Genomic DNA, 144179 nt, shown 5'->3' on the forward strand with positions numbered 1-144179 from the left:
TCTATAGATCTAGAATATATCTTTACAACTGGAATGCATATATATATGCAAACTAGGGTATAAAAAGTCATATAAAAAGTCATATGTATACATGTGTGACCATCTAACTACTAAAGAACTCAATAATCAAATAAATAGTGAAACATATGTATACATGTATGTCATCAAGGTACTAAAATGTACACATATATTTGTATGCAAACTATCTCCAATATATAAATGCATCAAAAAATATATAAAGATCTACTACTAGAAGGACCCCTCAAGACTCATACAAACAGAATGACGCTCTAATCAAGTCTCCTATACATCCTCTCACTGAGGTGCATCAACTGAGCCCTACACACACACACACACACACACACACACACACACACACACACACACACACACACACACACACACACACACACACACACACACACACACACACACATTAGTCTTTTATCTAAACATATATATACATATGTGTACATGTATATTCAAGTTTAACTTGCATATATATATATATATATATATATATATATATATATATATATATATATATATATATATATATATAGATCTTGAAACATTTAAATAACTTTAAACAAATTATTTAAAACTCAATTACCTAAGCACTATCAGGTGCCTCAATAAAATCATCTCTCTCACGTACATGATGCCCTAAACCAATGCTATGTGTACCATGTGCTCAGCGACCTGTGTTTGCATGATTTATTATAGTTATTTAGATTAAATTAAATATCTAGATACATATCTGAACTAAATTTTTTAATAAATTCATTTTAATTTTTTTTTTCATATATATTTAAAATTAAAAATAAATTATATATGTACCTGGGTCTTAGGAGGTGGAGGATGATCAGAAAACTCCATCGTATCATCTATGGATGCACCTGAGCCTGAAACTCTGACACCTACTAAACCACCCTCAACACCATGTCTAACTGCTAGTATATATGAGTGAAGTGGATTGTGTAACTGGCTAGGTAATGGTGTAGAATTAGTGCTACCAAGTCGTCCGAACAACAGGTCCATGTACAATGAAATACCCAGGGTTGAACTAGTATCAATCTCAAATAGGGCTCACAATAGCTCACCAAAATCATCAAGACCCTCAACTGTGATTTGGACATCTCCAACTCATGCCTCAGTCATCTGTAGAGCACTGTAAGCCTAGTGCTGAATGCTATGAGCTACACATAGGTGTATCGTTTGTCATAGGTGTGGCGGCTTGTGTCTGTGGAACTACGCTGGGGCTCTGATGATGTCTAACAACATCCATCACTGAGTGAACTATAATCCCCTATGTATCAGAAATATAATTAATAATGTGCAACATATCCTCCAAAAAATACAGTGCCAAATCCTATGTCTGATGTCCTGAAAGACCATAAACATCACCTGGTAATGGTAGCCAAATAGCTCTATATGCATCATCAAAGGTGTCTAAAGTGCTACTAGATGCCTTTGAAGATGGTCAACCAAGTGGAAAAGGACATCAACTATGAATATAATGATCAATAGACTCAGATGTGATACTAGAGGCTGCAGATGCAATGTGTCCAATAGTGTTAATTGCTCCCCTTTGGGAAGCATTGATAACTCTATCTATAATAGGCGCATGTACTGGAGTCATGGGAGGCAATATCTATCCAACAAGTTGTTTGACATCTTGAGGTGCCAGATGATGTGCACTACAATACTGGTCATGATCTACGATCTAACCATGCCCCTATTTGCAATAATCAGGAATATCCAAGTAGTTGACGTTGAGCCCCACGTGAAACTCAATGTACAAGTGTTGTGTAAAATAAAGAGGTATATGTTCATTATTAGGATAATGACCATGTGCAACTAATAACTGAGGATAGATCATGCTAGCAATAACAAGATCTATGCATCGTGTCACTCAGTAGCCTCTCACCCTACCCTATGCTTCCTTATATCCTGGAAAGAGCTCTCTTTTGATGATGTCTTTGGAGGCCACCCTCTTGACATCATCAAAAGTTTCATCTCTTGAAATCTTAGCCCTAAGATCCCTAGATATGAAAGCTAATATGTTAGGAGTAAATGAATGATGAGCTCTAAATCTAGCTATCAGATCTTGTAAACTCCTACATATCGTAGCACATATGTCTCTATAAAAACCATCATCAGAGGATGATACAGACTATTGTAGTCAAGAAACCTCCTACTCTAAAAATGCAAATAAAGCATTGATATCAATGCGTGGAGGTGGTGTAGCAGGACCTCTAGCAGGAGCTATAGGTGTAGCCTGACTAGGAATAGGAGCCGCACCAGGAGCTGCACTAGGAGCCGAAACATGAGCCGCACGAAGAGCCCTACCTCGAGGTACACCATGAGCCCCACCATGAGCTATAGCATGAGCTCCACCACGAGCACCATGACTAGCTGCATGAGGAGCTAGAATAGGCATTGCATCAGGTACTGCAACAGGAACTGCATCAACCTGTGCTATTGTAGGTGCCGCAACAGGAGCTGTAGTAGGAACTACATTAGGTGCCACACCAGGAGCCATAGCAAGCTGATCATTTGTAGCCATATCTAGATGTAGAATTGTATCAAGAGCTAAACTATCTACTATACACACAATTTTTTATTTTTAATAAAAAATCATACATGTAATTGAATGTACATCACACATGTGTCTAGATAATCTATAACATGTACATATATGATCTGATAAAATTTAAATATATATGATTGAATGCATATACATGTACACGTACATGAGAACATTAGAGTTAGAATAGATTTTCTATATATTTCATTTAACTATAATTTATTCAAAATAAACTTTCAAACATGAAAATGTGTTAAATTAACTATATATATTTACTTATTATTAATTAAAAATTAGCTAAGTCTATTGTACACTTAAAATACATTATTATATATTATGACATTGCACGTTATTTCTATAAGGAAAATATAGTTCAAATCTAGCTAATTTAACACATTTTAAATTAATTTAATAAGTAAATATAATAAGTAAATAATATAAGTAAACTTAGATTTTCTATATTTCATTTAACAATAATTAAATATCCAAAATAAACTTTCAATCATACAATAAGAAAGTTCGATAATATATTTACTTATTATTAATTATAAATGTGTTAAATTAATTAGCTAGATTTTCTATATTTTCCTTAAATAAAAATAACACAATGTCGTATATATAATAATGTGTACATTATTTTCAAATAAGTGAAAATTTAGTATCATTTTATTAAAGATGTTGTAAATTATTATAATTTAGATTTATGAAATAAAAAATGCATGTGCACTCAATTTTTTATCATACTAAATTTTTAACCATGTATCTCCAAATTTTCATATAGATGTTCAAGTTTAGGTTATCTTGAGGAAAAAAAAGTCAACTTTTGACACCTTTTTTAATCCCTTATTTTCAAGCTTTTATCCAAACTAGTTTTTAAATCATTTACAAGAATCTCAATTGATCTTTTACCGTGCGAGATATGTTGTCTAAGATCTAATATGATGGCTAAATAATTTTTTATTAATGTTTCTACTAAGGTTCAAACAACCTCTGGGCTTTTATGATTTTGGTCCTTATGATTCAAGTTGAGCTTTTGTTAGGATTCAAATTAGGGTATGGTTATCATGAATGTTAGGGTTGGGTTAACTTAGCTTATGGTTATAGTTTAGATTATATTATAGTTAGGCTTAAAATAGGGATATATTAGTTTAATTAATTTTATGATTTAAGGAAAATTAAGGTTAGAGTTAAGGTTATCAACTAGGATAAAGTGCAAATTAGAGGGAAAGTCTTTTCAATTTATAGTTAGGGTTGAAGATAACTTTAAAGTTGAGAGTTTGGCTATGGTTCTAGAGTTAATTTATTGTAAGGATTTTATTATACTTTGGGGGGTATTATTAGAGTTCAATTAGGGTAATAAATTATTTATATTAAATTCTTAAAGGATAATGTTGAGGTTTAGGTTGAACACGTTGGGTTGCATAGATCATTTAAAACAAGGGTCATACTTCATGTACCTGCACATGTGTTTATGTATGGCATGTATCTCTTGAATGTAATATTATAATTTAGGATTCCTAGGTCAACTTGTTTTAATTTTATCTAAGTTCTAGGCCTCAAATAGGTTTTGAAATAGGGTTTTAGTGTAAGGGTTATAATTAGGCTCAATTTTAGGGTAAGATTTAGGACAGATTATGACATTGATAGGGTTTATACAAGTATAATTTAGCATTATTTAGGGGTTAATAAATTAAGGTCTACATATGGTTAAGAATTTAGGATAAGGGTACTTTAGCATACATGAAGTTTATGATTTGGTTCAAGATTATGATTTAGGGTAAATTATCATTTATAATATAAGGGTTTAGGAATTAAATTTTAAGATCTTGAGGTTAGGGTTAGGGTTTGGTTAGGTTAGGGTTTTGATAATGGTCAGGGTAACTAGGGTTTGGATAATTAAATTTTAGTTAAGGTTTAGGGTTAGAGTTAGGATTATGGTTAGGGATATGATTTAGGATTGAGACCACGATTAGGGTTAGGATCATGTGGTCGGAGACCTTAGGAGTACAAATTATAGTCTATCAAATAGGGTTAGTAAATTAGGCTTTAGCATTTAGGATTTAGGGTTATAGTTATGATTCTAGGATTAGGGTACATTGGGTTTACATTTCTATTAGTATTATTTATAGGGTTAGGATATGGGTTGACATTGGTATTAGTATTATTTTTAGGGTTATAGTTTGTACATCAGGGTTTTGTCATGCCCAAATTACGAGGCAAGAACAATTTTTTTTTAAAAAATTAATAATTAAAATGCTCTAGGTTTGATAAGGTTGAGTTTAAAATCAATGGGTATGATTAGATCATCAAAATTAAAACTTTCATAGTTTAGTCGATTAATTAATTTAAACAAATTCAAATTCAATTTATGAAATTTTTAACACTTGATGTTTCATTTACATTAAAGGATAAAAATAATGATTAAAATAGAAATAAGGATTAATACCCTTTAATCAATTGGATAACAATTATAATTCGAGGTCTAATTATTTTGAAACTTTTGCACTAAAATATATCATCTAATTAAAATAACATTTCATCCACCATTAAACTCAGATTAAGATTTCAATATTATTTACATCTATTCTTAAATATCATAACATACTTAAACTTTATTTCTAAATAAAAATATCAATTAACTTTGTAATCTATTAAAATCAAACCATACTAACATTACTAAATAAAGAAATAAAACATACTAATTACAATATTTCGTAAAACTATACTTCATTAGAGATTAAAAAGGACTTCCTAAAGTCAAAGTAATTAACTATTAAAGATCAATGTCTATCAAAATTATAAATTAGTCATAAAGATATAATTACATTTAAATTGACAATCTAACTTAATTTAATCATTTAATAAAACACAACTCATATTAAGAAAAACTAACTAACATACTAAAAAACTAAACTATAATTATCTTAATTTAAATATTTAATAATCACAAATTAAAACAAAACAAAACAAAACAAAACATACTAACTAAACTTCATCTAACTCTATTACTAACTTTTCCTAACACCACTAATTTTAAACATTTAAAATGACACATACAAACATTAAAATAATAAATTAACTAACCTAAAGCTATTTACTAACAACTACTAACAACTAAACAAAACTAACCTAACCTACAACTACTAACCTAACCCCAAAACCCCTAACCCCCTACACACCTACACCCCACCCCACCCTACACTCCCATGCACTTCCCAAGGGATAGATGCACTTCCCAAGCGCTGTCCTTGGGATAGCGCTTTGCCCCAAACCTACATAGGCCTCCAAGGTGGGCGATCCAACATGAAGGCAGATTTAAATCAATCTTGCCAACTTTGCTTAAGTCTATCAAACATAGGTGAGCGCACAATACAAAGGGGGATGGGACATGGGGCAGGGTGACATCACCCCCCCATGATCAGTGTTGACCTACCATAACTTTTTAAATAAAACCCTTTTCAAAAAATGTTTCAAAACTGACATCCACCAAGGGTGAGGGAAGAGCATTGATTTCATAAAGTTTTATAGGTAGCATAAAAGATATTTTAGGGTATTTTTAAAATGTTGTAGTCTATTTTGGAGTTTTACACCTATTTATAAATTTATTAAATTATATTTATATTTCCCAAACAAAATATAAGAGGAATCTTTAAAAGATTCTCTGGTGCCCAAAACTAATTAATTTGCTCCTCTCATACAAAAGACAGAGAGTTTTTACTCTCTTGGAACATTTTTTTTTTGAAAATTTTCTAAGTATAGAATTACAAGGCAATGCAAATTTTTTTTTTTTTTTGGTCTAAATTTTCTAAGTATAAAGTTTTTCAATTGATTAATAATCAAGGGGGAATTAAATTTTTCTTTTCAAAGCAACTCTATAAGGACTTATTACAACTTAATATACCAAGAATATGGATTATCTGTTTTTAACTCAATAATGCAAGAATTGTTTGATTCAAATAATCATGCAACCTGAATCTACATCCATGATCGTAATTTTTCATTTTCAACATAAAAGAAAACTTGGAATTTTACCAAATTGAACATCATCAATTCCATCCTATTTTTAATGTGCAACCATCTAAATTTAATTCACGATTAAATCACATGATAACCAAATATACTCAATCACCACTTTTATTGGCAAACTTGATTCAAAGGCTTAGTAGGGAAAGAACCAGGAAGAAAACTCGGCGTCGTTGCCATTACAAAATAGTTTTGAAAGAACAGTTACATAGGATTTCAATCCCAAATTTACAACAATTTATTCAAATTTTCTTCATGACCCTCATCAAGGGATTCATAACAATTTCTGCAACACATTTCTAGAACCATGGAGGGAACAAAATCTGATCAGGTTACAACAAGCATGACTAAGAAATGAATCAAACATGCATATTCATACTAGGTTTTCACAATAGGATTCAAAATGAATCAAAACTAGGGAAAGGTGGATTCTTCCAACAGGAGAAGTCAAGCACAACACCAAATCAGATGCCCAATCGGGGCTATTAACCAAGAATTTCTGTTCTTCCATTTAAACATGCCATTCTCATACAAGGTTTGTGCTGATAGGTAGGGGCCCATAACACCCTACCCTCTCTCCCTCTTCTCATCCTGAGAAGAGACTCTACACTGATTGGAGTCCAACTAAACAGACCTTTCCCAAAATTGGTCACTTCTGCCCTATCCGAGGGTGAGTAATACCAAAACACCCATGCAAGAAAAATCTCAAAATAGAAAACATAAACATGAAAGAAAATCATCCAAAATAACATGATTTTCAACTCTTCCCAACATACCCACAATCATAAAAACATTCACATAACAACAAGGTAGCATAAGCATGAAACAAACATGAAAATCAGCACAAGGAAGATGAGAATTCCTACCTTCAAAAAGAGGTAATGGAAATGAACAAGTTTGAGTAGAGTTTCCCCTTCCTTCCTTCAATCTTCAAAAACTCCTCTCTAAATGTAGAGATTGGGTAACAAAACTCCACTAGTTCAAGAAGAGCCTCTAAATAAGCCTCAAACTCAACCACCAAAGGGATCAATAACTTCACCCACCCACCTACAAATCTAGAAGCTCCCAACTCTACCCACACTATGGTTAGACACTAAAAGGAGGTGGGGTGAGGCAACTCATGGTAGCCATGGTCAATTCTCGCACAAAGGAAAAAAGAGACTTTTTGAGTGACCTCAAAAGTCAATAAAAGGGGCTTAGGGCTTGGAAAAGACCCCTAACCCATACCCATACCCTTTGGGTATAATTATTTCATGTTTTAAGCCTTTAAAAAAAGGTTTAGAGCCAAACAAAATCTAGGAATAAAATAGGACCATCTAACTACTCTAACATTGCAGATTAAGCACTAATCCAGATTAAGGGATAACTAACCTCAATTAAGAACCTAATTAGCAAACTGACACTAACTTAAACCAACTTGGGTCCAAAGGTTACACAACTAACCCTAATCAGCATATTGAAGAACATAACCAATTTATGAGTGTCAAGCGACACTAATAGAACATAATTACGAACACTAACATTCACTAAACATAGAAAGATACATACATACATCTCACAATACAATACGTGAATTACGAACAATAAGGTTTCCAAAATTAGCACATAGGGATCAGTTTTGTTCCTTCGTAGGGTTTCTCGGCTAAAATATTTGCACACTCATTACACACATCAGTAGTCCCGCAAAATCACATGTACATATATGTATACGTATCAAAAATTCACATAAATTGAAACATATATCAATAAGGATTTCTTCATCCTGCTTAATTCTTAACCATTTAAAATCTCTTAAATCAAAGTCTCAATCCTACATTTACTGATTTATCAACATACATATACATGAAACATTAAATGACAATCATCAAATATATCTGAAAGTAACATCACACAACATGAAATAATATAGTATGTTCTAAGCATCAGATAATGTCTTGACATCTTGAGTCGTGAATATCAAAATAATAGTAATGTATCACTATGCTACGATGGGTTGGGGCGAGGCCTCACAGGTTTGCTAGGGTTGATTCTCTCATCTCTTCCTCCATCATTAGTTAGAAATGCCATCTGTCTTCTATAGTTTTAGACAATTCCTTTGGCAATTGCCCATCTAGTTCAAGAGGTGTATACTTGAACTGTGCCATTAATGCATAGACTAATTCTTCTATGCTATTTTGGTCCTCTTTACTGAATTTATTGAAATCAATCTTTTTCATTTCACTTAAGTCTCCATTCCTAATCTTCTCACATAGTATATCAACTGAAGATTTTGGAGGATGACTTAACCTTTCAGTCTGATCTTCTTCATCAGTATCAGGTTGGGCCACATAACTTTTCCTTTTCTTTGGCTCTTCTTGTGCCTTTTTTACTGTGTTCTTCTTATTTGTGGCTTCCTCTTTGGCCTTTTGGGTGGAGGCCCTTGTTGTAGACCTAGTTGTTGGCTTCTAAGGCATTTGCATGGTAGCTTTCTTTGGTGAAGGCTGAGAAGCAGGAGGTGTCTTTGTCTTCCTTTTGATGACTCTACCTTTGATGAGTGCTTCCTTGGTTTCTGCTGCCTCGACACTCTCATCTTTCTCTTTAGCTTGACTTTGTGACAATTCAAGTGGCTCTTGTTCTAGCTCACCTTCTTCTTCTCCTTCACTAATCTCTTCTACTTCACCTGCTGCACTTGATTTTTCAACACCAAATTTCTTCTTTATTTGCTTTACCAGCTTGTCCTTTTTCTTTACTGTTGTGGCTGTCTTGAGTTCGATAACAACTCTTGATTTGACAGTGTCAAATGTTCCAAATGCCTTGGCAGATTTGTCCATTTCCTCTGCAAGTAATGCTGTGATGGCTGCAGAATCTTGGTCAACATCAAGCTCATATCACAATGGTCTAAGCCATCTTGTTCTTTGAAGAACTACTTGAATGTAAGTATAATCAATATCAACAAGAAAACATATGTCATTTACATGCTTTTCTACTAGTGAAACTGGTATTCTCATTCTTTTCTTCATTGCATTTTTGAAATCATCAAAATAGATAGACCTTTGATCATCAAAGCTATCTCCATTGCATCAACAATGGTTCTATTTTGACTCCAGTTAATTTTTCCAAATGAAGGGAATTCCTTCATTACATAGAAGAACATACAAACCAACATTGAACCAAATTTACACTATGCTCCCTTGGACTTTCTAATAGCTCCAAGATTTTCATTGATTTGTTGCAACAAGAGCTCTGCAAGGTCATAGGTGTGGTCTTTCTTTACAAGCTTATATGCCACATCCACTGCTATGCAGGATACACTATTTAACCTACTAGATTGATAAAACTTATGTGATATAATCCTTACAGGAAAGTCTAGAAGGGGATCAGTTATGGTGTCTATAGTCATGCCTCTATTATTCCACTTTTATCTTGTGTTCTTCTCTATTGTTTCCTTCTTTTCACTTCTTAATGTCTTGGGCCGATCTAGGGTTGGAAAACCTGTAACCCTATGAACCATTTTCTTGGTTATCTTGACTAGTCCTTGTTCTAACTAGAATGCTCCATCGTGGATTCTGTTGAGTATTATGTGCATCCACTCATTTTTGAAAGTGATTGGAAAAACTAGGTCTTTGGTTAAACCCTTCTTTTCTATGACAAAAAACTCATCTCTCAGGATACCATTTTCACAGAGTTTGTCATAGGCATTAAAGATTTCCAAATCTCCTATGGCTCCTATTTTACAATTATAGCACTTTCGCAGATCCTGAACCATAAAAACTTTTTTAGGGATGGTGGATAGGGCACTAGTGGGATAGCTTTTGTATGCAACTTCTGGTATAGGTCTAAACTCAAGTTGCTTAACCTTGTTGCTGACAAGTTGAATCTCATGGCTTACTATCCCTTGGGTCATCTTAGAAGTAGATGCCATTTATAACTGAACTAGGGTTTAACAATTAAAGCAAACTTTAACAACTATAAAACTCGACACCTGAGGGAAATACCTGGATAAATGCTTAGGTTGCTTGGGTAGATGCTGAATTTCTGGTTGAAAGCTTGATAATCGCTCAGTTGTACTCAAGGTAATCGCTCTTTGTTTGAATGTCTCAAGAATGAATCAATTTTTACTTTTAAGCGACAAAATAAAATTTGCATTTAATGCATTTTAGTACTTACACCTGTCACTCAGCTTCCAAATGTTTTTTAACTCGACATCCACTCAGTAGCTATACTTACTCAACATCTACTTATTTTGTTAATAACTCGGCATCCAAGGCAGTTTCACTCGGCATCCAAAGACAACTCAGCATCATCTTTCAAGTTTAGTCTTACCATCTTGTCTTATGCAAATTTATACTTTGCAGTGCTTCTTCATGGTTTAGGGGTGATGTGTGATACTTCCTTATGTATTAGCCCTATAGGCTTATCTTGTGATTTGTTAGATGAGAAATGATCACTTGACCTCATGGGTGAAGTGACCCTTTCATAGGATGTACTTGATCCATTCTTTTTCTGCCATGTCTTCTTCATGTTTGTTCTTATGTGCTCCACATCAATATTTTCTTTGCCATTATTTACTTTAGGCTTGGGTGCCTTGGCCTTTGTTGGAAAATTTCTACTGACATGTCCAGTTTTCAAGCAACTGAAGCAAGTAGTTTGGTTCAACCATCTTTTATAGTTACCTTTGAAATGTGTTCTTTGCAATTCTGGGTTATATGTCCATACTCTTGACAATAGTGACAACTATACCTGGTGTTATAATCCCAATGGTAGTGACCTTCATTCTCTTTTGCTAGTTGATTTGCTGTCCACATAAGCTTTGATCTGCATTCAAATGCCTTATGTCCATATTTTTTGCAATTATGACAGTGTCCATTAAATCTTTGTGTCCTTGGGACTTTGGATCTGCAATCTTGTGTGATATGTCCTTTCATGTTGTATTTGTGATAGTAAATCTTGCTTTTGGATGTGTTTGGCTGATTGATCCTTCTACTCCTACAAACATTAGCAGTATGTCCCTTTTTATTACAGTAATGAAAAATGGGTTTAGAATCCTTACCTTTGTCACTTCTTTACTTAACACTCTTTGATGATTCACCAACTTCAGTGCTGTTATATCCAAGTCCTGATGTATCATGGGTAGATCTTGGGGATTTCAGCAACTATTCAAAGTACTTTATGGCTTCGCTTGACTTGTTGAGATTCTTTGCCATTTATTTTTCTCTGTTCAATTCATTCTGTAGTTGTTCATTCTGCATCCTCAAAGTAGAGATCTCAATATCTTTCATATTAAGTTCATGATGAAGGTTCATTATTTGGGCAAGTGTATCCATCTGCATGTTTGAGATCCTTGTTAATTTAGTACATTTTTCTTTCAGTCTATTTGCAAGATTCCTTTTGTCATCTTCCATCATGACTCTGTCCTGAACTACTCTTTTCTTTTGTTCAGTGATTTCACATAACATTATGGCCTATGATTCATGTTCAATCTTGAGAGATCTTATCTCTTCTGCTTGAACTTTTTTTTTCTCCATCAGTTCTGCTAATGCTACACCAAACTCTTTAGTGTCTCCATTGGCAAATAGTTTTGTGGTATCTATCTCCTTATAGTTTGTATCATTTTCAGCTATGGCTATATCCTTTCTTCTTTTCAAGGATTTTCTTAGTTCCTCCCTTGCTTCCTCTACTTTGTGTAGAGCCAGTTGCACATCAATCACTTGATTGTTAATAATGTTTCCAAGTTTGAAGACTTCCATATTCATACCTTTTTCTCCAAGCTGTTAGACTTCTTCTTGTGAGAACCTTGCTGCTCTGATACCAATTGTTCTAATATCTTATTGGAAAGAATGCTTCTGAGGGGGGGGGGGGGGGTGAATCAGAAGTACTAGCTTTTGACCTATTTTAAATCCTTAATAACATATCTCTAAAATGAACATGCATGCATATAAACATCAAGCAATCATGAGAAAAAAATATGCATCACCACATAACACTTGAGATTTTGGTAACCTAGAAACCCTCTAAGAATAAGAAGGTAAAACTGGGGTGGGGATGATACCCACAAAATCACTGCAGTAATAATGTTTGACCACTTCTGATGATCTGCCCTGTTAAAGGCTTTAGATTGTATCAATAGTGTTCTAGTTAAAGGATCTACAAACACTTTACATGAAGTGTTACCCTAGAAAAATAATTTAATCACCTATTTAAAGGATCTGCAAAATAGCTATTAAGCCAACCTATCATCATAGGATTTCCTTTCTAATATAGTGGCTAAAGAGTATTAGGTATAATAAACTTGATAGCTTACAATCCTTGATTGCTGAATATAGGCACTTGATCTGCTTTCTTTTGACCTTGATCCTTTGAGATCTGATACTCGTTTGTATCCCCTGCTTTGTTCTAATTAACTGGATATTTTACTGCTGATCTCTTCCTATAAGTTTTTTATTCTTCACTCTAAACTCCATTAGAGTTTTTGTTTACTCCTTCATCCATCTGCATGATTCAATGAGATTTTGTCTTCCTTATAAAGACATTCGAAGACTTAGGGTTAGACATGGATCTATAATCCATATTGAATCTTTGATTCTCGCTCATTCCTTGCACTTTTGTCATTGGTTGCATGCCTTCTCCATTTTTCTTATTGGCTGCATGCAGATTGCATAGGAAATATAAATGATTTGATCTTATCACTTAAATCCTTCGAGATTCATCATATGTCGGCCATGAAAATGATTTACATATGAATTTGTGAAGTTACAAACTCATATGCTGATTTTGAGTTACTCGGCACTTACTGCTTCCTAATGCTCGGCACCTTCTGTAACTTGGCTCCTGTATTGTTCCTATCTTGCTCGACATTGTTTATGACTCGACACCTAGATATTGCTTGGCACCTCTAGTCACTCGGCATTTGATCTTCACTTGGCACTTGAATACTACTCGACACTTGTAGATCACTTGACATCTAATGGTTTTCCTAACTCGGCACAAGCTGTGGCTCGGCATACATAGTGTACTCAGCTTTAATGTAGAAAGTGGTTAAGTGTGTTGGCACTCAAGTGTCAAAACCTTTCTTAGTCTAACATAATCTACATTCTTATGTATAATTTAGGATCTCCCCTTAAGACATGTCATTAAATATAGTTAATTACAATTAGTTATAAGATAAATTAAGATCAATAGTTAACATATATGTACATATAAAAATATGAATTTATTGAAAACATGTACATGGACCTACTTTTAACCATGAACAAATATACATACATCTATGTTTAAAATAAAAAATACATTTTAATCTACATTCTTACATGTATAATTTAGGATCTGGACCCTTAAGACATGTCATTTAATTATAGTTCTAAGATTAAGACATTAAGATGAATTTGACATATACATTTATAAACATGAATATTGAAAACATACATACATCTGTACATTTAACATTAACATATATACATATGTCTATGAAATAAAATAAGTATATTTTAATCTACATTCTTATGTATAATTTAGGATCTCCCCTTAAAATGTATGCCATTAAATATAGTTAATTACACAGTTTAAATTAAGGTGCATAAAGATGAATAACATACACATATACATGAATAAGGCATTAAGATGAGTAATATATACAAAAACATGAATAAAACATATGTACGTAAACATAAAAGATTAAGATGTATTAAAAAATCATAACATGTACATTAACATTAATAAATTTATATGAATATTGAAAATATTTTTCTAAATTTTATTTTCTACACTATTATTTTTTTAATATTTTAAAATATTTTTCTAATGTTTTCTAATTTTCAAGACTAATGTTTTTAAAAATATTTTCTAATATTTTTCTAATGTTTAAATCCTAATTTATTTTCTCGTTGTTTTCTGATATAAAATTCTAAATTATTATTTTTAAAATATATTTTCTAATGTTTTTCTAATATTTAAATGTAATATTTTTCTAATGTTTTTCTAAAATTATTTTCTAATACATTATATTATTATAAATTTTCTAAAGTTTTTAAAATGTTTTTCTAATTTTTTTTTTAAAAATTAAATTATATTATTATAAATTTTGTAATGTTTTTGTAATGTTTTTTGTAATGTTTTTCTAAATTTGTTTTCTAAAATTTATATTATTATAAATTTTCTAATTTTTTTCCTAAATTTGATATTATTATAAATTTTCTAATGCTTTTCTAGTGTTTTTTCTAAAATTTATATTATTATAAATTTTCTAATATTTTTCTAATGTTTTCTAATTTATTTTAAAGTAATGTTTTTTATAATATTTTCTAAATTTGTTTTCGAATGTTTTTTATATAATATTTTTCTAATGTTTTTAAAATTAATTATTAAGTTTAATATAAATAAACAATAAAAATATGCTTTAAAAACATTTAAAAATGCATTGAAAACATTAAAAGCATTTAAAGAACATTAAAATATGCTTTAAAAAAATTTTAAAATGCTTTGAAAACATAAAAAATGCTTTAAAAACATTAAAAATATTAAAATAATAATATATAGACATACCTGGAGAGGAGAATCTGAAGGAAAACGACAGGATGATGCTAATGAAGACCACACGTTTGCTCCAACCTATCAACAATGAACACTGTAAAATGACAAAAAAGGGGATAAAACAACATTTTTAAATGCCAAAAATTGACTTCTGGATATTTGCTGCGAACATATTAATTACGCATGTTCGCAGTGAACATACGTTATTACATAATAATATGTTCATAGCAAATGCTTTTTAATTATATGTTCATTGCAAACATATTTAGGATGTTTGTAGCGAACATATGTTAAATCCGATTTTGCCTTCGCAAATGTTTTTTGCATTTCTCTTCATCCCACTAAAGTGGAACCCATTATTGTGGGTTCACCCAATTTTTTTCATTAATACTCTTGTCAAAAGGAAAAAGGAAAATGACCAGGCTCTTGGATTGTCATATTATTGTTTTTCCTACTACCTACCTCGGTCTTCCTCTTGGTACTAAGCCCCCAAGTTCTTTTGGGTCTGTATGGTTGACAAATTCTATAAGAAACTCTCTGGATGGAAATGATCACTTCTAAGTCAAGCTGGTAAATTTCAACTAATCAAGTCTTCTCTTCAAAGCCCCACTATGTATGTATTGATTCTTGTTAAAATTCTAGGTAAATTCCAAGATTCTGTTGAAAGAATCCAAATTTTTTTTTTTCTGGTTAGGGGTGGAAGAAAATAAATGTCTTTCCCTCATGGCTGCCTAGGACAAGATTTGTAGACCTAGAAAGAGTGGTGGTCTTGTTTTCAAATCCTTCAAATCCATGAACTTAGCCCTAATGGATAATCAAATATGGAGGATTTATGGTGAGTAGAAAGACTAGAATAGTATAATGAGTAGTAAATACTTAAAAGACCTCCCCTCTTTGGAGAATTTTCTTTCTAAAGATGATATGATGACAAGTTCTTGTTGGAATTCTTTAGAATAATTGAGAGGTGGGGGGGGGGGGGGGGGGGGTGAATCAGTTATCCCAAGGTCTAGATGTACAATTAAAAAATTTCACAACTTAGTGAACCCATATCCATAAATCATTTCATCATGCATGCATCCATTAGATCATACAATCACTTAAACTTTCAAGTTACTATCAAATCAACTTTGCAGAAATGTAAGCATAAAACATAGACAAATTCAATAACATATTTGACACAATGATTTTAGGTGGAACCCAATTTAGGAAAAACCACTAATAAGTTGCTACTCATTTTTACTCTTCCAAAGTGATGCCCTACGAAAGACCAACCCTGTTGAAGGTTACAATGCACACTATTACATGTGACCCGGCTAAAGGATTTCAATCACCCTATTAGGAGTGAGCCTTGTTAGATGAATTTAGATCATTCACTTGGAATGTCACTTGGTTAAAGGATTTACAAATGATTATTAGGTAAATCTTAATCTAATGGATTTACCCTAGACTTGTACAATGATTAGAAAGTTATAGTAAGGTTTGATCTGATAACAACTTACAACACACTTGTATATTACAAATCTCTATTTTAGTCCTCCATTCTACTTGGCTTTCACACTTTAGCTTTGATATCTTCTTCACCCTTTAAGCATCCATACCCTTAAAACTTCTTGCTTTGCTTGCCAATTTAGTCTCTTCTCTTAGATCACTGGATGAAGCAATACCCTAGACTTCTTGTCTTCCTTAGGTTCTTATACATGATAACCTTTGCTTCTAACCAACCACTTCTATAAATAGAAAATTAAGATCTTTAGCCATTCATCCTCCTTCATCCATTTTAGGGTTGGGTTGGATTAGGTAGGATTTAATGAATCTACCCATAATTCAATTTCATTCCCTTCTTGACTTCTTCAATCCTTTTTGAATTCACCTCAAAATGGTTTATATTCAATTCTGTACCACCAACTCATCAAGCTTATCTTCCACATGGTTCACATAATCCAAGAAATCAAACTTGTTAGTTCAGATTCATTGAATTCACAATCTTTCTCATAATGTTGACACTCAACATTAACTTGCTTTTGATGCTCAACACATACTGTGTTGCTCAACATCCACTATCAAAACACTTGACATGAACCAAAGTTTACTGGTGCTCAACATCAACTAAAATTTACTTAGCTTATACTGTATCACTTGGCTTATATTGAAATTGACTTTTCTCAACTCCAATTGATTTTCTACTTGGCTTACACTAACTTTTCTTGGCACCTATTATGTCTATTGTTAAGCTTGGTAGACATACTTTGTTTAACTTCTTCTTTTAAACTTAATTAGTGCATCCATCCTTTGCAACCTTAAGTAGATTATCAATGTAGTATAATATCACTATCTTAATTGATCCTTGTACTCCTTTTTCATATCATAACTTAACCTTTCCTCTAGGTGCTATTGTTACCTCATTTGGTCAAATCCTCTTCATCAATCAAACAAATGATAATACTCAAATAATCTAAGAAATTGTCTTGCTAGCAAGTAGCAGGTTTGACATTAGTGACAAAATAATGATTGAAACACATATTCATAGTTGTATCAATCTGCTTTCAACATTCTCCCTCTTTGGCATTGATGGCAAACCAAATTGACCAAACTTAATCAATATAACCAACAAAATACCAAAAAGGAAATAGTTCTTTGTATTGAAATCTCTCCCTCTATTAGCAACTTTTCATCTTCTTAATAGGTTACAAAATTTTGTTTTGATCAATAGGAAATAAATCAAATCATCCTTATGACTCCCTTTGGATCACTTCTTATATCTCATTTGACAATAAATCCCTCTTACTAGGAAGTCCATGTTCTTCTATGGTTTCCTTCATCTCCTTCTTTGAAAACATCTCTCTCAGTAGTTAGAATTTCTCCCTCAATATGATTTCTCCCTCTTTGAAAAAAAAGCCAAAGACTTGTCATCTTAATATGCATATATGAACATTTTTAGTTTCTCCCTTGGTCACCTAGTTTGTGACTGATTTGTAACTCCATCTCTTTGATTACTTTATGCAACTCCTAAAGTAAGATCCATTGCATCAATGTGTAACGTATGTCAATCAACTTGTTTGATGCAAGAATCTTCTCATGCTTCTTAGATAGCCTTTGATACATGTATCACCCCTAGTTTAGCTCTCAGATACCCATGAAAAATCTCTGGTAATGCTTTTGTGAAGATATCAACTATTTTCTCTTTTGTGTTAACATATTCCATCTTCTCCTCTTTCTCTTGAACTAACTCTCTCAAGTAATGATACTTGATTTCAATGTGCTTAGTATTTGTATGCATCGTAGGATTATTTGATATTTTTATAGCACTTGTATTATCACAATAAAGTATCATAGGTTTAGTGATTCCTACTTCACACCTTTGAGTAGCTCAATGTTTGTATGATTTACTGCAACAACAACATAGTCAACTTCAATAGTAGATTGCAAGATGTTGTTTTATCTCTTGCTAGTCCATGTAGCTAGCCTTTTGCCTAAGAAAAATTCTCTTCCACTAGTGCTCTTTTTGTCATCAATATTTCTAGCCCAATCAACATTAGTGTAGGCTCTTAATCCAAATTTCTCATTTTTCTTGTAGTATAGACCATAGTCTTATGTTCCTTTGAGATATGTTATTTTTTTTTTAGTATAGAACATAGTCTTCTATTCCTTTGAGATATCTCATTATTCTCTTAACAACCATCAAATGATTCTCCTTGGCATTAGCAAAGAATATTGCAACTACCCAATAGATAATGTAATATCAGGTCTGTTGTGTACTACATATTGTAATTTGCCAATATCTCTACTCCTACACTTTCTCATCCTGATGATGGATCATGTAGTATGATCTAAAACGTTAATGGTAAAAAAGCATACACAATCAAATCTAGAAGACAAGTTATTTACAAATGGATTGTGGAAATCTAAAAATGTTAAATAATCATAGACTTGTATAATATTTGATTCACCTTAGATGAATCATCATTCTTTGACAATTAACGGTTTATCACCATAGGGCTGCTTACTGGATTTGAATTTTCCAATCCATAAGTTTTTAGTATCTTCTTTACATACCTTAACTGTGTAATGTAAATACATATTCTATCTGATGTACTTGCAAACCCACAAAGAACTTGATCTCTCCAAACATAGATATTTCAATTTTTTTCTTGATTTAATTTGTAAAATATTTACATAAATTATCTTGACCTCCAAATATGATATCATCAGCAAAAATTTTAGATAGTAAAATACCTTTTCCTTTCTCTATCTTCAAGTACAGATTGTTGTTATTATCAGTCCTCTCAAACCCAATCTTCATAAGATTATTATGATGCCTTTAATACTATTCTCTTGGTGCTTTCTTCAGACCATATAAAGCTTTGTGTGGTCTACATACCATATTTTTGTTGTTAGCATCAAAAAATCCTTCTGACTATTCTATATAAACCTCTTCCTCCAATATACCATTTAAAAATATAGACTTAACATCCATTTGGTATTTACTTAAAAACCTTTGTATGCAGAGTAAGCAAGTAGAGTTCTTACTCATTCCAATAGGAGTGAATTTTTCTCCATAGTCTATCCCTTCTTCTTGTGCATATCCTTTATAAACTAATCTTGATTTGTTCTTTTGACTTTTCCATTTTCATTTAACTTGTTTCTATACACCCACCTGGTGACAATCACATTTTTATCTTATGGTCTGCTAGAGTCCATGTTTTATTTTTCTAAATTTGTTCAATCTCTTCTTTCATGGCTTTACTCTAGTCCACATCTTCTAAGGAATCTTTCACTATTTTAGGTTCATGCATGCTAAGCAAGTATGTATCATTTCTCAACTTGTTCCTTGTCATTAGTCTAACATCTTTATCTCTAATAATTTGTGTAGTAGGGTGATGTCTCTTGACATACTTAGACAATCTTGGTTCTACTATATCTTTCTCATTTGGTCTCTCAACTTCTAAATCAATATGAACACCCATGATAGGTGGTTCAACACCTCTTTCATGTAAACTAACCTTAGAATTAGAATGTGCTTCAACTTAATTCTATAACTCAACACCTAAATATAGCTTAGTTCTTGAATGCAACTCGACATTCATAGTATGTGACTCAACAATCACTTAAACTTGTTATTGATTTGCAACTTGATTTACAACATCTTCATCAAAAGGCATACCTTCATAAAAGTATAAAAATGATTTGTATTCTTCTAGTTCCTTCATAGGTTTAGCCTCATGTACTTCTATATATTCATCAAATTTCACATTTGCACTTTCCACAACTTTGTTAGTGTTAGTAATTAAACACTTATAAGCTTTACTTTTTGTGGAATAACCAAGGGATATACCTTTTTCACTTTTTTCATCTAATTTACCATTCTTGAAATCTTTGAGAATATAAGACTTTCTTCCAAATACCTTAAAATATTTTACATTTGGTGAGTATCCATACCGTAGTTAAAAAGGTGTTGCATGAGTAGCTTTCTTGACTTGTACATAGTTCAAGGTATAGACAACTATACTTACAACTTCTCTCTAGTATTTTAAAGCAACATTTTTCTCCATCATGAGTGTCCTAACATAGTCCATTATAGATCTATTCCTCCTTTTAGCAATTCCATTTTGTGGAGGGGTCCTAGGAGCATATGTTTTTCCTTTGATTCATCTATCATTACAAAAAATCTCAAATTCATTTGATGTAAATTCTCCTCCTTTTTCAAATCTCAAACATTTCATATTCTTACTTGTTTCCTTCTCAACTCTTGCTAAGTGTCACTTAAACATTTGGAAAGCATCAAATTTCTGTTTCAAAAGATAATTGTCATCATTCTAGAATAATCAACAACAAATATGATACTATACTCATCTCCTTTGTAGTTTTGCACATCAATTGATCCACACAAGTGAGTATGAACAATCTCTAGTATTCCTTTAGAGGTATGAGTCTTACTCTCAAAACTTGACTTTGTCATTTTGCCTAACTGACATTGTTAACAAATTATATTGTCAAGTTTCTTCAATTTAGGCAAACCTTTGACTCTTCTCATGTTACTTATACTAACCAAGTTATCAAAATTAACATGACATAACCTCTTGTGCCATAGCCACACATCATCAAATTCTACAACTAAAAAAGCAACATCCTCTATATCATGGTAGAATTGATTACCTCTAGTTTGATCACCTTTTCCAATTAGTTTTCTATTAGTATCATATATCTTAGCAATCTTATTCTCAAACTCAACCTTACAACATAAATTGTTTGATTGTGACACACTCAACAAATTGTAGTTAATTCCTTCAACATAATAAGCATTACCACATAAAATCTATTTTTGTGAGTTTGATAGAACCTTTTCCTTTTATCAGAAAGGGTGCATCATTACCAAACCTTACACCATTTCCATCATAATAATCTAAGCTAAAAAACTTAATTTTATCTCCAGTCATGTGATGTGAACACCCACCATCAATGACCCATCTGTCATTTTTGTTCACACAAGACACTAGTGTAGCTGTCTCATCCTCATCAAATTCATCCTTCATTGCAATATACACCACTTCATCATCATGATCATTAGATCCATCTTTTTATTTCCTCTTTAGCAATGTAGCAAGACTTCTTGCCTTTGTCTTTGTAATCTTTGTTGTCTTCATCCCTTCTACTTTTGTACTTGTCTCCACCTTTGTAATTCTTCTTCTCTAGACATCTAGCAATAATATAACCAACCTCATTGCAATTGAAACACATGATAGGTAACTTACCTTTACCTCTATGAAATCTCCTTGCTAGTAGTGCTTCAAATTGTTCTATATCCTCCTCATCTGTATCACTATTACTGGACACGTATTTTACCTTTTTCTTCTTCTTCTTATTAGGTTCCTTCTATGATAGCTTGGCTTTGAAAGTAGATTCAACATTTTTAGGTTTAAAATTATCAAAATTAGATAGCTCAAAAGTAGTGAGCCTACCTACTTAACCTTCAATAGTTAGATTAGAACCTGGTATACATCTTAGTTCTTGTATTTCAAAAACTCTAATAACATAAATGGGCAACAGTATTCTCAAAAATTTTCTTAGTATAGTCTCATCATTTATCATACCAGTAGATCTCCTTATCTCATTAACAACATCCTTTATCCTATAGCAATATTGAGCAATATTCTCACCTTCTTGCATTCTCATATCATCAAACTTACCTATAAGACTTTCACATTTGGCTCTTAGAGCATTTCTCCTCCATAGATAGTGTGAAGAGAATCCCACATTTTATTTTCACTATCATAACCCTTGATATCATCAAACTCAGCATAACTTAGGGTAGAGGAAATCTCCAACATTTCCTAGTTGTGTCCTTTCTTCTTTTTCAAATCTTCAGCAATAAGGGCTCCAACAGGATCAACATGCTTTTTGATGATGGTAGATTGTGCATACTCTCCAAGATCTCCTAGGTGTAGCTTCATCAGACTTTGTCATGCAAGAAAGTTATATCTATTAAGCTTGGGTACCTGTCTTTTTGACATATTGATCTTTTTGCTTATAGTACCTTCAAACTAGTCCTCTTAAGCACATGAGTCTGATACCAATTGTTGGAACTCTTTACAATAATTGAAAGGGGAAGGGGGGGAGGGGGTGAATTAGTTATCCAAGGTCTAGATGTACAATTAAAAATTTTCATAACTTAGTGAACCCATATCCATAAATAATTTTCATCATGCATGCATTCATTAGATCATACAATTTTTTATACTTGTAGGTTTTTGTCATATGAACTTTGCATAAATGTAAGCATGAAACATAAAATATTCAATAACACATTTAACATAATGATTTAACGTGGAAACCCAATTTGGAAAAAACCATCAATAGCATGCTACTCATTTTTACTCTTCTGAAGTGTTGCCCCATGAAAGGCCAATCTTATTATAGGTTACAATGTACATTGTTAAATGTGACCTGGTTAAATAACTTTAGTCACCTTGTTAGGAGTGAGACTTGTTAGAGGACTTTAGATCATTCACTTGGAATGTCACTTGGTTAAAAGATTTAAAAATGACTATTAGGTCAACCTTAATCCAAAGGATTTACCCTAGATTGGTACAATGATTAGAAGGTAACTGTAAGGTTTGATCTAATAACAACTTACAACACACTTGTAGATTATAAATCTATGTTTCAGTCCTTTATTCTTCTTGGCATTCACATACTTTAGCTCTGATAGCTTGTTCAACCCTCAAGCATCTATACCCTTAAGCCTTCTTGCTTTTCTTGTTAATGTAGTCTCTTCTCTTAGGTCACTGAATGAAGCAATACCCAAGACTCCTTGTCTTCCTTAGGTTCTCACACATGACAATCTTTGCTTCTGACTAGCCATTTCTATAAATAGAAAATTAAGATCTTTTTACATTCATCCTCCTTTGTCAATTTTAGGGTTAGGTTGGATTAGGTAGGATTTAATGAATGTACCCATCATTTAATTTCATTCTGTTCTAGAAACTTCTCCTTCAATCCTCTTTGAATTCACCTCAAAATGGTTTATCTTCAATTATGCGCCATCAACTCATCAAGCTTATCTTCCACACAGTTCACACAATCCAAGAAATCAAATTTATTAGCTTAGTTTCATCAAATTAATAATCTTTCTCATTATGTTGACACTTGGCATTAACTTGCTTCTGATGCTCAATACATACTACATCACTCAACATCCACTATCAAAACACTCAACATGAACTAAAGTTTACTAGTGCTCAACATCAATTAAACTTTACTCGGCTTACATTATATCACTTGGCTTACACTGAAATTGAATTTTCTTAGTTTCAACTGATTTTCTTCTTGGGTTATGCTAACTTTTCTTGGAAGACATACTTCATTTAAGTTGTTCTTTTGAACTTAATTAGTGTATCTATCCTTTGCAACCTTAAGTAGATTTTCAATGCACTATAATATCATTGTCTTAACTAATTTTTGTACTTGTTTTCCATATCATAACTCAACCTTTCCTCTAGGTTCTATTGTTACCTCATTTGATCAAATCCTCTTCATCAATCAAAAAAATGATAATACTCAAATCATCTAAGAAATTATCTTACCAACAAGTAGCAGGTTTGACATTAGTGACAAAAAAATGATTTAAATACATATTCATACAATCTATTTTCAACTATTATATCTTCTAGAAGGGCATCCAACATGTAAAAGCCACTAATTCCTAAAAGTTAGATGGAAACTAGGAGATGGCCTTACCATTGAATTTTGGAAAGATTACTGGCTAATGGAAGATACTTTGCCTTCACTAATGAATATAATCTTGTAATGGAAAGATGTCTTCATCACTTGGGAGTGAAAGTGGAAAACTATTGAAAAGAAGGTTAGTTGGGTCTAATTTTCAGACATAGATCCTATTCTGAATTCTATCCAAGTCCATCTTAATGCTTCTATCATTTTATCAAGATTCGAGGATACTTTTATTTGGGATAGAGATCCTTCAAGGGTTTTCTATATTTCTTCTGTGATCAGGGCTACAAATGAGATAGATAGTCTGCCTCATGTTTGGGCCTTAGTTTAGAACAACAATCTTATTCCTAAAATAAACATTTTTCACTAGATTTCTCTCCAAGACAAAATCCCGAGTCTAGATAACCTCACCAAGAGAGGTATGTGTTTTTCTAATAGGTGCTTCCTTTGTGTTGGCTAAGAAGAGTCAAAATTGATCACATCTTCATTTATTTCTTTTATGCTTGGAATACTTGCATGTAAATTCTAAAGGATTGGAATCTCTATTGAATAAAATGAAAAAAATTAGCAAATCTCTGGAGGTTGTAGAAATATTTTAAAGGAAGCATAGACAAAAATATTTGTACGCTTATATTTCCTCATGTTTTATGGTCCCTTTAGAAGGAACTGAACAACCAAGTGTTCAAGGATAAAGAACAATATTTCTAAATCATGGAAAATGAGATTAAGAGTAACTTGTTTCTAAAATTTGTCACTTGATGTATAAGGAGAAGGTGGTTTTCAATGCTAGAGGAAACAACCAACAAAGTAGAAACATGAATATGAGACCAAAGAAAAGAGGAACAATGCAAGATGGGACCATCCTCTACTTGGTTAGATCAAAATAAATTTTGATGAAGCTTCTAAGGGAAATCATGGCCCTACCAGATGTAGTATAATAATAAGGGATGAAGAAGGTAATTTGATTAAAGCCATGGCTATTCTGTTAGGAACCCAAACCAACCATGTGGAAGAAGTGATGGGTCTTCTTGATAGGGTTAAGTTGGTTATAAATTTAAAACCTAAAGGAATATGGATCGAAGGTGATTCCCTTAATATTCTTAACTATATATCTAAAGGTGTTTCCCCTTCATATACTATAGAAAATATGATAAAGGAAGTTAAAGCCCTTCCTATTATTTTTGAGAAAGTCTATATATCCCATTTGTATAGAGAAGTGAATAAAGTTGTTAACTCACTTTCTAACATGATGGTAACTAAGGGAACCTCCTCTTTTTGGAGACATGAGGATTTTTTTAATCATAAAAATAAGACACTTATTAACTATGACAAGAAATTTAGAAACAGAGGCAATATTTTATGTAATCTTGTATAAGAAGGATGATTTTTTGGAAATGAAGTGTAATTATTTTGAATAAAGCTTGAGCTAGAACAATGTGGTTATAACTAATATGCACACTTTATGGGTCTTTCCACTACATTATCATCTCATTGAAGCTATTCCTGTTTACTTGTTCTCTACTAGTATTTTTAAGTGTTTGGCTCTACAAAGTGTGATAATGGGTGGCAAAGTGAGGAAGAGGTAACCCAATAACTATGGAAAGTGGAGAAAAGAAAAAGAGGTGTGGGGTAAACTAGTTGAAGGGCTTACTCAAGGCAAGCATTTCTTTTGTGAGTACCTTAAGTATTTAGAATTGGTATTTAGTAAATTTCCTAAGGAAGCTGATTTTTATGATGTCTTCTATTAAGCTATTATGGCATCATGTGATCATAGTAGTAATAGACTATATAAATTAAGATGGGAGGTATGACAGGGCCCATACTTACCATTTTATCTCTCTCAAACATTTTTTGTTATAAGAGAAAGGCTTGTTGCCCTTTTTATTTGCTTTGTTTGTTGTCTATGAGAATAATTATGCTGAAGGTCTAATCCTTATAAACCCATTATGGACAAGGTTTTGATGAGATTAATTCATTCCTATGTGAATTTTTTTATCCGAGATCCAATTCTGAAGAAAATAGGCTAAAAAATGTTAAATATTTGGAGGCAAGGGAGAAAAGGGGGAAGGGAAAAATAATTTTGGGGGATATTGGGATTGATATTTCTAGTATCAATAAAAAGAAGAAATCTAAGGTAAAAGTAGAAATTTTATTGGACCATGAGGAGGGCAATGATAATGAAGGGAAGGAAGAGGAGAATGTGTAGATCTAGAAAGCAAAGATGGAAATAAACATTTCTGAGGAGGAAGAATGAAATTACTAATTGATTAAAAATGCTATTTGGAGGTGGTATGGAGACTTTGTCTTTGCCATTTTCTAGGAAAAATATTTTTCTCCCCTTGGTTGAAAAAGGAAAAGATTATCAAATCAATTATGACAAGATGAGAAGCCCAATTTCCCCTGTAAATAAGAAAAAAGAGATTGATTCTCATAAAAAAATTGAGAATGACGATGAACAGAGGGAAGCATAAGATTGGTTGAGTGTGCTAAATCTATCGACCATGATGCGTTCATTTTCATTACTGATGTTGAGACCAAGTGTTTTGAGTGTTAGTCTGAGAAAAGAGATAAATACTTGTATGAGAAGAAAGTAATGAGGAAGGTGAGAATCTATATGCTCCAGATTGTGGATGATGATGAGATCAATGTGAAACTCATAGAAGATGACATCAAAAAACTACCTTTAGACCCTGCCCATAGAGTCTTGGAGATCACTAAAGTCATTTCTTTGTATTCCCTAAGGTTGGAGAAATGGTCCTTCCACTCTATTAAAGTTTTGAACCTCAAATGCAAGGATTTAGATTGCAAAATTGAAGAATTGGAGATCAAGAGTGGAAAAAAGGAAAATAGGAAATAGGATCAGGGGAATTAGGGGTATTGGGATGCCTTAGAAGATTTGGAAAAAAAATTGTCCACATGGAAAAGAGTACAAAGGAATTGCTTTCTAAATGTTAGGGTTTTCTCAACTCTTCGATAGATTTCTTGAATAGGGTTATGAATGTCATAGATAAGGGTAAGGAAATTAATCTAGTGCTAGATTTGGAGGAACTAAAAAAGGATGATGAAGAGGCTAGACCTAGAAAATGGAAGTGTTCCAACACAAAAAGGAAACAAAAGAAGGAGGTTCAAATTGACCAAAGCGTACTAAAAAAGGCCATAGAGTAGATTGAAGGGATTTAGTAGGAGCCAAAAGATAAGATCAAAGATATGGCTTATGTAGTCTCTCTTTATGTTGGTCATTTTTTGTCTCTGTTGCTATAGCTAGGTAGTTAGCTAGTTTTTTGGTGTTTGGTTTTTGCCAGGTTAGGATTGTTGTGGTTTTGGGTGTGTCTAATGGTTAGAACATTATTTCATTTAAGGACTTAATGCACTTTTTTCTATAAAACTAATAGATATTTCCCATAAGCTTTAAAAATTGCCATGTTGAACAAACAATTATGACATAAGTGCTCTATTGGATAAGATTTTTTTTAAGTTCAACATATGCTCGAGAATATCAATGTATGCTTTGAAGGAAAAAATCAAACTTATATATATATATAACATAAAAAAATTCAAAATTCAAAATAGAAATAACACTTCTAAATGAAATATTAAACAAAAATCTTTCTTGCTTGGAAACAAAAAATTATTATAGAGTATCAACTCTACCAAAAAAATAATAAATACAAAAATTTTAAAAAATAAAATAAAATAAAATGTCATATTCTTCATTCAATTGACTAATTCATATAAATATTCAATAAACCATTTTAGGAATCTTGTATCTTCAACCAATACAATTATTTTTTAGAATCTCTTTATCTGACAATTTTTTAAAGATACTTTCTTCAATACATAAATAAAGCTTTTGAACACGTGGGCATTTAAATAGAATACCTTCCTTGGCTCCAACTTCATAGAAACATAAATGAATAGACCACATTCTCACCATTATTCTCTATTGAGCCCTATATCTCATTGATGATCTCTCTATTCATTATCAGATAACCGTGAATGAATCAATTGGAAACTTGAAGGAAAAAGTTATAACTTGTAAAGGTAAGGTGCTATCTATTGTAATTTGTTGTAGTTAAACTATAATCATACATCCACCAATGGATACTTTCAAAGATGTGTTTCATAAATGGTAGGTATTTTGGAGTTTGATGTGTTTGGTAGCTGGGGAAGCTCTAGTGATGGAAGTAATCCAAGTGTGTCAATCACAAGATTTGGAAGGTTGCATCAGAATCATATGCACCACTGTATGTCACTCTAATCTCAGTTTTTGGAATATAGAATAAGTTGGAGGTCTTTTATCTATTTCCTCTTCCAATAGAAGCTTAAATTCTTTCATGTGGGCCATCTTAAATCACATTCATAGGTAGATCTTATTGAAAAATAAGTGTGTGTGACTTTAATTGAGTTATTTAAACAAATCATGCTTGCAATTTACTTTTTAAGATAAGCCACCTCTGTCACGAAACATTTGTAATTATGACTTGGTAGTTTTTTATGACCACTTGGGAGAACAAAACATGAATTCCTCACATTTATGAACATGAGCTAGTTTGGTATGACACTTTTCTCAATCTATGATTTTAATTACATTAATATTAACAAGTTAGCTTGTGATTTTGTTGTCAAGATTCAACTATATAATTTTTTAATCAACTTATTAAACTTATACATTTCATGACTAATAGTTTACAAAATACCCTCTCATAAGAATGCATATACCACTTAGAACTCATTGTATTTAGGTAATTCTAAAAAAATGAAATATTAGAAATTAATATTGTCAACAACTGATTGAGTTTTAATTGAGAAATTCTCGGATGCTAAAGAGCAAAAAGTTTTGGGGAAAATGTGGAGGGTATTGAGGAGATAGATATGATGATACCCATGTTTAGGGAATATTACACTAAATGTGTGGATTAAAAATGAATCAAAAATAATATGTGTACCAATGGTACAAAAATAAGAATGAAGGACTAATGAAAAGTGACAATGGTACCAAGTTCATCATCAATGGAAAATCTATATACCATATTTTAGGTGTTTCCAACTTCTCTAAATACACTATTGTAGAGATTGATCAAGTCATCATAATAAATTCAACGGTTTCCTCTAATATAATTTATCTTCTTAGATGTGAGGTTACAATAGGTAAAGATATTACAATCTTATGTAGCGAGTATATGGTGTAGGATCTTTTAGTGGCTTTTTGATGCAAGAGTTTTTAGTAGTTTTTTAAAGCTTTTAATAATTTTCTTAGTTTTTTTAGAAAATTGATTTTTATTAATAACCTCAAAATAATATTTCCAATTTGGAATGTTAGTTGGGAGTTCATCTTATTTTAGTTTTAGGAAGCTTCACAAAAAAAGAAGCATTTTTGAGTTGTTTTAAAAATTACTAAAAAAATAGTTTTATGAAAAATAATGCCTGCAATGGTAATTTTGAATTTGAATTTGAATTTTCACTTTCTTTCATAGTAATGGAAGAGAATTTGGAAGAATAATAAATAATAATTATGGATTGCAAAATATTTTAGTATGTGTTCTTCTCTTATGTTTGTGTTAAATGTTTGTAGAATTTTGGCAACTTCATTTGACATTAGAGCATAAAAGGTTTGGGGAAAGGAGATCTTTTTAGTTGTGTGGTTATGAGTTTAAATTTATTCATGTTGAGAAGAGGAACTAGTTCCCAAAAGTCAAGGTAGAGAAGAGAAAATGTTGAGTTGAGGTAAAGTCAAAGTAGAAGCAAGGTTAAGTGATTTGCTTGAAGAGATGGATTTATTGAAGACGTATTTGCAAGCTAAGGATTGATTGAAGAAGAAGGAAGAAAGTATATGAAAAGAGAAAGTGAAAAAGAGGAAAGAGGAACATACATGGATAAATTAGGGACCAAGAGAAAGATTAGAGAAATAAAAGAAGGATTGGAACAATTAAGAAAATTAATAGAATTGGAAATGCAAAAATGATACCTACCAGTCAAGAATAAGATCACATGGCCTATTAAAAAGGTTATTTAGAAGAGGAAAATGTAGAAAAAGGAAAAAAAATAGAGGAAGAGGTAGAAAATGAATTGGTGAGCATACCTATGATTATTTTGCATCACTAAATTAAGAAGATGAGGTAACCACAATTCCATAAGAGTCTTGTCATTTTCAATTACTTGAATATGATGTTTTAACTAAGTAAGGAAATGCATGTTGACAATAAGGTTCTAATGAAGATTTTTTAGATAAATCTATTGATGAGGTATACATGTGCTTGCAAGGGTATTATATGAATTGTGGCAATGGTGAATATGTTGAAGACATTAATGATTAAGGTACAAAGGCTTATATCAAAGAAATAAAATTTTGGATTCTAAAGGCTAAGAAGATGTTGAGTAGAATATGGGAAAAAAAACTAAGAGGAAGAAGGATCCAGTGATAGCTACAAATATGAGTAATAAAATGCCAAATTATTGGATGACTACGAAGAAGGAACAATCTTGCATTCCTTTGAGTCAATAAAATCAATGTTTGATACAATGGAAGGAAAATATCTAGAAAAGAAGCACATATTCAAAAAACAAATTGCAAGAGCTACGTTCTTTCAACCAAAGGAGAATGATGGAAGAAGTTTTCGTGGTTTTTTTTATGCAAGAGCTTTTAATAGTTTCTTTAAAGCTTTTAATGGTTTTCTTAGTTTTTAAAAAAACTTGATGTTTATTAATAACCTCAAAATATTATTTCCAATTTAGAATGTTATTTGGTAGTTCATCTTATTTTAGTTTTAGGAAGCTTCACAACAAAGTTCAAGGTTTTTTGAGTTGTTTCAAAAATTAGCAAAAATGGTAAGAAATGAGTTTTATGAAAAAAATGCCAAAAATGATAATTTCAAATTTGTATTAAAATTTTTACTTTACCTCATAATAATGGAAGAGAATTTGGAAGATTGATAAAGAAGAGTTGTGGATTCCACAATATTTTAGTATTTTTCTTCTCTTATGTTTGTGTTAATGGTTTGTACAATTCTGGCTACACCAATATCTTGTTGAGTTCAATAGGATACGAGTTACAAAGAATAAAATTGTAATTGTCAAATTAGGGCATCAAGAAATTGTGTAGTGGGTCCCTTACATATACAAGATAGATAGATAGATAGATAAAATTTAACGTCCACGAGGCTAAAAATAGCCTATGGGACAACAAGACAACTCAAGCAGACTTAAGTAGCACTATTCGCTTCTTGTGCAGGATGATGATGAGTCCACCCAATTTCTCAATGTACTCTTCATTGAATAAGTTATGCCAAGAATTGTCACATATAGTATCCGCAAATTTATCTCTGCTACTCTTATAGACCTCACATTCTAAAATAAAGTGACTAAAAGTTGCTTTTAAGTAAAGTGTCTATGGAACTAGATTGATTTATACAAATAAAATTTTACTATTATTTTGAAGAACTAATTACTTTGGAGGTTTCTTCATTAAGGATTAGGTGGGTCTTAGAAGCTGGGCAATGTAGAGAAAGGCTCCACTATGGTTGTCTTTGGTTTAGGAACTGTTGCCATGGCTATAATTCACATACTCTTCTTACACATGGTCTTACGCAAAATTAATTTAAATGGAAAAACTTTCTGATCAGTCTGCTAAGGCCGATAGTGGATAATTCACATACTCTTCTTACACAGAGCTATGTCACCACTGAGAATGTTGACATTGTGTTGCTCGTAATGGTTCTGCCATCCAACTATGGCAGTTTGCCATGGCTGGCCAAGAAAATGGGTTGCAGCTGCTAGAAATTGAGCATTTCCTGGTGGCTGGGAAATGGGAGGACATCATCTTCTTGGTGGAATTAGGGGGATGAGAGAGGTAAGGTAAGGAAAAGAGGAAAGAGGGTGGTAAAATTTTATGATTTTGTGCCTCTCTTATTTTTGCATTTGAATGTGATTTTACATCTAAAAAATTGGTCTCATTTGGATGTACAAACAATGGTGGGAAGGGAGAAGATGTAATGTAGGAAGAAAATGAAAAACATATATTTGAATGCCTGTAACATGTACATTATTCATTATGCCTACTAATTTTCAGCATGTGAGACTGCAATTTTGATAGTGGATGGGTAGGAGAGATCCCATTTGAAACTAAAAAATCACTTTTAATATTTGTCTTAAATTTTGACATATAGATAAAAGATATGGGGGCTATGGAAATTGATCAATATAGAAATAGGAGTAGTTGGAATTACAATCTCTAATAATTTTATCCGACAACATATTAGATTGAGGTAGATTTGTAAGTGTGATTGTAGTCTTTTTTGAAAATTTGATAATCTTAGCAACCAACAAACATTTCTTTGAGGCAACGCATGTTGTTGTCTTTGTGTTCCATGTAGGTTAGTGTCATAGTTAGTGTACATTATAGATTAATCAATTTTGACCATAAATTACCATTGTTATATACAAGTGTCATTTGTTACCATGGCAAGCTTGTCCTATTCTCAATTTCCCAGTGAGTAATTAACTATTTAAATTGATATTATTGGTGAAAATTTGGCACTTAAAACTAGGTCCACAACATAATAAACTAGATTCCAATAGCAAAATGGCCTATCATAAATTTATTATTATGATTTAAACAACTTTCTCTTTTGTGCATATTTTAAATCTTCATCTTTGGCTTCATTTGTAACTCCACTCTACTCATCTTTGGCTTAATTGCACTCCCAAAAGACTTTGCATTGATTTTTTGCCCCAAAAATTCATGAAACCCATTACAAATCTTGGTGACAAAGAATTTAGGGTTTTCTTAATTCAATTTTTAAAAGATGTCACAATTTATCCTGTTAAAATGGAAACCCAAGACCCTTACCTCTAACTTGTTTACTTCCCACAACTTTCACCTCTAATTTGTTTACTTCCCACAACATTCCTACAAAGTGTAGACACCTAAATTTGATTACATCGCTTTGGTAACCTTATTTAGTTATCTCTAAAGGCATCATTAATTAAATTTCTATTTAATTAATTTTTTGTCATCCCCTAGCTGATTAATTTAATTAATCATCTATAGTCCTAATTGATAAATCAAATAACCTATAATTTATCAATTAAATCCTATTCTCCTATCTAATTCCAAAATTCCAATTTATTAAATAAATTTATTTGATAAATAAAATTCTCAAATCTAATAACCCCTAACCTATCCCTAACCCTTCATTTAGCCTAATCCACCCCATCCACCCATAATAACTAAGCTTAGTCACTAACTCACCCACCCTCATTAAATGCCATCCACTTATAAATCTCTAACAAGCTTAGTCTAATCCTAAATCACCTCTAATCCCCCCCAACCTTGTCACATTCCCTAAGTAAGCTTAAGACTTTTCTAAGCCAAGCAAAGTCAACAATCTCAACTCCCTCCAAAATATCCCAACCACTAAGCCTTCAATGCTCTTACAAAGCCATAAAGACTCTTACAAGCCCATTCATTGCTCTTACAAGCCATAATGAAGGGTCTTTATGAGGATATTATCCCTTGAGCCTCCTTTGTTGACTCATCTTTGCCCTTTTCTCCATCCACTCACCCTGTGACCTATGTCACTCCCTGGTTGGTGCTAAACAAGCACAATCCATGTGCTCCCTTTTGAGTGCATCCTAGCCCTCCTTAAGCTTTCATCTCTCCTTCCATCTTAGCCCTCCATCCCTCAAGCTCTTAGCCTATAAATTGAATCCCCTCCCAAGCCATTTCAATCACAAATTTTTGAGCTAAAGTTATAATGCTAGTTTGAGAAACAAAGCCCTTAACCATGCCCTTATAATGCCAAATTGAGAGCTCACAAAGCTACCAATTTGCCATTTCTATCTCCATTGAAGCTAGTTTGAGAACCTTGAGCATACATCCCACATCCACATAATAGACTCATCTCTAAATCAAGTGACCATTCTCATTGGGAGAGCCATTCCATGGCTCATATTCTCATTTGAGGGTTTTCACTTTGTCTCTCATATATGTTATGATTTTTATGCTAGTTAATGCTTTGTTCTCTTGATAGATTAGTGTTTCTTGTCTCATATACATTTTGGCATGCCTGGTGGGACCCCACTATGGGTCATTTAATCATCCATTTCTATCTATATGTTGTTTTTTTAATAATCTAATGTTTCTTGTTGTTTAAGTGAGTTGTAGGGTGTTTCACTTGTTTTCGTAGGTTGAAAGGCGCACTTGGGAAGAAGACATACCCTCAAAAATCCAAAAATAACAAAAAAAATAAAAATTTTTGAAAAAATTCATGCATTTCAATTCTTTTCACATAGTGTCGTCTCCGTAGATTGGCGTCTACGCCTGCAAACTATCGTCTCCGCTTCTTACTCTTTTGTCTCCACAACCAAATTGGTGTCTCCACAGTTTGGCATCTCCGCTTGGTCTTCTACTGTCGGCGTCGCCACTATACTATCGTCTTTGCACCCTTATCTGTCATCTCTGCAGTTCAACGTCTCTGCCTAGCTTTTCGTTATCTTCGTCATCATTTTTTCTTATCTATCATCTTCGTCGTTGCCTCTCCTATTTTTTCGTCTCCGCCGCCACCATCCCATACTGTCGTCTCTGCAAATCAGCATCTTCGCAAATCAGCGTCTCTGCTTGTCTCCTATTTTCTTTGCTGCCAAACTGACCTGTCGTCTCCGCTTTTTTTCTCTGTCGTCTTCGTAGACTAGTGTCTCTGCAATTCAACGTCTTCACAGTTTGGCATCTCCACCTGATGAACTGTCATCTCTGCCTATCATTATTGCATTTTTGTTTTAGCATCTCAGTTCTTGCACTTTAAAAAAAAAAAGAAAGTATAAATCAAATTTTAACTTTTGGTGGTTCCATAGAGTAGAGGTTTTTCTAAGCGTTTTTACGCCTAGAAAAAATAACAAAAAAAGTTAAATTTTTTTTTTCCATAGTTAAGCTTTCAATTTGGAAGATTTTGGGTGACTAATCAAATTGCTTTTTTGTTTCATTACAGGTTGGAGCAACAAACTTCATCATATTTTTTAAATTTTTCTTGGAATGAACTTGCATGTTTAAACACGTTTTCCTTTGAATGTATGTTGCTCAAAACACACTCTTGAATGCAATGGATTAAAATCAATCTTTCTTGGAATGCATGCTTAAAACAAACAAACTCAATCTTGAATGCAAAAGATCAATTAACTATTGCAATATCTCACACTTCAATTTTTGATGCATTAAAAAGGACAAAAAAATCTCTCTTTTGCATGCAACTTAGGTAAAGTTAATTTTTGAACACTTAAGAAATTTGTTAAGTTAAAAAAAAATCAACAAAAATCAAATTTAGTAGTTTCTTCATTGGACTCACCCTCTTTAATCACCCATCAATTTAACCATTGGTTGCAATCTTAGCACCATCTATGGGGATGGGTCCACCTAAGAGAGTGTTAAGTGTTACATAATTAGATTCTACTTAATTCACTTTTTGAGGGTTTGCCTTAAATTTATAAGATTTCTTCAATGTCCAAAAATTTAGATTCAATTGATCACACTTCAAGTTTGGATTTTAAAATTGAACAACCAATTGACGTGGAGGGCCTTCGGGCGCGTGCTTGACAATCGAGTTTCACACACCTTTGTTTTGGGCTTAAAACAAACTCACACTCAATCTTGAATGTCTTAAAAAAAATTCAATTGATACTTGACATGGAGGGCCTCCGGGTGCGAGAGTTTACTTTTGTTGACCCTAAATCTTCTTGGTGTATGCATTCTTCGATTGATTTTACTTTTGTTAATGCTTCAAGTTGAAATTGAACATTGTCTCTTAAACATGAGTGCTTGCAAAGTCTAGATCAACACACATAAGAGTTAGTTGGTAAAAGAACAAGCGTGTTTTTTAGCTCAAGGTCATCCAAGTCTTCTCTCCCCTTGTCGTCTTTCGAGGCCATCTTGGGTGCATAAGATTAGGATCCAAAACCTTGTTTCTCTTTTTAGGAGGCCTGCTTGAAGATTTCATCACCCCTTGGGATGACCTCAACTCCAGTGTTCTGGCAGAGTATAAAGATCGGGAGGTGAATCCAAAGACACCTCTCTAAGAATCAAGATTTTGTCACTCAGGCTAAGCCTTAAGGAACTTTATACCCTTGAGAAGTGAAAGAGGAGAAGTGGGTTACTGCTCCTCTCAACTATGTGACATCTTTTTGTTTTCATCTACGAATTTGGGCCTCACGTACCTTGGGTATATCGAGGACTCCTTAGCTAAACCAACTGTCAGCCTTGTAGACAACCATCTAGGATGTTAATGTGTTTGAAGTGACTGATCGAAACATTTGTAAAACATACACACTCCTTGGTGCAAGTATCACATTATGAGAATCAAAAACTTCTATCTGGTTTTTCCTATCTATTGCTTGATTTTTTACTTGTTAAATGAATGTTTTCCAAACTTGGTCAATCCTAGCTTAGGGCATACTTAGCGTAGTCACTGCCTATTCTAGAAGTTGAACAAGTTGAAGCAAAATAACCAAGATCTTTCAAATGGGGTTGCAAGCTTTGGGTTTAAATATGGAGGAAACTTCATAGTTAAGCGCGCTCAGGCTAGAGTAGTACTGGGATGGGTGACCTCCCAGGAAGTCCTGGTGCTTCACCCCTGTGAGCATCACCTAGATCCAATGAGTGCTAAGTGTTCCATTTATTCTCATGAGAGATGGATTCATGTTGAATCACTACTCATGAAATATGGGTCATCGAGTTTGACTCAAAATCACATAGTTAAATCCTGCTATTCATATCACAAGATCTTTCAAAGCCAAGTAGATTCAAGAATTCATGTTAGAACAACCCAAACCCAAACAAAAGTTTCACAAAGTTAAACTCAAGGCATCTCAGGCATACCAAGAACTTTTAGCTGAGAGAAAGGAACTAATACCAAGCCCTCGAATTGCCAAACTCCACAAAGAAGAGGAAAAAGCTGCCAACAAAGCCCTTCAAGACACCTGGTTAGATCACACTATCCAACTTAACCAACATCCAGGAGTTAACAATGCTTATGCCTTACCGACTAGGCATGACTTCTATGATTAGACCCCCTTGTTTCTCCACATCTTCTGGCATAAGCTTCACTTTAGAGTCATCTTTGTAGGAAAGCCAACCATCTTTAGTCCTCCCCTTAAGCATTTTAGCTCATTCATCTCATTTAGAACCAAACCATCTAGCTAGAAATCCAAAAACTTCACATCCAAGCCTTCAAAATTGTTGTCACCTTGCCAAAGGTTTTCCATTCCTACCATCTTACAAATCCACCAATCTCACCAAGGTTATCCCTTTGATAGAGCTTTGTCTAGGGTAATCTAGCTTTGTCACTTGTTATCCCTCATCACCTTGAGCTAAAGGTTTTGATCCACAAGTGGTCAATCTCGTGTTCTTCCTAAAGGATCATCAGTCTATCCTTAAGTTGATACAATCACCACCAAGCTTGCACATAGGAAAGCAGACCTTTCATGCTTTGGCAACATATCTTTGAAGTTATAATTCTCAACCCAATCCTCTTTAGGTTTTGTCATAAAGCTTTGCCTCAACCTAGGAAATCACTTGCATAGAAAAGCCTTCCCCTTTTGCATCCATCAGCATTGTTGCATCTCATCCCTAAGAACATTCTGTATTTTCACGCCACCTGTCACTCGCTTAGCCAAGAAGAAAGAAATAATGGAGCCCTATCATTTGGATCGAACAACATCACCCCCCTTGAGCACTCAGCCATCCTTCAGCCCAGAGAAAGCTACACCATCATCTATTGATGTTGAAGCTTTCATGAACCAACTAGGAAATGCAGTATTGGTGAATGCCATTATAGACAAGAACAAAGAAACAATCATGGCTAACTTTAGAAGGGACAACATAGGAACCTTTGACTTTAGAAGACCTCCTCCCTTATCAGATCCATCTCACCCATTTTTTGGACAACTCCCACCACCCATAGGCTCTTATGATTCAAATTATCCTCAATATGTTCCAAAAGAAGAGCCTCAAGCCAATCCTTTTGATCCAACAGACTCCAAACATACCAACCTCCACTCAAGTTGAAATCTCCCTTCCACAAGCCAATCTAGCCACCATCACTCCACCATTGGTCCATACCACTCCATCCCGAACCCTCTTCACCCAAAAAACCTCATCATTCACTTCCTTCACTATTGCTACTGCTGCTCCCCAACCCAGCCTTCTAAATCCACCCATCTCCCAAATCAGTGCTAGCATCTTTGGCCAACCTCAACAATATACAACAGGGATGCCACCCATGGGGCCAAGTAATCAACCCTTCATCATCTCCAACTTGTTTACCTCAGCTCAAAATACAATTCCATCATTTCCACTAGGTCCTTGGAGCTTAGTGCCATCAACCACAAATCCACAAGTTACTACCCTCACTCCACAAAGCTATCAAACCCCACAAGCTACTACCAATGTTCTGCCAAGCTCTCAAGTGACCCAAGCTCCTCCCACCATGCTACCAAGCTTTCAAATCCAGCCATCAAGCTATCAAACCCCATTAGTTCCATTCCCAAGCTTTCAATTCCCACCACCTCCACCACCAACTAATCCATTACCTCCTATTACCAACTATTTTTCTATGCCACTTCTAGGAGGTAATCCACCACCACCACCAATCACCAATTACTTAGCCTCTTTTGCCATGCAAACACCTTCCTAGATGAGGGCACAACCCACATATATTGGTCAAAATCCTCAAATCCAAAGCCAAGTTCCACAAGCTCCCCAAGCTTGACAACCATATTATACCTTACCTCCACAAAGCAATCCATTTATCCCAAATCCCATACTAGTAGCAAGCCTCGCAACACATGCAACAATATGTGCCACCTCCACCTCAGCAACCCATCATCCACCATTCAGTTGCTCAATCCATGTACAATCATTACCAGCCCATACCTCAAAGCCATCCATATTCCATTGCCCCATCTAGCGCATACCTACCTCAGGGCACTCCTACATTCGGGACACCCTAGCCATCACCCATTAATTCAAAATGGGAAGCCATGAAGATAGCTTTAAAGAACATCCAGGAGGGAAATGATCCAAAAACCTTCAAGTTTGAGAATGTGTGTCCTTACCCATTTGATAGAACCATTACCATGACAATATTTCCCAAACACTTTGAGGTACCCAAGTTTGACAAATTCAGAGGAAAAGGAGACCCTATCACACATATCAAAGAATTTTACATGTACTTCCAAAAAGTGGCATACAATGATGTCTTCCTCTTGCATCTTTTTCCCAAAAGCTTGGCCGGACCAGCTCTTGAATGGTTTTATAGAATACCATTTGGCACAATTAAAAACTTTGTTGAATTGTTTGAGGCATTTGTAGCCCAATATGCCCATCTTGTTGGAATAGAGCTATTAGTAGTTGATCTTGTCCACACTAAGAAAAAAGGTGGAGAAAGCCTTCTCGAATATCTGCAAAGATGGTAAACCCTTACCACCCGCATATCTTGCACTTTTCCAGAGTTCCATTTGGTGAAAATGTTTATTGATAATGCCCATCCTAGCTTGGCTCACCACATGACCATGAACTGTTTGCAGACCTACAAAGATATCAAAGAGAAAGGAATGATCCTTGAGCAAGGACTCATTAAAGATGGTGTGGTCAAGATTTACAAGAAGGCTAACCAAAATCAAACGCATTCAAATGACAAGTTTAGGTATTGGAACAATAAGTACATTGCAATAGATGGCATCACTGACACTAGACATGTGAATATTGTTGGTCCTTCTCAAAACCAGTCGAACCCACCTTATCAACCAAACAATCAACAAGCTATCAACTACCAACAATAGAATAACCAAAGCTATCAAAACCACAATCCAAGACCCAACTTTCAAGGGCCTAGCAATCAAGCTAATACCATCAATGTAGCTGCAGGGAAAAAACCCAGATTCCAACCTACACCTAGAAATTATACAACCCTTGGTGAGCCATTGGATGTTATTTTTGAGAAATTAGTTAAGGAAAACCTCATCAAATTTCCTCCTACCCAGAAAATCGACCCAAGCCAATCCAAAGCTACATGGTACAAAGATAATGAGTACTACAAATTTCATAGCGTAAAAGGTCACACTACCCTCAGATGCATGAAACTGAAAGATTATGTGGAAGACCTCATTGATCGGAAAGAAATCACTATTGGTGCCCAAACCTCTCCCAATGTAGGCTTACAGATCTATCAAAATGCTTTTCCTCCTCACAACAACCAAAATTCTAGAAAAGCACCTATCCAAACCAACAACAACAACATCAACAACCACCAACCAAACTTATTCAAGAGCATCCAAAGGTATAAGGGCAATCCTGTGTCACCCAAAAAAAAAATGTACTTAGACTTTGTTTCTATTTCATGTGTTTTCATTTTTGGATACCCATTTGGGTCAAATAAAGGTTCCAACTCTCACAGTTCCACTATCAGTGTTCTAGGATAGAGTATTTGAACACCTTGGGATATGTGTAAATGCCAAAAAAAGGAGTATGTAATTGGGCCATCATTTTGGTAAACTAGAAGGTGTAATTGGGCCTTTTCTAGATTCTTTCAAAATGTAACATTTACTTCCAAATACTTTAAGGTAACTTACATTAGGTTTATAGCCATACCATAACTCATAGGGGGTTTTGAATGAGTCTTTCTTTAGCTATACTCATTTCAAGGTATAAACTGTAGTACTGATAGCTTCCTTCTAGTATTTGATAGGAATGCTTTTTTCAATCATTAAAGTTCTTGCACAATCCATGATGGATCTATTTTTTCTTTCAACTATTCCATTTTGCTAGGGTGTTCCAAGGGCTGATACCTATCTTTTGATTCCTCTTTCAATGCAAAAGTTATTGAATTCATGTGAAATAAATTCTCCACCTCTGTCTGACCTCAAACATTTTAATTTTTTCCCTATTTCTTTTTCTACTCTGGCCAAATACCATTTGAACTTTTCAAATGCTTCTGATTTGTTTCTTAGATACATGACTATCATCATTCTTGAGTAATCATCAACAAAAAGAATGAAGAACTTGTCTCCAGTATAGCTTTCAATTTCAATGGGTCCACATAAATCAGTATGCACAATTTCTAATATATCTTCAGACTGATAGTTTTTACTTTTAAAACTAGTCTTTCCCATCTTTCCAATCTGACAATTTTGGCATAGACTGACCTCAGGTTTCTTTATGTTGGGAATGCCTCTTACTTTCCTGAATTTGCTTATCTTTACCAAATTATCAAAGTTTACATGACACAACATTTTATGCCATAACCAACTTTCTTCAATTTGAGCAATGAAACATGAACAGTCACCTAGTTCAAGATAGAATAAGTTACCTTTAGTTTGAGTGTCTGATCCAATCAGCTTTCCTTTCCCATCTAGCAGTCTTGCTTTACCATGTATGAATTCTATTTTGATTCCATTATTGAGTAGCTGTGCCACACTTAATAGATTATGCTTTAGTCTTTCTACCCAATAGGCATTATCACATAAGTTCCTTGGTTAGAGAGATTTTTCCTCTTCCTTTAATACAACAAGGTTTATTGTTACCAAACCTTACACTACCACCATCATAGTCTTCAAAGTATTCAAACTTATTCTTGTCGCCAGTCATGTGATGAGAACAACCACTAATTATGATCCATGTATCATTTTTGCTCATATGAGAAATGAGTGCCATCTCCTCATCATTATCAGATTCATCTTTCGCAGCAATGTAGACAATCTCATCTTCTTCATCATTAGAATCATTAGAATCTTTAGCCATAAAACATGTTTTCTTACCTTTATCCTTGAATGATTTGAAATCTTTCTTGCCATTCCATCTGTGATATTTCTTCTCATCTTTATTCTGCTTGTTTGGACACCTAGTAGCAATATGACCAACTTCTTCACATGAAAAATAGATTAGAGGTACTTTACCTTTGTATTTTCCTCTGCCTCTAGAATACTTCCTTGCTAAAAGGGCTTCAATTACTTCAAGATCACTGTCTAAACTTTGGTGTGATTCATCTTCACTTTCTGACTGAGATTTCTTTTTGCCTTTCTCCTTGAGTGAAAGTTTTGCTTCAAATGCTGATTCAATGTTCTTGGAAGTTGGAACATAGTTATCAAAGTTGTCCAGTTCAAATGTAGTCAATCTTCCAACTATAGCCTCTAGATTTATTTTGTGATTTGCTTCACATATTCTTTCTTGAATTGCAAAAACTCTAATTGCATAAATGGGAAATAGAGTTCTAAGAACTTTACTTATAACTGTCTCTTCACTGATATCTCCTCTAGAAGCTTTGATTGCACTGACACATGTTTTAACTCTTTCAACATATTTTGCAATGTTTTCATCCTCTCTCATACTCATTTGATCAAATTGTCCTCTCAAACTTTCTACTTTGGGTCTTCTAACATTATCATCTCCTCCATAGATCTCGTTTAGATTTTCCCACATTTCAAAAGCAGATTTGCAGTCCTTGATATCATCAAATTCTTCATAACTCAGAGAAGATGCTATATTTATCATCATAATGTTGTGAGTCTTATTTTTAGCAATATCATTGACAGATAGTGTACCAGCTGGTTCTGCATATTTTTCATCAAGGTACTTCAGTCTTGTATCACCAATGGATGCTAGGTGAAGTCTCATCAGTCCTTGCCATGCTGAAAAGTTATTTCTATTAAGTCTTGAGATTTCCCTTTTGTAAGACATCCTGATCTTTGGCTTAGATCCTTGAAATCTTATCCTACAAGCACTAAGAGCTCTGATACCAATTGTTAGAAATAGAGATGGAGTAACTAAGAGGGGAGGGGTGAATCAGTTACCACAAAAATATCTCTACAGATCCTTGGATGTCTTAAAATAAAATTGCTGCTAGCACTTGGTGACTATACAAATAAATGGTGAAACTTGATAGATGTTCTGTTAACTTATTAAGCATTTAAGGTGATTAACATGAATGCATAAAGAAGTAACATGAACACAAGAGACACCGGATTTAATGTGGAAACCCAATTTGGAAAAAACCACCAAGTAACTAGTTACCAATTTTCAGTCTTCTGAAGTGAGCCCTGTTAGGAGACAACCTTGTTAAAGGTTACAAAACACACTATTAGGTGTGACCCTATTAGAGGATTTAATCACCTTGTTAGAGGTCTTTAAAACAATTCAATTGAACTATCACCTTATTAGAGGATTTACAAAATGGCTGTCAAACCAACTCTGTTAAGAGATTTTGAATCACTGTTACAATGATTAGAAAGCAACAATGAAGTGATCTGAAATATATGCAGCTTATCTTTACTGAATACAGATCTCTATTTTGTTTCACTAGATCCTCATTGATCAAATACAACTTTTTAGCTTCATAGGGATATCTAATCCTTCCTCATCATTCATTCATTTATTCATTCTCACTCTTATGCATCCGTACACTTGCACTTTGAATTCACAACTTGACCTTTCATATATATGTTATAGTTTGTCAAGTCAGCTCAATTACAAGTTACAACAATGGAAAAACATAAAATCAGTCGGCTGCACAAAATAGTTAAACTTAATTCTTTGGAACAATAAAATCCTTCACTGCCTAACCCAGCTTGGTGACCACTGCTCCAGAATGGTTTCCTCGATGTTAGCCAAGTGAAGCTCAGTAAACACTATAAATTTGCAATTTCCTTCAGAGATCGAGTTAACTCAGTGAATACTGAACTTTCTTAGCTTACCGAGTAACTTTCTTTCGCTTACCGAGTGAGCTCGATAAAAGCTAACTTTCCTTCACTTACTGAGTGAGCTTGGTAAAAGCTAACTTTTCTTCATTTATCGAGTGAGATTGGTGAAAGCTAACTTTTCTTCGCTTACAAAGTGAGCACAGTAAAAGCTAACTTTTCTTTGCTTACCGAGTGAGCTTGTTAAAGGCTAACTTTTCTTGTAATGTTTAGGAATTTTTGGTAGTCACTATAAAATGTTTTGCTAACCATCTGAGCTCGGTAGACTCTGTTTGATGGCTGATATGACATTTGTGTAACTTTAAAGACAATACACAATTAACAATTGTATCCAACAACAATATACTTCCTCCAGGGCCCAGAGTGCTCCCCCATAATAGGCCATTTTCATCTTCTAATGGACAAGAAAAAGCCATTACATAGAATTCTTAATTAACTCTCAAAACATTATGGACTCATTATGCATCTTAGATTTTGTATCCACCCTATTTTGGTCATCAGTTCTTCAGATCTAGCCAAGGAATGTTTCACAGTGAATGATTTAGCTTTTGCTTCAAGGCCTCCTCTTTCTCAAGGAAAACATCTTGGTTACAATTTTATGTTCATGGGTTGGGCTCCATATGGATTTTACTAGAGAATTGTTAGAAAAATTTGTGCCCTTGAGCTTCTTTCTTCTAAGCATATCCAAACATACAAACCCAAGAGAATGAGGGAGATTTGTAAAACTATGAAATATCTCTTTCAAGAGGCTGAGATGAAAAGAATAGTTAATATTAGAAATGTTTTGTCTCAAATGACTATGAATGTTCTGATGAGTATGATAATGGGTGACCATTTTTTGGGTGAGGAAGGAGGGATTTCATATGAAGAAATTGCACATCTAATTGAGGAGTCATTTGTGCTCCAAAGGGCTATCAATATTGGAGATTATATTCCATTGTTGACATGGCTTGATTTGCAAGGGTATGCGAGGGCTATGAAGAAGTGCAAGGGAAAGTAGATCCCTACATGTAGAAAATAGTGGAGAAGCACAAGGAAAACCAACCAAAAGAGAAGAAAGAGATGGATTTCATAGATGTGCTCATCTTGTAGGCTGAGGAGAAGGGTGAAGTAATTCTTGATAAAGATGTCTTCGTCAAAGCCATTGCCATGGTAAGTTTTCTTCTTGGCCCTTTCCTCACATTTCTTAAAGGTTTTTTTTAATTGTTCCCCACCAAATCAAGAGGAATGATGTGTTAGTAGTAATCAAGCCCATGGTAGTGACGAATTTTGGAATTTGTCTATCATGATCTTAATAATGATGGGTTTAGAAAAATGTCATTGTCAATTTTTTTTATAGGTAATTAGTTGAAGTTTAGTTTATTTATTATTATTTTTTGAGATTAATTAATATTGTGTTAAGTTTGAGTAGATTAGAATCTAAACTATATTCAAGATGAAAGGTTCACAAGTTACCATTATATTGTAAACTCTTGCCTATTTTTAATTTTTTTTAGAATTTGATTTTTTTATTAATTTAATTAGTTACACATGCCATATATGGTAAACATTTTATTTATAATAAAATAGTGCAAATGATCTAGTTACAAGTTTAAAACATGTTATTATAGATAACTAGGATATTTTTCCTCTGCAAGTCAATTTGTGATATTGCTATTATAATTTATTTGTGTTGTTAATCAAATTATTGACCCATCTTTCGTGAGTAGTTTATACAAGCCTATCTCTCCCAAGAATGAATGGAGCACTTAGCTAGAATGAATTACTTGTGCTCCGTCGATTTTGACAATATATACAAATATATACAAATATTAAATTTTAGAAATCTATGTAAAATCTCAATTTTACTAAATAAATATTCTATAATTCAAACATTTTATTTTAAAATAATATAAATACATATATTAATAAAATAAAATAATTAAAATTTGATTCTAAATTTATATTTAAATATTTAAAATTTAGAAGCCATTAAAAATTTCTAAATAATTTTATTTTATCATTAATATTAAAAAATAAGATTATTTTTATTATAATTAAGATGCTATATTGTCAATAATATTTTTTTTATGTTTTTTAATAATTTCAAGTGTCATATTTATTGTTTTATAAAAATATAGACCATTAATTTATGTGGTCCAAAAAAAATTCAAGTTGTGATATAGGATTCAAAAGTGAAAAATGACCAATACGACTATCAAATCTTTGGTCTAGTGGAAGGCTTGTAATGCCTCACCCAAAGAATGAATAGTTTTTTTCTTAAGATAAGTTACTTAACAACAACATAAAGTAACCAAGTGCAAGAATGAAATGTCTATACAAGCTATAAAATAGAGAACATAGCTAAACTCACATGTTCACTTACACTAGCTAAAGTCTTACAAACATTTCCAAAGATCTCCAAGTACTAAACCATAACTTACAACTACAAAGCACACAAATCATGAGAGTACACAAGGAGAGATATTCTTTTGAAGCCCCAAAGAACAAGTTCCTAACATGGTTAAACATACAAGTCTATTTCCACTAACCATATCACAATCAAGAATTATAAGAAGAGACCCTCAAATGGTCATGCACAAGACAAGAGCTCAAGGTTACAACCACTCATCTACTAGACACTAGGTTGAATCTTGAAATTGGCTAAGTTTGGAATCTTGAAGCCTTAAAATCTAAGTTTGAATTCATGAAGCCTTGAGATTTTCTAGAATCTTTATCTTTACTCAGAGAGGTATGGAACATATCTCAAATGATTCATTGCATATATTAAAATATATCTTAAGTATAAGTTGGCATATATTTAATTTTTTATATCTAATTCCTTATACTTAAACAATATATTTTATTCACCTTAAAGCTAATATGTTTTAATATGGGAAGATGTCGGACCTAAAATGGTAATCAAAATCATATTTCACATCTCCTCAATGTGTGTGAAAACACTCACTATTTTTCATGCAAAAAACTAGCCGAGATGCTCGTGTGAGTCAGGATTTTTACATGAGTTTTCCCAATGAGCCACACAAGTTTTCCCATCAGATGCACATGAGACTTTGTTTCACCATGTAAAGAAGTAAATACTTATGAGAGAGAATACATGCTTGCATGTGAGAATACATTCTCTTGCACAAGAGAACATATTCCCATGCAAGAGAATAGATTCTCATGGAAGAAACTATCCTTCCCATGCGAGAAACACTAACATTGCATCAACAAGACAAGAAGAAAGTGCATTAAAATATGAAACCTCCACACTGATGAGCATCCGATCCATGTAATTCAAGGAATGATCTCTCGAGATCATGAAAGTAAATCTAAGAACTTGAATAAAGCTAAAATACACATTGTAATCATATAAATCCATCTACTCAACAACATCAATCTACAAAATTATCATAGACAACATTGCAGTTAAAAGGGAGTACACACATGCAATATATCTAAATAAAATCAACCATGCTCATTTCCTCCTTGTCATAACAAGATAGTTGGATTTGTCTCATGCGATCGTTCTTACCAAAATTCATCATTTAATATCATAAAATATAGGTACATCCAACATGCTAATCTACCAATAACATCACTCATCCCAAGTAGTGGTAAGAAATCTCAACTACGAAATATGACACACCATCATGATAAATATATGCATCAAGTAACATACTAATCATCATCTATACATTATATCAAATGCATCCAAAGTAAGACATAAATCGAAAGAGAACATACTCTCAATACACTGAAGTACCAAGTGAATATCTAGCACTGGCCTCAAACTGGAAGTAGATCATCTTTATACACTAGTCACTAGCATTGGTATAGGTAGCTACACCTCCTAACCAAGTGGTGCTCATAGGTCCACACTCGTCATGCTAATGAAGATAATGATCTAACCACAACCACACACCATATAGTCATCCAAGGCTAACACTCATGCCAAATAGTATAGAGGACTGAGACCAAGATCATGAGACAATGTAATACAAGAGGTCCTAGTCATATGTTCTATGGGGTTACTATGTAGGGACTCTAGTGGAGTGTAAGTCACTTGATATATGAAAACCCAAGATAAACATCATGCAGAAACTCTCCCTTTGGAGGCCATCACATTATGTCCTTAGTAAACCCATAAAGACACCTGCCCTCAGAAAATCCATAAATGCACATATCCTCAGATCAACCTATACATATATTCTCTTATCTTAGTTTTATTACCCATTAATTCATTTAGTTATCACTTATTAAAAACTCCTTCACATTTACCTTGTCAAAGATGTTACTCGAGGTAATGAGAGAAGCCAATCCACATGTCTACATTACATACCCATGCTCATTATATGATAAGTGTCCAAGGAAAATGCAAGTTCCCAACCCAACAAAAAAATTAACAATCCCTCGACCAACCTATATCTGGAAATTTGGGTCTCACAAGATCCTACCATATGCATGTGCATGTGCTCATGTGTGAGAACAACCAACTTTATGAATACAATCACATAAAACCAATGCAAGGGTTGGATATGAGAAAAGAAACAATTGATACAAGTATAAAATTTCACTCAATTGGCCTATAGCTGATGTTAGTCTTAGATTAGTTTTGACAATGGAGTGTCTATACACTTAAGTCATTTACTTAGTTCATGTCGAACAAATAACGTATGCTAAACACAAGATATATATTAGAGCATGTTGAGCAAATAGTGAGTACTGAGTCACTAAGTGCGGAGCAAACAGTATGTGCCAAGTGATTCAAGAGTCAAGCAAGAAGTGCATGCCGAGTCATTCAGATGCTGAGTGAAAACATTAAAGTCATAGTATGTGCCAAGCACCAGGGAATTCAGATACCGAGTAACACAATTTTGTCATAGTTGTTTGTATTGGAACAAACTACTATATAAACCATTTTTTGGCTGACTTAAGGATTGAATTGTGATATTTTATTGATAAGGATAAACCTTAATTGGGAATCCCTATGTATTACATGCACCCAACTAGATAAAGGGAAAGTTTAAGTGGCAATATGGATGAATCACAATCGTTGATTCATACCTAACCCTAAGTCACCTAGGTCTTCTTAAGAAGGAAAAACCATAAACTTAAAAGGTGAGAAAATGAGTAGAGAGGGAATGAATGAATGATCAAGGAGAGTTTTGCATGCACAAACTAGGACATTCATGGTGACCAAGGAATTATGATCTAAATTGAATTGCATAATTAGTCAAAGGAGAACAAAGGAAGGAAACAGTGAATAGCAGAGAGACATCTAATCAAGAAGGATCAAGTACACAACATAATAGAGGTGATCTATCATCAAGCATCAGAGTGCTAATTATAGGATTATTGCCGAGACATTCTAATAGGTGAACCAATTAAATCTCTTAATAGAGTAGTCCTAAAAGATTATATTGAAATCCTGTAACAAGGTGCTTGCTTAATTATGAGTTGAAGTCCTTTAATCAGGCACACTTCTAATAGGGTGTTGAAATCCTCTAAAAAGGTGAGACCTAATAGTCTTTGTAAGCCTTTAATAGGGTAGACCTTTCACAAGGTATATCATGTTTCATGATCAAACATTGTAACCTTCATTGGATACACTTTATTGCTATAGTAGTGAAATTTTTTGGGTGTCATCCCCACCCCAGTTTTACCTTCTCATTGGAGGGTTTCTAAGTAATCATATCTTGCATCATATATGTGTGAATGATTACTTGTTTACATACTTTAGATGTATATACTTTACATAGTATTTCAATTTACTTATTGAATATATGAGATGGATGTGAGGTGAATATTTTATAGGTTAAAGTTTAAAGCACTAAGTTGGAAAAGATCATTGAGAACCAGGAGACTAAAATACAACTCATTCTACATCAGTTGAATGAAGCAAGAGAAGATCTAAAGAAATTATTGACAAGAAAGAAAAAAATTTCTATTGAGGATAATGACACACAATGCCAAGAGATGGACACTACTAAGCTATTTGCAAATGAAAACTCCAAAAAATTTGATGCATTAGTTGTAGATCTAATGGAAAAGAATAGAACCCTAGCTAAAGAGATTAGAACCTTAATATAGAACAAGAATCACAAGCCATATTACTATGTGAGGTGACCAAATAGAAAAAGAAAGCTATAGAAGAAAAATTCATGCTTCAAGATGATGAAAGAGTTTTGATTAGCAGACTAGAAGAGAAATCATCAGAAGTAAACAAGATTGCTGACATGAAATTCGAAAAAATGAATCAAGTCATGATTGCTAATCATGAAATAAATAGTAAAGACATTGAGATAACAACACTAAAGTTGCAGAAAGAATAGTTGAGCGATGATTTGAAAAGAGAAAAGGAGTTTTCTGAAAGTTTTAATAAACCAAATAAAGCTATCAAGTACTTTAAACAATTAATGAGATCTCCTAGATCTAACAATGATACATCTAGACTGGGATACACAAGTACTAAAAAAGAACCATCCAAAAGTGCTGAAGAAAGAAGTGAAGGTAAGAACTCAAAACCTACTTGTGATAATTGTGGTAAGAAAGGACATACTACTAATGTGTGTAGGAGAAAAACTACAAATCAAAATGTTAAGTAGAAGAGCATGGATCACTACCATATGTGCAACAAAAAAGGTCATTAGGCACATGAATGTAGAACTAAGACCATGCACAATAAAAGATTTGAAGGATATTGTTATAATTGTCAGGAGTATGGACATAGAGCTTTTGAGTGCAGATCCAAACCCAATTGTTCATCAAACAAGCAAACAAAGGTAAAGAACAATGACGACTCTTATAATTGGGATTATAATACAAGGTATAGTTGTCACTACTATCAAGAGTATGAACATGATCCTGAGAACTATATTAGAAAATAGTTTAGAAGTGATTAAAAAAGATAGTTAAGTCAAACCACATGTTTTAGTTATTTGAACATTGGTCACATTAGTCAATATTGTCCAACAAGGTCAAAGGCACCAAGTTGTGAGTTCAAAAAAGCCAAAGGAAAGGTAGATAAATGTTAGAGATGAGATGAACAAGACATGGAGGAGAAAGGAGGATTACAACACATCAAGTGCATGTGGGACCACTTCACCCAATGGGTCAGGTTATCACTCCTCATCAAACTAAGCAATCAAGAGGTATGTGGGATTGATATTTAAAAGTTATAACATACATCAATATCAAGGATTTTTTTCTAAAAAGGTTACACATGCATGAATATAGATGAGTATGTGCAAGATCATGGTGTACCAAACTATGGCCTTAAGTGGCAGTGAAAAATTAGTAAATCAGGGTTATGTTAACTTGACACATAATTTTAAAGGGGTTATGGACTTTATATCAAAAAGTTGTAAGAAAATAATCTATAGAAAATTGAATTTAGTTTCTAAACTACTAGACTTTATTAGGAGAAAAAAATAATTGATTAGTCAAAAGTTTGGATTTCAATAGAGTACTACAAAAATTTCAAGGTGAAAATAAAAAGTAGGTGTATGTTTGATCACCTTAATCAAAATCAAATGATAATATTTTTTCAATATAATTATAGATATAAAAATTAGACTCATGCTTGGATGTGACGCATATTTTTTGGTATTTTTATTCCAAATAAATAATTAAATATGAATTTTCTACCAAAATATTTTTGAAAAAAAAACTACTGTGTCTGACCACCTTAAGTAATAGAAAATTTAACCAAATTTTATTTTTATTTTATTTTTCTTATACTAGGCGAAGCATAGAATGTGACACAACTTTTAGATTTAAAAAATATTATACCATTTGAAAGTTATAGCTATTTTTAAATTAGTATGTCAATTAGCAGTTTACAATAATCTTCATTGATAATTAACTAATAAATATTTATCGAACTCAGAATTTGACAGCAATAATATTGATGGAATCTCGAGAGCGATATTAAAAAACCTTTTTCATTTCATTCAATTTCGATCAAAATAACATTTTTAGATGGCTCCTCGAAGTCTGAGTGTCACTAAAACCCTCCTCAAACATGTTTTTTGAGTTGACTAGGTAGGCTTGGTAAATACCAGGTCTAATCGGATATCCGATTTGAAATCAGATATCTAATATGGCTCGGTGACTTTCCATCCATTTTTGGAGGGAAATCTCAAAAGGGAAGTTTTTTTAAAATTTAAATATGGAAGGAGACAAATTTAAAGGGAAATAAACATAAAACAATAACTTTAGAACATTTTAGAAGAAATTATATATTTCGTGAATGTGTGAACACTTTTATTTTAATTTTAAAGAGGGGTAAATGCTTTGACCTGGAGCTATGAACCAGTGAAGTCACAAACAGGGGACCTCATCCCCATTAGATTTGAACTTTGATGGCAAGGATAACAACTCAACAACTTAACCATCACAACATGCCACTATTGGCGTGAATGTGTGAACATTAATATTATAATTATTATTACATTATACTAATGTATATGATTATTATTATTAAATATAATATAGTGATATATATGATATATATTATTATTATTAAATATATATAATAGTATTATATGACAAAATTATTCTATATAATAATATATATTGGTATTATTATTAAATCTATAATCTAGTAACATATATGATTATTATTGTTATATAATCTAATAATATATTATTATTATATTAAAATATACAATATAATAGAATTATTAAATTTAATATTGACATGTAATGGGTCGAAGGGGGTCATAGGTCACCCTATGACCCCCTTTGACCCATAAACACAATTCTAATATGTCCCTAGGGGTCCTAGGACCCATAGGAACATATGTCTAGAGACATATGTCATCATGTAATAGCTCAAAGGGGGTAATAAGTCAACCTATGACCCCCTTGGACCCATAAGAATGATTCTAATATTTCCCTAGGTGTCCTAGGACCCCTAGGGACATATGTCATCATTTAATGAGTCAAAGAGGATCATAGGTCAACTTATTACCCCCTTGGACCCATCTGAAGCATTCTAATATGTCCCTAGGGGTCCTAGGACCCCTAGGGACATATCTCATTATTTTATGGGTCAACCTATGAACCCCTTTGATCCATAAGAACGATTTTAATATGTCCCTAGGGGTCCTAAGACCCCAAGGGACATATGTCTTCATTTAATGGGTTGAAGGGGGTCATAGGTTGACCCATAAGAACGATTCTAATATGTCCCTAGGGGTCCTAGGACCCCTAGGAACATATTTCATCATTTAATGGGTCAAAATGGGTCATAGGTCAACCTATGACCCCCTTTGACCCATATGAACAATTCTAATATGTCCCTAGGGGTCCTAGAATGGCTAGGGACATATGTCATTATTTAATGGATCGAAGGGGGTCATAGGTCAACCTATGACCCCCTTTGACCCATATGAACGATTCTAATATGTCCGTAGGGGTCCTAAGATCTCTAGAGACATATGTCATCATTTAATGTGTTGACCTATGACCCCCTTTGACCCGTATGAATGATTCTAATATGTCCATAAGGGTCATAGGACCCATAGAAACATATTTCATCATGTAAAGGGTTGAAGGGGGTCATAGGTCACCCTATGACCCCCTTTGACCCATAAGAATGATTCTAATATGTCCCTAGGGGTCCTAGGACCCCTAGGGAATATGTCATCATGCAATGGGTCGAAGGGGGTCATAGGTCAACCTATCACTCCCTTGGACCCACAAGAATGATTCTAATATGTCCCTAAGGGTCCTAGGACCCCTAGGGACATATGTCATCTAATGGGTCGAAGGGGTGTAATAGGTCAACCTATGACCCCCTTTGACCCATAAGAATGATTCTAAGATGTCCCTATGGGTCCTAGGACAACTAGGGACATATGTCATCATTTAATGGCTCGAAGGGGGTCATAGGTCAACCTATGACCCCCTTCAACCCATATGAAGCATTCTAATATGTCCCTAGGGGCCTTAGGAACCCTAGGGACATATGTTGTCATGTAATGGGTCGAAGTGACCTATGACCCCCTTTGACCCATAAGAATCATTCTAATATGTTCCTAGGGGTCCTAAGACCACTCGAAATATATGTCGTCATGTAATGGGTTGAAGGGGGTCATAGGTCAACCTATGACCCTCTTGGACCCATAAGAATGATTCTAATATGTCCTTAGGGGTCTTAGGACCCCTAGGGACATATGTCATCATTTAATGAGTCGAAGGGGGTTATAGGTCAACCTACGATCCCCTTTGACTCATATGAACAATTCTAATATGTCCCTAGGAGTCCTAGGACCCCTAGGGACATATGTCATCATGTAATGGGTCAAAGGGGGTCATAGGTCACCCTATGACCCTATTTGCCCTATAAGAATGATTCTAATATGTCCTTAGGGGTCCTAGGACCCCTAGGGACATTTGTCATAATGTAATGGGTCGAAGGGGTCATAGGTCAACCTATGACCCACTTTAACCCATAAGAACGATTATAATATGACCTCTAGGGATATATGTCATCATGTAATAGGTCAAAGAAGGTCATACGTTGACCTATGACCCTCTTTGACCCACAAGAGGGATTCTAATATGTCCCTAGGGGTCCTAGGACCCCTACGGACATATGTCATCATGTAATGGGTCGAAAGGAGTCATAGGTCAACCTATGACCCCCTTGGACCCATAATAATAATTCTATAAGGACATATGTCATCATGTAATGGGTCAAAGGGGATGATAGGTCAACCTATGACCCCCTTCAAACCCTATGAAGCATTCTAATATGTCCCTAGGGGGTCCAAGGGCCTCTAGGGACATGTCATTATTTAATGGGTTGAAGGGGGTCATAGGTCAACCTATGACCCCCTTCGACCGATATAAAGCATACTAATATGTCCCTTGGGGCCTTAGGACCCCTAGGGACATATGTTGTTATGTAATACCTATGACCCCCTTTGACCCATAAGAATGATTCTAATATGTCCCTAGGGGTCCTAGGACTACTAGAAACATATGTCATCATGTAATGGGTCGAAGGCCAACCTATGACCCCCTTGGACCTATAAGAACAATTCTTATATGTCCCTAGGGGTCCTAGGACCCCTATGGACATATGCCATCATTTAATGATTCTAAGGGGGTCATAGGTCAACTTATGATCCCCTCTGACCCATATGAACGATTCTAATATGTCCCTAGGGGTCTTAGGGACATGTGTCATCATGTAATGGGTTGAAGGGGGTCATAGGTCAACCTATGACCACCTTTGACCCATAAGAATGATTTTAATATGTCCTTAGGGGTCTTAGGACCCATAGGGACATATGTCATCATGTAATGGATCGAAAGCGGTCATAGGTCAACCTATGACCCCCAACTTATGACCCCCTTGGACCCATAAAAATGATTCTAATATGTCCCTAGGGGTCTTAGGACTCCTAAGGACATATGTCATCATGTAATGGGTCGAAGGGGATAATAGGTCAACCTATGACCCCCTTCCACCCATATGAAGCATTCTAATATATCGCTAGGGACATATGTCATCATTTAATGGGTGAAAGGGGGTTATAGTCAACTTATGAACCCCTTTGACCCATAAGAATGATTCTAATATGTCCCTAGGGGTCTTACGAACCCTAGGAACATATATCATCATTTAATGGGTCAAAAGGGGTCATAGGTCAACCTATCACCCCCTTGGACCCATATGAAGCATTCTAATATGTCCCTAGGGGCCTTAGGAGCTTTAAGGACATATGTTGTCATGTAATGGGTCAAAGGGGGTCATAAGTCACCCTATGACCCCCTTTGACCCATAAGAATGATTCTGATATGTCCTTAGGGGTTCTAGGATTGTTAGGGACATATGTCATCATGTAATGGGTCGAAGAGGGTCATAGGTTAGCCTATGACCCCCTTGCACCCATAAGAATGATTCTAATATGTTGTTATTTAATGGCTCAAACCTTTGACCCATATGAATGATTCTAATATGTCCCTAAGGGTCCTAGGAACCCTAGGGACATATGTTGGCATGTAATGGGTCTAAGGGGGTCATAGGTCACTCTATGACCCCATTTGACCCATAAGAACTATTCTAATAAGTCTCTAGGGGTCCTAGGACCCCTAGGGACATATGTCATCATGTAATAAGTCGAAGGGGATCATAGGTCAACCTATGATGCCCTATGACCCATAAGAATGATTCTAAGGGACATATTTCATCATGTGATGGGTTGAAGGGGGGTCATAGGGCAACCTATGACCTCCTTTGATCCATAAGAACAATTCTAATGTCCCTAGAATTCTTACAACCCCCAGAGACATTTATTGTCATTTAATGAGTCGAAAGGTGTCATAGGTCAACCTATGACCCCCTTGGACCCATATGAAGCATTCTAATATGTCCCTAGGGGCCTTAGGAGCCTTAGGAACATATGTTGTCATGTAATGTGTCAAAGGGGGTCATAGGTCACCCTATGACACCCTTTGACCCATACGAATGATTCTAATATGTCCCTAAGGGTCCTAGGACCCTTAGAGACATATGTCATCATGTAATGGGTCGAAGGGGGTAATAGGTGACCCTATGAACCCCTTTGACCCATAAGAACTATTCTAATATGTCCATAGGGGTCCTAGGACCCCTAGAGACATATGTCATCATGTAATGGGTCGAAGGAGGTCATAGGTCAACTTATGATCCCCTTGGATCCATAAGAACGATTCTAAGGGACATATGTCATTATGTAATGGGTCGAAGGGACCTATGACCCCCTTTGACCCATAAGAATGATTCTAATATGTCCCTAGGGGTCCTAGGACCTCTAGGGACATATGTCATCATGTAATGGGTCAAATGGGGTCATAGATCAACCTATGACCCCTTTCGACTCATATGAAGCATTATAATATGTCCCTAGGGGCCTTAGGACCCCTAGGGACATATGTAATCATGTAATGGGTCGAAGAGGGTCATAGGGTGACCTATGACCCCCTTTGACCCATAAGAATGATTCTAATATGTTCCTAGAGGTCCTAGGACCACTAGGGACATATGTCATCATGTAATGGGTCAACTGGGGTCATAGGTCAATCTATGACCCTGTTCAACCCACATGAAATATTCTAATATGTCCCTAGGGGCCTTAGGACCCTTAGGGACATATGTTGTCATGTAATGGGTCAAAGGGGGTCATAGGTCACCCTATGAGCCTCTTTGACCCATAAGAATGATTCTAATATGTCCCTAGGGGTCCTAGGACTGCTAGGGACATATGTCGTCATGTAATGGGTTTAAGGGTAAGAACGACTCTAATATGTCCCTAGGGGTCCTAGGACCCCTAAGTACATATGTCATCATTTAATGTGTCAACCTATGGCCCCCTTTGACCCATATGAATGATTTTAATATGTTCCTAAGGGTCCTAAGACCCCTAGGGACATATGTCGTCATGAAATGTGTCAAAATGGGTCATTGGTCATCCTATGACCCCCTTTGACCGATATAAACAATTCTAATATGTTGCTAGGGGTCCTAGATATGTCATCATGGAATGTGTTGAAAGGGGTCATAGGTCATTTTGTGACCCCCTTTAACCCATATAAATGATTATAATATGTCCCTAGGGGTCTTAGGACCCCTAGAGACATATGTCATCATGGAATGTGTCAAAAGGGATCATAGGTCATCCTATGACCTATGACCTTGTTCAACCCATATAAACAATTCTAATATGTCCCTAGGGGTCCTAAGACCTCTATGGACATTTGTCATCCTGGAATGTGTTGAAAGGGGTCATAGGTTATCCTATGATCCCCTTTGACCCATATAAACAATTATAATATGTCCCTAGGGGTCGTAAGACCCCTAGAGACATATGTCATCATGAAATGTGTCGAAAGGTGTCATAGATCATCTTGTGACCCCCTTCGACCGATATAACTTATTCTAATATGTCCCTAGGGGTCCTAGGACCCCTATGGACATATGTTGTCATGGAATGTGTAGAATGACCCATGACCCCATTTGACCCATATAAACAATTCTAATAGAAATAATATAGTAAAAATAATAATATAGTATAATAATCATATATATATTAATATATATATTATATTTAGAGATTATAATAATAATAACATAATATATTATTATATATTAATAACATAGGTCATAATAATAATAATATATTATATATTATAATTTATAGATGATAATAATAATAATAATAATAATATATATATCAATAACATATATATATATATTACGTTATTATATTTAATAGAAATATATTAAAAATAATAATAATATAATAATATATATTATATTTATAGATTATAATAATAATAATAACATAATATATTATTATTTATTAATAGTTACGTTATTATATTAAATAATAATAATAATATAATATAATATAATTTCATATATATATATATTAATATATATTATATATTTATAGATTATATATTATATCTTTACATATTTCATAACTCAAATTAGTCATATAACTCACAAATTCATTTTTCCCTCCAAAATTTCTTTTTCCTTCCAATGTGTTTATGTCGCCAGTATCGGATATCCGATATGAAATCGGATATCCCATCTTAGATTGGATATCTGATATGAGATTAGATATCCAGGTACCAAACCTAGAAACTAAGGCCCAAGCCTTATCAAATATCTGATATGAGATTAGATATCCGATATCAAATTGGATATCCAATCTCATATCAGATATTTGATAAGGCTTGGGCCTTAGTTTCTAGGTTTGGTACCTGGATAGGTGAAAAAAGGTTAAAGCAAATTTTGAAGCACTTTTAGACGTCTTCAAACTATTTTTTTTCACATCGCCACTTTTTGGCACACAATGATCCTGCACATACTCAAATGCAAAGTGTTATTAGAAATCATGAAAAAATCTTTAAAGTTTTGTTAGCTTTTTAATATTACTACTGAGCATGAAAAGTCTTTTATGGATGCTGAGTAAAATTTTAGTTGGTGCCGAGATAATGAAATTGGTTAGTTGAGACTGAGCTCGTAATGGTTTCTGAGTGAATGAAAAGACATGTGGATGTCAAGTGAGCTAGAGATCAATTGATGTCGAGCTTGTAGCTGTGTAAGCACTTAGCATTAATTGCAGTGTTTTAAAGGCTATTTGATCAATTTTTGCTCATTTAACATCATTTGAATTTGAGAAAGAAGACAAAGAGCTAAAGGTGATCTGGAGAATTTCATCTGAGTGTTTGCTAGAGATTTAAATGGTTGGTCAATACCATTTCATTAGGATTTGTAAGTTATTTACTGCATGCCGAGCTATGTAGTTTCAAATTTTGCAAACCCTAGATATATGTAATGGCGTCTAGTTCTTCTAAAAGATCTAGATGGAAAAGAGATTTTAAATGTTTAGTTAATTAGTAATGAGATCAAACAACCTATTTTCAAGGCTATTCCAGATATAGCGTATAAGTAGGATCCCTCTAGCACGTTGCCTATGATACCACCATGAGTCTTGATGAGATGTCAGAAATTGTTACACTTGCAAGATTGGAAGCATAGGTGAAATGGAAATTAGAGAAGAATATGGAATACTACGTGAAAATGGAGCATTGAAGGAAGAATACAATATCATTGAGAAGAAAGGGTTAACTCGTGCCCTAGATTTTCCAAATGTCTTCAAAACTAAGTGAATTAAGATTGTCTTAAGGAAAATTCATGATAGCTCGATATGATTAGAGAATGGTCCAGTTAAAATTACAAAGGAAATTTTTCATAGGGTAGCAAGGTATCCAACCCTAGATCGACCAAAGACTATGAGAAGTGAATTAAAAGAAGTCATTTAAAAAGAACACAGGGGCTGTATGGAACAAAAGGGGAATGACCATTAACACAATCATAGATCTCCTAATAGTTTTTGTAGTGACAGTAATAGCACGCAAGTTTTATTATTCAAGCATATTAAATAATGTGCCTTGCATTGTAGTGGATATGGGCTACAAAACTATGAACAAAGATCATACTTATGATCTTGCCAAGTTGCAGTTGCAACAACTAATTGAAAATTTAGGAGCTATAAGGAAAAACTAGAGTGCTCAGTGTAAATTTGGATCTATTCTTGTATGTATTTTCTCCTATGTGCAAAATACATTTCCTACATTTTGTAAAGTTACATGGAAGACAAATAGATCGATTTCAGCACAGATAGGAGAATTCATTAAACAATTAGGTGATAACATTGTGTCAATAATGACTAGTTATTTAAAAGATTTTAAACAATCTATGAAGAAGAGATTAAGGATACTAGTCTAACTAGTGGAGAAACATTATGATGATGTTTTCTTTCTAGTTGATACTAATCTCACATATGTTCAGGCAACAATTTTTAGAGTGAGATGGCTAAGGCCATTAGGTTATGAGATAAATGCTGATGAGGCCTCTACAACAATCACAACATTACTTGCAAAAGAAATGGACAAAGAAGCCCAAACTTTTGGCAATTGTGACTTGGCCAAATAAAAAATCACCATGGAATTGAAAACTACTTTTGTGATCAGGAAGAAGAACAAATTGGTAAAGAAACTAACAGAAAAATTTGGTGAAGGAGCCAAAGAAGAGGAAGATGAAGGAAAAAAAAGAAGACACACAAGCCCAAGTACCATTGGCATTGACACAAGGTCAGGGAGAGGATCAACAAGAAGAGGAAATAGAAACTAAGGAAGCACCTATTCCTACTGGCAAAAAGAAAAGAAAGGCAAAGACACAAGTAGTGACAAAACCAAAGAAAGTTGCAAAATCTAGTCAGCCCAAACTAATAGTACCTACCACAAGGGCTAGTACAAGAGTCACTGCATAGAATGCTAAAGAGGTAGCCAAGCCTAAAGAGTAGGAAGGAGGAGCACAAGAATGACCAAGAAGAAAGTATGTTGCTTTGGCCGAATCTAATGAGGAGAAGACTGAATCTGATGAAAACAACCAATTTCAAGTGGTGAGTCATAATCCATCCTCATACATAGATAATTTATGTGAGAACATTAGAAACAATGTTGATTTGTCGGGTTTCTCTCACATTGAATTTGATAATCTTGGAAAGATTGAGAATAATCAAGTAGAGGAGGCAATATATGCCATGATGGCTACTTTTAAGAGAGCACCTCTAGAAATTTCCAACTCAATACCTAAGAGTTTATATGATAGAGTTGATCATAAATGACACTATTGTTTAGACATAGAGAAGAAAATTAGGGAGACAACCCTTGCTTAAGTAATGCCACAACTCAGCAAGGCTAAAATGTCAAAATTCATTAAGAAATATGTTGTGAGATTTGTACCTAAGTATATGGAATTTAGAATATTACAAAACAACATAGAGGATGTTGTCCATAAGTCCAAACAAATGTCGAAGATTACATATGGATTAACCACAATCAAAGTTATTGATCAAGAACCTATTGAGGTAGGAGATGATGAAGAAGATGATAAAGATCAAGGCATAGTTGAGGGGGGCACTAATACAAATATTAATGACCAAGAAAAAATTGAGGAAGAGAAACAACCAAACCAAAGTATACAAGATACACAAATGCTAAGTGTCAGCCCTCCATAGGTGACAAGTATAATGACTGAAATGTTCAAAGTAAATGACATTTCTAATCCTACTGATTAGTACATCAATCCTTTAACAAAGGAATATTTGAAAAGTATGCTTATCCAATCTACACCACAAGCCAAATTATGTGAGAACCCCATTTTGGTAAGTGTTGATGAAATTGAGAATTTAAAATCTATGACTATAGGGGAGAAAGTGAAAACACAAGAGCTACCTACAATCACTCTTAAAGTCACAAGTGTACAACCTTCATAGCCTTTAGTTGTATATCAAAGGAAGGAGACAGTAGGTTGCATAGTAAGTACACTCATGGAAGACACTCTAGTCTTAGAGAATGTACAAGAACCTAAAAAAGAAAAGATTGAGATAGTTGGAGAAGACAAGGTGGAAACACTAGTAAATGATGGGACAAAGCTAAATAGGTCAGGTAGAAGCACCTGCACCTCCAACACAAGATCAAGATGCAACTAAAATCAAAGAGACAGAAAAGGAAAAGTCTAAAGAGAAAAATTTGACACCCAAGCTGAAGGAGCTAGTAGCAATTCAAGCACTGGTGACATTACCAAAATCTAGAACTCCTTCCAGTCACCCTCTTCAAAGGCCAAGCATAGATGCAACACCATTGCAATTCTCTGTGTTGAGTCCTAGCTCATCTAAGATAGAAGAGGTAATTACTTATGGAGATGTTAGCCTAGATGGAGAAATTGTATTGCTCAAGTTTGATTATGTAGCAATGACAATTGAGCAAATGGGTATACTAAAAGAGGCCCTAGCAAGGAAGAAACATCAAGAACTACTCATAAGGGAGCATAGGTAGAAGCAAGCTTTGATTGAGATTAAAGACATTTTCTTAGATGCATTTAGTTTGCCTACTCTAGATGAAACAAAGCCAAGCATTGAATAGTTGACCAATATAGTGGAAAGAGTAAGTGATACAGACCTAGATATTAATGCCAAACTATTAGAATGGTCTAAGAAGAAGTTTCAAAATAAAGTGAATGAGAAGATATCTAGTGATATTGTACTAACATAGGTTGCATTGACAACTAAGATAGATAGTGTGAAGAAGGTAGTAGAGAACATTTTCTCTCTATATACCAAATTGTGTAATCCCACACTCTTCACATAGGAGACAAGGAATCACATCTCAAGTTTGGAGAGTTAAATGTAGTCATCCGGTGTAAAAGTTCCCATGTATCTAGCTCAAAGTGAGAAACACTTTAGGACCCTTTTACAATCCCAAATTCAATTAGCAACATTACAAGAAGATGAAGTTGACATAAGGGCTAAACTGATCAACATACATTCTATATTGACTTGTTACATGGATATTTTACACAAGGAGCTTGGCTATGTAGAAACACTTATAAAGAAAGACCAAATTCTTTCTACATTAGATGGCTTATTACACCTTGCTACTAAGCTAGGAATCCAAATTAAGTCTTTGGAGGTGGCTTGTGATAATTGGGATGTAGCTCTCAAAATTATAATTGAGGTCCATAAATCCTTCTTGGAAAAATACACTATTAGTGTATGACCCATTGACATCAGTGTCAAAAAGGGGGAGTAAGAACTAGGGCGAGCAAGAATGGGGGAGTAGAGCTATAGTGGGGGAGTAAGAGAAAGTGGAAAAAGTAAGCAAGTAGAATAAAGAGAAAAATAGATAAAAAGTATCAGTTGATGCAAATCTAATCTACAAGAGAAATATTTTGATACAAATTATAGTACCGAATAGATCAAACAACTTAGGAGGAGTTGTGAGATTTTGAGGTATAAGTCATGTTGCAAAATTTTGATATTTTGGAATTTTTTATAGAAGCTAAATAATCATTTATTTTATTCTTGTAAGAATAAGAGTATTAATGTATGACCAAGTTTTTTTGACACTCATTTCAAAGGGGGAGATTAATAATCTCATATTAGTTTTGACAAGTGAGTGTCTATACACTTAAGTCATTTACTTAGTTCATGCCGAACAAGTAATGTATGATGAGTACAACATGTAAATTAGAGCATGCCAAGTAAATAGTGAGTGCTAAGTCCCTTAAGTGCCAAGTAGATAGTATGGCTTGAGTGATTTAGGAGCTGAGCAAGTAGTGCATACCAAGTCATTTAAATGCCAAGTGACAACATTGAAGTCATAGTATGTGCCAAGCACCAAGAACTTTAGATGCTAAATAACACAATTTTTTCATTGTTATTTGTATTGGCACAAACTACTATGTAAACCATTCTTGGGTTGACTTAAGGATTGAATTACAATATTTTGTTGATAAGGACAAATCTTAATTGGGAATCCCTATGTATTACATGCACCCAATTAGATAAAGGAAAAATTTAAGCAAAAATATGGATGAATCATGGCTGTTAATTCATGCCTAACCCTAAGTCACCTAGGTCTTCTTAAGAAGCACAAATCCTAAACTTAAAAAGTGGGAAAATGAGTAGAAAGGGAGTGACTGAATGGTCAAGGAGAGTTTTGCATGTGTAAACCAAGACATTTGTGGTAATCAAGGCATTATGATCTGAATTGAATTGCAGAATTAGTTAAGGAGAATAGCGAAAGGAAATAGTGAATGACAAAGAGACATCCGATCAAGAAGGATCAAATACACAACAGAATAGAGGTGATCTGTCATCAAGCATCAAAGTGCTAATCATAGGATCATTACTGAGACATTCTGATAGTTGAATCAATTAAATATCTTAATAGAGTAGTCCTAATAGGCTATATTGAAATCCTCTAACAAGGTGTTTACTTAATTGTGAGTTGAAGTACTTTAATTAGGAATACTTCTAATAGGGTGTTGAAATCCTCCAATAGGGTGAGACCGAATAGTCTTTGTAAGCCTTTAACAAGGTAGACCTTTCACAAGGTAGATCATGTTTCGTGATCAAACATTGTAACCTTGATTGGATACACCTTATTACTGTAGTAGTGAAGATTTGCGGGTATTATCCCCACCCTAGTTTTACCTTCTCATTGGAGGGTTTATGGATAATCATATCTTGTGTCATATATGTGTGAATTCTTACTTGTTTACGTACTTTAGATGTATATTCTTTACATAGTATTTCAATTTACTTATTGAATATATGAGATGGATGTGAGGTGAATATTTTATAGGTTAACATTTAAAGCATTAATTCACCCCCCACCTCTGAGAGTTTACTTTTCCTATTGTAATTCCAATATCTAAGAGTATGAACTCAACATGAATCTCAACAAGGAAACGAATCACCAAGCATCATGAACTCACTCAACCATCTTAAATTTGGGACTATAGACTCCACATGAATCCTAATAAGGCAAAAAATTACCAAGAATTGTGAACTCACTCAACCAACCTAAATTTGAGAGTACGAATTCTACAAAAATCCTAGTGTCCATAAAATAACAAGGGTTTGATGAGAAACAATAAAATACCAAGAAATCACTCAACCAAGAACATTGTCTAGAGCATGAATTAATATGAATCTCAATGCAAGAAGAATACATCTATAGTCAGATTGGAATCCTCATAGATATTTGGAATCCACAACCAATATCAATGCCTAGAAACACCTAAGAAAATTGGGTGGCATGCAAATTGAGGTAAAGTAAAAATGCCCAAAATTTAACATTGATGAAAATCAATGAAATTAAAACCTTTTAGGATTGGGTATAAAAACCCAAAATATTAAATAAATTTTGGGTGTGGAGTTAATATGCAAAAATGGCCAACATAACAATCTAAAAACCCAAAAGCCTAAGTTAAGAGTAAATCAAATACTCATACCGACCCAATCAAGTATTGCTAGCATACAGGAATGGAGGGTTAGTTCTTTGCCTCCTAGTAAACTGCTATCCAAAACAATGATGAAACATAAAATTGGAAGAGCCCTACCTAAAAACCAAAAGGAAAAATATGAGAATGCTTGTGATAAAATAACCACTTTTCTAAAACTACCAAAAGTCTTAGAAAATCAAGATCTCCCTAATTCGAATCCAACGAGATCAACCTCACACCAATCTCACTCCCGTAGCTCCTACAACGATAAAAACAATAATTTTTTCTTAAGAAGATTTGAGATTTTTCTCTCCTAAAGCAAGTTTCAAAAGTGAGAAGTGAGAAAGAACTCACTCTTTGGGATATATATTCACTTGAAAAGTGAAATATTAAAATAGGAAAATAATTGGCTCACTTAATTAAATCCCTTTTTAATCTAGACAAAATTAGGCAATTCCAATTAAATGGAATTCAACAATGACAAAGCTATTGGTAATTAAAAATAAAGGCTAAATCATATAATTAGAATCCATCTAAGCTATTAAAATAATATTTAATTAGATCTCTTCCATGATAGATGCAGAATCCTAAATGCATAGACACACTCACTAGCCTAATCATATAATGCATTATGAATCTGGATTTACCAACTACTAGAGGATTAAAATAACAATAAAATATAAAAAGCCCATACAGGGATGATATTGGCTCAACATAAAAGGTCTGATCAATAACTCCATGTGCCACTGTCAGGGATATAACTCCTACACAATAATAAAACCCAATCTAGTGTAGATGCACAATAATAATAGCCGAAGTGATATTTACATGAAATCACATAATTAAAGTAGTTAATTAATTTCATTTAAATAATCATTTAAAGAGCCCATTTTGCATTAATTACTAAAATGAACAAGGTAAAATATTCGTAGCACATAATTCCATGAATCTAACATGGATAGCTCATTCTCTAATTCATTAAGCATTTAGTAATGAGATTAATTGTAATTACTCAATAATAGAAAAGGCACCATAAACATATAAGTTAACATGGTCCAATACATGAGTAGACATTGTTGTAGGAACCTAGTCAAGTGTAGTAGGATAATAATAGAGCATGCAATCAATGCACACATCTCAGGGTAATCATGGAACAACATCATGATACCACATCAATCTAGGTAACCACTGACACAAAGCTCAGTGAAACCATCAAATACATCATAATCTCATAAATCAGCCAAAAGCATAATTGACCAACTAATGCAACAATATAAGTCAAATCACCCCAAGGGTGTAGACCACTCATGGTCCCAATCATGATCATTCATTAAGAAAGATTGTTAAGGTTGCATCCATCAAGATGGCTTATAGAAATCAAATGGGAGAGACACTACAAGGCTAAGGAGGGACAATTTATTTAGAATGATGGTTTTGTAGGCAATAATGAGGTGTTATAGGTAGCCTTATGGGAGTTTTCATAGTGGTAGTGCATGGACTCAAGATGGTTATGTCTTTTAGGCTATTTGAGAGGTTGAGCACAAGACATTGGAGTAACCATCTTGGTAATAGTTTAATTAGCAATTTTCCAATGGTCAATTGGGGTCTAACAATGTTGGAGTTCTAAGATGTTGAAGCACTATTATGACATTAAATATTAATGTATAAAAGTACATAATTGCATATAAAATTTTTTTTGGAGATGAGTAGAAAATGTTACATCCATGTAGAAGTTTGGAGGATATTATCTAAAATGCTCTTCCAATATATCAAAGAGTTGAAATAATGTCAAAACTAAGAACCACTAATAAGATTTAATATCGAATTTAAATAATCTAGGTCTTAGGGGATGAGAAAAAAATCATGTATCTAATGAAACAAATATTAGAAGAGGTATAGATTGGTTTAGGTTACCCAAAATAATTTTATAAAAATAAAATTTCTCAGCTTGGAAACACCTAGTTGTGCAGGAGGAGTGACTATAGTTAAACCATGGTAAAAAAAACATCATGTAGATTAGGACCCTCTTAGTTGAAAAATAGCACTCAAGATTATATTTGTTGATGATAATGTTGAATTTGAGTAGCAATGAGAAAGATCTATTACTTTAAATTGGAAAATCAAGTTGTCTTGAATTTCCTTGATCTATTTTCATCCAATGAAGAGGCTTATTTCCTTGTATCTTGTCATTCATCAAGTTTTCATAGAATCTATGTGTCTATCACAATATTTTACATTCTAAGTCATACTATGTTTTGTCATGAGTAAAGAGTTATGTCTTATATGGTCTTTGTGCACACCTTTGCATACTTGGCATTTTTATGTTCTTGAAACCTTGATTACTTGGCATAATATGTACTAAAAGTGTACACATGGCCCTAGTTGTCATGTTCTTCATCTTTATGTTGGGTCATTTCCTTCATGAATTATTCTCAAAGATAGTGGTGGTCAATTCACCTTGTCATTATTATATATTAGCAATCACAACTTAGTGTACAATGGGTACACTGCAGAAGTATGCAAGGTCAACCAATTAAATTCTCTCTCTCTCTCTCTCTCTCTCTCTCTCTCTCTCTCTCTCTCTCTCTCTCTCTCTCTCTCTCTCTCTCTCTAAAGAAGAAACATTATTTTCATATTATGACAATGATCTAGAATATGAGATTGGAAATGGTAAAATGGTTGATTTGCCTTCTTTTTATTATATATTAGCAATCGTACCTTAGTGTGCAGTGACTAGATTGCATAAGTATGGAAGATCAACTAAGTACTCTCTCTCTCTCTCTCTCTCTCTCTCTAAAGTAGAAACATTATTTTTGTATTATGAAAATGATCTAGAATATGAGATTGGAAATGGTAAAATGGTTGACTCGCCTTCTCTTTATTATATACTAGCAATTATACCTTAGTGTGTAGTGACTAGACTACATAAGTATGGAAGATAAACTAAGTACTCTATGTGTGTGTGTGTGTGTGTGTGTGTGTGTGTGTGTGTGTGTGTGTGTGTGTGTGTGTGTGTGTGTAAAGTAGAAACATTATTTTCATATGATGATAGAGCTCTAGAATATGAGATTGGAAATGGTAAAATGTTCTAGGACATCTCATGTTACTAGTATTTTGAGAGAAAGTGTGGTACACTTACACAACTATATTTTTTTATTAGATATTATCTTGAATTGGTGTTGGCAAGAGATGAATAGCTTCACACTTTATCAATATTTCATTTGTCGAGATAACATCAGAGATTAACCAAAGTTGCATCTAAGTATGCCCATTTAGTTCCTCACATATCACAAAATATATGAAATTTATATCCATTTAAAGGAAAGTGGATTGATAAATCTCTACAAGTGAAATCATCTCAATAGGTCACAATTGACTTTTCTATGTTCTTATTAGAATGACATAGAACTTAACCATCTATAAATCAAAATTTTAGTCAATTTACAGAGCATCAATTGGCATCACAATATTGATCAACAAGGATGCACACTCATTGTTTTATTAAAAGTACATTTCTTTGTAATGCTTTGCCTATATCACATCCTCACACACAAAATATATGCATGCATCAAAATATTATGTTTTTTAAACAAAGAAGGTAAGAAAATGATGGCTTATGAGTAGTTCTAAATGAAAACATTGTTTTAAAAAAAAAATTGTAATCAAATTATATAACTACCCATTCTAGAAAATGTCTACAATTTTGTTTAATTGATTACACAATATTATTATGGATGTAAATGTTAACTTATATTAAAATAAAAATCTCATTGATCCAAATTCTAGAACATTCACATAAATAGTGATTTCACCACATAAACATATCCGTATAAAATTTATTATAGTTTATCATAAATACACTTTCACATATAAACTTAAAAACATATTCAAAATATTTATTAATTTGACATTTTTTCATAATCTTATATTTTATTTATTTATACTATTAATTATATTTATAATTAATAATATATAGTGGTTGTTGTGAGGATGGTGAAAAGAATGAAATTAAAGTGGTTTTCAAAATGACTTTTAGGATATCTATTGAAAAGTGGGTGCTTTAGCTGGCTAAGGTGTCATAGTGTAATTGAAAATATCAATGAACAAGTTTCATTATCTAGCAAAACTTAAAAAGAATCTCAGTCATAGATTGCCAAAAGCTCATACTAATGAATGCCAATTTAAATGGGTGTAAAGTGAACTAAAGAAATGGATGCATCACATTGATACTTTTGGATTTGCCTAGAGAAAAATAAGTGCACATGCACCACATAAAATATCATATTGCATTCATTTGACAACCTATCAAATTTCTTCCAATCAAACTACACTATAATGAGTAGTCAAGATTGTTTTGATGGTAGTCATTCTTTTTGAATTATTTCCTATTGTTGAATGGATATTTTAGCTCCTCTCTTTCGAATAGAAAAAAACCTACGATAAAATTATTATTTGGTGTTGTGTAATTTTTATAATAGGAGGTCATTCATATTGGTAAAAAAAAATTTATTGTTATTCCCTACCTATATATAGGTAGGGAACTAATGTTTTCATTAGTACCTATTGATTAATTTGCGAAACATCAATAATCTAAAATTTTAAGGTTCAAGGAGATTTATTTTTAAACTTTATTTCTATACATTTATTTTTCTTTTCTTATCAGTTATTACTTATTGTCATGGGGTCTAATTGCTTTTCCAACTTAGAAAAATATCGTAAACAAAATTTTGGAACTTTCTATTTATTTCTTCATATTGCATTGTATGCAATTTTAAGAACTAGGCTCACAACAACCACACCCTTTCCAACTTTCCTCTCTTCCTCTTCCTTCAACATACTATTGGTTATGTTGCCAAAAGATTAGACTGCTTAAGCAACTAAGTGCATTGTTCTTGCCATCTCCTCCTCCTCACAACAACTCTTTACAAATTTGTCATTAGGTTTTGTCTCATTGTATTTTCTATTTTGTGTCAATATTGTGCCCTCATCTGACACTCTATCAGGTCATAGCTTTTTGTCACCATCTATTGTGAGGCTCAAATGAGATTATGAAATTTGGCTTTATTGAATTTTTTTTTCTTCTTTTCTAAAATTTTTCAAGTTCTTGATTGCATTTATTTTTATGCTTTTCTTAAGGATTTGGGCAAATTGAAATCTAAAGGTAGGTCTCCATGTGGCTGCTAAACTTATTTTTGCTAGCAATCATTGTTCAATTTTTATAGCAATATTTTGTGGAGCTGATGGCCCCATGATTAAGAAATTGCACTACTTATTTTTATCTTTAATTATACATTTAATAAAATTAGTAATAATATTTATTTTCATAGAAAACTGATAGCAAAAAGAAGGCAAAAAAATACTGGAGGGAAATAAATTTGTGAAGCCACGTCAAATTTTTTCAATAAGCAACCACTACTTATTTCCAGCCCCCAATATTTTTTCAATGCTTAATTTCAATTCCTAAAATATAGCCACTCCACTAATATAGGGGAAGATTCCAATTTATCCTTTCCCTACCCTTAACAAATTACATGGGAACACTCTTGTTACTTAAAATTAAGCATAAATGACACTTAAGTAGCCGCATGAGGACAGGAGGTAAGAGCTTTTAAAAAGTGCTTGAGATAATGATTTTCATTAATATTTAGGGAAATGGAAATTAAAGCCATCTCAAGTGCCTAGAAGAACTGCAAAGAGGCTCAACAAATGGTGGGAAATTTACAAAGAAAGACAATACAAGACAATTTTCCTACGAATAGTCAATCTGGAGTTCATTTAGAATGAATTTTAATGGAGAAAATTTCTATTATTTTCTAGCACTACCAGGAATTAGAGAGAGAGAACACTTATGGCTTAAGCATAAGAAAGAAACTTAATGGAGGATTAAGCAGTTTGAGGAAGAGATCAAATGTGATAAAGCTCATAAGTGTAGAGAAGATTGGGGAAATTGAATCCAAAGTGCAAGCTTTGAGAGAGAGAAAATATGGCAACTTCTTTTCAACTCCATCTACTTTTTTTTATTGCCACAAGCTTCCCCATGCCAAGCATTGAATATATGTAATGAGTTATTGAGATTTTGATCAAATTAGTTTTCTCTTTCTAGAAAATACACATGTTGTTGTTCAATATTTTTTAATTAAAAAAGTACAAATTTGGTGAAATTTTACACCAGCCAATTTTTTTTTAATAAAAAAGACAAAAATATGGTGAAATTTTGCTAAATGTTGCATGTTGATAGCACAAAAAAATGTAAAAAATATTACTTTCTATTCAATCATTTCCTATTTAAATATATTTACATTAAACTTAATTTTATTTATATAGATAAATATTTGGACTAAATATTATTAAATTTATTAAATAAAATAATCTTAATATGTAAACCTAGTTCTCACAACACTTTTCTTCTATTTTTTATTTACCACCTCTTTTACCTTTAGATTTTTTTCAATATGAAATATCTTATATATACATAATTAATTTATAGTTATATTTTTTATTTTTATTTATTTGATTAAAAATAATATTTATATTTAAAAAAATTTGTATCAAGATCTCTTTTATCTAAATTATAAGAATATTTATTTAAAATATGATTTCTTCTCTTCCTTCCTATTATTATCATAATACTAATTTAGCTTAATATGATTATTATAGTTATAGATATTAAAAAACCAAATCTTAAGTTACACAAACTAAATGTAGAACAAAGAGTTGTTGCACTAAAACTTGTCAATCTTAATTTTGTGAAAAACTTTAGTTGAGTCTTTCTTGAAGATGAAAAATCATATTTACATTATAAATAATCAAGTATGAAACACCACATTGTTTCTTTGTAACAATCACAATTTTAACTTATCACAAACTTATTAAATTTAAAAATTGATAGGAGATTTGAAATCTTTTTATAGATGCTCCTACATTAGGCACATCAATCAAGGTGTTTGTGAACTAATTTTTTATCAAAAAATTAACATATCTTTCATCTTGATAATTTACTTCTTTCTAGTTGCCACAATAAGTAGTGACTCCTACTTGAACCAAGCTCTTGTTATTATTCAAGGTGTATATTGAACATAATAGAAAATTCATGTATAAGAATTCGAGGTGGTATTTTTCATCTATAGTGAGTAATGGTTATTATCGTTCTGCATCTAATTTGAATGTTCTATGTCATTAATCTATAAGTTTGTTGAATATTGGAAGCTACTTTCTAGATAAGAATCTTAGTCATTGTTTAGTATTATTTTATGAGTTCCTAATATATCTTTATTTGAAGATATTGAACTCTACAAGTAGACTCTTTATTGGTAATATTATGTTCTACCATTTGAGTAACCAAAAAACATTGAATGTTATCTATTGATTTTATTGTTTCATATCTTTTTGTTTCTTGTGCTTTTTATGACTCAAATGCAACATGGTATTAGAGTGGGATTGAAGGAATTTGATCCTGAACTAAGAGTATTTCAGATGGCTTAAACACCATGCACTAAGACTTGATTCCTAGGATAAATGTGTTAAATAGTCAAAGTTTAGTTAGTTTTTCCAAGCTTAATTATTTCCTTTATGTGTGATGTTTAAGGGTGGCCAAAGTATTTTGTATTTTTGTTCTTTATTTCTCTTCCAATTAGTCATTCTTTGTGTGTGGAAATGGTGAATGGATTAAAAGTTGAAGATAGGCTAGATGCATCTTCAAATTTTTCTTTATGGAAGCCTATGGTCTTGGTTTCTCTTTAACATAATGATCTTTTGGATAATGTCAATTCTAGTTTTGCATAACCATCTGATCATGGTGAGGCAACTTAATGGAAGAAGAACAAGATTATGAATAACAAGATCATGATTTATTCAATTAAGGATCTTTTGAATACTGTCATTTTAAAATTAGAATATTCCAAGGAGATGTTCAAGAATCTCAATGATTTGTATGAGTTTAACAATACCACTAGAGTCCTTGCATTAAGGCATCGACTACTACATGTAAATGTAGAAAGGGGTGAGTATGTAATTTTATACTTTATGAAAATTACATAGTTAAAGGATCAACTTAGTGAATTGATGAAACATTCTAAAACAAAGATCTAGTTATGCTTTCTACAAATGGACTTACCCATTCTCAGGAATCCTTCATTCAAGGTGTTACTGGAAGAGTTGAGCTTCCAAATTTTGAAAGAATAAGGTCATACTCCATTCAAGAAGATATTAGAACTGAGCATAAATAGTTTCATAAATCATCATGAAGATGACCATGTTCTTGCATCTTGTGTTTCCAAATAAAAAGGGAAGAAAGGGTCTATAAAAGGTCCAATAAAAAGAGCTTCGAGTCAACCTCTAACTTCAAGAAAAAGAAGCAAAACCTATCTCAAGTTCAATGTTTCAAGTGTGATAAATTTGTTCATTTTGAAAGAGATTGCACCACAAGATCAATGCCTATGTTGTTTTTGTTGTAAAGGTAGAAAATTCTTCTCCTCAAAGAGATTCTAGTGTTATTTCCAAATGTTTTCATCTTAACACTTCCTAGAAATGTTCCCACAAATAGTGATACATGGTTTATTGATAGTGATGCATCTTGTCATTTTAGTAGGTACAAAAAACACCTATTTAATTTGAAGAAAAAATAAATCACATTTACAAGACATTATTGGTGATGATGCGAGTTAGTGAAAATTGCTAGTTCTACATCTTTCAAATTGAGTCATGGTATTCCACTACACTTAAGTGATGTATCAATCATACCCAACATAAGAATATCATCTTTGGAAGAGAAAGACTATCATGTCTCCTTCATTGATGGTAAAATTGAAGCATGGAAAAATAACTATAATTTTCATTCAGCTCATGAAATTGAGGTACATCATGATAACCTCTACAATTTTCAACTTGTCTTATCCATCCACATTCTCATTATATGTCAAATCCAAATAAACTATGGCACAAGATATTTGAGTATTTAAATTTTAGAACTTTAGCCACCATGGACAATTTTGTAGTTGGTCTTTCAAAGATGAATTAGAATTGTGAAGGAGTTTACAAGGGATACACTCTAGATAATAATATTGGATCTTATCATGATATAGTTTTGTGTGATAGTGTGCCTATGGATATGTGGCATATCATGTTGGGTAGACCAGGGTGGTATGATAGACAATATTTGCATGATTGGAGGAAAAATAGGTGTAGTATCTTTGAAAATAGAATGAGACATGTATTGTTTCCTTTAGTTGAGATGTCTAAGAGTGAGATTTTTACTAGTGTTATTTATTTGGTTGAAGAAATAAAGTTCTTGGAAGGTTTGAATACTGTCCCTATGTGTGATGCATTCATTCCCAAGTTTTATTTGCAATAAAGAAAGGATTAACCTAAGGAAATAAAGGAGATGTTGGTATAGTTTTAAGATATAATCTCAGATAATATACCTAATGGATTACCACCTATGAGAATTAGTAATCATTACATGGACCTAATCCTTGGAGATAGTTTACCAAAAAAAGTAGCACATGTAATGACATTGAAAAAGGATAAAGAATTAAAAAGGAAATAGAAAGATTTTTAGAAGGCTTTAGTCAATGAAAATTTTCATCCTTATGCATTACATATAGTATTAACACCTAATAATGGAGAGTCTAGAGGATGCCTACTAATTCAAGAACCATAAGTAGGATCACAACAAAGTATATGTTTCCTTTGCCTATGATTGATGATATAATGGATTTATTTAGTATAGATAAATATTTCACAATGATTGATTTGAAGAGTGGATATCATCATATGAAAATCAAAGAAGGAGATGAGTGTAATACTACCTTTGAGACAAATGAAGGATTTTATGAGTGGTTAGTAATTCCTTTTGGACTGACCATTGTGCCTAGTACTTTAATGAAACTGATGAATGAGGCATTGAAGAAAGTACTTGGTGTTTTTCTAATTATTTAGCTAGATGACAGTTTGAGTATTGTTAAGAAAAAGGAGGATCTTTTGCTGCATTTAAGAAAAGTTTTGCACAAATCAATGGAAGAGAAGTTGTTGATAAATATCACGTGTTCCTTTACAAAAAGGAGATAGTGATACGTCTAGAGAGATTGAAGATGGATCTTGACAAGGTTAAAGAGGTCATTGATTGGCCCACACCTAAAAGTGTTGGAGAGGTAAGATCATTTCATGGATTGGATAGTTTCTACTAAAAATTCATTAGGAATATTAGTTTAAATTGTAGTATTCTAACCTAGATAATGAGAGGAGATAGGAAGAAATCAATAGGCAAAAGGAGTAGAAAAAATATTTGAGTTGTTAAAAAAGAGGCTCACTAAAAGACCAAATTTTGCATTACCTAATTTCATTGGGGTATTCCATGTTGATTTTGGTGCAAGTGGGGATTTAATTGGGGCATTGTTGAGTTAGGAAGGTATACATATTGTTTTTTTAAGTGAGAAGTTGAATGATGCAAAGGAAAGGTATTTATTTTATGACCAAGAATTATATGTCATTGTCCAAGGGCCTTGAAGGAGTGGAGACATTATCTACTATTTGTTAAGGAGTTCGTATTGTACAATAATAATCAAGAACTATAATATTTGATTAATCAAGGTATGTTAAATCTAAGACACAAGAGATGTGTTGAGTTGTTGTATAGTTACACATTTATGTTGAAGAATAGGAGTAGTATATCAAATAGATTTTTTGGTATTTCAAGTAGGATAAAGAATTTTTTGACAAGGATTTGAAATGGAGTGTTAGGATTTGATACATTGAAGACATTCTATAAGGAGGAAATTTCACAAAACCTTAGACATATTGGAGAGAACTAGTTGAAAAAAAAGAAATATAAGTGGTTTGATTATTTCATTCATAGTGGTATGTTGTTTAGAGGAATGCAATTATGTATACCTAGGAGTTAAACAAGGGATAATCTAATTAAGGAAAATCATAGTAGAGGATTACTTGGACACTTCGACATTAACAAGATAGTCGATTTGGTAAGTTAAAATTATTTTTGGCCTTAGATTCATAAGTAAGTAATAATTTTTTTTCAAAGTTGTAGATTTTTTCAAGTTGCAAAATAAAGTAGTCAAAACGTGGCATTTTATATACCTTTGGTAGTAACAACTAGGAAGACAATAGCATAGATTTCATACTTGGATTGCCTAAGACATAAAGAGGTAATGATTCTATATTTTTAGTAGTGGATAGGTTCTCCAAGATTTCTTATCTCATACCTTGTAAGAAGACCACATATGTAGTGCATGTATCTAAATTTTTTTTTCAGAGAAGTTGTGAGATTAAATGGATTATCTGATAGCATAGTTTCAGATAAAGACAAAAAGTTTGTTTTTTACTTTCATAGGAAATGTTGGAAGAAGATAAATACAAGTTTCAAATTTAGTCCTATGTATTATCTACAAACATATGAAAAAATAGAGGTAGTAAATATTATCTTGGGGAGCTTGTTAAGAGGTTTGGCTGGAGAGAAAATTGTGAATTGGGATTTAGTCCTAGCTCAAGAAAATTTTGTTTATAATATCTAGTCAATAGGAGTACACAAAAGACACAATTTGAGATTCTAACAAGCATGAGTCTTAAAGTAGTATCATAAGTAAGGGATATTATTCATGAAGTGAAGAGTAGCATATAGAAAGAGAATATTCTTAGAGGGTACAAATTCATTTCATGGCCAATTAAGATAACATTTAGAGAAAATGAATTATAATTAGAAATAGAAAGCACATACAAAGAGGAGATATAAGGATTTTTAAGTAGGAGATAAAGTGATGGTATACTTGAAGAAAGGTAGATTTCAAGTTTTGGAACATATAATAAGATGTAGATGAGGAAGTTTGGACTGTGTAAGATCTTTGTTCAAGTAATGCATATAAATTGGAGTTACTTGCTTAGACATGGATACTTCACTTATATTCAATGTTGTATATTTTCATGAGTGTCATGAGTTTAATAAAAGTGATGAAGTATCCTAAGAAGCAGATAAAGAAGCAAGAAAATAATTTGGACAATAGAACTTGTAGAATCACTAGAGGTAAGAAATACAGAGAATATCTTGTTAAATGGAAGGATGGACCAGTGAAAGATTCTTCATGGATTTTGCAAGCTGGGGTTGACCATTTTGGTTTTCATCTAGCCCTAATGAAGTGAGAGCCTCACTTTTTAATAACCATGGGTTTTTGATGTAGGAGCATCTTGGGTTCTTTGCAATCTTGTATCAACCAAAAAATATATTTATATTCATATTTTTCTAGTTACAATGTTTGTTGTAGTGTTCCTTTGGTTTGGATTATTTGAAAATTTTCACCTTGTGGCTTGTAATTGGCATCATGTAGAATATTCATCTAGGTTTTCACCTTGATCTATTACCTCTTAGATGAGATCTTGTGGACTCTTGGCAGAGAGATTATTGTTCTTCATTTTTCATGACTAGTTTGTGTTTTCTAATCTTGCTTTCCAAATCAGTGATGGTTATTGGTGCATACCTATACATTATAGATAGAGTTCTTCATGATTTAGGTCCTAAACTGTATCTTGTAATATATTTTCCATATCTTAGGGAATGTAATATTTTCTAGATAATTCCATGTATGTGAAGGGTTTATATATTAATATAATTTATCTTTATAAAATTAGCTCTTGGTAGTTAATAGAAAGATTACATCTTGAAGGTTTAATGTTAAGAATTCTAAATATTTTAATCTTTAATTAATCTTATATGCTTGGAATCTAAGAATGCATGTTGAAAATCCATTATTATTGGTTTTCTAATAATGTGAAGCATGATATGGCTTGTATCTCAATAGATTCTTCTTGTTTCCATTGTATGATTCGTGTTGTGTAGATTGAACTGATCTATTTGAGGTCCCTCCTAACCATGATTGCACCATCAATATCTTGAGTGTGAGCTATGTAGCTATGGCCATCACCATTAATATTTTATTTTATATCAAAGGGCTTATTAATATATTTAATAACTGAAACAATATCATGAGGAGGATATGGACCATGAAGTATATGTGAGGAAGTGATGAGTTCTTAAGGAAGATATGGAATATAATGCCAAGGAGATAAAGGGATAATTTTTTATAGATGAGGAAGAGGATCATTGGATGGAGCAAAAGATATTTTTTTTATTTTTATTTTTAATTGGCCCATTAGAAGGGATAGGAGGAATATTAGGATCTTTCTTAGTGGGTAACTTAGGAATGATAACTTGAAGGACATTTTTCTCTTGATATGGATAGGAATAATCTTGGAATAAGTGAAATAATATGAAGGGATCATTGTGACCCTCTTGGGCTATGGGATCTAGGTCAAAATTTGGATAAGGTGTAGCTTTTTGGTATCTTGGTCTTAATCTATGCTAGGAATTATTTCTTTATTTTTCTAATTATCCTCCTTGATATGGAGCCACCTAGAAAGATGAGGTAGGAGTTGGATATGCATGAGGGATTCTTGGAGGGAATCCATGTTTGAGCATGATGGAGAATAATTCTAAAAAATACTTTCTAGAGTGGGTATGATTGGAATGAAACATGTGGATATTTAGGTTCAAGGACTTTGGTAGAATGAGAGGTATTTGAATCAAGGATTGGATTAACTTGAATCTTTATAGCATATAATCCTTGAGGGTCAATAAGAAAAATATCATCATGAGTTTATTTTTTGAGGGTGGTAGTGTAGAATTTTTTTGGGAAGCTTTAGGAATGAAGGAATTATACTTGGAAGTATTGTCTTCTTTCTCTGTAGATAACTTAACAAGATATTCAATTTTGATTATATCATCATCGATAAAATTTTGATTTTTTTAATGTTTTAATTTAATTTAATTTTAGGTATTATGTTTTTTGTGTCTATGATAAGAAAAAATAGTTACTAAAAACTAAAATTTCACTTGTGATCAATATTGGGAACTACAATTGGATTTGTGAGAAGACATAACAAAAGAACCTAGAGGAAAGGTTGAGTTATGAGGAAACTACAAAGGGCACTTGATTAGTTAGACTTTGACAAGATAAAGTGGTTGTTTAATAATGCTACAAGTAAAGAAGATAGTTGCATTGAAGCCTTGAAGAAGTGATCAAAGAATGACTAAATTCATGGGCTTAACTAAGAAAAAAAGTAGAAGATTAAGGATCTTGAAGTATATGTTGAGTGATGCTAGTGTCGACCGAGCACCACTACGTGCTGAACAGAAGTAGTGTCGACTGAGTATTAGTATTAGCTAAGTGTTAGTATATATTCCAAAAAAAAATGTTAGTAGCAATCGAGTAGCTCAGTGATGATTGAGCATTAGAACATAGTGTTGACCAAGGGATGCCATTTAATAGTTTATGAGGAAATCACAATTTCTAGCCAACATAGTTGATTTCTTGGAATATGTAAAGCATATTAAAGATAAGGTATGATGTGTTGGATCATTTAAATGAAGTGAAACTATGTTTGTGTGTTTCCATGAAAGGATTCAAGAAGAAGTTTAGAGAAGTTTCTATAGGAGAAAAGAGGAGATTAAATGATGGAACAATTTGATGAATTTGACCTAATTTTAAGATCTATGGTTGTGTTTAAGCAACAAAAAAATAGAATTACCTATGTAAGGAGGTTCAAGGACTAGCCTAATGTGGTTGGAGTAGTTGTTGATGCTATTGATTGGTGAACTTGAGTAGGATGCTGAGAAGAGTTGAAGATTGATTACTTGAAGGGTTGCCAAGTGAATCAGAGGCATGGATGAAAATGGAGGCCAGTCAATGGATCAATATGTGAGTTGAACTGTAATAAGTATTTTCAAAATGAGTTTTGTTAATTAGATCAAAACCTATTGTTACTTTCTAACCATTATATTAGTATTGAAATCCTTTAATCAAGGTGGAGCTAACAATCATATATAAATCCTTTAATCAAGGTGACATTCTAATGGAATGTTCTTAAGTCATCAAACAAGGCCACTCATAACATGGTGATTAAATCCCTTAACAAGTCTCACTAAAAAATGTGTTTTGTAATCTTTAACAGGTTTGTCTCCTAACAGAGCTCAATTCAAAAGAGTGAAACATTGGTGACATGTTATTAGTGGTTCTTCCCAAATCGAGTTTCCATATTAAATCCTAGTGTCAACTTGTGCGGATGTTATTTGTGATGATTTACTATTAATGTTTTACATTCTGTAAGTCTATTATTATTAGGAGAATGGACTACTAGTTGATGTTTTTGATAATCTTCTATAGAGGCTGAGCTAATGGATGCTTAGATCTGAAGTAGTTAAAGTGTTTAATTATTGAATTGGTACATCTGGACCTTGGATAACTGATTCACTCCCCTTCTTAGTTATTCTAAACATTCTAACCATTACTTTAGGCAATGTGATATGATTCTCTAGAAGAAAATCCCTTTCAAGGCCAACTTAAGAGATTGTCCCAAAGGGGTAAACTTTCTATAAAAGGGACAAGATTCACATGAAGTGTTTTTTTTCCTTCATGCCTTGGTGATTTTTATTTTTATTTTCAACCATTATTTATTGTTCTACCTCATAATTATTTTAAAATCTTTTAAGGTTTCTTGACCTTGCTATCTTAAATTTGTTTCTCATGATATCTCATTTTTTTCTCTTGTTGGACTTGAATGTCATAAATTTTACTATTTATATCTTGGGTTTGTTCTCATTATAGCACAACCAACACCTATATATTGTGATATTAATCCCAACCACATATTCTATAGAAGATGAAAGTACTTGACTTTGGGTTATTCCCTCTCACAAGTATTAGTCATACAAGAGGCAAACTCTCTGGAAGATATAAAAAATTTCTCTTGCACCCAAGATTCATGAAGTCAAGGGAAGAGGATATGTCTATTCTATTCTGGGATCTAGAATCAAAGGAAAATGACTTGTGTAAGCACACTAGACATATTAAGCTCTTGCATTATGTTTAAAGCTTAAATGAAATGTGATCTATGCTAAAATTAAAGAATCAATTTCAAAAATTTCATTCATGTCACCCTACATCCAATATCATTAGTAATTTTCAAGTCATACACTTTTACAAATGATTGAAAACCTACACAAAAAATAGTTAGTCCACAAAAGAGAATTAGTCCCAAAATCAAAATCTTATACACTAAGACACAATAGAAATAGATAGTATGCAACTATCTAATTTTGTGGGGGTTGGTCACCTTCTCCTCTTATAAAAGAAACATGGTATATGAAACTATATGATTGCACAAGGGTTTGTCAATATTGTCGCTTATGTGATGCATGGATTCAAATATAAACTAACAAAATACACTAACTTGTTAAAACTAACAAAGTTAATCAATGTATTGACTTGGATTAGTAAATAGAGAATAATATATTATGATGCTTTGAAATATGTGCAAACAAGGTACAAGTATATCAAAAAATTATAATTTAGTTTTTGGTGTTTTTAATCTGATCAATAAGATCTAAATTTTTTGATATATTCTACTTCTTAAAAAACAAAAATCCAAAGAAGATACCCCTGCTAAAGATTAGAGAGCTATCCAAAAATGTAAGGGTTTTAAAAAAATGTAATTATGCCCTAGGGAACCAATTTAACAAAACAAATGAGTTTCCAAAGTTTGGGGTTTTCACTAATTATTGTTACTTAAAATTAAAAACCAAAGGAATAGACCCCCCATAGAATTTCAAGTCCTTTCCAGAAATAAAAATTTTCACATAAAAACTCACTAATTTGTGCCTAAAATTTTTTTCTATAAAAGAAATAAAACTCACACAAAAGTGATAAAAAAATACAAATTTTTGGCCATTTGAAAGATGAGATCGAATCGTTGAAAACCCTATGATTTTGTCTTCAACTCTTCATGACCATGAGTTATGCTTGATTTTTTTAAAAAAACAATATAAGGTTAGGAAAACCTCTAATAATGTAAATCTAATAGGGACAAGAGTCTCATTGGGCGTGCCAAATGTAGTTGAGGGAAATGAGGATCTTATCAACACCCAAAAATGGAAGCATGCTCATGAAAGCACATGTAAAACATAATATAGATGAAAACACACCCCCACACACACACACGTGCGCATACACCACACACACAAACACACACACACACACACACACACATGCACGCATGTGCACACACACATGCACGCACACACACACACACACACACACACACAAATACATAGTAAAAAATAAAACTCACTTCATTGCCCTCCCATTTGTCAAGATTGATCAAAGAGGACAATATTTCATTTCTACAAAATTTTATTGTGACATTATCACAAAAAAATTATGTTTTATTTATTGTACTATTACATTTTTACAAGTTTAAAATGAAATAAAATATTCTTATAAACTTTGTCTTGTTGTAATATACTTCTATGATTAAGAATTTTAATATCATATTGTGTAGTCTTTCACATATCAATCTATTTAATGGCACATAATTCTTCTCAAAATTATATTTTATACATTGTTCATTAATTTGTAATATATTTGATATTGTTGAACATAATATATAGTTCTCATTTTTTTAATATTACAATTAATTTTTCTATGAATAATAGAAATTTATAATTTATAATAGATAAAATTCTTACGTTGTATGTTCCTAATGTATATTTTTCTTTCATAATATGTTTAGTGCAAGTGCAAATACTTCTTCTCTTTTAGTTGAATGGATATTATCATTAGTATTGTTGCATCCTGATAAATTGAAATTGGCCTAAGATGAGATTGATTATAAAGTTGGACAAAGTCGATTAGGAGAAGAGTCAAATATACCACAATTAAAATACTTGCAAGCAATAGTTAAGGAGACAATGCGCCTTTTTCCATTAGCACCTTTACTTGCACCACATGAATCTATTAAATCTTGCACAATTGGAGGCTTTCATATTCCAGCAAAAACAATACTAATGGTAAATATATGGGTAATTCATAGAGAACCATTAACAGGGAATTAACCACTAGAATTTGTACTAGAGCACTTCTTTGACAAAAATATAGAGATAGAGACTATAAAATCCTCAAATAATGAATTTGAGATGCTCCCTTTTGGGCTATGAAGAAAAGTCGCTTTAGCAATATGTATGGTCCATATAACTCTCACAAGGTTGTTACAAAGATTTAATTGGTTTCTTCCTAATGGGAGTGTACTTGATCTAAAGGAAGCTATAGGTTTGACAAATCCAAGAGTAGTGCCTCTAGAGGTTGTTATTAAGGCTCATCTTCCACCACATTTATACCCAAATTTTCTTAAGTAATAAGAAAATATACTAAATTTTTTTAATTTGGATACTACAATATGTAAACAAGGGACTCTTTTTTCATTTGTTAGAAAAAAGTGTAACATTGATATAAAGTAACGATGGTTATTTGTTTAACCAATATAATGCTATTAAATTCTATAATGAAGTATAATTATATATACGTAATTATCTTTCAAACTAAATTAGTCTCTTGCTTATTTTATTGTAAGTGTAATCCCCTTCCTATTTGGTAGAGTCTAGGTTGCATGCTTAGAATCTTTGATTGGCATTGTGTGTGCATCTTGACATATCTCTAATGGTCAATTTATTCTTGGAGTTCTTTGGATTATTTGTGTTAGAATCTTACTTAAGATCTTGTAATTTTGGGACCCAGTATCCTTATATATGTGTATAGTAATATTACTATAATTAGGTTGACATGTGATTGATAATCAACATCAACATAAACCATATACCTAGGTAATAAAAAACTATAGTTTAGTATGTGGATGAGGTGATATCTATACTTAAATTTAGTATTATTTTAATTTGTGTCTTGGAGGTTAAAATTTGCATTAAGCTAACATGCAAGGATGTCATTATTCAATTTGTTGTTTTAGAGAATATGAAAAATTACTCTTTGTATCTTGTTGGACATAACTCGGGAATTTAGATAGAGATATATTGATTTAGATTTGTGCCTTTGCAAAGAATAGTGTTGTAATTATTAGTGTTTCTAAGATTGAATTCCTATCGATAATGATAATAACTTCTAATACCTTATGAATAATAATAATAAAGAATATAGTTAATATTTGATTCATAACCTTTAGTACCAAAGTGACATTACAAGATATTAAGGACAATTGCTTAACCAATGTAATTATCATTTTGATAAATGATTATGGGATAAATGATATCATTATAATAAGTTAAAAGATAACATATCATTTCATATTATTTTTCATATTGTTACTGAATAAATAAAGAGACCTAATCATAGATCTATGTTATGATTACCCTTCATATCATTGTGTTGGAAATATAGTTAGTAATCATTTTTAGTGACGATAACATAATTTATTATAATATTATTATGATTGGAACCATAGCTATAGTGTGATTAATGTTGGAAATAAACTTAATATTATTTATGAATTTTAATAGGAAATATATTATGATTATTATTTCATCTCCAACTTAAAGTTTAGATGTTTATTTTCAATGTAAAAAGTCAACAATGGAAAAGAAGGCAAAAACTATGAGACATGAGGGTCCATTTGGTTCTTGGAATTGTACAAATCAAGATTTCTACAAATCTTGATTTAGCCAAATCAAGGTTTTGTAAATCATCATTCATATTTTTGGGGCTTTACTTGAACCATTTGTTTCACTTAGAGGATGAGAGGGGAGACACATTTTTATACATTTGGTTCCTCAAGTTAGAATTGGAATTAGAATGTAGAACGATGCAGTGGTTTGAAAATAGAATTAAAAATCAGATATGTAACATCTTTCATATGCAATGGCTTAAATGTAGAATCTAATCTCTAACATCATTCACATGAAATAGTTTAAATTCATAATCAAACAATATATCTCTTATAGATTCACATCTTTCTCATTTTCTACTCTTTTTTCCACATGATTTCTCTATTGCATTCCTGATAATGTGCTTTGAGCAATTTCTAATCCTGTGGGCTTAAATTTGGAATTGGAGACATAAATAGAATCAAAATAATGATTTCAACTTGGTGATAAAATAAAAATACATCTTGTAATGGTAAAATAGAAAATCGTGTAGCATCCATTTTGGGTTTGTTGGAGGTAACAAAAGTAATCTTTAGCGCTATGTAGTGGAGCACAAGATCACACATTAGCAGATTATTAACTCACTATGAAAATAAATCATAAAATTTGATAAACTTATGAAATGATATGATACATTCTCCCCCACAATGCTCGTATGACTCTCAAAACCCTCAGACATCTTAATTAGGGTTTTATTGCAAACTGACATCCAACCAAGATCACAAAAATTATAAAATTTTGTAATTTGATAGAATAGAGCAGGAAAAACTTATTAAATTTTTAAAATATTGTCAATCAAAATTGATACTCTCATGAGATTTACAGAGAGAAGTAAATCATGTAATACTACTCATCCTTTCTCAACCTTCATAAATTAAAATCCTAGCAATTTCTGCTCTAGCTGAGATCTAGGTAAACAATGTTGTAGTACAAAACATTCAAAATTTGGAATTGTATGCGGACTCCAAAAATATAATCCAATCTAATTTTTTTACATTCCTTTAAAAGTGTAACCAAGTTTTGGTTTTCAATTCCTAGTTGCTAGTGGGAAGTCTAATAACTTAGTTTTGAGGCAAAATTAGAAGCTTAGTATTCTAATTCCATTTTGCCAGTTTTGAAACAAATGCAAACATTTTCAAATCCACATTATAAATATCCAATTTCCACCATCTTCCACAAACCAAACAGAGCCAAGAGAATTAGAGAGGCATCTCTTTGTAAACTATATTGATAAGAAAGGGAAGGTAGAAACATTTTCAAGCAAGGGCACTTGTTCTTTGTCTTATTCTTTCTTTTACTACCTTTTGTAATTATTGTTTATACTTGAATTATGCTTTGTTAACATGTCGACACATTCCTTTTTGTAAATGAATAAGAATAATCTGTTTAGTAGGAAGCATATTTCTTAGTAAATGGAAATCATGTTATTATTGGCTTCACTTGTTAGAAAAAGAGTAGAGAAAGTTTTACTTTCAGATTTGGAAATTATAGATAGTCATCTATTTCTTTAGTTAAGATTCTTAATTTGTAAGATTTTTCTAGAGGAACCGATTCTTTAGAATCTAAAACTTTTAGTAGTCCATCTAAATTTTTAGTTTGTCTAGTTATCTTTTATGAAATGAATATTTACTTTTCTTAATATTATATATAATATAAACTTATCTTTGCTCTTCTCAAATAGAAAATTATTCTCTATTAATTATTTGGATTCTTCTTAAATATTGTATATGATAAGAAATATAGAATAGAGAATCAAAATATGATAATCTATGTTATTTTATTATTGTTTTAGGTTTTTTTTTAAAATTTGGTAAGAGCATATAGATATTTATAAGGAAAGTTATTTTAGTCTATAAAATGATAGCTTGACAAAATAAGTATTATATGTTAATTCCCTTTTTGTGTGTTGTAGTAGAGATGTGTTAAATGGACTCATTGGGGTTGCAAAAATATGTTATTTTTTCTCCTTGATTTATAGAGGGGTATCTTATTAGATTCAAATAGTGTTAATGAGTTTTTAGTTTTGGTGATAGAATTTGTGTAATGAAATGGTTAATGATTTAAAACTACATTGTTTGATTTTGTCTTTTGGTACACACTTAATAATTTAAAACTACATAGTTTGATTTTGTCTTTTGGTATGCGCTTATTTATATTAATGCTTTGATATATTGACTTTGAGTCATCTTGTACGATGGTGCTCATGTTGTAATCTCATATGTTTATGTTAGGTGTTGATGATATAGTCTCTAGAGGTTACTTATTTTATGTGAATGGTTTTTACATGATATTTTCATAATATTAAGGTAATCTCTAGTATCTTTTTGATTAATTCATCTATGAGTACTACTGAGATTTGGATATTCTAAGTGTCATTATGTTTATTAAAGGCTTGGGGTTGCTATCTTTTATCAAGATAAATGTTATTGGATCTTCTATTGTCTTGATATTTTAATGATTATTTGCCTAATGTACATCTTGGGCCTATTTGCATAATTGAGGTTGCATTTAAAGGTCCTAACCTTTTTTTGGCATCTTAATGTTCAAATCAATTTATTATTGGCTTGTTGATCTCCTATTTTATGTAGTGGTCATGATATTATTAGGTTGATTGATGTAGGAGCATCTAGAGGTATAAGGGCAATCTTGTGTCACCCAAAAAAAAATGTACTTAGACTTAGTTTTTGTTTCATGTGTTTTCATTTTTGGATACCCATTTGGGTCAAATAAAGGTTCCAATTCTCATAGTTCCACTATCAGTGTTCTAGATAGAGTATTTGAACACCTTGGGATACGTGTAAATGCCAAAAAAATAGGAGTATGTAATTGAGCCATAATTTTGGTGAACTAGGAGGTGTAAATTGGCCAGATGAATGTAATTGTAATTTAGAGCATTGCAAAAAAAGAATCAGGTGAAAAGACCCCACGGTTTGAAAGTTATCACAGTTTTTCGAATTTTTGAGACCTCCTAAGAATGCTTCAAAGTCAGGTTAGGGGCATTAATGACCTCAAAAAGGGCTGAAAAATGGGAGATGAGCTAAGCTCATCCATAGGGCTATAGAGCGCTTTGAGAGCTTTTCAAAAATGTAAATGATTCGTCAATCAAAGCTACGATTCAAAAGTTATGCCTCCTGAAAGTTTGGTTACCATTTCTAGATTCTTCTAGATTTGCGTCGACTTCTAACGCAGCTTCTGGAGCCTTCTATTTGGTTGGTGGATGCCAACTGTCACTTTCTAGAATGTATTTCTAGTTCTTAACCCTCCGCGGTCTATTTAAGGACATTTTTGGCATTGTAAAAGGCAGTTCGGAGTGGAGTTTGAGAGGAGGTACTAAAAGGAGAAATTATCTCCAGATTTATGCTATTGTAAGCCCATAGGGCATGTTTTGAAGTTTGTTTTCTCTGTACTAGATATATTAGCTTATTTACAAAGTTAATAAAATTTCCCTTTCCTGTTGTGTCCATTCTGTGCTTGGGTTGTGTCCCCATCATTGATATTCTTGAAACTAGACTATTTTTCTTTGATGAATCAAGGAGTCTTATGCATCTAGTTTAAAGGTATATAGCTTGAGGAGGACATGTTGTAACTAGAACTTATCTATGCTTTGGAACCTAGAGAGTTCACACTCTAAAAATAATGGCTTCTTTGAGTATGAGAACTTTATATGGCTCCATTTGAGATAGTGTGAAGGGTGGCTCACAATGGGGGTTGGAGCCCAAATTGGCTAGTTTTGCATAACCCATTATGGAGTTTTAATCAAGTGATAAATAAATAAAGTTAACTAGGTTTGGGATTTCATATTAATAAAAGATAAAGGTACCTCACCCATGCCTAGAGTGTGCATGCACTCTTTTGTTGAGGATGGGTTGAGAAGGCATGGTCATCCATGGGGCATTGATCAAATAGTGTGATACCTTGGTTCAGTGAGGTGGTTGTTTTCTCATGGTGTTCCCCTAGGCACTAAGGATAGAGAGGATACATTGTGGCACTATCAGGGAACTATGCGATGACACCCTTGCATTTGTATCCTAGGAGCTCCCTTGTATTTTGTTAGATTTTCCTCTCGTATAGGATTTTTTTGTTCTAGCACATTGTATTGGTTAGCCTTATGAATTCTATATCACTTCTATGGGATTTTATATGTTATTCCTTGGCACATGTTTGGTCTTGTTTTTGGGCCTTGTGTTACCTCCTATCTTGGTGGAGTGGGCCACTATTAGAGTAATTAGATATTTTCTAATTAACTCTAGTTTGCTTAAGCTAAAATTTAGGCATATAATAATTAATTCTTTTATTAGTTATTAATATGAAACCTAGGTTGGGCCTTTTTAGGGTTTCAATTTCCTTTATAAGGACATTCTCTCTTTGTAATTATTAACCAATTCATTTTTTAATATAGCAATTTCTCTTTTGGTTCATCAAGAATGTCTCATCTATGGATTTGGTAATTTCAACCTCCATAGCATTTTTTTCTTTCTTTCTGTGATAGATGTTTGCATGCAAGTGATTCTTGGGAGCTCTTAGATTGATCTTTCATTAACTTCTACATGGTATCAAAGCAACATATCTTCATGCCCCTATTATGTTCTTGAGAGATTTGGCATCAATTTTTAGATTTGAGCTTTTGTCAATTTTCTATTGGATTTGGGGGGTCACTAATTTTCAAAGCACTTTAAGAAAAAATGGACATCACCATTGAGCTATGAGCACTCAAAAACCCCCCTTTCCATATAAAATACATCTAGTTTGTATGTTGAAATTAGAGGCAATTTTTTTTGCACCCAAGACATATTGACCTAGGCACCGAAATTGAGACCATGATTTTGTTTCAAAAAATAAATTAAAATTTGGAATCTTTTTCATCCTTTTCTTGGCCCCTACATGTGGGGTTTTTGGTTGAAGGGTGTTTTTTACCAATTTAATTTTGGCCCTATATGCTTTCTATTTGGGAGTACACAAGAAAAGTTAGCAAAGCTTTTTATTGCGGCAAAATCTTAAATATTTATGGTCCTCATGCCTTGGGATAACCACAACCCCAATGATAGAAAAAAGCTCTGTCATTTGTCAGCCCAGACACTAGCCCTAGACTTCTCTTAGTGGTTTCATGGTGAATGTGTAGTGTGATTTATTGTCTTCTTGGGCAATTTCTGATCTATTGTGAGGGGGTGGATGTTTTTTGCAAGTGTCTTATGCCTCAGACTAGTTTTTTTCCCTTTCTTGGAGATTGCACGTGGGTTTAATTAGAAAGAAAAGAAAATGAATGAATTTATTGTTTGAGGGTGGGGTGTTAATATGGAAAGAGGCAATGCATCAGGCACTAATCCCAATAGTGAAGATGAGACTAATCTTCTGTAATTGGGCAATGATAATGCATAACACTCATGGAGGGTACGTGCAATGCTATTTCATCCTTACTTATCCACATGGTAGAGGAGCTTTGCATATGTAGGGTTCCCTATGTTTCATTATTGGCAAACCTCTCCATGTTAGGAGCTTCATGCACTATTCAAACTCCCAAATATGCACCCTTATTAATGTGATTTCCTATCCCTTCTTGTTGGTTACAATGCTCTCACACCTCATTTTTTGTGGCATATTCTCTACATGCATTATGAGATGTTGTGGGTGGCATTCTCCATGCCTTAGCAATTTTTGTGATATGACTAGCTTTGAGTTCTACACCCAAGACTTACGTGCCTCTTGTAAATGGGCCAACATTAGTGCCATATAACCCCATTTATGGGCTCCTCTATCCAAGCTATGCTGACTTGGACACAGATTAATTTGAAGGCACTCCATATTTGGAGGACTTTGACATGCTAATTTCTAAGGCCATCTATTTTTTTACAAGCACTAGCCAATGATATTTTCTTTGGGTAAATTTGAGGTCTTTCCCTTTGATGTCATATTTTTAGGCATTTATTCCTCATTGACGGCCTCTTTTGATTCGAAATCTTGTGCATTGATTAGTGGGGCACACATAGTATTTTAGAGGACATGCCTCTTAGTGGGTGTCCACATGCATAAAATTTTCCCTCTTTGGCAATTTAAAAATAAATAAATAAGTGCTCATTATTTTGGCCACTAGATTTGTTTTCTTGGCATCAACCCTTTTATCCAAAAACAATAGTGTCATTTTTGACATCTTGTTTTGTTTCTAATGATTGGAATTTTTTTCTAATAGGGGTAATTTTTAGGCATTTTTTGCCATGACAACCATTTGATGGTCAAATTTGGGCTCGTCACTTGCTGACATCAGCACCATGTTAGCATTGTATCATCATTTTGTTTGCCCTTCAAGGCCTATTTTGACCTACCTTCACATTTTTGCTCATATCTTGGGCATAGAAAATCCATTTTTTGAAAAAAAAGATATCATTAGAAAGCTAGTTCTGAGGCCATCATAGTGGTACAATTAATTTTTAGTTTTGATGTGTTTTTGATAGCTTTTTCTACTGTCAAAGTTAGGGGTATAGTTTTTCATTTTGCAAGACATATCTTGAGCATTTGATCTCTAATATGGGAATTCTTTATATTGTTAGAAAGGTCTTTCTGAGATCTTTCTAATGATTCTAGTTTTTTTTCCCATATTCTTCTCTAGGAACATTCTATTTAGTATTTAGTATTTTTGCATTGTGGTAGATATCTTGGTTGTTTTAGGTCCAAGGATTGATTTTGTTGCTTCAAATAATTTGTCATGACTTGTACTATCTATTATATTAGTCTTATGTCTCTTCTAACCTTTTTAGACATCATTTGTATACATTCTAACAAACACACTAAAATAAAGTGTCATATTACATCTATATTTTCATTTTAGTTGTTTTGCCTTGTTTTGCCTTCTGATTCAAGCAGTGTCATCTGAGGACACTCATGTAGATTATTGTATTCTTGAGACTCACTATATCTTTTACCTTATTGTACATGCATTACTCATGAGTAAAGGGGGTTGATGTTTTGGCTTTTTTTCCTATCTTCCTTTGTCTAGTAAGCTTGCCTTATCTAACATTAGCCTCATGACATGTTTGAGATTGTTCACCTTAGTACACACATATGCACTCATTTGTGCATCTTGATCGTGGTTCCTTGACTTGTAATTCTTTTGGTACACTTTTCTAGTTGCATGTCACCTCACCTTTGTCTTCTTTAGGGGGATCTTCTATTGTTTCTCATGCTTCCTTGGTTCGATGGAGTGAGCCATGTATACAATTTTTGTTCCTATGTACTAGGCAGATGCAATGGCTAGGTACCTATGCATTTTGGTGAGATGAATCATCTACCATACATACATTCCTCTTTTTATTCTTATTTTGGATGCAACCTTCCATGTTCGATTGATCAACTCTTTATGTTAGGATTAACCTCAGAGAGAAATAATAGTTATATGCAAATATAACCAATATCAAAAAATAATAGATCACATAGAAGAGAACACAAGACACCAAGATTTAACATGGTTCACCCAATCCCTTGACTATGTCCACCAACAACAAGTCCAATATTATTATTATCTAGTGATTACAATCCATAATCCCTTAAAACTCAATACCACCGCAAGAAGCTGCAATATCACCATTACATAATAAAATCCCTAATTTTAAACCTTTTTATACAAGATTTTTCCACTTACAAAATTAGGCTTAGAATAAGTCATCCAATAGAAAAAATAGCAACCGATACCTTTTATAATATAATGTCATTTTTGGCTTTGGGGGCATTTCCCCTCAACCTGACCCTGTACTATGATAGGGAGCACACTTGGGGCACTACTCTAGGACATTGTAGGGGCATTGCTCCTTGACCTTGTCTTGGGCCCCTAAACCACCATAGAAATAATATGGGGAGAAAACTGTGCCAAATAAACATCCGAGTCTTATTAGGCTCCACAACACAACAATCTCCCACTTGGAGACTAATCATAGCACTACTAAACCTATAGCTCTCTTTGTAATATCAAATCGCCCTAAAATATATTGTTCTTTTATTTTGTTCAGTCTAAAAGGCCAACCAAAGCTTAATAGGAGCTCAAATTCTCCTGTGTCCTTTGGTAACATATCTATTGGATTTCCACATGTATGTATCTTGTCTAGATTTAATTATCCATCATCAAAAATTGACTAAATGAAATTGTACTACAACTATATGTGTTTTGTCTTTGAATACATAGCTAAATTCTTTTTTAAGATGAATGACACTCTAGCTATATATGAATAAATAATTATCTCAATGTGGGTGTCCCAATTCTTCAATGAAAACCTAAAGTCATATCATCTCCTTGGTTGCCTCTGTAACAAAAACATACTCTATCTCTATAGTTGATAAAGCATTAACCTTCTGCAACCAAGAAACCTAGCTCATTGTTGCATCACAAACCACCAACAATAAATACATAACTTGTATTATCCCACTTGGTATTAATATCCCTTGCCAAATCTAAGTCAACATAGCCTTGTAAATCAGTAGTAGAACCCCCAAAATGTAAACACTTACTGGATGTTCCTCTCAAATATCTAAGATTCCATTTAACTACATTCCAATGCTCAATTTTTGGATGAGTCATAGACCTACTAATGACCCACTACATATGAAATATCTAGCCTAGTACATACCATAGCATACATCAAGCTTCCTACAATTGAAGCATAAGGTACCTTGGACATTTTAGCCTCCTTTTCTTGTGTCTTTGGGCACATCTCCTTAGTCAATTTCAAATGACTAGGTAAAGGTGTGCTGATAGCTTTAGCATTCTCCATAGAGAAACATTGTAAAACCTTCACAATATAATCAGCCTATGATAATTTCAATTTTCAATTTTTTCTATCGCTCCAAATTTTCATTCCAAAGATTTGATTTGTTGTCCCCAAATCCTTCATAACAAATGAATGTGTTAACTATTCCTTTAACCCCTTAATGTGATCCATGTTAGACTTGGCTACAAGCATATCATCAACATATAAATATAAAATAATGTAGTTGTCATCATCTAACCTCTTAAAATAAAAATAATGATCTAAATGACACCTACTATATCCATGCTCATGCATAAACCTATCAAATTTTAGATATTATTGCCAAGGTGCTTGCTTCAAGCCATATAAACTTTTCTGCAATCTGCACACTAAGTTCTCCTTACCTTTGACATCAAATCCCTATTGTTGTGTCATATATATCTCTTCATCCAAATCATCATGAAGAAAGGTTTTTTTAAGATCAAGTTACTCCAAATGCAAATCCTCAATAGCCACAATACTTAAAATAATGTAAATAGAAGTCATTTTAATAATAGGAGAAAATATCTCATCAAAATCAATACACTTTTTCTATGCAAATCCTTTTACCACTAGCCTAGCTTTAAATTTTTCTTACCTCCATCCTCTTTTTTCAACCTATAAACCCATTTATTACATAAAATCCTTTTACCTGCAAGCAACTTGCATAAATCCCCTGTCTTATTTTTTAGCAAAAAGTCTATTTCTTCTTTCATTGCAGACTCTCATTGAATCTTTGTATCCACATGCATAGCTTCATTATAACATTCAAGTTCACCAACCTTAGTAAGTTAAATAGAATACAAAGAAGGAGAAAATCTTTCTAGAGGACTACTTGGCCTTGTGGACTATTTAACACTCATTGGGATGTGTGGTATTTGTTGTTGTTATTGTTGTAGATCGTGAGAAACTGATAGAACATCATCTTTTGGAGTATCATTTGGCACTACATAATCATTTTCTTTCTTCTCATACTGCTATAATAGATCTTTGTACAACCCTTTCTCATTAAATATGACATCCCTACTTCTTACAATTTTAGGATTTTCAAGAATCCCAAATCCTATAACCAAATTCATCAATGCCATATCTAACAAATACACATTTTTTTGACTTAGCTTCCAACTTGGTTCTATTTTCAAAATCTATATGAGAAAATGCTTCACAACTGAAGGTTTTGAAAAAAGAATAACTCACCTTCTTGCCAATCCATGCTTCCTCTAGAATACCATAGCCCAAAGGAGTAGATGGACCTCTATTAATAAAATATATAATAGTGTTGATAGCCTTTGCCCACATGTTTAAGGGCAACCCAGCATGCAACCTCATGCTCCTTACATAATCCATTATAGGCATGTTCATTCATTTAGCTACTCCATTTTCTTGTAGAGTCTTTAGAATAGTTTTATGTTTATGAATACAATTAATGGAGCAATAATCTTCAAATTCATGAATGCAATACTCAACACCATTATCAGATCTAAGACATTTTAATTTCTTACTAGTCTTATTTTCAACCAAGCATTTTCATTTCTTAAAAGTTTGAAATACATTAGATTTATGTCTAAGAAAATAAACCCATACTTTTCTCTAGTTGCATCATCAATAAATGTAACATAATAATGAAAGTCACCAAGGGAAGATACATGAGCTAGTCCTGATACATCTATATGCACATGCTCTAATCTCTCACTTTTCTATTCCTTCCCACTCTTCACAAAACTCACTCGCTTTTGTTTTCCATACACAACTTTCATAGAAATCCATATTGACACATTTTTAACCTGGTAAAATTTTCATTGAATGAAGAAATTTCATATCTTTCTCACTTATGTTCCCAATTCTGTGGTTTCATAGTGTTGCATTAGAATCTACAACATTTATTTATTCTCTCAACTCAACTGCAACAATTATTCCATAACATTCATTTTTCTCTAAAACAATTGAAGTCGAGGGAATAATATGACCTATACAAAGATATAAGGTGCCTACTTCCACACATTTTTCTACTACAAGGGAACTTTTTGAAACCTTCCAATTTTATCATTAAAAGCAACTACACAACCCTCATCACCAAGTTGTCCTACTAAAATTAAATTCCTACTCAGCCTTGGAACATGTCTTACCTCATGTAGTAGCCAATGATTCTCATTCTATAGCTTAATCTTAACTTTTTCCTTTCCAATAATCTGACAGGGTTCATTTTCCCCCAAATAAACTAGCCCAAGATCCCCTTGGACATAATCAATAAAATAAACTCTATGGGGTGTAGCATGAAATGAAGTACCATAATCTAAAGCCCATGAATCATCAATATTTTGTAAAGAAAGAAGCAAAACATCCACTTTAGATTTGTTACTTACCACATTTTTCTCCTTGTTCCCTTCTAGATTATCTTCTTCAATGTTCTTTTGAGTCTAATATTTCTACTTATGCCTTGGTTTACCACAGTACCAACAATCTCTTGGTCCTCTAGATTGAGATCTCTTCCCCTTTGACTTTCCTTTTGATTTCTCACAATTTCCAAAATTATTTTCTCTCTTAGTTGTTTTGCTTCTTCTTTGTGTGTTCAAAGTACTTCCTAATGTAGATCCACCTGAGGTTTTCCTATGAGTTTCCTCACTTAGAATAACACCATTAACATCATCAAATTTTAGGGTATTATATCTAGAAACAAAATTACTCACAACCATTACCAAGCCATTCCAACTTTTAGGCAAAGAACACAAAATCAAGAGAGCTCTAATTTCTTCATTAAAATTAATACCCATAGAAGATAACTGACTAGTAATAGTATTAAACTCATTTAAATGATTTGCAATAAATCCACCTTTTTTCATCTTCATATTAAATAAAATTTTCATGAGAAATACATTGTTTGAACCAAAGGGCTTTTCATATAGTTTCGCTAGGGTTTGCATCAACTCTTTCGTCATCTCTTTTTTAATATTAAATTTCACTGATGGTGCCAAGCATAATCGAATGCTTCCAAGTGTCTTTGTGTCTAAAATATCTCAGTCCTCATCTATCATAGTTCCTTGTTTCTTCATTTTTCCTTCCAATGGCTTTCATTAATCCTTTTGATAAAGATATTGCTCCATTTGCATCTTCCATAACTAAAAGTTATGCCCATTAAACTTCTCACCTTTAGCTTACCCTCATTTGGCATCACTCCCACTCAACTATGAGACTTCCACTTAATTGTGAGACCTTCCTTTAGAGGATTGCTAAAAAAAGAAAATGATGACATTTTGGCTTAAAAATAATAATGATTGTCTAGCTCTGATACCACTTGTTATGATTAACCTCAGACATAAATAATAGTTACATGCAAACATAGTCAATATCAAAAAATAATAGATCACACAAAAGAGAACACAAGACACCAAGATTTAACATGGTTCACCCAATCTCTAGGCTATGTCCGCCAACAACAAGTCCAATATTATTATTATTTAGTCATTAAAATATGCAATCTCTTACAACTCAACACTATCACAACAAGCTACAATATCACAATTACATTATTAAATCCCTAGCCCTGAGCCTTTTTATACAAGCTTTTGTCACTTACAAAACTAGGGCCAGAATAAGTCATCCAATAGACCAAAATAGTAGTTGATGCCTTTTACAATATAAGGTCATTTTTGGCTTTGGGGCATTGCCCCCAAACCCCCATAGAAAAAATATTGGGAGAAATTGTGTTGAATAAACCTTTGAGTCTAATTAGGTTGTACATCACAACACTTCAATATTTGATGTTTCATGTCATCTTTATCTTTGAGTTTAGTTGTTTTCCTTTGTGTGCCTCTTGATTGGATACATATTATAGTCTTGTTTACCTAGTTAGATTCTATTTCAGTGGAGGTTCTTCAGATCAACAGTTATTTGAATGATAAAGCTTTGCAACTTCTACATGCTTCAGTGATGTTCTACATGATCATCTTTTGTTCCTATCTTTTGGGACATTCCCTAGTTTGGAGTCTTCTTTAGTCCTTCACTAGTTTCTTTTAGCATGTTTTCCATATCTTTTTGGAGTAGGTTTTTTTCCATGTGGTTTTCTCCATTTCTCCTCTTTTCATAGATTTAGTTGTGCTTGGGTACCTCATAAGGCTTTGTTTGTCGGGACCCAAATCTACTTTCTATAATAGTTTCTAGGTTTTTAGCTACTCCCTAAGTTTATCTTATGTGGGGGAGTGGGGGGGTTGTTAAAATAATTAGATATTTTCTAATTAACTCTAGTCCACTTAAGCTAAATATTAGGCATATAATAATTAATTCTTTTATTAATTATTATTATGCAACCTAGGTTAGACCTTTTTAGGGTTTTGATCTCCTTTATAAGGTCAATCTTTCTTTGTAATTATTAACAAATTCATTTTTTAATATAGTCATTTCTCTTTTTCTCATGAAGAATGTCTCATCTATGGATCTAACAATTTTAGCCTCCATAGATTTTGCTTATCTCTTTCTGTGACAGGTGTTTGCATGTAGGTGATTCTTGGGAGCTATGGGGCTAAGTTTTCTTCAACTTTAACAACCACAATGTTCCACATTGTTGGATAGAAAATATTTTATCCATCACATATTTTTACAAAGTTGTTCAAGAACCTTTGATGAACTTTCTTTGTACATGTTCCCTTCCTACAACTTCATGTTTATGGGTGGATGGATTCTATGGCATTGTATCTTATTGTACAACTTCAAGTTGATGTATCCTAACCATTTGATTAGAATGATATATGTACATGTTGTATGAAAAACTCCCTAAGGAGAAAAATATAAATTGTATGTGTACTCATGATATAATGATTACTTGTACATTGTGAGTGGGCATGCATATATGCTTTTGACATAAAGAAAGAAATGAAAAAACATGTTTATATTGTATTTTCAACCATGTAGTCTTTAGATTATCTTATTATAAAATTGTGGTTATTTTTTATTTTCTTGTTGTTGTCCTTTTTTTCTTGCTTTATGGTTTAAGGATATTTGTTCAATATGTTCTATTTTTTGGTGTTGTTGTACAGTTTCATGAAGGTTTTCTTTGCCTTGCTATTGGATACTTTGTAAAAGGTCTCAGGTCCTTTAAAATTTTTTTTTAATTAATCAAAAAATTGTGGTTATTTATTCATAATGTAAGTTTGGACTTGGCTTCATGATGTCCTTTATGTATTGCCATATATGTTATGCATTGCTAGTAGAAACGTTAGGGAACCTATGAGAACCTGTTATGAAAATAATGGTAAACGTTCATGTTTTTTTTTTTAATGCAAGGTACTACCTTGTGTTAATATTAGATATGAAAATATTTCAATGTATGTATAGCATTTTATGTTCAAAAATAAATAAAAAAATCATTAATAGTTTTCTTGTCCTCTCATGTTCCTTCACGAGAAGTTACACCTTTTATCAATTTTGTTATAAATATTTCAAGAGGTTCTACAATGTCAAAATAGGTGAAATATAATAGTATGAGTGGGTTAAGAAACACATTGCATTTTACTTTATATTTGAGAACCATTTACTTTTTGATATATTATTTTTTCACTAATTAATTATTATTAACTCATTACCTAACACTCTTTCTATTACCCAAGGTAATGAAACTAATTCATAATAATGAACAAATTTCCTTATTATATTATTATTTATTCTAAGTTTGTAGTGGATTTTCAAAAATTATTAACTCAAAATCTGAACACTATTTCCACTACACAAGGCTTAAGGAAACTAATTCATAATAATGAACAAGGTATTAACCTCTTGTCTAGAATTTAGAATTTCTTTTCTTATATACATTCTATAAGTGGTAATAGGTAAAGAAGTGTCACCTCTTGTAGAAGGTAGAACATAACATATATTTTGAGAATATTATATTATAGGTTTAACATAAGAATAAATAAGAAGAGAAATACTAGACAAAAGGTTAACACCTTGTTCACTATTATGAATTAGTTTTCTTAAGCCTTGTTTAATGGAAGAAGTGTTAGGATTATGAGTTCTCGAGCTAACAAAGTTTCAATTTTTTCAAACTCATGAGTAAACATAGGAATGATAGTTGAACATTATATTCATTTTTAAAAAAAATTGTATATTAATTATTACATCTTATGTTTTTTAATTATTAAAAAAATATATCTACTTACTGTTAAATTTGTAAATTAATTATTAAAAAAAAATATCAAATCTAGTACCAAATCTTACTTGTGAATTTGAAGGAAATGAAACTTGGTTAGCTCCTCACCCTGTGTATAATTGCATTTATCCATGGATTTTTACCATAGTGTATCTTGGCACTTATAGGACTAGAAATGTCATGAGTAGGTATGTTAAACTTGGATTGAGTCAAAGAAGATATGGTTTGAGCTAGGATATTGATGGTAGAATTGGTAGAAGAAACATTTAAAATGTTAGGAAAATTGTCAAGTAAAGTGGAAGGAATTTTGGAAGAATTGTGAAGAATGTCAGGAGGATTAGAGGAACAAAGATTTGAATATGAAAAAGTCACACTATGGTAAGAACTTAGGGATAAAGGCTATGATACACTTAGAACACTCATAGGAGGGAATGGAACTATAGGATTAGGAAGACTCATAAGTGTGGGTTTGGAAGGTTGAATTGGAAGTGGTGATGATAAGTGGAGCATAAGTAAAAATTCTAGGAATAGAAGTGGAAATAGGTAAAGTAGTGTGAAATTTTTTAGAATGTAGAACATAACCTATCCCTTAATAAATGTAGTACCTACCCCTAGTTAACTTTTCTGATTTTATTGCCAAACTCTATTAGGCCAGTTTATGTTTATGCTTGATGATTGGTAACATTATTTTCCAGATTATTGGATATTGTTTTCATACATAGTTGATTATATGATGAGACTACGTTGGTACTAGATATTTCATGTATGCATGATTATACCTTGATGATGATTGTTTATAGTTGTTCCGGTTATTTAATGATGCTAGTTAGATGGATTATTTGTATGTGTTTTCTATGGATACTTACCCCATACTTGCATGTGTATGGTGTGCATGTATGTTTTCTTTATGTATGATGTTTTTGATGTGGTTAAGGAAGGGAGTCATAGTCACCTGCTAGTTGGGATCTACATAATGCATCACTTCCTGCCATTTCTTGTTTAGTTTGAAATATATGTATTTGTACATGTGTGGATTTTATGCAGATTCTAGGTATCGGGTATCAACTTCCCTAAATTGCCAAAATGAGCGTACCCTATCACAATATCTCAATGGTAAGGGAGGGGAGATAAATTCTTGAGTCCAAATTCTAACCTTAAAACCAATTATCTTAGAAATTAGGACAAGTATCTAAGATGATCACCCTTCCAAATTTGTCATAGGATGTAAATTCATGATTATAACCCTTGAGTTTGATCTTGTATGCTATATTCTATGATGGATTTTCATATTTTGTCTTGTTGGTCTTTGGTAATTTTTTTGTTAATAAAGTCAAATTAAAAGGATATTTAATTTTTTAATTTAATGGAAAATTATTAAGAAAATTTCAATATTTAATTAATTGAGAAATTAATTAAATAAAAGAATTAAATTTAAAGAGTAATTGATAGCTCTAATTTTAGAGTGTAATAATATTTATTTATTTTAATAATAATATATTTAGGAGATCATTTCTAAATAAATACTAAATATTATTATTACTTAAGTTAATAAATATTTTATCAAAAAATGCTTTGAAAATTAATTAAAGGAAGGAAGAGAAATTAAATTAACAAAGATATTTTAAATTGCAAAAAGTGTGTATGAATATTCAAAAAGTAATTAAAGATTTAAAAGATTTTGATCAATGAGTTCCCTCGCATGATCACAAAATCAATGCCCCAAATTTAAGGGAGAACTCCATATCAAAGATTGCGAGTTTATTTCACAGAGACCGAGATTTTTGGAGAAGGGATTTTTAGAGAGAAAGTTTTGAGAGAAAAGAGAATTCTCTCACAATTTTTGAGTGGTTGCTTATTAGCATAAGATTCAGGTAGAGTCTCATGTTTTATTCACACAATGAATTATGTTCTTCGAAATTCCTATCTACATCATGTCTATTAAATCTATTTTTTCAAATTTTATTTATGATGAATCTTTCATTGTGGATTCGTTTGATATTTGTATCATATTCTATTTGTATACTAGGATTGAAAATTACGAACGTTAGGAAAATTAGTTTTGAGAGGAAATCAAAATTGTAGAATAATAAATTGATTGGTTTATCAGATTTTTCTCCATTAGAGTATTTTCATATATATGTATATGTGTGTGTGTGTGTGTGTGTGTGTGTGTGTGTGTGTGTGTGTGTGTGTGTGTGTGTGTATCGAGTTGATAGAGGAGTTGTTTTGTTTTATTTAAAACAAAAAGGAAAAATAGAAAAAAAATGATATAGTTTAATGGGGGTAGGGAGTTTTAAATTTTATAAAAAATAATAATATAATATATTAAGGGTGGGGGCGGGGCCACCAAACCCCACACCCCAACCCCACTGTCCAGGGTTGTTAAAGGCTGCACGTGATAGGTGGTATTGCTGCACACAGCAATAACACTTATGACCGCAGGTTCACAGGCTGACATGCCTTTAAAAATGTGATCCCTTTTTAATAATTGATTTTTTAATTAACTAATTAAAAAATTTAAGTTATATTATATTTAATTTAGTTTAAAAATAATTAATTAAAAGTTAATTTTTAATAAGGTTTTTATTAATATGTTTATTAATAAATTTCTTAAATTATTATATATGATAAATCATTAAGGGTTTTATTGAAATAATTGTTATAAACAATTAATTTAATTAATTTAGTTACTAATCAATTAATTGTTGATAGAACATTATGAAAGAAATTGATCATGGGAATTCTCTATTTAAAATTTAATAATATTAAATAAATGATGACTAATTATTAAATAATTATTATTTAAAATTTAAGATCGTTATAGAGATAATGTTCATTTGTGAGTTTAGGGTAATGAGGTATTCATATTTAAATGTGAAAATGAGTTAAGTTATATGGGAAATATAGTAAACTTTATCAGACCAAAAATGTACAATGAAATGGAAACTTAAACCTAACAGTAAACTTAGATTGTGCGTCTTCAAAGTCAAACAAAACTATGAAACTACATTGTTAATTGTATGTTGTCTTATGTTTTGGGTTTGGGTTGACTAGAGTGTTGACCAGTCCTAGGATGTTTACTAGAGGCTGGGAAGTATTATTTTGGTGATTATATATGGTGATTATGTTTTGACTTATGTATAGCTTCTTGGATTAGTCCTATTAGGATGATCGTATTTGTGACTTCTATACTTGTTAGTTGCTTGTTTGGAGAACCGATGTATGGGTTTTGGTCTTTTGAGATCTTTTTGCTTTTATGAGATTAGGGTAATTTATTTGTACATGTTAAGTTGGGAAGTGGCTTGCAATGGAGGTGGAGGCCCTAGCCCAAATTAAAAGAATATATGAATATTCAAATAGCATATTATATAATGATAATAATTAAGAATAATACTATTAAAGTAAAATATATTATAATCTATTATATAATAGTGACATATTTATAAGATTATAGCATAATTGTAGTGTAAAATATTATATTACAATTATAATATGAATGAGTTAAATAAATTAAATAACAAATAAATATTTTGATTATAATTGATAAAAAATAATAATAATTGTTAAATATACTAGATATATAGTTGATATAATATATTATTATTATATCAATTGATATAATAATTGTATGAAAATGATACTATATATCATAAATGGAAATAACAAAATATAATATGATTGATTGATAATATTAAAAATACATTACTATTAACTATTGATATAATGATAAATAAATATAATAAATTGATTAAGTATGATATAAGGTTAGATATGTTACCATAATATAATGCAATTTTTATATCAACATATTGATGCAATAATGATGTTATATTAGTATAATAATAAATTTAATATAAAATAGTAATACATCCAATACTATGATGTATACTTATTTGAAAAAGAATAATTAATATTGAAGAATTGATAATAGAAATAAATAAATTAACATATACCAATAATAAGAATACAAATAAAAATGAAATATTATAATTTATCAAACTATATTAGTATGCTTTCTAATAATATTTTTAATAACTAAATCTAACCTTTTGAGAAGAGATGTATCTCTTCATATTTCTCAAAGTATTAAAGATATTAAATGTGAATAGATTGCCACACCCCGGAGAAGGACTTGATTAAAGATATATAGTCAGAATGATTAAGTTAATGACCTTAGGCACAACAATTTAGCTGGTGATGACACAAGATAATCCCTAGATTCGACATCCAAGCATAAAAGGTTATGGTCAACATCTGATCACCAATAACAGAGGAAGGATCAGCAGTGAGGTCAATCAAAAGTTACATGCATCAGATAATGGTTCAGTAGTGGGACTATATTCAAATAGCAACAAAAACCACAACACCTACATGGAAATGTTGAAATCGAAGGGATCCCTAACAGGCAATGAAAGAGAGAATCGAAGAAAAGATGGCAAAAAATGAATGCCCTAAAAAAGGGTCATTACAAAGAGGCTGACATGTAACCCATTGTAAGTAGTTAATAAGTGAAAACACTACACTATATGAGATAAAAATGAACCTAATAAGAGTCTTATCTTTCCTCACCATGCCTTGAGTGCTAGTACATACTAGGATGAGAGTAGAGAGGACACTTGATTGCCACCATGCATCATTAGTACGCCTTGTTAGTATGAAAGGATACTAGTGCTGCATAGAGTAACTAGGGGGTTGAAGGATTAAAAGACTAGCCAGGTAACCCTATACTACTAGTGGCCAAGTGTCATCGCACAAGCCAACTCTAGGGTTACTTGGCTAGTCTTTTAATCCTTCAACCCCCTAGTTACTCTATGCAGCACTAGTATCCTTTCATACTAACAAGGCGTACTAATGATGCATGGTGGCAATCAAGTGTCCTCTCTACTCTCATCCTAGTATGTACTAGCACTCGAGGCATGGTGAGGAAAGATAAGACTCTTATTAGGTTCATTTTTATCTCATATAGTGTAGTGTTTTCACTTATTAACTACTTACAATGGGTTACCTATCAGCCTCTTTGTAATGACCCTTTTTTAGGGCATTCATTTTTTGCCATCTTTTCTTCGATTCTCTCTTTCGTTGCCTGTTAGGGATCCCTTCGATTTCAACATTTCCATGTAGGTGTTGTGGTTTTTGTTGCTATTTGAATATAGTCCCACTACTAAACCATTATCTGATGCTTGTGCGATGACACTTGGCCACTAGTAGTATAGATTCCCTACATGTCTTTATTTGCCTCTAGGTTTAGATGTCATTTTATCTTGGAACCTTTGAGTTAGATTACTTTTAGAGATTTCCTTGACCTAGATATTAATTTGATTTTTGGAATTGTTATCCTATTTGGGACTTGAGACTATCTCCTCAGTGTGGTGGGAGTGGACCTTTTTGGGTTACCATGAGGTTGGGTGATAGTGTTTTTTACTTTTACCATTGAGATCTATTCATTGATGTCATGGCTAAAGTTCATTGTCCCTGCATTTCCTTTCATTCTATCTTTGTGTATTATGATGGATGGTTTTACTTATTGTATTGTATTTTTTTCATGGATCCAAAAGGGATGATGTAATCTACTTTATAAATGTATATTCTTTCAGCCTTTCATACCTCGTGACATGTACAGTGGATGATTGTGCACTCTAATTATTGCCAAGTGGCATTTAGAAAAAATGTATATTATTTAAAAGGATTTGAACTTGTAGTTATTCTTTTATGTGGATGTGTTATTTATTGAACTTAGTATTATTTAAATTTAAATGTGATTCAACATCTTGGGATCCTCAAGGAATGTAATCTGTTATGTTTTCTTATGTATGATTGTATGTTATTGCTTCCACTATTTTATAATTGTTGTTATATATTATTTTAATTTTTTTTTGGTAAACTTAGTAAAATTTTAGGTTAGTTCTTTTGGATCCCTTAACAGGGCATTGCATCTAGTATTAGAGCTCGAGTTCTACATTGAGTGCTCTAGGCATATTGGAATGGCACTAGTTGTTAACTAGTTGAACTAAAATGAAATTTAAACTGTTATGCATATCTATTACAAACTAAAAACTTGAACTAGTTGAATTGAAATGAAACTTGAATTATCATGTATATCTATTACAAACTAAAAACTTGAACTAGTTGAACTAAAATAGAACTTAAACTATTAGTTGTATATTCTACTTGAACACTCAAACTTTGAAATTGAAATATACTTAGACCTAAATTAGGAAAAATTGAAAATTGAACTTGTACTATTTTGAAAACATGTGTCTTCTATGTATGCCTTATAGTAGTATGTTTTATGGTTATTATAGCATCTTATATCTTGGATATTATTGTAGGATGGTATCTGGGATGAGATCTTTAGTTAGAGGCCATAGACTAGGCCATGGATGAGGCAAAAACATCAATATACATGAGTCTATCCATGAAGACCTTAATCAAGAAGAGGATAGGGAAGAACATGTTAATGAGCATCAGAAAGAGAACCATAGATATCAACAGGCTAACTTAGAGGAGGTTGACCTAAGGAAAATGATGAAGACCATCATGGATCACCTACCTCCTCTTAAGGGTGTTGGTTAAGATGGATCACACTAGGTAGGGAATTAGCATAGACCTAGGTCTAGGAGCCCTCAAAGGGACCAAAAGAGATCAATTGTAGCTACTCTGATGAAGGACCTTCAGAGGTCCAAGGTCAAACCCTTCAATGGGTTGGGGTTCAGGTTATGTAGCCAAGCAGTGGCTTATTTCTCTTGATAGGGTTTTTGATATTCAAGACTTTGACACTAATGTCAAAGCAAGGTTTTTCATTACCAACCTAGAACTCTTTGAAGGCACATTGTGGACTATCGAAGAGAAGAAATTGGGTATAAATATGAACAATGTCACATGGGAGTTATTCTTAAAAAAATTATGAGTGATTCCTACCAGAGGAATGAAACCAATAGAGAGTAGATGGATTCCACAACCTAAAATAGTTCACTATGACCATAGTAGAGTATGAGTGCAAATTCTATGAGCTTATGCCCTATGCAAGAATTAGTGGTAAACCAACATAGTTGGCTTAGCATTTCATCAGATGCTTGAGCAACTGACTAGTTGGGAGTGTTAAGGTATTTGAACCTAAAACCCTCAAAGATTCAGTACATTGAGCCATACTTGTAGAGTGTTGACCTAGGACATGGAGGTTTTGTGGGAGCACCTACAACATCGGGGTCCAAAGGTAATTAGGGAGTAGTTGGTAGTCGGAAACCTCCTTCTAGAGGTAATCAGAAGTAGGGAGGATCTTATCCTCGAACTCAGAGTGGTGGTGTTGGATCACACAATAGGGACCCTTAGTACACTCAGTATAATAAGCACAACCAATATGACCGATTGTCACAAAGTATTCCTTCTTATGTTAGTGGGGGTAGTGTTTAGTAGTCTAGTGCACCTAGACTGCAAAGGAGTTTCGACAAAGAGTGTTTCTCATGCAAACAACATGGACACAAATCATCCCATTGCCCTCAATGGAAATCACAATTCATAGACCAGAGACTTATAGCTTTAGAACCTACGGTTGGAGACATGGGTGTGTGGCAGAGAGTGTTCTCAGTAAAGTCATATCCTCCTATAAGGGGAAAGGGTCCAATGGGACCCACTCATTGAGTTCTTTAGTTTTACCTTTCTTGTAAGCTTCTAGGAGTAAGCCTAAGCCTAGGGGGGTGGATGTAGTGGCTACCCCTAGTTAACTTTTTTGATTTTATTTTTGAACTCTTTTAGGCCAGTTTATGTTTATGCTTGATGATTAGTAACATTATTTTCTAGATTATTGGATATTGTTTTCATATACAGTTGATTATATAATGAGACTATGTTGGTACTAGAAATTTCATGTATGCATGATTATGCATTGATGATGATTATTTATAGTGATTCTAGTTATTTAATGATGTTATTTAGATGGATTATATGTACATGTTTTCTATGGATACTTACCCCATACTTGCATGTGTATGGTGTGCCTATAAATTTTGTTTATGTACGACATTTTTGATGTGGTTAAGGAAGGGAGTCGTAGTCACTTGTTAGTTAGGATCTACATGATACACCAGTTCCTTCTATTTCTTGTTTAGCTTAGAAAATATGTGTTTGTACATGCATGAATTTTATGTAGATTGCAAGTACCAGGTATCGACTTCCTTGAATTGCCAAGATGAGCGTACCCAATAGCAATATCTCAATGGTAAAAGAGGGGAGATAAATTCTTAAGTCCAAATCCTAACCTTAAAACCAATTTTCCTAGAAATTAAGACAAGTATCTGAGATGACTACCCTTCCAAATTTTTTAGAGGATGTAAATTCGTGATTATAACCCTTGAGTTTGATCTTGTATGTTATATTTTATGATGGGTTTTCATATTTTGTCTTGTAGGTCTTTGGTGATTTTTCTATTAATAAAGTCAAATTAAAATGATATTTAATGTTTTAATTTAATGGAAAATTACTAAGAAAAATTTAACATTTAATTATATTTAATTAATTGAGAAATTAATTAAATAAAAGAATTAAATTTAAAGAGTAATTGATAGTTTTGATTTTAAAGCATGATAATATTTATTTAATTTTTAATAATAATATATTTAGGAGATCATTTTTAAATAAATGCTAAATATTCAAAAGTTAATTAAATAGTTAAAAGATTGTGATCAATGAGTTCCCTCGCGTGATTGCACAATCAGTGCCCCGAATTTAGGGGAGAACTCCATATTAGAGATTGAGAGTTCATTTTGCAAGGATCAAGATTTTTGGAGAAGGGATTTTTAGAGAGAAGGTTTTGAGAGAAAAGAGAATTCTCTCACAATCTTTGGGTGGTTGCGTGTAAGCATCAGATTCAGGTAGAGTTTCATGTTTTATTCACACAATGAATTATGTTCTTTGAAATTCATGTCTACGCCATGTCTATTAAATTTGGTTTTTCAAATTTTGTTTATGATTCGTTGTGGATTTGATTGAGATTTGTATCAAATTCTATCTATATATAAGGATTGAAAATTAGGAAACCCTCGTTCTATAAATTGAATAGTCGTTATTTTAATTAGAATTAGTTTTGAGAAGAAATTGAAATTGTACAATAATAAATTGATTGGTTTATCAAGTTTTCTTTATCAGAGTATTTTCATAAATTTCTTTATATATATATATATATATATTTTATGGAGGAGTTGTTTTGTTCTATTTAAAAAAATGAAAAAATGAAAAAATGAAAAAAAAAAACATGATACAATTTAATGGGGCCAGGGAGTTTTAAATTTTATAAAAAAATATATAATATATTAAGGGTGGGGACGGGGCCACCAAACTCCACACCCCAACCCCCTACCCGTGGCCATTAAAGGCTACACATAGCAAGTGGTACTATTGCATGCAGTAGCAATAGTACTATGTACTATTGTCTATAGTAGTAGTAACACCTTCGACCATAGGTTCATAGGCCGGCGACCCTTATAAAAACACAATCCCTTTTTAATAATTTTTTTAAAAATTAATTTATTTAAAAGTTCAAATTAAATTATATTTAATTTATTAGAATTTTAATTTAATTATAATTTAATTTAGTTAAAATATAATTAATTAAAATTTATTTTTTAATAAGGTTTTATTAATATTTTTATTAATAAATTTCTTAAATTATTATATATGATAAATCATTTAGGGTTTTATTGAAATAATTGTTATAAACAATTAATTTAATTAATTTAGTTATTAATTAATTGATTTTTGATAGAACGTTATGAAAGGAATTGATCATGTAGGAATTCTCTATTTAAATTTTAATAATATTAAATAATTTTCAACTAATTATTTAATAATTATTATTTAAAAATTTGAGATCATTATAGAGATAATGTTTGTTTTGTGAGTTTACGGTAATGAGGTATTCATATTTAAATGTGAAAATGAGTTATTTTATATGAGAAATATAGTAAACTTTATCAAACCAAAAATGTATAGTGAAATGGAAACTTTAACCTAACTGTAGATTTAGACTGTGTGTCTTCAAAATCAAACAAAACTATGAAACTACACTATTAACTGTATGTTGTCTTATGTTTTGGGTTTGGGTTGACTAGAGTGTTGATAAGTCCTAGGATGTTTACCAGAGGCTGGGAAGTATTATTTTGGTGATTATATATGATGATTATGTTTTGACTTATGTGTACCTTCTTGGATCAATCCTATTAGGATGATCATATTTGTGACGTTGTACTTTGACTAAATGATTTTTATACTTGTCGGTTGCTTGTTTGGAGAACCAACGTATGGATTTTGGTCTTTTGAGATCCTTTTTCTTTGTTGAGTTTAGGTTAGGTTATTTGTAAGTTATGTTGCGAAGTGGCTTGCAATGGAGGTCGAGGCTCTGAAGAGGCTAATGGGTAACCCATTGTAAGTGGTTAATAAGTGAAACCACTACACTAAATAAGAGTAAAATGAACCTAATAAGAGGCTTATCTTTCCTTGCTCATGCCTTGAGTGCTAGTACAAACTATGATGGGAGTAGAGAGGATGCTTGGTTCTGACCATGCATCGTTAGTATGCCTTATTAGTATGAAAGGATACTAGTGCCACATAGAGTCACTAGGTGGCCAAAGGACTAGAAGACTAGTTGTAATGCCCTGCCAAGGTATCCAAAGAATTAACCTAGAATTTCACTAAGTTTAGTAGCATTTTTTTTTCCATAGAAGTAAACATCACATATAACTTATGCACATTAACGAAAGCAATAGAAATGTCCATCTAAAAATAAACATAACATAAATAAAAGATTACATTCTTTAAGATCCCTTAATGTTGAATTACATACATGAATCCATCTAGCACAACATCCACATGAAATAATAATGATAAGTCCAATGTTTATACATTACATTTCAAATACTCAATCATCCATTGTACATGTCATAGGGTATGACAAGCTCAAAAATATACATACATAGAATAAGGTACATCATCCTATTCTAATCCATGATACATCAAAGTAGAGATAAACACATGATACACATGATAGAGAACATATACATCCATCATAAAGATCAACATAATAAACTAAGTGCACGGTTCCTCCCAACCGTCAATAGCATCATTAGACCATCGTGGATCCTAGCCATCCCTCCGTGCATAACATTCCAAATCACCGAAGAGATCATCAGTATTACATAGTAGGAATGTCACTCCTAATCAAAACAACATCATATGTAGAAAGTAATCTAACATGCAAATAAAAGCATAAGATAACATCATCTAACATATGCTAATCATCAATGAAAAAGGATACATATCCACCATCATGAAGGACGCAATAGCCAAAATGTCTCAATGAATCTCAAAATGATAAGACTGGAAAATACACTACCACCCGACCATGTGGTACCTAAGTGGTCCACTCCCACCATGCTAAGGAGATAATCTCAAGTCCCAAATAGGCTATCAAAATCACATAGTACATATCTCTAAAAGTCCAGGAATCCTAAAAGTATACTAACTCAATGGTTCCAAACACAAAATCTGACATCTATTCCCAAAGGCACACAATGACATGTAGGAACCTACTATGCAAGCAAGAAAGTGTCATCGCAATTATCACGTACAAGTTACCCTGGCAGTTAGCTAAACTCCACGGGTCCATATTGATTTCATGCGGCCACTAGTATCCTCTCATACTGACGAGGCATACTATGGAATGCAAGGTCGCAACCATGCATCTCACTACTCCCATCCTAGCCTGTACAAGTGCTCAAGGCATGGGCGAGAACAAAACACTTATCTTTTTAGGTTCATTCAGTTAGTATTAGGTGTGAATGTTATCACTTATTAATCCAACTTACAATAAGTTACCCTGGAAACCTCGTAGGGCCTCGGCCCCCATTGCAAGTCACTTCCCGTCACTACATGCAGATATCCTACCCTAATGCTCATGGACTCATAAATCTGAAAATCACAAAAGATAATTCATAACAAAATCATCAAATATGCATAAAGCATCAAATCTCCATGAGCTACATCCATAGAAAATCATGAACACAACAGCTCTCTATTAGCAACTGAAGTATCACTGATAATCAAATATCCAATGGTTCTCAATAACTAAAATATATCTCAATCAAACTGATCAAAGACTCCAAAAATGGTTCAGTCAAACATGTCACATCATGACATCATCAAAATGAATCCACATAACAGTCCCATCATGGCGACTAGAAAAATAACCAAGGATAACTGATCGATTACCAAAAATAATGGTTAAGTCAAGTGTCTCATACATAAGAATCTCAACTATAACAATCAGTAATCACAACCAATACATAGAGAATTCCATCACATAACCATGGTTGGGTTTATAAAGATCAAAATTAAAACATCATCATATCACTACAATCACATAACCCCCAAGCCTCTGGTAGACGTCCTATACTGGTCAACACTAGTCAACCCAAAACCCAAAACAATAGCATAAAGAATACACAATGCAAACACATGTTTTGGTTTTACAACTTGAGTTTAAATGTAGAGATCTCAATTTATGTTTCCAAATCTGAAGAATGAATGGAGGAACACATATATTGTTTTGAATGAAAGTTTTCCTTATTAGAATTTAAAAAAAAACCATTTTCCAATTAATAACATTTGTTTGATACATCCCCCACCCAACTATCAATTCAATATTTAATAATTTAAAACATTTAAATTATTAAACAGTTGAAAATTATTAAAGAGTCACCTTATGAAAATAAACCATCAGTATAAGCCATTGATCAAATAATAACTTAAATTATAAACAACACATTTACATATTACATATATACATACATACATATACATATATACATACATACATATACATATATATATATATATACATATATATATATATATATACATACCACCCAACTATCAATTCAATATTTAATAATTTAAAACATTTAAATTATTAAACAGTTGAAAATTATTAAAGAGTCACCTTATGAAAATAAACCATCAGTATAAGCCATTGATCAAATAATAACTTAAATTATAAACAACACATTTACATATTACATATATACATACATACATATACATATATACATACATACATATACATATATATATATATATACATATATATATATATACATATATATATATATATATATATATGTATTACGTTTTTATTAGATCAAATTGACAATTTCGATCTACACCATATTAGAATGGAATTGTATGTAAACGTTTTAACATAAACGTTATTGTTATCTTTTTTTTGCATATTAACATCAATTAAAAAACCTCCGCAAACTCATGCTGCGGTACGCAGTGCCTGCGGTCGCAGGCATTGCACCGACAGCGAGTACGTAGTACCCTTGTCGCTGCAGACCTGCGACAGCAGGCCTCTGCCTTCCGTTGGTGCAGGGTACAAAATGTGCCCACGGCATATTATATATAAACTTTATTACATGCGTTATAAATCTCGATGCGAATTGATAAATTTTCACTGCGATTTTATTAATCGCTCAATTCGGTGCATTATATATACATAGGTATATATGTATGTATATATATATATATATATATATATATATATATATAGATATATATTCAAATTTTATAGTAGATTCATAATAAATGTATACATATGCATATATATAAATATATATTTATATATATGTATATGTATGCAGATCTAAATATATAACCATGTATGTTTTTCAGAAAGATTATATCTACAATTAAAAATAAGATATTTGCAATATAAAACGCATATAAAGTTCTCCAATTAAATTAATCTACCCACATTGAGAATGCATATAAATATGAGACTTCTCAGAAAACATATGGAAGACACGAAGAAGACAGGGAATGCATGATGCGAAAATAGCATAAGTAAAATCACAAGAATCTACCCGGATTCTGATGCTAAATCGCCCTTCCTCAGAAAATTTGCAGAGCAAGCTTCTCCCTTCTTCAGAATTCTCGAGTCCTCCAATGCTCCAATTGCACTCCAAATGCTATGTCTATGCTTCTATGAATGCCTGAATATAAAGAGCTTTCAGGAAACATCTGGAATGCTTCTAGAAACAGTTGGAAGGTGTCACCAACTAAGCATGGGTCTTTTCCATCCTTCAAGATAAGCCATAGGGTTGTAGACACCATGTGCTTAATTGATGCACTAACCCCTGTGTTGTTGACACTTGAGAAATAGAGAAGTGCGCTAACTCCCATGCAAGCTTATAACTCCAATTCACTTTTTATATAATTTCTATTTAAATATTTATAACTTTCATTTTAACTTTTATAACTTTTATTATTATTATTTATTTATTACTTTATTATTATTTTATTATTATTATTAATTTTAATTTCTAATTTTCTTTTATTTAATTCATTTTTTCTCAATAATTCACATTTAATTAATTACAATCAAAATATCAAATAACATGATATTTTATATTAATCTTCTCAAATACTTAATTTATTAATTAAATCCATTTTTTAAGACTTAATTAATAGAAAATTCACCATAGAACTCCAAGATAAAATATGAAAACCCATCATAGAGAAAATCACTCAAAATCAGTCTAAAGGGTTAAAAATCACGAATTATGTCATCCGACACATTCGGTGGGTAAAATATCTAGATACTTGTCCTACCTCACTAGGACAATTGGCTTAAAGGTTTGAGATTTGGACTTGAGAATTTATCTCCCTTCTCTTATCATTGAGATAGTATAATAGGGTACACTCATCCTAGAAATTCAGAGAAGTCGATGCCCGGTACCTGCAACCTGCAGAAAAACCATGCATGTACATACAATATATATATAATGCTAGGCTAAACAGACAATGGCAGGAAGTGGTGCATCATGTAAATCCTGACTAAGCAGGTGACTACGACTCCCTTCCTTAACCACATCAGAAACACCATACAATAAGAAAACATGCACACCATACACATGCAAGTATGGGGTAAGTATCCATAATAAAACACATAAGATAATAACCATCCATCTAATCATCAATAATAACTGAAAATAGTATAATGATCATCATGTATGCATGAAATGTAAAATCTAAATGATCTCATCATATAACTACTGAATCCATAACATAATGTCTGATAGTGTCAAAACAATACCACTAATCCATCAACATAAAACTAGTCTATCACAGTCTGATAATAATAAAAATGTGTAGAAAAGATGTGAATGAGGGTAGGCACTACATCCACCCCCGCTTGGGTTAGGATTACTCCTGGAAGCCTACAAACAAGTAAGGATATAACTCCCTCAATCTGGCTGCATCCTCCCAAGTAGCTGAAGAATCATCAGTAGGGTCCCATTGGACCCTTACCTACTCGATGGTTCGATCCATGAGGGTCAACCCTCGCTGCTCCAGAATATGAACCGGCTCTAAACCCAGCTGCCCGTCCTCTACCTGCAACACATTCCAATCAAGAATATGTACAATATCAGGAATATACTGTCGAAGCACTGAAACATGGAAAATATCATGAATGCGAGCTAGGCTAGGCGGTAGAGCAAGATGGTAAGCAACCGGGCCAATCCTCTCTAGAATCTCGAATGGTCCCACAAAGTGAGGTGCTAGCTTAGAACCCTTTCCATATCGGATCGGACTCTTTTGCGGTTGCACTCTCAAGAAAACCTTATCACCCACAGCAAACTGCTTATCAGTCCTATCTTGTGTCGTAGTTATGTGCTCACAGATACGTACTACATGTTGCTCCATATCACGAAGCATCTCAGGACCCAACAGGATGCAATCCTCAAGACTGTCCCAACTCAATAGTGTAAGACAAGGACGTCCATATAATGCCTGAAATGGTGCCATACCAGTAGAACTGTGATATTTGTTGTTGTACGTAAAATCCACTAGGTAGAGATAATCCTCCCAATGTGTCTACCTATCCATCACATACATCCGTAACCTATCCTCCAAAACTTGACTCACCCTCTCTATCTGACCATCAGTCTCTGGATGATTTTTTGAACTGAAGTTTAACTGCGCTCCAAGCCCATGCTGCAGTGATGTCCAGAATGCATATGTGAATACAAGATCCCTATCAGAAATGATCTTTCTAGGAATACCATGTAACCTCACAATATCACGCATAAAGACATTAGCTACAGAAGTTACTGTGTAGGAAGACCTAATCGGTGAAAAATGCGCAACTTAGTCAATCGATCAATGGTGACCACGATAGCATCATGACGTCGAACTGTCATAGGTAATCCTACAATAAAATCCATGGAGATGATATCCCACTTCCAAGAAGGAATGAGATTAGGCTCAAAAGTCCAGTCGGATGCTGATGTTCTGCCTTAACTCTCTAACACTCAAGGCACCTAGTCACAAAATCAGCAATATCTCACTTCATCCTAGACCAAAAGAACAAACGTCTCTAATCAGCATGCATCTTCTTGACACCTAGATGTGCTGAGTAAGGTGTACGATGGGATTTTTCCAGTATCAAGGTGTGAAGCTCATCCGAAAATGGCACATAAATCCTCCCCAAATGTCTCAAAAGACCATCTGACTCTCAAACATAACCTGCAAACTTACCTTCCAAAGATCTTCCTGAATCAATCTCTCTGCACACTTCCTAATACCAGGAATTAATAGGAAGTGCCTGAAGAATCTGACTCCTCAAATCCACACTAAGAGTCATTGATGATACCACATGTCTCCTGCGACTCAAAGCATCCACCACCACATTCTTCTTACCATGAATGTACTTAACCTCAAAATCATACTCGCATGGAAACTCCATCCATCGCCTCTGGATGACTACGATGATTGCTATGTAGCTCAAACCTATGCCCCAACAAGAAATGTCTCCACCTTGTCAAAACATGAACTACTGCTGCTAACTCAAGATCATGTGTAGGATAATTTAACTCATGATCCTTGAGCTTGTGTGACTCATATGCAATCACCCGTTCATTTTGCATCAACACTGCCCCAATCCCTTCAAGAGAAGCATCTGTACATACCATGAAATCACCTTCTGGATCTGGTATAGCTAGAATCGGTGCACTAGTCAAAAGCTCCTTGAGCTTCTAGAAAGCTTCCTCACATTTCTCTGTCCATACGAACTTATTTCCTTTCCTCTAAAGAGAAGTGATAGGATGTGCTATCCTAGAGAAATTTTGGACAAATCTGCGATAATAACCAGCTAAACCCATGAAACTATGAATCTCTAATACATTAGTAAGTGTCGGCCAATCTATTATCGCTTGAATCTTTGCAAAATCCACTGAAATACCATCACCTGAAATAACATGCCCTAAATATTGAATCTTCGATTTGAAGAATTCGCACTTAGCTGCATTAGCATAAAGTTGATTGTCCCTCAAACATTGCAAAACCAACCATAGGTGTTCCTCATGCTCCTTCTGAGTCTTAGAATATATCAATATGTCATCAAAAAACACGAGTACAAACCTGTCCATATAAGATCGGAACACACCATTCATCAAACTCATGAAAATCAATGGAGCATTAGTCAATCAAGAAGGTACCACTGTGAACTCATAATGCCCATAACAAGTTCGAAAAACATTCTTGCGTATATCTACTTCCTTAATGCGAAGTTGGTGGTATCCTGACTTAAGATCAATTTTGGAGAATACCGTAGCTCCCTTGATCTGATCAAATAAGTCATCAATCCTAGGTAAAGGATACCTGTTCTTAATAGTCACCTTATTCAACTATCTATAGTCAATACAAAGGTGCAAAGAATCGTCTTTCTTCTTCACAAAGAGCACTGAAGCTCCCCATGGTGATACACTAGGTCGAATGCTCCCTTTGGCCAGAAGTTCTTCTAGCTGAAGACGTAGCTCACCCAGTTCCTGAGTAGTCATGTGATAAGGAGCTTTAGAAATAGGCTCCGCTCCAAGAATTAGATCAATACTAAAATCAATGTCCCTCTTCGAAGGCATGCCTAGAATCTCACTTGGAAAAACATCTGCATACTCTTGCAAAATTGGGTGATCTAAAGTCTTCCTCATGGAATCTTCCTCATCAAGATCATTTTCCATAACAACAAATATCTGACATCCCTTATGGAAACTTTGCTTCAATTGCATAGCAGAAATCATCCGCAGAGATATAGGCCTCGGTATCCCAATTATCTGCACATCATTCCCTTGGTCATCTTGGCACATAATAATCTTCTTCCTGCAATCTATACTGGCTTTATGATATCCAAGGCAGTCCATGCCTAGAACCACATCATAGGAACCAAGGGGTATGACTCGAAGATCCACTACCATAAAAAAGCTTCCTAAACTAAGCCCACACTTATGAACTATAGAATTTGTGGAGACCTTAATCCCTGAGGCTAGTTCCACTTGCCAACCATGATCTTGCTTCACCGTATCCAACTTACACTTAGAAACTATAGATGGTGAAATAAATGAATCTCTAGCTCCTGAATCAAACAATACATAAAGAGATATACCTCTAATAGCACCTGTGGTTTCAACCATTGTTCCTTGATGATCTGCCTGACGCTGATCAACTGCTGTAAAAACTGTATGAGCTCTACCTGCATCACCAACTATAGGCTCTAAAACTATCGGTCTAGATCTTGAAAACTGAGGTGCTCACTGAGGAAACTGAGCTGCATAATGTCCAATCTGACCACATGAAAAGCATTCTATATTTCTACCAGAACCTCTTCCCATAGGTGGTACATTTGATTGCTGACGATTGTTCCTGCTCACAAAAGACTGGCTACTCTAAGCTAGCTAATTGGTCTGATTCTGTTTATTACATTGAGCATTGCAGTTGTTTTTGGTGCTAGAACCTTTGCCACCGCCTTGAGCTTGAGAATTTGAGCCCTTCTGCTACTGTGTCTATTGAGGCTGCTGCTAATACTGTTTCCCCTTAGAAAAAGAAAACTTCTTGTTACCACCTAAATTGTAGTTTCTTTTAGATCCTAATGTTGCTAGCGCTCCTACAATACCACCTTGACCAAGGTTGACGCTTTGCTCAACAAGGATAGCTTGATGCACCGCATCCTTGAGGGTTTTTGGCTCAAATACCTGAACTCCCCCAATAATACGATTATTCAAACCCCTAATAAAATGTTGTGTCAACTGAGCTGAATTTTCACTGAACCCTAAGAAAGGCATAAGCTCATAAAACTTATGCTCATACTCGGTCACTAACAAAGTGTACTGTCTGAGATTATGAAATTCATTAGTCCTTTTTTTTTTCCATTCCTCTGGTAGGAATCGTTCACGAAAACTCTCTAGGAATAACTCCCAATTAACACTACTCATATCAATTCACAACTTCTTCTCCTCTATTGTCCACCAAGTGGCCCCAAAATTCTCTAGATTAGTGATTGCAAACCTTGCCTTAACATTGTTGTTGAACTCCTGCATGGCAAAAATCCTATCGAGAGAGATAAGCCACTATTCAAAAACATAACCATAACCTTTCCCATTGAAAGGCTTAACCTTGGATCTTGAAAGATCCTTCATCTGAGTGGACACAATGGACCTCTGACATTCCTTCTGAGGACTTCTAGATCTAGGTCTATGCTCATGTTCTGTCTGATGCACTTTAGGCTATTCTTGAATAGGAGGTAGATGTTCTAGAATAGTCTGCATCATCTGCCTCAAGCCAACCTCGTCAGACTCAGCTTGGTCCTCTCTACAGCTCTCTTCCTACTGCCTACTAGAGTGCTCTTCCCTGCTCTCTACATGAGCCGATCCCTCATGGGTAGACCCATGGACACTGATAGTTCTACCACAACCGTGGCCTCTTACACGGCCTCTACCATGGCCTCTAACAGAAGACCTAGTCCCAAATACCATCCTACAATAGTACAAGGTACTAAGTTCAGTTCTATGTTTAAGTTTAAACAAAAATTTGTAGTTTTGAAACTAAGTGTTGAAGTATGAAAAATATCCAAGTAACAGTTTGAGTCCTATGTTTCAATTCACCTAGATCAAGTTTGGAAATTACACTTAATAGTTCATAGTCCTAGTTGTTCCAAAATACCCAGAGCTCCCAATGTAGAAACTTGGGCTCTGATACCAAATGTAATGCCTCGCCAAGGGATCCAAAGAATTAACATAGAATTTTAGTAAGTTTAGTAGCATTTTTTTTTCCATAGAAGTAAACATCACATATAACTTATGCACATTAACAGAAGAAATAGCAATGTCCATCTGAAAGTAAACATAACATAAATAACATATTACATTCTTTAAGATCCCTTAACGTTGAATTACATACATGAATCCATCTAGCACAACATCCACATGAAATAATAATGATAAGTCCAATGTTTATACATTACATTTCAAATACTCAATCATCCATTTTACATGTCACAAGGTATGACAAGCTCAAAAATATACATACATAGAATAAGGTACATCATCCTATTCTAATCCATGATACAACAAAGTAGAGATAAACACATGATACACATGATAGAGAACACATACATCCATCATAATGATCAACATAATAAACTAAGTGCATGGTTCCTCCCAACTATCAATAGCATCATTAGACCATCGTGGATCCTAGCCATCCCTTCGTGCGTAACATTCCAAATCACTGAAGAGATCATCGGTATTACATAGTAGAAATGTCACTCCTAATCAAAACAACATCATATGTAGAAAGTAATCTAACATGCAAATAAAAGCATAAGATAACATCATCTAACATATGCTAATCATCAATGAAAAAGGATACATATCCACCATCATGAAGGACGCAATAGCCAAAATGTCTCAATGAATCTCAAAATGATAAGACTGGAAAATACACTACCACCCGACCATGTGGTACCTAAGTGGTCCACTCCCACCATGCTAAGGAGATAATCTCAAGTCCCAAATAGGCTATCAAAATCACATAGTACATATCTCTAAAAGTCCAGGAATCCTAAAAGTATACTAACTCAATGGTTCCAAACACAAAATCTGACATCTATTCCCAAAGGCACACAATGACATGTAGGAACCTACTATGCAAGCAAGAAAGTGTCATCGCAATTATCACGTACAAGTTACCCTGGCAGTTAGCTAAACTCCACGGGTCCATATTGATTTCATGCGGCCACTAGTATCCTCTCATACTGACGAGGCATACTATGGAATGCAAGGTCGCAACCATGCATCTCACTACTCCCATCCTAGCCTGTACAAGTGCTCAAGGCATGGGCGAGAACAAAACACTTATCTTTTTAGGTTCATTCAGTTAGTATTAGGTGTGAATGTTATCACTTATTAATCCAACTTACAATAAGTTACCCTGGAAACCTCGTAGGGCCTCGGCCCCCATTGCAAGTCACTTCCCGTCACTACATGCAGATATCCTACCCTAATGCTCATGGACTCATAAATCTGAAAATCACAAAAGATAATTCATAAAAAAATCACCAAATATGCATAAAGCATCAAATCTCCATGAGCAACATCCATAGAAAATCATGAACACAATAGCTCTCTATTGGCAACTGAAGTATCACTAATAATCAAATATCCAATGGTTCTCAATAATCAAACTGATTGAGGACTCCAAAAATGGTTGAGTCAAACATGTCACATCATGACATCATCAAAATGAATCCACATAACAGTCCCATCATGGCGACTAGAAAAATAACCAAGGATAACTGATCAATGACCAAAAATAATGGTTAAGTCAAGTGTCTCATACATAAGAATCTCAACAATAACAATCAGTAATCACAACCAATACATAGAGTATTCCATCAAATAACCATGGTTGGGTTTATAAAGATCAAAATTAAAACATCATCATGTCACTACAATCACATAACCCCCAAGCCTCTGGTAGACGTCCTATACTGGTCAACACTAGTCAACCCAAAACTCAAAACAATAGCATAAAGAATACACAATGCAAACACATGTTTTGGTTTTACAACTTGAGTTTAAATGTAGAGATCTCAGTTTATGTTTCCAAATCTAAAGAATGAATGGAGGAACACATATATTGTTTTGAATGAAAGTTTTCCTTATTAGAATTAAAAAAGAAACCATTTTCCAGTTAATAACATTTGTTTGATACATCCCCCACCCAACTATCAATTCCTTATTTAATAATTTAAAATATTTAAATTATTAAATAGTTGAAAATTATTAAAGAGTCACCTTATGAAAATAAACCATCAGTATAAGCCATTGATCAAATAATAACTTAAATTATAAACAACACATTTACATATTACATACATACATACATACATACATACATACATACATACATACATACATACATACATACATACATACATACATACATACATACATATATATATATATACATATGTATTACATTTTTATTAAATCGAATTGACAATTTTGATCTACACCATATTAGAATCGAATTGTATGTAAATTTTTTAACATAAACGTTATTGTTATATTTTTTTTGCATATTAACATCAATTAAAACCCCCCCCCAAACTCATGTTGTGGTACGTAATACCTACGGTCCCAGGCACTGCGCTGACAGCGGGTACGTAGTACCACTGTCGCCACAGACCTGCGACGAAAGGCCTCTGCCTTCTGCCGGTGCGGGGTATGAAACATGCCCACGACATATTATATATAAAATTTATTCCATGCAATATAAATCGCGATGCGAATTGATAAATTTCCACTGCGATTTTATTAATTGCTCAATTCAGTGCATTATATATACATACGTATATATGTATATATATATTTAACAGTATATATATATATATGTATGTATGTATGTATGTATATATATATATATATGTGTGTATATATGTATGTATATATATATATATATTCAAATTTTATAATAGATTCATAATAAATGTATCCATATGCATATATATAAATATATATTTATATATATGTATATGTATGCAGATCTGAATATATAACCATCTATGTTTTTCACAAAGATTATATCTACAATTAAAAATAAGATATTTGCAATATAGAATGCATATAAAGTTCTCCAATTAAATTAATCTACCCACATTGAGAATGCATATAAATATGAGACTTCTCAGAAAACATATGGAAGACACGAAGAAGACAGGGAATGCATGATGCGAAAATAGCAGAAGTAAAATCATAAGAATCTACCCAGATTCTGATGCTAAATCGTCCTTCCTCAGAAAATCTGCAGAGCAAGCTTCTCCCTTCTTCAGAATTCTCGAGTCCTCCAATGCTCCAATTGCACTCCAAACACTATGTCTATGCTTCTATGAATGCCTGAATATAAAGAGCTTTCAGGAAACATCTAGAATGCTTCTAGAAATAGCTGGAAGGTGTCACCAACTAAGCATGGGTCTTTTCCATCCTTCAAGATAAGCCATAGGGTTGTAGACACCATGTGCTTAATTGATGCACTAACCCCCGTGTTGTTGACACTTGAGAAATAGAGAAGTGCGCTAACTCCCATGCAAGCTTATAACTCCAATTCACTTTTTATATAATTTCTATTTAAATATTTATAACTTTCATTTTAACTTTTATAACTTTTATTATTATTATTTATTTATTTCTTTATTATTATTTTATTATTATTATTAATTTTAATTTCTAATTTTCTTTTATTTAATTCATTTTTCCTCAATAATTCACATTTAATTAATTACAATCAAAATATAAAATAACATGATATTTTATATGAATCTTCTCAAATACTTAATTTATTAATTAAATCCATTTATTAAGACTTAATTAATGGAAAATTCACCATAGACCTCCAAGATAAAATATGAAAACCCATCATAGAGCAAATCACTCAAAATCAGTCTAAAGGGTTAAAAATCACGAATTATGTCATCCGACACATTCGGTGGGTAAAATATCCAGATACTTGTCCTACCTCACTAGGACAATTGGCTTAAAGGTTTGAGATTTGGACTTGAGAATTTATCTCCCTTCTCTTATCATTGAGATAGTATAATAGGGTACACTCATCCTAGAAATTCAGGGAAGTCGATGCCCGGTACCTGCAACCTGCAGAAAAACCATGCATGTACATACAATATATATATATATATATATATATATATATATATATATATATATATATATATATATATAATGCTAAGCTAAACAGACAATGGCAAGAAGTGGTGCATCGTGTAGATCCTGAATAAGCAGGTGACTACAACTCCCTTCCTTAACCACATCAAAAATGCCATACAATAAGAAAAGACGCACACCATACAAATGCAAGTATGGGGTAAGTATCCATAATAAAACACATAAGATAATAACCATCCATCTAATCATCAATAATAACTGAAAACAGTATAATGATCATCATGTATGCATGAAATGTAAAATCTAAATGATCTCATCATATAACCACTAAATCCATAACATAATGTCTGATAGTGTCAAAACAATACCACTAATCCATCAATATAAAACTAGTCTATCACAGTCTGATAATAATAACAATGTCCATAAAAGATGTGAACGAGGGTAGGCACTACACTAGTTAGGTAACCCTAGAGTTGGCTCGTGTGATGACACTTGTCCACTAGCAGTATAGATTCCCTACATGTCTTTGTTTGCCTCTAGGTTTAGATGTCATTTTATCTTGGAACTTTTGAGTTAGATTCCTTTTAGGTATTTCCTTGACCTAGATATTACTTTGATTTTTGGGATTGTTATCCTATTTGGGACTTGAGACTATCTCCTTGGTGCAATGGGAGTGGACCTTTTTGGGTTACCACTAGGTCAGGTGGCAGTACTTTTTACTTTTACCATTGAGATCCATTGATTGATGCTAATGCTGGATTTCCTTGTCCTACATTTCCTTTCATTCTATCTTTGTGTATTATGATGGATGGATTTACTTATTTTATTGTACTTTGTTTCATGGATCTGAAAGGGATGATGTAATCGATTTGATAAATGTATATTCTTTCATCCTTTCATACCCTGTGACATGTACAGTGGATGATTGTGCATTCTGATTATTACCAAGTGGCATTTAGAACAAATGTTTATTATTTAAAAGGATTTGACCTTGTAGTTATTCTTTTATGTGGATGTGTTATTTATTGGACTTAGTATTACTTAAATTTAAATGTGATTCAACATCTTGGGATCCTTAAGGAATGTAATCTGTTATGTTTGCTTATGTATGATTGTATGTTATTGCATCCACTATTTTATAATTGTTGTTATATGTTATTTAAAAAAAAATGTTTGGCAAAATTAGCAAAACTTTAGGTTAGTTCTTTTGGATCCCTTGGCAAGGCATTACAAGAACATTATATCAAAGGTTTAACATAAGAATATGTATAAGAAGATAAATGCTAGACAACATATTAAGGCTTTGTTCATTATTATGAATTAGTTTCCTTAAGCCTTATGTAGTGGAAAAAGTGTTAGGATTATGAGACCTGGAGCTAACCAAGTGTTTTCATATCATTTATCTCTAATATGATAAGTAAAAAACTTAGATATTAGAAATTAATACTTTTTCATATCATTTACCATAGTGTGTGGTTTTCATTATTTTCAAATTTATGAGAAAACTTTTATACTAGGTTTTATATAAAGTTTTTAATAAATTAATATATAAATTTAACAAAAAAGTATATATTATTTTTTAATAATTAACAAACATAAGATGTAATAATTAATATACAAAATAAAAAATAATGAATATAATATTTAACTAGCATTTCTATGTTTTATAAAATTAGGTAAAATATGGTGGAAGATACCATTCTTATGTGTCTAATCCACTTAAGCTAGAAATCTAGCAAAAAGTAGGCTCGTTGACATCTCTTGCCATCATTTACATAAATTTTGGTTTAATAATTTATAAAGTAAATAACACAAGAAGTAACGCTTTCGATATAATTTGAGATTAAAATTATGATTTTATGTATTTCAAAAATAAAAAATAATAATTCAATGTTGTTAATGTATAATTCAGTCAAATAAGATTAAATTATATATATGAGATCTATTATATATACATACACATACACATAAGATTATTATAGAATCATGATAATACACTGATAAAATATTATTCAAATGATATATGTCAAATAACTAATGTTAAATGTGAGTTCGACTTGTCTCTACAAGAGATATGCCTCTTTATATCATATATATATTCATTAGAATAGTAACTTGAATAGAATTCTTACAAGTTACATCAAATGACAAATTAATCCCTTTTTAACATGGTATTTTCCTATTGAAAAAAATTGACATATCTATACCTGTTGGAAGAGCACTTATATGTGTTTATTGATTATAATTAAAATAAGAGATTAAGGTCATAGAACAAGGAATTGGTGCAGCTAAAATATTTGTGATAGTTACATGGAAGGCTCCAATCTTTCTTGAAGCACTTTATATGTTTTTGCAAACGTCAACACGACTATATGCAACATCTTTCCCTTCACTCTCTCCATATCCTGAATTCTCATTTACATACAATAGTCTTTGAATTAGATGATTGAGAGCAGTATAATGGGTATATATATGGTGCATAGGAACTATAACAAGGAGATATTGGTAGTCAGTGTAAGTATTAATGTGTGTTTGAAGGTGTAAATATTATACACTAAGGTTTGATTTCTAAGTTAAAAGTGTTAAATAGTCAAAGTGAACTTATTTTTCCAAGCTTAATTCCTTCCTTAGCATGTGATATTTAAGACTAGCTATGGATGTCGACTATAATTTAAAGTCATATACAAAATCTTTAGATGGGATGGTCACTGTTGGCTGACCATGCATGACTTAAAATGATCTTTAGAGTTGAATACAACTATTACATCAATATAATTTGTTTAGCAAATCTATTTATTGTCATAGATTCCCTAGTATTGATTGTTGGTATTAGATACAAATGGGGTGAATGATAGAAGTATTATGAGATGACTCAAGGAGAATCATTAATTGTTGATAACACCAGTAGTTATCAGTTGTTGGATGATTTTAGGATATCCAAAGGTTGAATATTAACTAAGTAGTTATTGCAGAAGAGTGGGAGTGCCAAACTCTTTGCTGACAGATTATGGTTTGTATTTATGGATCCTATGAATTATAAAGAATTAACTAGTAAAGCTAATTAAGAACGGTAAAGCCTATATGTCACACACTTGACATCATATAATTTATGAGGATTTTAGAATGTGAATTTTGAAAATATGATATCAACACTTTCCATCAAAGGATGAACCCTAATTATTCATCCAAGTATCCAAGTATTAGATATATAATTATAACGAGATCACTAAGAGAAGCAAATAACACATTAATGAGTCATCAATGATGCTAAAGATAAGATGATATATTTGGGGAATTTCAATCATCATCACTTGCAAAGGAGATAGAGACCCTCAAGGGATTGGGATACAACTGAAAGACAACGACTCTATTATCAACTCCTTCTAGAGCCAGTTCACATAAGTCTACAACAAACAACACATTAATATTGATATTGTTGACATATGAGTCAAGGTTTGCAAGACCAAACCATGAAATAGATTATTAATCTATTTTCAATGCAATGAATCCTACTCTAGTAAAAACCATCAAAGTATCATATGGGCTCTCTAAATGTTCAAATTGAGGAAAGAATATGAGATCACTAAGTATCATTAGCAGCTATTGAAGATGAAGGGTGTCAAATGAGAAAATTGACACTCTTCTATTAAATTCTTCATATCAAGATGGTTTCCAAAACAATAGAGTAATTTAAAATTAAAGATGTTGAGCAACAGAAGGCAAGTCATTTGTCAAAAACTATGAGATTTGTTAGTAAACAATTGTACACAAAGAAAGATATCTTTGCAGAATGTAAATGTTTGGATTGTACCTATGAACCATTTGACAAAATATTGTGATCTCATGGCATGAGATGGTTGTAAGATATGTTGAGCATAGGTTTCTCACAGAAGTTTAAAATTTGATGACGTTTTGACATCTTTACATTATTTCTAATATGATTTTTGAATAAGTGGGAATCTTACATTAAGGAGGGGGAATATTAACCAATGCTCTATTCCTACTATTTGACAAATTGTGAATTTTATGATTGGATATGTATGAACCTTCATTGGAGCAATCTATATCAAAGATGTTGATGTGCATATAAGTATTTTTCATCCTTAAGTATTGCATTTATCTACTCATAGTAATCTCTCTCTTACAAATATTCCTATATGTACTATAAATGCTATTTGTCTTGATCTTTCCCTTTGTCTCTATAGATGTTTTTGCAGGAAAAGAAGGTTGGTTTTTTACACATGGTACCGAATATTATATAGAAAGCACTCTTATGATAGTAGTTTCAAAGAAGTTTTGATATAGAATTCATTAGTCATTTAATGATCACGTTGGATAAAATGAGGCTCTTGAAGAACATATCTTTGATGATTGAGATACAAAATTATCCTTTTATACCAAGAGAGAGCATGACAATTAATTAGAGGCAATCTTGAACAAAGAGGGAGCAAATAGATGATGTGCTTCAATCAAAATTTTGATGATCTTGGTCATATTGGTTAGAAGGATGACATTGAAAGACTTAGAGGGATTTTTGATACTTTATTAGAAGTAACCTTAATGAGGAGATCAAAAGGTTAGCATTTATTTATGAAGAAGAAGTTTCAGTTGCAAACCCTCATAATAATTTATTCTCTATGAGAGATAAGTTTAAGGTGAAAACCTTATTATTTGATATGGTTAACAACAGATGTCATGACAACACCATATGACAGTATCAATGGTGATTTCATGTAAACTTTTGATGTCAAGTGTATATGGGACTACCCACATCTACATCATGAGGAAGTGGTGACTCTCAAATTATTATCACTTGTATTAACAGAAGTTATTAGAAGGTGGTGATCTTATAATAACTTAAATCATGATATACATTATTTATAATATTGAAACAGATCATGATGAGTTATATCTTGTAAGTCAACAACTAAATGTTAGATGTTATTCACTTAACGGTCTATGAGTTTCTTGTATAGATATATTTGAGTACTTGGTGAATATCATGTGTTGATATTTAGTAGGCCATTTACTCAAACTATTTAGTGAATATCATATGTTGATATTCTAGAGGCCTTGATACTAATGATATCAGAATAGTGGACATCTTCTAATCTAAGTGTTGGTGTAAATACATATTTACTATTTACACTTTACTTAAGTTTACTTAGGTTAATGCTTTATTTTATTATTTATTTTGTGAGACACTTAGGAGTTTGCATACTTTCATGAGTTTTTATGTTGACAACACAGAAGTAAGCAACTCTAATTCAACACATGGTGTCTACAACATTGGAGTTTGCATCATTAACTTAGTTGTCATGTAGACAACACAGTTATTTGCACTCCTAATTTAGCACATGGTGTCTACAACATAAATTTGTGTGCCACACCTTTGTAGGCTTATCCTCTCATCATCACACTTACTCCTATGCTTAATGGAGAATAACCATATCTGGTGGACATGTACCTGGTTGTATGACTTATCATTATGCTAATTTCTAGGAATTCTAGATGCATCTCATAGGCCTTTATATACAGGTACTCCTAGTGTACTTTCATTACATTGAATCAAATACATATCAATATTCTAATCATTCTCTTTTTGGTCTACAATTGTGCTTTTTTTTGAGTTCTTTGATCTTGGGTGAATTTTTTCCTAGGACAAATTCCTACATGGTATCAAAGCTTGGAGAATCTCTCTTCACATAGCTGTTCAGGACCATTGTTGCTTCAACACCTCGACCCAGATCTAGAGTACTGCTATCATTGGAACTATCTAGAGACATAACAGACCTTGCCATTGCATCCAAAATGTTGATTCAGTGAAAATTGATTATAAAATCACCTACCCTAGGTCAAAGTTGATCATGAGGCAAATTTTTTTTGCAAATCAGCACCCAAAGGCCCTGATTTGCAAGTTCAGGTATGATCTTTTAGATCTATAATTTATTTTAATTCAAATCTAGAATTATTATTTTTCTTTGCCATTCTCATCTGTATTATTTCAAAATTATTTTTGACCTTTGAGTAGCAAAGAATTTTTTTTAGGTACAAGTACTAGGTAGTCACATCCTGTCCCTACACCTTGCAAGGAATTTATTTCATATTGCAAGATAGAGAATATTCTACATATTTTGATGGGAACATCTTAATTTATAGCAACATAATATTATTCTGGCATGGCATACCAACATCCAACCAGACCTTTACATTCTGATGGGCAACTAAGCCTATGGGCACCTTACATCCCACCAACGACCTCGCTATTTGTATATACCTCGTAGGGATTTCTTTTAAACATTAGAGCAATCACACTCCCATGAATGAGGGACAAAACCAATTGTCCACCCACCATTTTTTGAATTTGCAGCAATCGAAAATCACTTTCTGGGCAACTGGGAATAGATTTGATGCATTCTCAACCATCGACCCATTCAAATGCAACAACCACGAATTTGAATTTTTTGGCTCGCACTGTGTAGTTTGGTGAGACACATGTCCTGATGCTAAATACCCACCACAGTGCTAGCCTATCCTCATGCCATGCAGGACATCGTCCTGTTCACCAGCCAGTCAATAATGTCCAACGACGTCACTTGCACAGCTGGATAGCCAACTCAGTGTAATTGCCACACATGATACATGTTAGTTTCACATAAAGGAACCTTATATTGACACATAGACTACCACCTAAGCATACAACATTTACATGTGTCAACATTTTCTATGGTTGTACGCTTTGTCAGCCTGACACGTCAGCATGGGAGGCTAATTTTTTGCCTACATCAACATTTCACTATGTTAAATTTGATAGTCATCTGACTGTCATTTCTAGGAATTTTATAACTACTATAATAGCTATTTGACCATCAAATTTAAGCTCATAGCTTTCTACCCAGACCCCTCTTCAAATTACTTTTTGATTTGGCATCCTGACTTTGAGAGGCCATAATTCAATCATCCAGACTCCAAATCAAGTGTAGTGTTTTTTTAATTTAGGTAGAATTTCTTAAAAATTTTAGTGATGATGTTCTTTTCTAGTTTTGGTGCAAGGATTTGTTATAAATTTCATTTTTTAGTGACTGTACCTGTTCAATTCTACATTTTGCAACTTCAAATGCTTCATATGGGCTCATCTGGATACATGTTTATGTTTTTTTTTTTTTTGAAAGTGCATTATGTTTTGTCTACTTTTTAGATCTATAATCAAATTCTAAGATTGTTTGGACAAAAAATTCACTTTCAGAATTAGGGCTTTTTTTACATTGTATTGCTTTGATTACTTTTCAAAATTGTTGTATATCTAAGCTACAATGCTTAGTGATAGATTTGGGCCTCAAAAAGTATTTGTAAACAAAAAAATTTAGAAGTCCAATTTGTACATTTTGACAAGTGGCCTATTGTACATGCACTACATATAAAGTGCCAAAAGCATCTTTTTTGGGGGGGTCTTTTGATTGAGTGAAAATGGGAGGTGTCTATTGTGTTATTGTGTGCTCTTCTCATTTTCTACATCATGGGTTCACCTAAAGGTCCACTTCTAACTTCGTGCAATTATTCTACATGGAAAGATATTGTATGGAGTAGATTAATAGGAAAAGATCTAAAGCTTTATGTTGATGGTACAATTCCAAAACCCACCAATGCTAAAGAACTCATTGATTGGAAAATGATAGACAATCAGGATTTAGGAATTATTAGAAGTTGTGTACATAGAGATCTCTTCTTTCACATTGCTAGTTTCAAGGAAGCCAAACCTACATGGGACAAACTTGAATCATTGTATGGTAAGGTGGATGAGGAAAAGGGATTCCAGATTGAGGATGATCTACTTCTATAGGATCCAAAGAACTTTGACACAATTCAGGATTATATGAACAAAGCCAATGAGTATAGGGCACTACTTAAAGATTGTGGAAATCCCATGAAGGATGAAAAGTTGATTCATCACATCTTGAAGAGGCTACCTTCAGAGTATGCTTCCTTTGTTTTTAGTTATAATACTCACATGTTAAACATAGGAAGTGCTTTCTAGAATCCTACATTTGATGCATTTGTAGAGATGTTGATTCTTGAACAATCTCACTTGATAGATTTGAGTCTTCTCATGTCATCAAAGACCAAAGAATTGGTGGCAAGTGATGAGAATCAATCAAGTCAAGCAGGAAGAAGTTCTAACAACAATGAGAAGAAGCAATGGAAGCAAAAATCATAATCTGAGACACAACAATCCTCCTCATAGCAAAACAATTCTTCTTCCAATGAGAAGGGAAACAATGAAAAGAAGGATAAAAAAATTTGTGCATATTGCAAAAAGCCAAATCATGATGAGCATCATTGCAAAACTAAAAGAATTGATGAGTTAGAAAACCTACTCAAGAAGAACTAAATTCAAGTGCTAGGTACTTCAAAGGATTCAAATCCAACCTCTTCAAAGGGAAAAGGTCAAGCACTTATGGCCAATACAAGTTCTTCATTGGAATGGATTCTTGACTCAGGTGCCTCCCATCACATGGGTTCTTCAAGGGAGATTTTTCTTCATTGAAGCAGTCATAGGTACCGCACATCTTTGTGGGAGATGATACCAAAATGGAAGTTGAAGGGATAGGACACGTGGAGATGGAAAATAAGAAACTCAAAGATGTTCTCTGTGTTCCAAACCTAAGCTCTAATTTCCTCTCAATTTATCAAATCACTCACCTTGGAGATGGCAAAAAAGTTGAGTTCCTTGCAAATTCAGTAATGGTGTGAAGTCTCAAAGATGATTCATTGGTTGCAGTGGGGAAATTCAATCATGACAAGATGCTTTATTCCTTCTCCCACTTTGTGCCTATGTCTCCTTCACATGCCTTGTTAACTCAATTTAATTCACAAATCAAACTATGGCATGAGTGGTATGGTTATCTTGCCTTCTGCTCTCTTCAACAACTTTTCTCAAAACACATGGTCAAAGGTATTCCTCCAATCAAATTTTCTAAGTGAGAATGATCATCATGTTTAGTGGATATGCATGTCAAGGAGAAGTATGAAAAAGGGAAGTCTTGTAGAGCATCAGTTGTTCTTCAATTGGCTCACATGGTTTTAGTAGGACCTTTTGTAGTGACTTCAGTGAACCAAGGCCACTACATCCTTACTTTTGTTGATGAATTTTCATGTTACACATGGATCTATTTTCTTCATCATAAGAATGAAGTGTTGGACAAACTTTAAGCCTTCAAGAGTCATGTTAAATAGAAATCAAGGAAAGCCATCAAGGTTCTTCAAATGGACAATGAAAGCAGATATGTGGACAAAAGACTTAAAGACTTTAGCAAGCTTGATGGAATTGATCTTCAAAATTCACCAGCATTTAGTTTGCACAAGATAGATGTTGTAGAATTGAGGATACAAACTCTTAAGTCCATGGAAAGTTGCATGATACAAGCTACATCTCTTGATCCTACACTAGAAGTTGAAGCTATTGGTAGTGCCACTCACATACTTAACAAGTCTCCTCATAATAACCTAGATGGGAAGAATCCTTTTGAGGCATGGGGCCATCGAAAACCAGTTGTGAATCACTTCAGAGTCTTCGGTTGTCTAGCGTGGGCAAACATATCTTCTAGGGGATACAAGGCACCAACACCTATACCTTGTACTTTCATCGAATATGAAGATGGTGTTAAGGCATGTAGACTTATGGATCTTGAGACTCATGAGATCTTTGTGGAGAAGGATGTTCACTTTGAGGAAATTTCATCCAGCTTATCCTCTAATCCTCTCTGCACTTCATAAACTATGGAAATTGATAGTGACACCAGCGATAATGCTTTAGTAGTTTCAGATATGTGGGGTTCTATTGAATATTGTAGTGAGAGGTCACGACATCAGAATAGTCCACATGCAAACATTGCCACAATGATAGGTCCAACAAAGTAGGGTACATCTAGTCTTCTAGCTCCAGCAACAAGGGAGGACTACATGGCAGACATTTTAGGTTTGTTCATAGAGTCACACATAGAAGACTTGGGAGACATCCTTGATGATTTACATATTCTCTTTGATGAAGATGATCCTTCTATAGTTTTTGTGAGGGCTCACTCTAACCCTCATGTTCATTATCTACATGATCAATTTTTACAAGTTGACGTGATTGTGGATCCTTATGAACAATAGTTGTCAGAGGTCTCTTTATCAATTGAGGAGATAGATGGTTCATTGGAACAAGTTCTACAAACATCCTTTGCAGATATACATTCATTCTTTTTAGCACTATTGGAAGGGGTGACCATTAGCATTGACATAGGGATACTTGAGTAGGTTTTAGGGCCACCATACATCTTCGAGATTGTACCTTTGCCATTGTTTCTTCCAAAGGGGAGGAACATCATTCATCACTCTTGGACCAACTTCTTCCTTGGAGTAGCAATCACTGGTTAGCATTCTTCATTAGTTGGGGGGGACTACCTTGTCTCTCTTCCTCTTCTTTCTTATGGGGGAACTTTTTCCTCTTATGAGGTTTTGTTCTTCTCATTCTTCACTATTGTATATACTTGATGTATGTTGTAATGGGGGGGTCTTGATTGCTCCATCCATCCATGCATCTTGGCTTTTCATCTCTCTTTTGGGGGGAGGGTTTTTCCCATGAGTTTTTCCCTCTTTCTCTACTTTATGAGAGATTGCATTTCATTATGTACATGTGTACCTAACATGGCCTAGTAGTCGGGACCCATTATGCATTTCATCTTAGATTGCATAAGCTTAAGGGCATTCCCCTAAGTTGCACTTAAGGGGGGGTGTTGGTGTAAATATGTATTTACTATTTACCCTTTACTTAAGTTTTCTTAGGTTAATGCATTATTTTATTATTTATTTTATGAGACACTTAAGAGTTTGCATACTTTCATGAGTTGTCATGTTGACAATACAGAAGTAAGAAACTCTAATTCAGCACATATTGTTTACAACATTGGAGTTTTCATCATTAACTCAGTTGTTATGTAGACAACATAGTTATTCACACTCCTAATTTAGCACATGGTGTCTACAACATAAATTTTTATGCTACACCTTTGTAGGCTTGTCCTCTCATCATCGCACTTACTCTTGTGCTTAATGGAGGATAACCCATATCTAGTGGACATGTGCTTGGTTGTATGACTTATCATGATGTTGTTTTCTAGGTATTCTAGATGCATCCTAGAGACCTTTATATACAGATACTCCTAGTGTACTATCATTACATTAAATCAAGTATATATCGGTTTTTTGATCATACTTCTTTTGGTCTACAGTTGTGCTTGTGTTTGAGTTCTTTGATCTTGGATGAATTTTTCCCTAAGGAAAATTCTTACACTAAGATATCCTTAAAATGTGTCATTCCTAAATATTACCAATGGTGTAATATTTATCCATGTGTGTATCCTTCTTGATTAAGAGGGAGTTAAATGTATAATTTAGTTAGAAAAAATTAAATTATATATATGAGATCTATTATACACACACATATGTATATGTATATGTATATGTACATGTATATTTATGAGATTATTATATAATCATGATAGCACATTCAGAAAATATTATTTGTGATATATGTTAAAACAATAACTAATGTGAGATAATCTATTAATAAGATACATGCCCCTTTATATCACACACACACACACACACACACATATTCATTATCTAATAGTAACTTTAAAAAAACAAAAATGTAATACTGTCATCACAAATTATGACAAATGAAAAATCAATTCTATTTTAACAAATGTAAAATAAAATAAAATATAGAATAGTAAAAAATTATTGTATTATTAATTTATTACAAACTAGGGTTTTTTTTGTACCAAAAGATTAACCTATATATGTTTGATACAACAACTAGACTATAACACAAATCCTGAAAGGGAACGTTGGTGGCTAGTCCAACAATCCTTCCTTTAGACATTACCCATGGAAATTTGAACCTATAACCAAGCTTTGTTTCCACTTGTTACAAGCTAGGATTGTTAGTGCACCAAAAAATTGACATGTTGATGCCCGACATAGCTACTAGACTTAGAGATCATATGAGGTGGTTAAGACATGTCACAAATCTTGAAGGGGGTTATTGGTAGTTAATCCAACATAATTTATCATTTTTCACCATGTGATATAATAATTCTTAAAAATTTGTGCACTCTAAGATTAATGATAATGACTCAAGGTTTTGTAGAGATCCATGATAATATTCATTGGAAGATGTTAACAAAGAAATGGGAAGCATCTCAAACAAGTGGAACTAATGCAGAAGCACATTGGATCTTGAGAAATCTTCCATCAACCAAAAATATTTTTTGCTTTCATGTTTTAGTTTGCTATTTGAGGGACATCCCTTGTTTTTTATCTTTCTTTAGTATTTTTGGTTACTCAATGAAGACATATTATGGATCCTTTCCATGTGTTCACATAAATTAATTCCATCTCATTGAAGATTTAACATTCTTCCTTCCTCAAGGTTTTTTCTTTCTTGGCATATCGAGTAATGTGTGATAATTGAACTTTTTGACATTCTTGAGATTTCATAGCTTTTTGCAACCTTGGGGACATCTTCTTGGATTATATGTGGACCTATTTTGTGTATGTGAATGTTAGTTTTCATAGTTGTGTAGTCATTGATTTCCCTTTGGGGCATGATCTACAATTTTTAATAATTGTATCTATCAAGCTGACTTTTGGTCTTGATGGCTATATATTTTAGATATAGAATGGGAGTATGTGAAATTATAATAATTTAAGGAAATATAAAGGAAATTTGGATCTATAAGAATGAGCTTCTAAGATTTCTTATTGTAATTCTACTATTTATGGTTGTAACTGGGTATGTCTTATGTTTTGCACATTGTAATGATTTTCCTTAGCATAATTGCATCGGAATAAAGATATTAGTTTTTCTCCCATATTTTTGGTTGTGTTTTCATATTTAACTCTAATAGGGTAGTTGGTGAGTACTTCCTTGGACTCTATTACCCTACCATCCTTGCAATAGGTGGTATTAGACTGAATGTTTTTTTTTCCTTATGGAGTCTTGGGATCATGAAGAAACCTGATTGGATTTTTTGTAAGGTAGAAGACCTAGTCTCTTACCTATTACTTGTAGAGGGTTACAATTCTTGCAAGAACTATTGTCAAAATGGTTTGAGGTAGAGGAAATATAGATAATTGTATTATGGACATGTTGATGGAAATTGTAGAAAGGCTTGAACCTATTGGCAAAACCCAGAGAAGAGGGGTAAATTTTGCTGATGTAAATGATTAAGAAGATGTAATTGCACCTAATCCTAAACATGAAGTGGAACAAGAAGAAGAGAGGCTCTTGAGAGATTTGACTAGAAAAAAATTGTAACCTTCTTTTTATCCTTCTAGTTATTGTGGAAATCTTGATATATATTTTATGTTGGATTGGATCTTTGAGATGGAAAATTATTTTGATTATGAAAGCACCCCTGATGAAAATAAATTAAGGATATCAACCACTAAATTGAGATGACATGCTTCTCTTTGGCAAGAATACTTGAAAATTGATAGGAAAAGAAGAGGAAAGCAAAAGATCAAGACTTTGGTGAAAATCATTGGAAAGTTGAAAAAGAAATTTCTTCCTACTGATTATCAAGTTAATTTGTTGAGGAGGATTCAAAATTTAAGGTTGAAAGACATGATTGTAAGGGAATACATTGAAGAGTTCTACGAGTCGGACATTAGATCTAGACATGTGATGATGAGGTTGAAAAGGTTTCTAGATATCTTAATGGGTTGAGAACTTCAATTCAAGAAGAAATCAATTTTTTGAAGATGAAAAGTGTGAAAGAAGCATACTTGTACATCTTAAGAGCTGATGAGATATATGCAAAGAACCAAGAACAAAGACAAGATACAATATGAGGAAGATTCTTTCAAATTAGAGGTTGATGTTATGAAGAATGTGTAAGATATGATAGTGTATCTCATGAAAAAGGAAAATTAGAGGATAATGTTAGTAGAGAAAGAAGTAACTACACTAGAGGAAATTTTACTAGTTACTCTAGGAATAATAATAATGGAAAAAAGGAAGATAGATCTTAGTTTAAGAGCACTTGTTTTAGATATGGAGAAGAAGGACATAGGGAATTTGAATATACCTTTTCCAATAAGAAGATGGGAAATAGTAGCAAAAATACCTTGGTAGAAAAAGAAGTTATTGATTCACCTAATGAATTTGAAAATGGAGAGAACCTAATGATCATGTAAGAACTTTGTGGAATGAAGAACATATTTTTTAGAAAATTAATTTTAAGACTAGATGTAAGCTTTTCAAAAAATGTTGCAAAGTAATCACTAATAGTGGTAGTTCAGATAATTAAGTATCAAAAAAAATGGTTTCTAAATTAAAATTACAAAGATTGAAGCAGTAAAATATTTACCACATTGTCTAGATCAAGGATGAGCACAAGTTATTGGTGGATGAGGAAAGCCTTGTGAAATTTAAAATTGGGAATTACTAAGATGAAGTCTTGTGTGATATTATGCCAATGGATTTTTTTCATGTTCTTTGAGGAAGACCTTGGCAATATGATAGACAAGCTTTGCATGATGGTACATTGAATCAATATACTATTTGGACAAATTGAAAGAAGAAATATTATTACCTTTGATAGAGACACCTAAGGAAAATAATTGTACAAAATTCAAAGTTTTCTTGGTTGAAGGAAGTCAGTTTGTAAAGGATATTAAGAAACATAATGTTTGTTTTTCTTTGATCCCTAGGAAAATAGAGAAATAAAATGAACTTGAGGATGAACCTAAGATTAGATCTTTGTTGACAAAATTTAAAGAAATTATTTCAAATTATGTACATAATGATTTACCTATTGTAAGAAGTATTAGTCTATTGGAAACTACAGTTGGAACAATTTTTATGTTGTCATTGACATCAAACCTAATTGACAAGACAATTTTCTATCTAATTTGAGTGCCATATATAGATGATTGATGAATATGATTTGAGAAGTTGGACATAACAATAGTACCTAGAAGAAAGGTTGAGTTATGAGAAGAAACTACAAAGGAGCACTTGATTAGTTATAATTTGACAAGATAAAGTGATTGTTTAGTCATGCTACAAGTCAAGATGAAAATTGTACGGAAGCCTTGGAGAAGTGATCCTTTAAAGATTGACTAAATGCATAGGCTTGACTGAGTAGAAGAATAAGGAATTTGAAGTATATGTCGAGTGATGCTAGTGTCGACCAAGTGCCAATATATGTCAAGTAGACACACTATCAACCAAGCAATAATATTGACCAAGCATCAATATATGTGTCAAACAAGAATGTTATTAGCAACTGAATAACCCAGTGATGACTGAGTGTCAGAACATAGTATTGTCCAAGGGACAACATTTTGACAGTTAATGAGAAAATTATGATTTCTAGCTAACAAAGTTGATTTCTTGGAATATGTAAAGTGCGTTGAAGATAAGCATGGATAACTTGGCACGTTTAAATCAATGGGAACTATGTTCGTGTGTTTCTATGTAAGGATTTAATGAGAATTTTCAAGAATTTCTAGAATAGAAAGTTGGAGGGATTCGATGAGTCTAACCAAACCTTAGGATCTGTGGTGGTATTTAAGTGGAAAAACATTAGAATTACCTATTTAGGTAGGTACTATGGGCTAATTTTAGAAGTTGTTGAGGTTAGCAGCTGGTGAAGACCTAGTAAGGTTGGAGTAGTTTTTGATGCTATTTGATTGGCAAACTTAAGAAGAAGGTCAAGAAGAGTTAAGAAGAGGTGAAGAGTGATTGATTGAAGAGTTGCCAAGAAGATCAAAGATAGAGATGACAATGAAGGCCAACAAGTGGATCAACATGTGACCTAAACTATGATCTGTATTTAAAAAGTGAGTTTTATTTTTTAGATCCAAACATGTTGTTACTTTCTAACTATTGTATCAATATTGAAATCTTTTAGTTAGGGTTGACCTAACAGTCATATGTAAATTCTTTAATCATGGTGGTATTCTAATGCAATTTTCTAAAGTCCTCTAACAAGGCCACTCCTAATAGGGTGATTAAATCCTTTACCAATGTCACATTTAATAGTGTGTTTTGTAACCTTTAATAGGGTTGGCTCCTAAGAGAGCTCACTTTAGAAGAGTGAAAAGATTGGTGACATGTTAATAGTGCTTGGCTTTTCCCAAATTGGATTTCCACGTTAAATCCTAGTGTCAAACTTGTGTGGATGTTATTTGTGATGATTTATTATCAATATTTTACATTCTGTAAGTTTTTTATATTTAGGATAGTGGAATACTAGTTTATATTACTAATAATCTTATGTAGAGGCCAAGCTAATGGATGTTAAGATCTAAAGTAGTGGAAGTGTTTGTTTGTTCAATTGGTACATCTAGACCTTGAATAGCTAAATCACCCCCCTCTCATTTATTCTAAACATTCTAACGTAGTCATTGTATGGATTTAATACCTGGAGATGGTTTGCCTAAAAAAGTACCACATAGGTTAACATCTACAAAAAATGAAGATTTAAATAGACAAGTGTAAGAACTACTTAAGAAAGGTTTGATCAGTGAAATTTTGAGTCCTTGTACAAGATCTACAATGTTGGAATGTAAAAAGAATAGAGAGTGGAGAATGTGCACTAATTGCATAGCCTTAAATAGAATAATAGTGAAGTATTGGTTTCTTTTTCCTAGGATGGATGATATTATGGATAGTTTGAGCGGGGAAAAATATTTTACCAAGATTGATTTTGAAAGTGGGTATCATCATATCACAATCAAAGAAAGGGATGAATGGAAGACTAAATTTAAGACTAATAAGGGTTTGTATGAGTGGTTGGTTATGCATTTTGGTTTAACTAATACACCCAACACTTTTATGAGGTTGTTGAATGAGGTATTGAAGATTTTTTTTTGGGAAATTATTATTGTGTATCTTGATGACATACTAATATTTAGTAATACCAAAGAATATCACCTAATGCATATCAAACAAGCATTGTTAAAGCTAAAAGAGGGAAAAATGTTGATAAACCTAAAGAAATATTCTTTCATGAAAGAGGAGATTGGGGACCTTGGCTTTGTGATCTTTTTTGATGGACTTAAGATGGATCCTAAATGGGTAAAGTCTATACTTGAATGGCTTGCACCTAACAATGTGGGAGAAGTTAGATCATTTCATGGATTTGTGAGTTTCTATATATTTAGTTATTAGAGATTTCAATTTAGTATACAATACTATGACATAGACAATGAGAGGGATAAAAAGGAATTCAAATTGACACATGGTGCAAACAAAAGCTTTTGAATAAAAAAAAACATCACATAATTGTTAGTTATTTCTTTACCAAATTTTAATGAAGTTTTCCAATTTGATTGTGATAATAGTAGCAATGAAATTGGATCTATTTTGATTTGAGAAGGTAAGCATGTGGTTTTCTATAGTCAAATATTTAATGATGCTAAGGGGAAATATTTCATCTATGACCAAGAGTTCTATGAAATTTCTCAATCTTTGAAGAAGTGGAGACATTATGCCATGCCTAAGGAATTTGTGTTGTACACTTACCATAAAGCCTTACAATACCTGGGTACTTAGAACAAACTAAATTAGAGACACATGAAATTGGGTAGAGTACATGAAAAATGTTTCTTTTGTGTTGAATCATAGAAGTGGATTGTCAAATAAAGTAGGAGACGGTTTTAGCAGAAGGAGAAACTTGTTGATAGAGATGAGTGTTGAAATACTTGGATTTGATGATTAAGAGACTATTCCTAACTCAATCTATTAAAACTGATTGAGTACCCAATCCTTGATTTTCTTTGATAATCTAATGTTAGATCTCATTTCTTTAATTTGATATGATCTCTTATCTAATATAGCTTTACTCTTCTTCACTACATTGAAAGGGTTGCTTCCTCTATAATAACTTATCTTTTTTTCCTTCTTTGCAATGTTCATACTTTCACAATTGATTTTCTCTATAATCACACAAATAGCTTGTTCACTCCTTATCATCACATCACCATGCTCTTCATCATACTTCACATTTTTATCTAGGTTAAGATCTTCTCTATTTAAAGATTTTGTAACATGTTTTCTAGATGCTTCCTTATTTCATCTCTTCATTTGATTGGTTCATCACATAACATAGGGATCTACGATCCATTTCATAAAATGTGTAATAACCTTTGTAACAACCTCTACAAGTATTAAATATCTTGTCCATGTTAGCCTAAAATGGTTTACCTCAAAGTTTGCATCATTCCTGACTTGAATGTCAATTTTTTGTTTCTCGACACTTACTATTTTGAATACTTGACACTTACTATACATGATGTTGATTCTCAGTCTTTATAGTGCTCGGGCACCTTTTGTGTAACTCGATATCAACATAGTCAAACTACTCAACAATCATTAAACTCAGCTAGTGCTGAAAATACTCAATGACTAAAGAATTTCTTGACTCCTATAGAGCTTGGAATTTATATGTTTCATACACAAGTATTTACATGACTCAACTTATATAGAGTAACTTGATCGTAGTGATGACCTTTTGACTCTTCCTAGTATATGATTGAATGTTTAACACTAATAGACAACAATAGTTAGAGATACTTGATAGGATTAAACCACGGATAGAAATAACAATTACATACAAATATAACCAATAAAAAAAAATAATAGATCACATAGAAAAGAACACAAGACACCAAGATTTAACATGGTTCACCCAATCCCTAGGCTACGTCCACCAAGCAACAAGTTCGATATTATTATGATCTAGTGATTGTAAATTGATTACAATCCATAATCCCTTACAACTCAATACCATCACAAGAACCAATTTTTACATCCCCACTTTGAAACTATCCCTAACCCTAAGCCCTTTTATTCAAGTATTTTTATGTCGCTTTAGGGTTACAACATGTCAGCCATATGTCAGCCACTAATAATCTCCCACTTACGGACTAATCAGACTCCACACTAGACAATAATCTCCCACTTGGAGATTGATCCTATAGCTATGCTGCTATGCCATGAGGCTCCCACTGGACCAAACCCCCTTGGATTTTGTTGTTCTTGTATTCATGTTCGATCTAGAAGACCAACCGAAGCTAAAGAGAAATTTAGCTTCTCCCTTGTTACTACCTTTGTCAACATATTTTGTTGGATTTTCATCTATATGTATCTTGTCCAACTTTAACTATCCATCCTCCAAAATTGACCAAATGAAATGGTACCACAATTGTCGGTGTTTTGTCTTGGAATACAGAGTTGAATTCTTTGTAAGATGAATGGCACTCTGACTATCTATAAACAAATAATTATCCCTTTGAGGGTGTCCCAATTCTTCCAAGAAGAATTGAATCCATATCATCTCCTTCACTACCTTTGTAGTAGCAACATACTCTACCTCTATAGTGGATAAAGCATTAACCTTCTGTAACCTAGAAACCTAGCTTATAGCTAGCCCACCAACAATAAAGACATAACCTATAGTACTCTAACTGGTATCAATATCTCCTACCAAATATAAGCCAACATAGCCCTATAAATTATTAGTAGAGCCCCCAAAGTGTAAACACTTATTGGATGTTCCTCTCAAATATCTGAGAATCCATTTGACTACATTCTAATGCTCAATTCATGGATGACTCATATACCTACTAACGACTCCCACTACATGTGCAATATCTGGCCTAGTACATACCACAACATATATCAAGCTTCCTATGGCTGAAGCATAGGGTACCTTGGACATCTTATCCTACTCTTCTTCTTTCTTGGGACACATCTCCTTAGTCAACTTCAAATGACCAGGTAAAGGTGTGCTAACAGCTTTAGCATTCTCCATAGAGAAACATTGCAACACCTTCTCAACATAATTAGCCTGAGATAGCATCAATTTCCTATTCTTCCTATCTCTAAAAATCTCCATACTAAGGATTTGTTTTTCTGCCCCCAAATCCTTCATAGCGAATGCATGTTCTAATTGGTGTTTCAGCCCCTTATTGTGATCCATGTTAGACCTAGCTACAAGCATATCATCAACATATAAACATAAAATAATGTAGCTATCATCATCCAACCTCTTAAAATAAACATAATGATCTAAATGACACCTATTGTATCCATGCTCATGCATAAAACTGTCAAATTTTAGATACCATTGTCGAGGTGCTTGCTTCAAGCCATATAAACTTTTCTTCAATTTGCAC

The 144179-nt window shown here is 32.9% G+C and overlaps 1 pseudogene; it reads left to right on the forward strand.

Moving 5' to 3' along the window:
* The first annotated feature begins 32082 nt into the window (after positions 1-32082).
* On the forward strand, positions 32083-83676 carry LOC149538250 (xanthotoxin 5-hydroxylase CYP82C4-like; annotated as a pseudogene).
* The last annotated feature ends 60503 nt before the right edge of the window (positions 83677-144179 follow it).

This window comes from Cupressus sempervirens, chromosome 9 (genome assembly GCF_028749045.1).
Source record: "Cupressus sempervirens isolate cs-2001-9-10 chromosome 9, ASM2874904v1, whole genome shotgun sequence".
Lineage (NCBI taxonomy): Eukaryota > Viridiplantae > Streptophyta > Pinopsida > Cupressales > Cupressaceae > Cupressus > Cupressus sempervirens.